The sequence below is a fragment of the Thunnus thynnus genome, chromosome 2 (genome assembly GCF_963924715.1).
Source record: "Thunnus thynnus chromosome 2, fThuThy2.1, whole genome shotgun sequence".
Taxonomy (NCBI): domain Eukaryota; kingdom Metazoa; phylum Chordata; class Actinopteri; order Scombriformes; family Scombridae; genus Thunnus; species Thunnus thynnus.
The window spans coordinates 22470553-22614731 of NC_089518.1; the positions used below are offsets into that span (position 1 = coordinate 22470553).

Genomic DNA, 144179 nt, shown 5'->3' on the forward strand with positions numbered 1-144179 from the left:
AAGGACACAGGAAGTGTCAAAAAGGACAGGAAACGATTACGGATGGCTGTTCCAAATAAGATAGACAGTACTCTAAAAATATACAAGCACGCTATGGCCACTTTCTTTCTTTTTCTTACACCATTTGTCACCCATCCTACTCCAGAGCTCATGTCAGTTTGGGGAATTTGAACTGTTTTTCTGTGAAAGGATCTCATTTACCTTGTTGTGCTCATATTTGTAGGGGATCTTGAGAGTCTCCATGGCCCTGATCATGGCCTGCATGGCTGTGAAGATGTTCTGATAGACCAGTTTGGTGAAACCTCTTTTGTCCTCGTCGGAGTAACCGGTGCCGTGGATAATCCTCATCTGTTTGATGAATGTGCTCTTCCCACTCTCCCCAGTGCCTGAGAAAGTAGACAGGGAGTGGGGACAAATGATCATAGTTTATTTATTTTGTAGGTTTCCACGGTTTCATTTAACCAGATAACACATTTAATCTCCCGCCTCAGCATCCGCACTCCTTAAATGGACATTTAGTCATTTATGACTTTCACTTACATGCACACACATTTTTTAACAAGCAAGCCTCTTTAGCTAAGTGACTGATTGAAAGAGCCATAAAAATATCAATGTTTCTTTCTAACATGTTATCATTCTTGCAGATAAGAGGGGGAGATAGTTTCACAACTGAGACGGTTCAATCTTCGGTCACTGACACAAATACAGAATATGGTCTTTACTATTTTGTGAGTGATGCTTCTCTGGACTTCTCTCTTCTCTGTTGTCAGGGATCAGCATTGTGTTAAGTAGACATGGCAGTGGAAAAATGCTAATAGTAATGTCAACATGAGAAGCATTCACCCTTTCATTTAAAGCACAATCCAGGATTCAAGTGTAAACAAAGGGTTAACCCACTACCCTCAATCCAAACAGATGTAGGGACTCTGCCATTACTCCCAACTCGATTGACAGGCCATGTTATACATGGACTAATACACGACAAGAACTAAATCCAAGTGATATGGTTTCTACTTGCTGTGAAATGTTGGTTTAAATCCATATTGATGTACACAAACCTTGTGGAGTTTTGTTTAATTATCAGTAAAACTGCACTTTATCGTTACCCTGCGGCAACACACCCACAGCAGAAACCATGTTCAACAATGCTATAGTGCTAATGTTGGTCTGAATGAGCTGAAAAACATTATCACCTTATAAGGCTGGTATTGTGTTAGCAAACAGTTGCCTATTTACACATCCAGTAGACAAGGAGCAACATTAGCGTTAATTTGGAGTTGTACCTCTAACCATTTGACAAATTCATTTATAATAATATTAATATTTAAAGTACAAACCTTGAAAGTGTGGATGACTGTATTCAGGAATCTAAAGTATTATGGAAACGTTTAAAAATATTAACATCTATGAGGCTTTTTCTTAAGGGCAATAAGCTGAATCATGGCTTTTGTGAGACAACATCCTGTCTTGGAAGAAACATGAACACACACACACACACATATACAGTACGTACCCAGTCACTCATGCACATAATATTATGTGCTGGCGGCTTTCCTCTCAGCCTGTTTACTTGGTCTGGTGACAGACCAAGAACAACATCTCGCTCCTCTCAGCGGTGACAGGAACTATTTGGGTGTGAAGAGCTGGGAGTGTAGTTTCTCTTTGGTTCATTGAGAATCTTGGCAGTCCAATTGAAAGGTCTAACTTTACCTCACTGCTAACTCTTGAATAACTTTGGCAGGAAGGAGTGTGTGTGTGTGTTTTTCATGTCAGCAGCCAAGAGACATGTGATGCATTCCAGTGTAAAGTCTCTGTTACAAGAGTCTGGATGTGCTACACAACTTTGCACTGTATAATATAAACTCTATCTTAGCCAAATTAGCCTCTCCACTGTGGGCCCATAACAAAGTCTAAGCACTTTACAAAATCAAATTCTAAAGGTTGCCAATTTAGATGTTTGAAATGAGGAGGGAGGGTAGTAATGATATACAGTTAGTGTAAGTAAGACAACACAATTACCCTTGAAGTACTCTTGGGCCGAACAATTTTTGGAGCATGAAACAAAGAGGAAGTGCTAACATATACACTGAGCAATCAGAACATCTGAATTTGAAAGTGTGGTTTGATGATGTAATTTGGAAACACGGAAGTAAGGCTACACTCATTTTATTTACAAATGATGTTACTAATCTGTTCTGACATATATAAATGCATTAAAACTAGACATGATTATGTGTCACCACCTGCTTTCCACACATATACATACACACACACTGCATCCACCTATGATTAACTATTACATTAACCTCAATGACAAGTTGTAGTTTTTTGCAGGACATTAAATAGCGCTGCACACGAGTTAATGCCTTACAGCATCCATCCTAAATATAGGTGTTGTCTATTTTTTTAAAACAGGCAAAGTGGAACAGTGAGTAATCTCTCAAAAACTTACATTAAGTGTGCCAGTGGGTTTTGGATTTGTTCAGGCACTAAAGGATCTGGGTTGCTCTTGGGTGACACAGTTCTGATCAAACAGAGACAACAGGAGAGAACCTGATTGTCTACTGTAGAGGCAGTCACAAAAAGATGACTGTGAGTGATTCAGAAAGTTGAAGTCAAACATAGAAAAACTTTCTTCCCCATCGGAGTCCTGATGGTTCCTCTCGAATACGAGTGATAGACAAAAAGAAAAAGACAGAGAGAGAGAGAGAGAGAGAGAGAGAGAGGGAGAGAAAGAGAGGGAGTGAGTGTGCTGTGAGTATATGCTAGCACATACTCTGGCCATTAGAGACTGCTGAGTCACCTTTCAAACCAATGCAGTGACCCCAGATTAACATGTGTTTGAGGTTGGTGTGAACCAATCTAGTTTGAGGTGAGTATCTCTGATCTAGCTCTGTGCCCGGAGGCCAAGCTCCAGGACTCGAGAGGGTAGTTGGAAGCAGAGGCAGAAGAAAAGAAAAGAAAAAAAAAACCCCACCAAAAATGAACACAGGCTGCCGTGTGTCTGTGTGTGGTGCCTTCATTTATCTGAAACTCTAGACGTTGTTAACTTAACTGTGATCACAACCTAGTCTGTCAGACTGTCAAACTGTAAAAACAAACAATAAGATCAATATCATCAAACTGATAATGGGAATTTGTTAAACTTCCTATATTAAAAACACAGAGCTACCCACTACTGACTTTTTAAACCAAATGGGAAAAAGGTTGCAAAAACACAGATATGGCGCTTTAGCATCATTATAAAAAAAAATGCCTGAACGAAGAAGAGGAAATAAATTTAACGCCGAGAGCTAAGTGGCACGTCAAAGTGAGTTAACACACTTATGTTAATGCTTCAGTGAAAGCTGCTTTGTGTTGCTGTAACTGCAGTCAGCAGTATCTGAGCAGTAGTCGCATCTGTAAAACACACAATATTGCACACTTAAGATTTACCGTTTGTCAACATGCATTATCGGACCTCGGTTTATAGCCCTGCTCCCTGAGTATTGGGGTCTTGGGGCCAACAAGGGTCAGACACAGCTCGGCTCTGATTTAAAAGGGTGAACTATAGAATTATTAGAGGAGCACTTAAGTAGATATTGGTGGAAATCTCAAACCTTCTTATCCATAAATTCTGCTCTTCTCAGTCTCAGTTACTTGAACATGATTATGAGTTTCTATGTGAACCAAATACAGAAAGCACCTCTTTTTTTATGAACTGAAAGTTAACAGCTCAGTTGAAATAATTATATGATATACCAGGTCAGGTATAAATCTGTGACTGGGCAGTCATGTGTATAGCAGAAGTTGAAACTGATATTTGTAAAAAAAAAAAAAAAAAAAAGATCTGCAGAGTCGGTTTTGTTTTTCACTTTCATAAGGAAACTCACTCACTGGTTGTCAGATCTACTCAGTGTTATTGGCAGGCAGCCCTAAGCTAGCACCAGCAAATCTCAAGGCAAAACACAAAGCAGAGACAAGAACTTGATAAAAAACACTGCTGTGCAGTCACGTACCTGACTAGACAGCACTCTGATGTTCTTCAACAGCATTTAAAACGTGAATATCTACATGTTAGAGTGAGTAATTTTTTTATTAATAAAGCTGCAGATGTCTGCTTTAATGTCAGTAATGTGAAAAGATGCACTATATTTCCTGTCGATGTCACGCAAGAGCTGAAGTACGCTGTATAAAATGCTGACGCTGTGTTAAGTAGTAAATTGTCTCACACAAATTGAATCATGTTAGAAAATTATAAAAAAATTACTTCAGTTTTACTCTGATTCTGCTCTTTCTATTGCTGCACTGTTAACTTGGCTGCGTCCATACTAGAATCATACGATATCTTTAGTGCTTCCTCTCACAATTGCAACCATGTGTTTGTTAAAAGCTTGTTAAAAGTTGCGGCGGACGTTGCTCAGTTGTAGCCTCGACAAAGTTCCCACAGCTTTCAAACTGTAAGTCCAAACTGTAAGTAAGATAAAAGCAGCTGACAATGATTGGGTAGATCAACGCTGTTGCAAATGTTTTTGACAGATGATATGCAAAATTTGAGAGTCAAAAGTGCAGGTTAAACACGCGGCGATGACTTTATCCAGCTGTTGGATTGAAGTGTATTTTCTGACTACAAAGGAAATTCCAGGTTCCAAGTTGATCAGATCAGAACTGTTCATACCCCCATCATCCTGCTTGTCTATGATTTCCTACATGTACGTGTATGTGCATGTGTGTAAAAGGGGGCCAGACATCATAAACTAGGTCCAGTGGTCACTTGAGGATTGAAGCTGAGCTGTGCCACTTTTGTAATTAAGCAATTTAAAATCAATTTAGCTGATGGACACAAGCCTGATAATTATGTTCATCACTTTTAACTGTAAACTGACAGCTGAGACATCATTGCTAAACTAATATAAGTCAGAGGCACATATGTCAATATTACAGTGGTGTACGCATGATTTTTCCTTATTTCAACTGTCCCTATAGTCTACATCATGCAGCCACTTTGTGAGGTTAACTTTGAATAGACTGTGAAGTGACAAGCTACTAAAATACAATCCTTAGAGACCCTACACTCTATCTGTAATGAGTGTGTTGTGTGCATATGTTCTACACGCTCAAATGTGGCATCAAGTATTGCATTCAGGGTCCACACAAACATTAAGTAAACATGGACGTCATTAAAAAGGATCGTTGGAATTTGGTTGGTTGATCGTTGGAATTTAAAAAGGTTTCTGACTTTGGAGTTTTAGATGCCAGATCATCCTTTAACACCGACAAGAGCTTTCAAAACATCTCAGCTCACAGCTGCATTATCATGAAAACTAGTATCCTGTGCTGAAGGTTGTCCTGTCTTTCCAGTTGCACTATGAGCTCACCAAAGCAAGTTCCAATAACGTTGGATGTAACAGTAATAATGTTATCTCAAACTAACTTGATAAAGATGAAAAATATTTACAACGACAATCTACAGGAAGTCCTTGATTGAAACCAATGGCTGCCTGGAAGGAGGAAAATTACTCTGAAAACGTATAAAACCACCAGTATTGTGCACTTTCTGAAAAGTGTCCTAATTATCTTAACACAAACCAATTCGGTTTCCCTGTTCCCTTTTTCTCAAGAGCACAGAGCCTCTGTTTCTTTCCAGTTTCCAGTCAGCATGTCACCCTAAGTTGCTGCTTACCCCGCTTCTCCGTTCATCAACATCCCATGACTGCACAGGTTTGGAATCTTGGCTGATGTTCTGGTCCCCTGTCGCTTTACATTTACCCAGAGCTAATGTCATGTTTAAAGAGGAGAAATTATTTACTTTCCAAAAAAAAAAAGACACGAGAGCAATCTAATGATGTGATCTAATGATATTCATCATTTTTACCAACATTTAACATGTAATTTCCCTTGAACTTACAAAATAAATAACCGCTTCTTTACGCTAAAAGATGCCACGTTTTCAGTCACTATTTATTGATCTGAATCTCCTGCACATATCCGAAGTTTTCTTCTCTATTTCAGCAACAAGTCAAGAACCTTGAGGAGCAGCATTGTCCGCTGCTAGTGTTCATTTTTGCTGACTTCTGTCCTAAAGAAAATTTAAAATATGCAGACTTTACCTATTCAATTTTACTGGATTGTCAATGGGAAGGTCTCAGATTCAGGCTAATAGCACAGTTCCAATACAAGTCCAATTTCTCTAAAAGAAAAATCTCTAAGCTTAATCCAGCTGTTGATGATGTCACAATCCTCTGACACCTCTTTAATCTCACAAAAGTGAATTTGTTCGAGAGTGTGTGCCCTTTTTTGCAGATATGTAAAGGCGAAATATGATTGGACTGCTGCTGATGTGCACTTGGACTGTTAGCATCAGAAGATTGGCTTGACAAAGTATATTTTATGTCCTAACCTGGCCATCGTGAAGCATTTGATATGTCCATTTATTATGTCAGTGGTTCCCAAACTTTTTCTGTCATGCGTCATTTTGGAAGACTCAATAAATCTGGCTAACCTGAATCCTAAAAGACTTGCTAGCGTCAGAGCACTGCTATTTTTTTTATTGTTCCTACATGAATCAGATTCATAGAGCCTTTTCAAGACAAACATTTTGAATTGTTATATCAGGAAAAGCACAGGTGTTACTAATAACACCGACAATGGCTCCTTTCCAGCAATTATTGCAACACAATGCAGTAATTCATGTTACTAGACACACCTGTGTTTGACAAGTGAACTCTAACCCTAAAGTTTCTTTCCACATTCCTGGTTTGGGGTCCATGTTATTTCATTAGCTAATCACTTTTAATGTTATTTATGTTGCCGATGATGCCGCTACATTTTGCTGCAGTGCATACATGGATTGCCATTGACAGTTAAAGAGATGGCGTACGTGTATTCTTTCCTTGTGAACAATGAGGTAGAACCTGTTCTAATGGATTATGACATTGATTTAATAAGAGTGAACGTCTTTATGTTCATGTACTGTCAGATCAGTTTCAGCAGGTTCTCACCAAGATGTCCTGCGTCATTGTTCTTTCTCTTTCCGTGTACATCAGTTTTCACTGGAATTTTCCTGACTCATCTATCTTAGTGAAGCCTTTTCTATCTCTGACTCATTAGCTAGTTTTAAACCATGTGTGTGCCAGACCCCCCACCCCTCACACTGCAGCTACTCTTCCACGTAGTTGCTAGTTATGGATTCTTGGTCATCTGCCCGGGTTCAATACACGTTTTCTGTATAATTTCTGTACATCTCCCATATCACCTTAAAATGCCTTAACGGATATCAGATGTACAAGGAGGATGGATTAAATGCTTGAAATATTTTCTAAACTTACTCATTTGTTGTGTTTTGTGTACACTTCGACGTACGCCGTCCCTGCGGACACCAAGCAATTAGCAGCTTTGAAAGATTATAAGTGAAGTTTGAAAGCTTGGATGATTTGTGAAAAACAAGCGATGGGCATTTTGAAGAATTGACAAACTTCTACAAACTTGACTGCAGAGTTTTGTGCCAAAGTCCCACCGGACACAAAGCAATTAGGGAGTGAAAACCCACAATACACTGATAGAATATGCGTTAATGGAGCCCTAGAGAGTGCACACACACTACTTCCTCCTGTTAACTCGACCACTTGTAGTGGGAGTGGTGGCGTCCATTAGAAATATACACAGGAACGAAGGGAGACGTATGAGTTCACTGTGAATTCAGAGCCCTGTGAGTAAGCTGATATATTCTATTTGTTCCTGTCGAACTGAAACAGCATACTCATGTCGGTGCACAAGGGTCGGCAAGGTCCGTTATCCTGGTTTAACGTAGACAATATTCCTATCACATTTCCCATTTATACTCCAGTCAGCCTCTCTGTGTCACCCCTTAAATCATCCCCCCTCAACACTTCCGGACAGCAGACAACCTTCTATACCTCCATCCAAAAACTATACTCATGAATGCTGGACAGACATAGTAGTATGAAAATTTCTCATTATAAGAAAATTCATCAATGCTAATTGAGTTTATTACAAAGAAATCTCACATATGGTTGGTTAACCATTACAGGAACCTTTTAACTCTACAACTTAATGCATCATATATTCCCTATGACTCCATAATCAAAGACAGTAATTGAAGGCATCCTGTCATTAGAGTGCTGCTAAACCACTCTGAAACATAATAGCCTATAATGATAGCAGTTGCTACACAAAAAAAAATAAATATTGAATATGGATCATAATCACAAATTCTTTGGTTTCAGGGCAGCAAATGTTTTTTATCACATGAGAATAGTGATTAATTATTGAATAAATACCATATATATTATTACAAATACAGTTATGTCCTCAGTCTTACACATCGTCACTTTTTGGTTTGGGTCATTGGCTGTTTATGTGCTTACATAATGTTTGAATTGTTGGGTATTAAAAGAGATTAGAGGCCCACAACAACACAATTATTTGTCCCTACTTAACAAGGGAGGTGGCAGTTAGCTCCTTCAAATCCTGTTAAGGGGGATTCATTTCATCAGTGTGCACAAACAGGAGGGCAAAGGGGAAACCTTCCACCTTCAAACTCGTCTTAAAACATCCCTAAGGAGCCAAAAACAGCCTGCATGCGTCCCTCAGAGAGTTGTCTGGATGAAATTATCTTAAGATCCCAGTCTGCTCCACCACATTCTCCTCCGTGCCTTTTCTAAGAAATGAGAGAGGAGGGCACCGGATCAGGAAGAGAGGGGTTTCTGGCACCACTCTCCACAACCGCGGTCATCACATCTAATGGGCTTTTCCTTGAAAATCTAATTAAAAACGGAATGGTGAGTAAATGACTTGTTTTTCTTCAAATTTCTCCAGTATGACTAATACTTCTTGACAGGGTTGACACCCCCTTTTCACAACCCCACACTGTAAAAATGAACAAGTAAAAACATTATTACAAGACATTTGTGGCTTAAAAAGCAAAACTACTTATCTATGTCAACTTATTGTGTCTCTCTACTTACTGAAATGCTGTTGCATTGGGCTTAAATTTGTTGAAGACTGGTTAAAATGAATGAAACCTAAGGCTGGATAAGATGGACAAAATCAAATATTGTGATATTTATGACCAAATAACTAGATATCGATATTGTGAACGTATTTTAGGGATGACTATTGGTGCTTTCACTAATTTTACACAGTGAAATTTTTGATAATATAATATAATGATAATAATCACCAGTAATGTGGATATAATGAGTAAGTGGGCAAATAATAGAACAGCTAGAACAGTCTGGTAAGTTCAGAAAATTACATCACTTTACTGTAATGTATCCTTTAAAACCAGGAAAAGATATTGTCTCCTATTACGATATGGATATAATATTGCCCAACCCTGATGCAAACTATATATAATTGTGGATGTATGAGCATACCAGCTCATATATATACATATATACATATATATATATATACACATACATACACACACACACACACATTACAGGACGGCATGCTTCCAATCTTGCTCCATAGACTGACACCTGTGATATAATCATTGCCAGGGTTAGGTGTTGAGCGGCAATACTGTCTTGATTACTCCCAATAAAAGGTTAGACTTTGGCCCAGCCGATAGAAGACACACACACATACACACACACACACACACACACACACACACACACACACACACACACACTCACAAGCACAACACCTGGATGGGCCCTCTAGGCCTGGCTGCACAGGTTGCTGTCAGAGCAGTCAGTTTAAAAAAAAAAAAAAAAAAAAAAAAAAGAGGTAAGTCTCCCATTGAGTGGTAAGCATTTGTTTCCAGGACACTAACCAGCTGCAGTTATTCAAATCAGGTGGTTTGTTTTTTTTTCACACTGGGAGTCATATACAGGCCTGGCTTGGACAAGCATCTCCGCCCTCTGCTGCTGACCTGCCAATCTGTGCACTCGACTCACTAATACCCCCCCAACTTCACTCAGGTGGGAAGCCCTATTAACAGACCCCTCACTTCATGTACCCCCCCACCCTCTCCCCCCGCCGCCCCCCCCTCCTTCCGTGTTTGTCCCCGCAGAGCTTACCGAGAAGCAACAGTTTCAGCTCCCGGCGTGCGTCCCTCTTATCCCGGCGGAGCTGCCTTTCGATCTCGTCGTTGATCCGCCGGGCTTCTTTCGCCTCCTCGCTGAGGCAACACGCCATTATGGATTCCAGGGTCATTCTCTCTCCTTTTTTATTTTTTTTTAAATATTTTTTATTTTGCCTTTTTAAACACGCACTTTTTTCTGCTTTTTTTTTTTTTTTTTTTTTTTTTTTTTTTTACTGATTCATCCAGATTTCAGAATCGTTGAGTGGAAAGGGGGGAAGACAGCGGCCTGTGAATGCCAAAATAAACGTCCTCATACAGGCCTGCTTGTGTTGAAATAACGCGTGGACGCCCTTTATAATGAGCCTGCACAGCGCACAGATTGTGGTGGAAAGGGGGAGAAAAAAAATTAGATATTTGAGAAATTATTGACACCCCCCCTCCCCCCCCATCCCCCGGTTTCGTTTCGCTTTCTGGGCCTCCCCGACAGCTTCAAAATAGCGTCCAAAGCGGTTTGAGTTAATTGGTGTAATCTGCTTTTCCTTCTCAATATGATCAACAGATCCTTTTAAGACACATCCTCCGTGCTGCTCCTGTGTGATCCCGTCCACCTCTCTCTCTCTCTCTCTCCCTCTCTCTCTTCAAAGTCTTCAATGTTGTTATTTTTCAAACAACAAAATCCCCCCCCACCCCCGTGTTCAGGTTATCGTCCGTGGGTGAGGGCAACGGGGGAAAAACACATGAATAAAGCTGTCCGTTTGTTTTCCAGTGGCTCGACTCCCGGGCGTGGTAAGGCAGAATATGGCGGACTTTCACTCCAATCCGCTAGGCTGGGATACAGTACAGTTATCTCTGTCTGTCTGCTCCAAAAAAACAAAGAAAAGCACACATAACACAGCGTTTCAGCCGGAGCCCCTCGACGCGGCGACGAAAAGCATATCCCGGTTCACGTCCATGGTTCAACAGCGGGAGGATAGAGAAGAGGAATAAAAACCGCCCGTGTTTGTTGCTTTCTCCCCCCTCCCGGCCAATCTTCTCCTTTTCCTCAATTCTCTTCATGTATTTTTATTACAGAGGCCATCCGCTCCTCCGCTGGCAGGGTGACGTCGGCCTCCCATCGACAAGGGGGGAGTGTCACGTCAAACAAAAAAAAAAAAAAACGCCATACAAGTATTTATTTATACCCCCCAACCTGTGGAATAGAAAATGTGTATGAATGGACAAAGCTGAGCTCATATCTCTATGGGCAGGACAGTTCCTCTTAAAGTTTGCTTTTGTGCTGATGCTGTGGGTTAAAGTCACAGTGAGGAGTAACATCAGTAAACATGCTGTATATAGCCTATTTTAATGGGAAACAGCTAAAGTATTTACTTATTTATTTGCTGGTTTATTTAACAGAGACAGTGCGCTTTAATAAACATTATTGTGAATGAGCCGGAGTTAGCCAAGAAGCTATTTTTCATCTGGACAGATGTTACAGAGTCACCCTAAAAACAGAAGACAGAACCATAAGAAGAAGAAAACAGAATATTAATGTCAACACAGATCATTCAGGACACCCTTATACAACATTGTCAGGTACTAGTTAAAACATAAAACACAGAGGCTCATAATATAAGACATGCAAAACAATACAATGAGAGATATTGTTAGTACAAATATGGACGTAATGAGACCACATTGACACTATCTGAAGTATGCAAAGCAGAAGCGCAGACATAAAAATCATGCACAGTACATAAAATACATAAATCAGGCTGACACAATAAAGGCAAAATCACAATAAGACATGTTTACAGGTACATGAGGCGAAGACTGGCGACAGGTGACAGCAGACAGCAAGGGAAGTTCAGCACCGACAGACTGAGGACAATAAGGTGCAATTGAGTTTTAGTGCTGACAGAACTGAGTACTAATTAAGCATTTCTTTACCTATTGCTTTTCTGCAATACAACTTATTTTTGGGGGGCATGGCAGTGACTGCATGATGACCACCTATGGAAGCCATGATAGTAAAAGCTTTACCTTGATGTAATCCAATAGCAATGCAGTAAAATGTCCCTTTATGAATGATTATGTTCTATTTTTGTTGAGATTGGAACGTGCTGTTTCAGAACGATAGCCAGTTTTAGACTGCAGATTAATTCTACTAACCCCCATCTAACTGTTAGATCTAGAGCTGTGATGATTAGTCAATGAATCGATTAGTTGTCAATTCTCTGATTCCAGCTTCTGAAAATGTAAATATCCTCTGGTTTCTTTAGTCCTCTATGATAACAAACTGAATATCTTTGGGTTGTGGATGGTTGGTCAGGACAAAACAAAACATTTAAGGATGTCATCTTGGGCTTTTTGAAACATTGATCGACATGTTTCACATGTTGTTTTGGACTTTTTTATATCGTAAAGACATCTTCAAAATGCAGAACTCTCTCTGACAAACACCAAATATGCAGGAAATTTGTATTAGACTGCAATACTTTTAGCTAGTGTATTTGATAAACTGGCAACGTCATGTAGATTTGAGTCTGTACCTCAACAAAAACAGAATATTGTGCAGTTCATAAATGTATTACTTATTGCAGTCAATGAGAGTACATTAATGTAAGTGTCTTTAATTGTATCCACCCATTGTAACTGTTAAATCATCTGAGCTGAAGGCCTTTAACAAACTGGAGAGATGAAGCAGTTGTTAGTCATATTATTCCAACAATAGGCCCACACACTTACAGACTGATGAAATGATAAGTGGATGGATGGATAGATGGATGTTAGAGGCATATCACATGTCTTCAGTTGTTCCATTATGATCCTCCCCACTGTTCTTGCCTGTGCCAGTGTTTATAGTGTTATCAGTAAATGTAGCCTTGTGTTACCGCCTTTTCCGCAACTAAACATTATCATTACCCACTCATTATGGAAAGAAAACTCAATCATAAGTCAACACAATATTGTGTAAGCTGTTTTGTTTTGGGGTTGGGTTTTAAGTGGGTCGTAGGCCTACAGTGGACTTCTTGAGCCCTACCAGTAATGAGAACAGTAATGAGCTTGGGTCCCAAGCGACATTGAATTTCTCATTTGGATCCCACTCAGACGCATGCCGCTTGTAGAATGAGCGCTGACCTGCTTTATTGGCCAGTTTTGGTTTAAAGGCTTTTGTGTTTAAGGCCTGTCTGAAAGCCTTCCAGATTTGTTCCTTGGTTGGTCACATGCTGTGTTCCACCTGTAATACTGATTCAGTGACACATAATTTCTCTGCACTGCTTTGCTTCTTTTTTTTTTAAGTGTCATGGACAAAGCCATACACCACTACCAAAAATGGAAACATAAGTCCTAGTCACATGAGATATTGGGCATTCTCAGAGCAAAGTTCATGATTTTTTAACAGCATCATAAAAGATCTACAGGATGATATTGGTGCTTTCTGCAGTGTGTGACATAGATTTCTACTGTTCTCGTGACAGCGTTTGGTGAGGCAAATGGAATTTGTCACGTTCAAGTCTGAGACAGGGGTTATAGTGAAGTGAAGACACATATGAGTTGCTTTTGTTTTGCCTTACTGCACATATTATAGTAAGTGAAGTACTGCAAATAAAAGCAAGTCAGGAAGACACATTACACTAGTTAATATAAAATAATTCATTATCATGGGCACCCTAACAGACCCCTATTTTTGTAAGAGGAAGGCACAAAAATAGGGGTTGTATTACTGTCTCCAGTGAGCATAGGAGATAGTACTAGTACTGAAATATGTAACTGCAATAGTCCTACATACTCAAATTTGGAAAGTACTATTCATTGAGATAACATGTTTGGTTTATAATGACCTTACTTTGTCATAAAATGACTGAAAAACAGTAATTTGCAAGTTTTACAGATGTCCTACTTGCTTAAACAATTCTTTGTAAACAAAAAAGTTTCAATTGAGGTCATCTCACATAGGTATTGAGCCATGTTGATTGTAACCTAACTAAGTGGCCCATTTAGACCATTTAAATGGGGACATGACAGTGACTCAGTGCTTAATTGCATTCAGTGCACTTGTTTAAAACTACTACGTGCTAACCCCTGTATGCCAGTTTTATCTTTCCTATCTGTATCTACCAAACTGGCAAAAAATTAGACCTTGAATGAAACACGTGAAAATATAAAAAGAAAAACTGTTAAACAGTTCTAGTAGAATTAATGTTACCTGTCCAGGGACCTGTCTGATTCGTCCCAGATTTGCAGCTTGGGGAGCCATGTCAATCTGTGACTGTAATGAAGGGCAACCAAGCGGTTCTCTAGAGTGACATTCAGCCACAGGTCAGTAGCACTTTCACCTGTCATGTGTTGCTCAGCATAATCTTGTTTAAAGTAGAGATTCCCCTTTGAGCAAATGTGCCATGCTGATAGCTGAAAACCATGTATCACCTCAGTTATTTTTCATCAAGTTGAAAACCATGTAAATGATCTAATGGACTCATAATATGTTTATTTTAGACTTTCATTTCAACCAAAAAAGAGCATATTCCTTGCAACATTTTATCACTTTGAGCTGCATGAGGACTGAGGGATTGTTGATGAAATCTGCTAAAGAAAGGTTTCAGCCATTAAACTAGGAGGAAACAAATGAGGTTAATTTAGACATACAATTACAGAACAGCAGGATTTTATTCCACAATTTACCTGTGTCAGTGAACATTGCTCATGTGCAGATATCTCTGAATGACATAGATGAACTTATTTATCCCTGAGGGTAATGGGAAATAATTTTACAGTGTAGCTCTTCAGGGGCATTCTCTTAATTTGGAGTCCAGGGAAGGCCCCAGTGTCCCAGGTTAATTCTGGCATGAGTGTAGATGTGCCAATGGAGGAATAAACAAGACAGACAATAATTAAATCACTTTTTCATAGATATAAATCCCATCACCATATAAAACCTTCTCCACTTGAGTGATTTCATCATATGTATAAAAAAATTTAAAGATGAATAGTTATACTTATTCACCTTGGACACATCCCTATAAAAACAGTGCATATGTATTGAATGTTCTAGATTCAATTCAATAAAAATATACACAGTAAGATATTTAACAATAAATTGTATTTTTTTCCCTAAAAATAAACAAAACAAAACAATCAAAGAAAAACACAGACTTTTATTTTGGAAGATAAAACACTTTGGACTACTTCCTGCCCCATGTCACGTGACCGCGTCCTTGCCTAGCTACGAGAAAGCGTCGCTCCATGGTCGCTACGGGGAGAGGGATGGGTCGGTTGTAGTTAGAAGACACTTTTGTGCACTTTCCCCACGCAGTTAGCAGAGCTTACTATCATGGCAAATTGCGGGAAACGATTCTCGGTCGTTTCGACAACGGCTTTACCAAGTTTTGACGTTTGTACATTTATGTTTTGGTGCTGTTAGTGCATTGCATCTATCTTGGCATGACCGATAAAGATTAGTTAGCATGCTAGCGAGCTAGCCACACATCCTCAGCATCACATAGCGACCACGCCTGCCAGTGACAGGTAAGATAAGAAACCTCAGTTCATTTCTCTCCAGGACTGTGTACCACCACTCACCCACTATTTTTTTTTGACCATTAGTAACTCTGGTGAAAATCCCTTGCTGTTGTTACATAATGATTGCCAGCACAGTTCATAGCAGGTGTTTTCGAGTGACTAATTCCTTGTGACAGTAATGATGCGGCTCTAATAGGATTTTCGCCCTCTCCTTCCTGTCGCTTGTTGGAGGAGTACGGCAGGAACGAGTGAGCAGCTTTGCTTTGTGTTTGCATGGGAACGTGTGGTTTATTTAGTGGTTTAATCTAACTTTGCACATTAGTCTGTTTTACCTTTATGCATGATAGTTTCGTTTTAACAGACTACTTAAATTGGATGTGAGATTATATGTAGTTGAGCCTTTATTTTGCATAATTTAATTGTCATAGAAAAGAAAGTAATCAGAGCATGATCCTAATATACATTATACAATGACACATTTGCTCCAAAATACACTTTGAAAAAATCAACCAGGCTGCAAGCAAAGCTTTTCAACTTTTTCAGTTAAAGCATTGAGGTTTCAATCTGAATTATGTATCATAACAGCTGGTTAATGGTAATGATATACGTTGGAACATGCATTATGCTGTTGCTTTTTCAAGCTTAATGTGATTATAGAGTTTCACTTACTGAGCTACTGAACTCTTGTAAAGCATTTGGCTTTGTAGGGTTGCAAATAGACTTAAGCCATTCCTCCTCAGCATCAACAGGTACAACAAGGATGGAAAGACATAAAGCCCCTGAGAAACCAGGATTCTGTGTCTCTGTGTATCAGTGTGGTTGCAGGTACCTAGGCAGACATGGGCAAACTACAGAGCAAATTTCGCAAGAGGTCTGAGCTCTACAGGTGAGGCGTGTACTGCTGAAAACACTTTCCATGTCCTTGTTTCATATTACATATGGATTCAAAGCAGGCTTTGAGTGTGTAGCCCATTCACACAAGAAAAATATCAAAAGAAAGTATTATTAAAGATGTCAGTATGCATCCTAAAAGCCCTAGATTTTGGGGTGTGGTTATGATGATTACTGTCTGCAATATAATGCACAAATGAAATGGAAGATGTACTTAAATATATTAATTGTGCACAGGAGGGACACAGCTCCAGGAAAATCTCTAGAAACAAAGAAAGTAAAAAATCTGTGAGAAAATATTTTTCTTTTTCTTTGTGATTATTGAAATTGGCGGGAGATATCGGTACTATGAAGATCATTGTAGCATATATTGTGTAGTATTAGAATATTTAGTATGTCAACATGGCAAGTATCATCAACAAATGGTGCAACAGGTAATTTGTAAGATTGTTTTAATTCCACTTATTGATGTTAAGGAGGTTAGTTTTTCAGTTTCAACCTGTAAAGGAACATAATGTGGGAATAATACAGAGATAAATTTAACATTAAAATCTCTTACTTTCACTAGCGTTGATATTGGAGAAAATAAAATAGAAAATTTTATCAGGTCATTGTTTCTCTGTTGATAACAACATATGTCTGTATATGTTTGATTTGTGTATTGCTTCCTTACTACTGGTGTTTTTTCTGTACAGGGCATCTCAGGGGGAGAAGGCAGATAACACCTTTGACAGTCAGGTGGTACAGTATGAACTTGCACATCAAGGATCCGTCAACACTGTCACCAATCTCAGCCCAGATCTGTGTGTTTCTGGTGGGAATGACAAGGTAAATTCATGTATACACTGTACAGCATTTATTATGGAGTAATTTTTGTCTTGCGTAATGGTTTTCAAATAACTAGAACTCAGTAAAATGTCCTATACAAGGAAAAGACTCATAATACTGTCCAATTTACATTTTTATTTAGGTAATACACAGTGAGATGCAGCATGTAAGGGAATTGTATGTGCATGTGTGTGTGTGTGCCCCTTTAGGCTGTGGTGGTGTATGACTGGAAACAAGGCCGGATGTGTCAGTCCTTCCAGGGTCACAACCGAGAGGTTACCAAGGTAACGTCAATAGTGTTTTTGTGCAAACTGATAAAGGTGTGACGCTTGTTCAAAGCCGTCACACATTTCACATATCATGTATCCTCTCGTCTCCTCTTGATTCTACCTCCATCTTTCTGCCAGGTGGTGTGTTATCCAGGCAGCACATGGATCTTTAGTGCCTCACGGGACAAGACTGTTCTGATGTGGGACCTAAACCAGGGGGACGAACCTATTCAGGAATTTTGTGGGCATGAGTTGGTGGTCAATGGAGTAGCTATCAGTCCTGGTATATACAGTAAACACACACACACAAACACACACTGAGTCTCTTCACCCACTTATTATACCAAAATACAGAATTTTCTGCATTATCTCTTTGCAGGTTGCATGTTATTTATCCCAAAGCATAACTTACTATTAAAAACTAATAGCTTACTATTTATTTATGGTTATACACTAACTCATATTCCCTCCATATTTATTATTGTTGCTTTGGAAATATTTCATTAATAATAATATGAATATTAAACAAAAAGTGGAGCAACAGTGCCATCAACAGCACATCTCCTCCCTCTGCAGAAGACAGTCATCTACACATTTGGTTAAATATCTGTGTTCTTATTGGCTGCCAGTCAGCACAGCATTAAATATGCAAAAGTGGTATAAAAGCATGTACAAAAACTGCTAAAACAAACAAACAAACAAAACCCTTGGGGTAGCTGTTGGATGGCCATTTCAAAGACACTTAAATCACTGTTTGTAAGGATCTTCACTGTTCAAACTCCTGGGTATAGATTTAAATGTGACAGAGACTCCTCAACAAGTAAATATCTTAACTGATCTCTTGTCTTGATCACTCAAGATGCTGCTACAGAAGATGAAGTAAAATATCAATAAGATACCTGTTCTATATGCAGGCTGTAATAAATATCATCCATTATCACCTTTGACCGGACAATATGTTTTTATTTTAGATGTTTTGATTACTTTTTTTTTTTGTTTTCATGTTTTATGTTCATATATTTCAAGTGAAATTTTTAACTATTTCTGGGGCTTTAGAGGCTTTTGCCTGTGATTTAGTAATTTTATGCACATTGAAATACTATATTTCTGTTTATTGATCTGCATTGAGGATGTTGAACTGTTTTTATTGACGTTTGCAGAAGGGAGAAAGCTGTGCACGGGTTCCCGTGACAACTGGATGTGCCTGTGGGACATAGAATCAGCAAAATGTGAACAGAGACACAACATTTCTAGAAACCTGGTGAGAGTAGTAGTGTGTGATTTTTGTGCGTACACAGCCTTGTGCTAAGAATAGTTGCTAGCATGCTGACTTGCCTCAGGTGTGTACCTAAGCATGAAAAATAATCAAATCAATAAGCCATTGAATCTGACTTTTACTTCCTGAGTTCATACCCTGCAGGCTCTAAACTTTTCCACTTTCCTCTCTCGTCTGGCCAGGTGACTCATGTGTGTTGGGTGCCAGGCAGTTCCTCTATAGTCCAGACCTCTGAGGATAAGACCATAAGGTACAGAAAGATTTTGCTACTACAACTATACAAAGCATGTAGAGCTAGAAATGATACATTACAGTAGATGTGTAAATGTGCCATCTGTAACAAAGCAAATTTAGTGGAGTGGTGTGGAAATCCACTTTGTACACAGCTGGCTGTGACATTTGTTTAGTTTATTGTCCTTTCATAAACTAATTCTGTGCTGTTACCTTTGGAGTTTTCATGCTTTCTATCTACTACTTGATTATGACCCAGTAAAAGCGACTGACGGGCTATGTTTAGCATGACATATGCAAATCAGTAGGTCACATGAAAACATGAAATTATGCAACTGTCGACACTTTAGCCAGTGATTTACTGCTGTCATTTAAAGAAGGTCAGTGATACCGGACGCAGTATTAAAACTTGGGATTGTCCCTGTGTGCATTCTCTTTCTCACAGGTGACGTGAGAAGGAGAATGCACATATTCTCCTGAGTGAAACATTCATACTTGCATGTGATATGATTTATGTAATTTTAGTTGATAAACCAGCATGTCAGCATGGTTGTAATTATAAGTGGACAGGTGGGAGGCTGTAGTGATTACACTTCTTTACACTCAGATAAAATCTCCCTGAATACATTATCTCTGACATGACCTCATGCTGCCCACTGTTTGTTAGAGATAAATCATGTTGAACCTGTGAATTCCATCTCTACTTTTGTAATGACACACTGGAGATTTCATACAACTGAATTTTATCAGTACAGTATTTTGCTGAAATCAGACAGTAATAAAGCACTTATGATACAAAACATGAGAAGCACTCCACTACAGCAAGTATTACAGCAAAGATGGATGATGTTCCATTAGGTCTAAACTGCTGATTTTAGTTTAGTTTTTCATATCAACCTGGGCTCTTTTTGTGGTTTTTGCTGCAGTATTTTCATTCATTTTGTTTAGACTTAGATTGGGGATTGTCCCTGTAATGAACCAATGAGACTTCACTCTTGATGATATGTTATCCAGTTTTAAAATTTGAGATGACAGACAATTCTGCAGATTCTAGCTCTGATAAAATACAAGCACTTAATTTAGCCTTACTTAACTTCCACCAATGTCTCTTCTGCTTTGTGTTTTAGATAAAATTGTATTTTCATGTATAAAACTATACATACACAATGAGTGTTTTTCTACAGTAATATGTTTGTGTGAGTACACAGGGTGTGGGACAGCCGTGCATGGCAGGTGACCAATACTTTTCCAGCCAAGCAATACATCCAGACCCACTGTGACGTTTCTCCAAATGGCAACTACTTGGTGTCCAGCAGCAATGGCTTTGGAGGCCAGGGCTGTGAAGCCACGGTGAGACTGGTGGAGGTGTTTGTATAGAGGCGGTTGTTGCCTGTATAGGTGTGGTTGTACAGATGATTGTTGGAGGTTTGTTGCCTACTTAGTGGGATTGACTGAGTGGATATTAGACAACGCTTTACTGGAATAAACAATGTGTTTTGTAACATGAACAGTGGTAAAATTCACATGACAGAAAACAACAATGAGTGTTTGGGCTTTGGAGTGGTTTTGAATATAGTTCGCTGATACAGTCATATGCTTTATGGGTTTGAAATCATGTACTGGTAAAGAAGGAAATCCGGTGCCTACTCAGTTAATACCAATTCTTTGTCTTTCTTGTGGCACCAAATTAAATCAAACAAAACAATTGGCCATTACCCTTGTGCACCCAGTCTCTGAAGGTTTCCCTTGAGGGTTTGAGTCCCCCAGTTAGCAGTCTGTTTGGGCCCTGGTTTGGACTATGGGCTCCTCTTCTGTATAGACCGGTTTTCTGTCTAAACTGTGTCTTCTAAAAGAGGCAAATATGGAGATGTTAATCTGGTGCATGCGCACCTATTTGACTTGCTTCCAGTGGTTTTGTAGTACACAGTCTAGTAAAAAAATAAGATACATGAAAGTTAGAAATTACATATATTGGTGGGTTTTCTTACATTACTGTCAGTTTTTTCTCCAGCTCTATGAAAACCCAATTTTGAATTTTTTTTGGCACAATCTCAAAAGTGTCCACTGTCTCATGATGACACTTTGTAAAAGTCTGACGTTAGCATTTGTTCTCAGTGGAGTTGTGTCTGTGTTACCAGCTCTGGGACCTGCGTCAGCCTGGCTGTAAGGTAGTGGAGTACAGAGGCCATCTCCAGACCACAGCCAGCTGTGTGTTTCTGCCTACGCCTCCTGGTGGCGCAGCTCAGGTAGCAACGTCCTCCCATGACAGCTCTGTCAAAATCTGGGACCAGAACACAGCAGGTAACACACACAGTAAGACAAATACAAAGACACATGGGAACAGACACAGACACATTTTGTGTGTCTAACTCTCCTCCAACCTTTCTTCTCCCATCCCTTGGCTTCTTCTCTGTTCAGTCTGTTTAGGGACATTGTCTCTGGATGGCGCTGGTCCACTGATTGCTCTGGCTCCCACCGACTCCTCCAGTCTGCTCTGTGCCAGTTTCAACAACGGCCTCCACCAAATTCAGATGAGCCAGGGATCAAACCAGGCTCAGGGCTCTGGGGCAGGTTCAGGTGGTGCTGGTGGCTTGGACATTAAAGTTGTGGCGCGCTTCTGACAGCCCAGATGAGCCTGGTGTGTCCTGACCTGACCTGTGAACATCCACTAGCACAGTGAGCAGTATGACTGGATGTGGACGTTTTTTTGTTTATTTGTTTTTTTTTTTACAAATTTACTTATTTCTGCTTTACTAGACTGCCATACAATAAAGAAAGACAGAAGTGATTAGTGAGGATAAAATGATGGGATAATAATGATGTACATTTCACAAAGTATGCACCTTTGTGCAGCAGAGCCACCTGGATGTGCATCATATCTCTATCTCTGGGAGGCTGGTCTGTAGAGCAAATCACCCATTAATTGAAAGGACTATTCACACCTAAACTGATCTTGCTTGGAACGCTGCCTTCGTGGACCTAGCCAGATGACTTGGGGATTACTCTCAACTTTCTACTTCAGCTAGGTGGGACTGACTGGATGCTTCTTGCACTCGTTGCATTGCTTTTATTGTCAGTGCCGACTACAACTTCACGGGATATCTGAATTCTGCAACAGTGGTAGTGAAAAGGAACTGAAAATCACCTACCTGGCGAGGTGTTTACTTATCATGAGTCTCAAGCGAAATAGAGTTTTATACTACTATACTATTTTCTTTTCCTGGATATAATTTAGGAAGTGCAGTCAGACTTGAAGTCTTGTTTGTCAAACACTTGATAATTGTTTTTATCACCAAAACAGAGTAATGAAGAACATGTATGTTGTTAATAATGTAACCGTTCATTAGTTGGTACTGTTGCTTTAACCTGTCAAGTGTTAGACCGAATGAATACCTGACACAGGGCTGTATAAACATGCTTTGTTTTTAGGTAGAGTTCGACCGATAAGGATTTTTAAAGATACAGATTCCAATATTTTTGAACTGAAGCTGCCAATAGCTGATGTTTTGTGCAGTTTTCCAACATATTTGAATTTGAAAATCACTATGCAAGAGGAATCCCAGAGTAATTCCCTGTTTAAATTCTTTTAATATACAAATGGGAATAAAAAATATTGAAAAAGCAAAACAAAGCTGCTCCGCGGCCTGTCAACATGAAACATGCTAGTTACTTCAGATAGTGTTGGATCAGCATTGTTTTTAAAATGATGTGGCTACCGTGCTATTAACACAGATATTGAACTACTTTGTTAGAATTAACAATCCAAACATACTGTAGTTTAAGCAGCAAATGCTAATGTTAATATTAGCAGCCTTAAGTGAGCGAGTTTGGCAGCACATTGCATTCCTACCTGAGTAGATAAGTATCAGGACGTGAGATAACCACTGTTGACACTTAAGTTTAGTACTGATTACTTTGTCAACTTCAACTGCTTTAAAGTTACATGATTGACCTTTTGTCTGTAGGTTTCCTGGTGACCATCTTTACCCCAAAAATGTGTAAGTCAAAGTTTCTCAGGGCTAAAACTGAATCCATTTAGAGAATTCTCTGCAACTAGAGGATAGAGGTTGACAAAAGTTCAGGAGGAGGGTCACTGGTTGAGAGCTAATGCACTCTCAAGTGGTTCCAAATGTACTTAACATGAATATTAATGTGAAGGCACGAGGATGCATTGTTGAACAGATGTTAAACAGTGAGAGAATTTCACAGGTTAGAGTTGAAATTCAATGGGAAAACTCAGTCAGCTGTGATGTGTGGCTTTGCCATACGGTGCTAAGGAGTCCACATTCAATCAGACATTTTGTAAGAATTTACTGTCGTCACTCTAAACATCACCAGTTGATTCAATTTTATCTCTGTTTGTTTGATACGTTATGAATAAGCAATAAATGAGGCATTTTATAATGTCTGAGGAGTAAATCTTTGTTGTAGTTTCATCTTTTTAGATCTTTTACTTGGTCACAGCCTCATATTTAATATGCTACTTACATACTTGTCATTATGAATACTTCCAGTGGTGGAATGTAACTACAGTAATTACATTTACTCAAGTACTGTACCTAAGTACAAACTTGAGGGTACTTGTACTTTACTTGAGTATTTTCATTTCATGCTACTTTTTACTTCTACTCAGCTGCAATTCAGAGAAACATTATACTTTTTACTCCCTTACATTTATCTAATAGCTGTGGTTACTGGTTACAGACTAATATTTTACATACAAAACATGAGTTTATAAAATAAAATCAACTGTATAATAAACTACCAAACAGTATAAAACAGTTAAAATTGGCTCCACCTCAACCAGCAACAGTAAAATGCTAATGACACATTATTGCATCAGTAGTAATAATCCAATACATAATAGTGTAACAGTACAGGGGCCATTTTTCTGCATGGAGTGTTTTCACTTTTGATACCTTAAGTACATTTTTGTAATAATGCTTATGTACTTTTACTCAAGAGACATTTGTGATGTAGGACTTTAACTTGTAATGGAGTATTTTATATATTATTTAAGAAAAGGACACTTCATCTAACACTGAATACTTTCTTCATTTCCTTCATCAAAGAAGAGTAACACAGGTAAATTAAATCATTCTTGATATACCAGCTCAATTTGTGAGATGTACCCCAGTACAAATCAGTAGTATGTACCATTGTGTCTACTGTGAGAAAGAACCAGTAGAAATGTAAAAAAAAAAGAAAATATTACTCTTTTCTAGTAATATAACCGATAATGTCGTGTGTGGTATGTCACTGTCACGGTTAGAGATGTTTACACTTGAAAGCTGCTATGCACATCTTACATCTTCTACATTTTCTATTAGCAGCTACTGGGCAGTTTCACTGGAGCAAACTGGTGTTAATTGTTTTGCTTAAGGGCACCGTGACAATCTGTTTAGAGAATGGACTCCCCCCGTCTGGGGTTTTCCATCTGGTAACCATACTGTTTCTAATCTTTAATTCACTGTAACGATGATGTTCTTGCCTATCACTTTCTGGTTCTTATCTAAGAACCACACACATAAATATTTTGCTGGATTATCATATCTGCATTAAATTATTAATGAAACAGGAAATGGAAGACTTTCAGTCCTACTGCGGTGTTTAATTTATTCAAATCTGGACCTCATTTTCACTTCGACACAAAGAAAAACTAAAATATCATTTACCCACCGACAGGTTTTCATAAAGTCACACACACGCATACAAAGTAGACAACAGCAGGCAGAACAGTTTGGCGTTTGCCATGTTACTGAAGTACAGGATCTTTTTTTTTTTAAAAAAAGGTCTAGAAATGTTGAAATAAAAAAAATTACACCTATTCAAATTTCAACAGATACAAAGAATTGCCTTAAATAAAAAAAACATCATTGGCACAGCATGTCAGAAAAAGCAGGCTACATGGAATAACAGGAATAAGTAGGATACAGTACATGGACAGTTTCAACAGATAATAAATATAATCTGAATGTAGCAGTCATTCCAGTGCTGAGAGGTGTCAACAGAGAGATCCAGTAGCATCTTTCAACATCTATGCAGTGATGCCAAGTGGTAACTGAGTAGGCTTACAGGTATAGCTAGTGGCAACTTGAAGTATACAGTGTCATGATATTTTGAGGGAAGGTTAAAGCCCTCGTCCATTTGGAACGTTTTCAAGCCTTTTTTTTTTTTTTAAATCTCAGAAACTGACATTTTTATGGTGCTAGAAATTATTAAAACTGTGTGAGAGAACTTATGTGCAATTTTAAGAGAAACTATTTCATTCCTGATTCTTTTTTTCTCAAACAGTGAAGTGCTCCTTCAAATTCTGAACCACTACAGTATAACACACGTGTTTGACATTAAATATGTTTGACATGAAATACATTAATGAATGGAACAATCAGCCTGTTAAGATCACACTGAGACCATCTTAGTGGCAAGATTCAATGGAATATCATGTAAAACCTTCCTTAACAAACAACGTACATGATTACTATTCACTTAATACCTTCATAAATCACACATGCTGTTATTAGTAAAACATACACAAGTCATTGGCGACAGATTAAGAGAGCCACACCACAAGACACCAGGATCGAGCTCCTCTTTCACGCCAGCTACTATATCTTATTTTTCAATTGCAGACCTTTGAAAATGTGTCAATGTACATTTTTCTTCCTTCCACCTGGGAGTGCAAGGGTTGCTCTAAACATGACTAACATGTCAGAGAGGATAGACAGCATGGCTGTGATGACAGCTGCGAAACAGCCCTCACAAGAATTATAATTTGGTCTATACAGTAGATTGGTAATCAGTGCAAATGTTAAAAATAAGACTCGTTAAACACAAATCCCTAATATACTTAATTTCTTGCTAATTCGTCAAATGAAACTAACATTCAAATTCCCACAATCACATTTGGAAGGGTTTTCTACCTAAATGGTGAACAATATGTATAGGATGTAACATTATAGGCATAAGAAACATAGCATGCAAGAAAATACCAGTTTACTTTGGCTGTGTGGGCCATGGGGGGATTTACTGCAGGGGACAAACTATATGTGTCAGGGAAAGATGAGAAAACCTTTTCCTTTTGAAGAAATTACTGGTGCACATTAAGACAACCTGGGTTGGAAATACAGCACTGAACTGATTTTACACATCTAGCCATAAGTCCAAGATAGAGATGCAAGGCAAGACAAAGGGTCTAATGAGAATCTCAACTCAGCTGTTGCACTGGACACATGAAAAACCACGCACATAATTATCAGAATATACAGGGAAACAGCCACATACTCAAGAAAAGTGTTAACATTGCACCCTTACTACATTGAGAAACATTAGAAAAGGGGCAAAAAACTGCACCCCACAGCATATCACACATACTGAGTGTCGAGGATATAAATACTGGTTGGTTCTTTGGCCTCAGTGGTGTCATTAACTGTAAGAGTGCTCGCTGATCTTTGTAACATCCTGCAGCATTACTGACTTGTGTCCCTCTTTAGTCAGTCTTTCTCATGAGACACTGAAAGCAAACTTTTTTTTTTTTCAAATTTGCACAGCATTAGGGTCATTTGTATAAAAACATATTTACACAGTCCAGATTCTATTAATTGAATTTACAATTTTAAAATTGAACTGTGCACAGGGGAACATGATAAGATGAAGATGTTTGGCAGGGAAAGAAACAGTAACAAGGCCCAATCTCTGATAGAACATTCTGATAAACCATGATAAATATAAAGAAATAACGGCAGAAAAAATAAAAATAGAAAAAGACCTTTCACATTAACAGACTACAGCTGGTTATAGTGATGCACACTATGTCTAAAGCACTGTTTCAGTCAACAGAATGTTATACTGTATGTATCCATCAGGCTGGTTGCAAGTCTATCATTAAATTACTGGTAAGAGCCAAGAGTCAAATGGGCTGAACAGTACAGCCCCCTACAGGTTCAAAGGCACTAGACCTAATTAATCTGTAGTCAACTTGATCACATTTATACCTCACTAAAAATCCTAATCCTAAAAGTTAGTTAAAAACGTTACTGTCCATTTTAAACTTTAGAACCACTAACCACTATACAAATTCCTACTATGGAAATTCCATACTAACATTGAAATGATGAATGACAAGCATCTGAAATACTGTATTTGGTCTTGAAATAAATCAAACCTAGTAATTCCAACAAGATGCAAGAACACACACGGTGCACTCATGTATCAATAAGTCATGTAAGTTACTGAGACGATTTCAAACCATATCTGAAAACCTGTGAAGTGACTCAAAGAGACCAAGACATGATTTTAATATACTTGAAATCTCATTTCCAATTCTGAATATTTGTTGGTTGAGTCCCTGAGATATTGCTGCCTGTCTGCATTTTCTCACAGTCTGATGGTGACTTTTCACTACAGTGCTTTTCCATTCCTTAAACTTGAAACACTCAAAAACATCGTAGACACATACACATAGATGCAACCACACACATACATACTCACAAGAAAAAGAGGTCCTGATGTCAAACTATTGTCACTATGGTATTGTTGACTTAATGAAACAAACTAGATCTACATGATTTCAACAGTTTGGATGGAAAACTGAATAAATAAATCTTACTATGAACAACGATCTGACGTCTTGAGGATTTTACATATGAGAATAAGAAATACAATGTTTTTAAACTGGTCCCCTGCATCATACACCCTTTCCTACTTCAATAGTTTCAAAAAGGGGAAAAATGCTTGTGGACGAAACTGTTTCAGAATCAACCCCCAGGTTATTCACAGACATACATAAAATATGCTTATTCATTTTGCGCAAGCATTGACAATACTTATCAAAACACCAAAAATTCAAACCCCAACTTGGGAGTTTCTCAAAAGTAGTTGAGGTGTAGACTGAGGCCTGCATTTAGAAAACCATGGACATCTCTCTTATAACCTCCTTACAGATGTAGCAAAAACCTTTCAAACCTTCGAGGCAAACAAAACAAAAAACCAACAAAAAAAAAAACCTTGTCTGGTTGAGTTTTGGAACTTCCAGGTCATCTGTCCACACTTCTGATGATTTCATTTTTAGGTATCTGGTAACTAAAATCAACTCAAGCAGTTAAAATACTGTTTTCAAATCTAGCTTTGTTCCCATCTGACAATAGAGTTGTAAGTACCCAGTAGTTGTGTTGCCGCAGATATGTGCAGGAACAGCATTCTGACATCAACTGCAGCTGGTTCTAGAATATCCCCTCCCTCCCCCTCATCCTCGCCTGCACCTAAGTCTACTGCTCCCCGGTGCGTTCCAGGCCGTCTATGACGCGGCTCAGCCTGATGTTGAGCAGCCTGATCTGAGTGTCCAGGTGGTCGATTTTCTCTTCCAGTGAACCTGCTCCCCCGCCTCCACGACGCCAATACGCTCCCACGGGCCCCGTCATGAAGTACACCGCCATGATGAAGCACAGTGGCAGCACTGCGCGCTCGGGGTCGCCCTCGAACTTCTGTAGAATGTAGAGGCAGGACAGGGCGAAGAGGGTGACGCGTGCTAACCAGAAAAAGCGGCCGAAAACAGCGTGCAGCAGGTAAAAGAAGCCCCCCAGGAACACAGAGAGGAACCAGTAGGCCAAGAGCACGGCGGCGACGAGGAGGAGGGCGCGTGCCGGGGAGTTGGTGAGAGATGTGGGGCTGAAGTAGTGGCTGAGGTTTGAGGCTACAAATGGAATAAAGGGAGAAAGATGTTACTTTAAAATCATACAACAATTTACATTCTTAGCATCAATCTTACATATTTCTTTGATATTCTTATCAAAGAAATGTTGTAAAATTAATAAGAGACTTACAGTCAATGCCCATCACATCCAGCAGATCTGACCAGATCTTCCAGATGGTATCAAGAAATGAGTCCACTCCATGAACAAACCGCTCCGTGGTTTTGGAGAAAAACTACAAACAGAACCAGGAGTGGGGGATTAGTGTGTTAAATCTTTTCACTAACATTTTAACCACATAAAAAGTACATAAAGTACGCAAAAGGATCATTCACAACATTCTAGGACCTTTGTGCTGTTTTCAGTTCCCATCTCTCTCTTTCCTCATTTCCTGTCATCTTCTTTACTGTCTGCTCACAAAGAAAAGGCACAAGATGCCCCCAAAACAATAAATACTGAAAAAAAGATCAATTCTATGCTCACCATAGGTTGGCTCTCTTAGGTTAAATTATTACAATAACCTGTATGTCAAAAAGTTTTGTTAGCATTGCCCACATTTAATATGTGTTCCACTACTACAATATTAAGCAAAACAATACTGTATTAGCTTCTCATTCTAGCTGCTAGCGACGTCGTGTTACTTTTCTTCTGAAGCCTGCAATATGAAATAGCCTAACTGTACTGGAATATGATGGGACAGATTTTGAGAAGCGTGCACATGTGACACGTGTTCGTTTACGAAATGGCACATATTAAATTACTCAGTATCACTGTTCAATATCTCCAACATGCACAGTCAGAAATAAAAGTACAGAGTTGCAGTTTTTCTGACTGGGACTAAATCAAATCATATATAGAATCATTTTGTCAACCAAGATTTTAAATAGTACTTTTTGATTTGCTATGAGTCAGGGTGATAATTGTTAAAGGTCCCCTCCAGACATGTTTTAAGATGTATATAAAATAATCTACTTTGAATAATAATTTGTGTCTAATATGGCTTTTCTACAAAAAAGTGGAAAGTCTTGTTAAAATCCTTAAAATTACATCTACTCCTTCATTAAAAAAATCCAGAATCTATAAATACACAAATATATTTCATTTCAGAAGTTTAACTGCTAGACACAAGATGTGTCCTACTTCACTGTTAAGTCCATTCTCAGTGTTTGTGCACTGGAGGCTTTAAGTTTCCACATCACACTTGTGTAAGTTAAATATTGCACCAGGATTGGCTTCCAAACTGGTTGTGATGTCACAAATCATGCTCATAAGCCCACCCTTTAAAAATGGATCTTCAATGAGCACGGAGAAACTTCCTAATTTCAGCAGATAAATGTGAAAAAAGCCTTCTAATGTCAAACTCTGCACATACATCATTCTGTACAGTGAAGCTCAAACAGCCAACTGCAGGAACAAGGAAGAAAAACACATTTTTGAGCGGAAGGGGACTTTAATATAAACTGTTACAGGAGTATGTGTCTTAGTAGCAGGAAATGCAAAGGTGTAACTAATAACATTAATTATGTCTCCATTCCATTTAGATTTACCAGTAAGCCACAATGTCACATGTTAATTTACCATAGGACTATTGACTATAAAGACTTCATAGGAAGTAACATTTGTGCTAATCCAATCAGCTTTGGCTTTATAGGGGAGTCACCAGAGGGAGAGTCTTCTGTATTGTCTCTCTCCACATAACTTCAATCAGTCATCCTCCATTTGCATGTTATCAGTGACGCAAATGGGCTCTTACTATAAATGGTGAACAGTCCACATAAGTAAATAGTTACTCTGTGCAGCCACTAATCATTTAACATATGCCACTTTGGTTCATTTTGGCGGCTTTACAGCAGGAAATACCACTGGGTTTCAAAATACAGGAAGTGCAGCTAATGCAATGAGAGCAAACAGACTATTGTGTTCCCTTTGCGAGTTCCGTTTTTAAAATAACTCATAATTGAAGCAGACATAAAGAAACAGCTGTTATGACCTGAGCCAGCGGGGCTACATACATCTGTGTGCTGACATTATTTCACTCCGCTGTTGGACACAGTGTAATGAATGGCAATTAGCTATACAACAAATTATTGGATTGAAGTCAAACTGCATGAGAGTGTGCCACATTTTAATGTTTACGGCCATAGTACATCACCTGACACCTTTTGTAGAGGGATCAATGCTAATTTTTCAAAATGGCATCCGTGAAATTTTTGGCCAGGCCCGCGCGCTTGTTCCTTGTTCCCCATTCTCGGACCGCAAACGCCGCCTTGACGGCCAGCTGCTACCGGTCACCTGAAGAAAACGAGCCTTTATCTAAACATTACATTCACCACACTCACCTTGTATAGCCCTCTAATGTTGTCCTCTCCGAAAACACTGCTCAGGGTCTGGTAAATGCCGTTAGCTGCCCGTCGGAAGCTGTTCTGGTTGCTGGTCCTGCTTCTGCCCGCTTCGGCTGTGCACAGCAGAGACGCGGAAAGCACCAAGAAAACCACGAAAAACCTGATTCCCTTCATGACGCCAAATGCCCCGAAAGGTCAAGCAGAAATATGTATCAAAATGATTAAATGAAACGTAGTGTAAAGCAGGTAGCTAGCTGCCTTCTGTGACACCTTCGTGGGGGATGATGACAGAGGCTGGCTGTGATGGTGGCGATGACCCGTGTTGCATTCAGGAACACCTCGTAAACTGCTACTCCTCCGCCCTGAAAGAGCTTGTCGTTCTTTACAACGAAATTAACGACTAATAAAAAGATTATGTGAGAAAAGCAGTCAATTAATGGTTGCTTCTTTACTTTGTCAATCAACCAACAATTTGCTAGTCTGTCCTTCGGCGGCGTTATGAACAGGATGTCAGTAGACTATGTATCCTAATTTGCAGAAGTTATAGCACGTGTGTGTGTCTCCTTTGAGCATGCAAAAATTAAAAAGACTTATTTGTATCAACACTATTTAGAGTCCAAAACAGATTTTTTTTTAAAAAAATCCCATTTGCCTGTTTCAAACAGTTGTATATCCTGGGTGTCATTTGACATTTCCGGTAACCTGCAAAAGCATCTCCTGTCTTCATATGAATATGAAGGTATATAAACTCATCTCAAGCTTGCTGCTGCTCTCTACTGGACAAATAGCATTATCTCCCTGGATTTGTGTCACCCAACACATTATCCGTAACCTGCCTCATATTCAGGTAAGCTCTGTTCTGGTTTTCTGCATATTTAGATACATTTTTCATCATATAACTCCATCATGCTTGGATCAGGACATGTTCCTGCATTATTCAGTCACCATATGGATAGATATAGATAGATAGATGTACTTTACTGATCCCAAATATTTCGAAATTCTTGTGTTACAGAAGCAGGTTATCAAGACATTACATGGGAACAGTAAAGACCAAGTAGAGATGAGGTGTTTTAGAGAGTTATTGCTTTAGGCAGGAAGGATTTCCTGTATCAGTCCTTGTGACTGTATCTAGAACTACACAAACTACTGCTAACCAAATTAATTTGATTTTGCAGTAATTGTAGTTAAATAAACCCCATGTCTCTCATATTAGTGAGTTGTGTAGGCTTAAACTGTGTGTGTTATTCTGTTTTTCATGTAAATACAGGTTTATTTGTCTTTTCAAAAAAGCTATTGTTTGTGTGTTGTCTATAAGGAAATAGAATATTGGTGGCAATTTATGACAAGGCCCAGTCCATGTTATGTTTTCACAAGATAATTAGCTCATTTAATGCAGAAATACCCTTTCCTGCCCTGTTTTTTGTCATGGTTTGATGACATGCAAGGCAAATGTCGCCAGAGAATTAATCAACAAACTGATCAAAAATGCTTTCTTAACTCAGCTTGCACACACTCTTCAGAAAAGACAGCAAAGTTATGGACTATTATAACTTCTTCATGGATTTTTCAGTGGTATTAGTAGTACTTTCACTAATTGGCTAGTGATGTAGTTTTCTAAAGAGCAATATAAAGTTTTTGAATATGGTCCTGACTGAAAGCTGAGAAATGGGGAGAAATTGAATTACAAGTTTTAGGAAAAATAGGCTACCAGATTGATCATATGAATAACAGATAATTTATGATAAATGAGAGTTTAATGTTATCAAAATTATAATTCATTGCACCGGTTCTTAGTTGTCCTCACAGTTATCATGAATCATGTGAATCACATCACAGAATAATGTTATTAATTAAAGGCACTCTGTAACATAATCATTATTGTTGTGTAATTGGATGCTTGGTTTCTGACTAAGTTTCCATTTTGGGAATTAAAACCATTTGTCAAATCAAATCAAATACCAGCATGCAGGACAAACCTCCTGCTTATGATAATTGACAGGATGTTCAAATAAAGATGCATTTCAGTGCTATTCCAGAGAGGCAGTTGTTACTTGGATGGCTTTCCCCTGAGTTCTCATTATCTAAATCTTAACAATATTGTGGGGCAGCCTAATAGTGCAAGAGGAAGCAGGTCAAGGCTGCAAATAATGATAACAAGAGTGGTGACAAGAGTCGCGCAAAAAGGCCAGATGCAGCAACAGTCGTCTTTACTGCGCAAACAATCAAGCTATGCTGCTGAACTTTTTCTCATCACATGAAAATGAGGAAACAGGCGATGAAGCCATCTCTCTAAAAATGCATTAAAGCGACTCCACTAACTTCCCTAAGGTGGGGGTGAGTGTGTGTCTATGTGGAGTATGACTTACTACTAGTTACAGGGACACACACCAGACTTAAGACTGATTGGGGACGGCTTTGGAGGGGACCAAAACTGTGTTCCCAATTGAGGAAAAGCTGATTTTTAGGTCAGTAGTTAAGCTTAAGGTTAGGTTTAGGCAAGTAGTGGTTATGGTTAGGGGTAAGTCTCCAGGAAATGAATGTAAGTCTATGTAATGTCCCCAAAAGCGACTTAGGACAATGTGTGTGTGTATGTGTTTTTGTGTGTTATGCAGATATAGATATAGATGATACAGCTAGCATAGGAGGAGAGTGTGAGCATAAATTCTCTAGAGAATCCTTTTCAGGTCTGGAGGTGAACGTTTTTAAATGTTTCTAAATTCAGCATTGTGTGTCATCGTGAGCCCAAAGCAAATTTCCCTCTGGGACAATGAAGTCTTATCTTAAAATGAGGATTCAGTTGATTTTTCTTTTAAATGAACACTCACTGGCCCACATTACAAGATAAATGGGTGGTTGCATGCCTCTCACATTTATCCACTAGATGGTAGAATTGGGCTGTGGTTGTACTTTAACAACATTCAGCCTTAAAAGTTTGCACATTAAATTAATATGCAATAGCCTCAAACATTTTGCAGTAGGTGCAAATGAATTTCAGGATGATTTCACAATTTCACGCAAAACCAAAAAGAGTGAAAATGGCAAGAATATTTGTTAACTGTAGGTGGTATAGACTATAATAAAAGGGAGATAAGTTTTTGTACCCTCATTTGATCAGTTTATTTCTGCATCTGACTCCAGTCGCTCTGTAACTTCAGAATGTAACGACGCGTTGTATCCATGCAACGACGCACGCAAAGTAACGTAGAGTCCAGACAAGACACAGCACCATAGAAGAGAGCAGTGAAGGAACGTTTTAACCTCGTGGCTCAACACATTTAGCTATACAAATGAGAGCTATTCTTCTATTCGGGGCTAAACCTCGCAGGTGCCTCTGCAAATTAAGCTTCATTCATTTGAATGTTTGTTTTTAGTAGGGTAGCTAAGGGCAAAAAATGTATGGACGCGCTCCAAGAGTCACCCTCTTGACAACAAGTGGAACAAGTGGAACCCCATCTACAGTTGGCCCCGGATCGTACCAAGTCACCCGAGGCAAATTTAAAATATCAGGTAGGATATTAGCCACCATCAAGACTTGACTGAAAAACTGTAGCATGCTGCAGTGTCATTTCAAGATGAAAATGCTACTTTGAGAAAATGAAGCCCACGCTACCTGTTAAGGCTGATTTGCGGTAGGTCGCTCGACACTTTAGGTAAGTGTTGACAGAAATAACGTATTCTCGACAGATCAAATGTCGCGCACCTGGAGAATTTTGTTATGTCGCGGACACCGTCACATTTTGTCGCTCAGTGTGATTGGGTAGTGTTACTTACGTCGCCATGGAGATTGTAGTTTTCACTGAACTTCCTTATTGATATTTTGGTCTGTAACTTTAGATAACCTCTACCGTCCATGTTTAATTAGTCCCGGTCGGTATGATATAATGTAACTAAACAAGCCGACTGGAGGTTAGCGCCTGGTTACCACGGAGACAACTGAAACCTTACGCCGAAGTGTTAACTGAAAAAGTCGCGCGACCCACCATATATCAGCCTTCTTTAGCCCACAATTTTTAGTGATATGACGCAGCATTAAAACTTCAGTGATTATATGCCATTTTATGTTGGTTAGGCTGAGGCCGAAACAAAAGCATTACTGGCAGTGTAACTAAATAAATTATTTTTTTCTCCCTAGATGGCTATGCTCCTTTCTTGTCCTTGACCAACAGACCGGCACTATTCAGTGTGCCCAGTGAAAGGATGCCAGGACCTGGACAGTATGACGACTCACCTGCTAAGGTACGGCATGATAAAGACAGTTATTCACACATCAGGAAGGCAAGAACTGCTGACCTGAGAGTCACTGGGTTGGGTGGCACTTGATCTGAAGTTATTAGTTATTCCCTGTTACACCCATATATCACAAAATATATCAATAGCGGAAATGTATTATGTAATAATGGTCACTGGGAGATTGTTTGGCTAACACCAAGAAAAAAAAAAAAAAAAAAAAAATATATATATATATATATATAATACTGTTTATATATTGATGCTGAATAACATTTCTTTTTTCTAATCTCATTCTTTCTCCCTCTGCTTGTCTTTCTGTTTAACCCTCCTCGTCTCTTCAGCGAAACGTTCAAGGTGGCCGCAGTCTTCAAAACCGTTCCAAGCGTTTTGAGAAGGTTGTGTCAGAGGTTCCGGGCCCCGGGGCCTACAATGTGCTGCCATCCTCAGGAAACACGCTCAGGGCCATGACTGGTGATGCAGGACAGTCTCAGAAGCTCGGCAGGAAAATGGTAGGCATATGGGTGAATGAGGACAAAGCAAATGAGCAGTGAAAAGTGACTGACGATTATTTATAATAGAATTGCTGTTGTATGTTGTCTATATGGAAAACTGCTCTTTAATTCAACCCGATGAGGTTGAACAAAACATCAAGATAGATGTGGTTTTTTAGTTGTTTACTGTGCCTTTCTCTACTCTCCACAAACACATGCTTTTGTCCCATGTGTTATCATCTTCGTAACCCAAATATCCCTCTTTGCTGGTGGAAGTTCAGCCATCTCTCTCCGATCTCTCCAGCCTCCAGTCCTGCCAGCACTACACGACTTTTATTTTCACATAAACAATAAAAAAAAAACCATAACATGTAAAACTCTCCTCAGCACTGTGTACTGCAATGTGCTGTATCTGTGCCATTCGTGAAACAAACAATATGAATAACAGTGCCTCCTCCAAATGTAGCGACTGCCAATGCTTGCAGACAGTACCTTGCCAGTACCTTGGCCCTTATCTTTGTCAGTTCTGCCATCTGCAGACCGCTAAACACCAATCTATGGGGATTACAGGCTGCTATTTTAAAACTTTGTAGGAAACAGTTTATCTAGACTTTGGTCAAAACAGTTACTTCTCTCCTGTTTTTATAAAAAGAATACAATTTGCTGTATTTGCTGTAACATTTGAAAATGTATCATTTTCAGTAATGCATAATTTGAACATGCCAGGAGAAACAAATGAATTCTTGTATCTTCTCAAAGTAAATATGTCATTGTATCACATTTTTCAATGTAAAACCCCTTGTGTATGTGTATCAGTCATGTATAATATGCAACAGACTCAGAAACAAGTTCAAAATAATCAATAGGATGATAAGCACAGGGACGATGAGCTAGTTTTCTGACTTGTACTGTTTTTCTTTATGCCGCTGTTACAGTGTAAGAAAACTTTTATAAGGGTGAATCTTAATATTCTGAGAAGCATAAACAGCCGCAGAGTCAGACCTCATTCTGTCATAGTCTGACTAAAGACCGAAGACAACCGCGTGTCCATTTCACCACAGTTCTTTGAAAGCCCCAGAAACTTTGCTCACCTTTTTGTGCGAGGTGTCCGTAAACAAGTAGATTTTGGCGAGCGCTCCTGACAGTTTTATTGTCGCCATGAATCAAATTCAACAGATACAACAGCCTTGTAGCTTTGTAAATTTACATTTAGTGCAGTGAACCCACCCTTTTGTTTGGTGTGAAAGATAATGTCTCAGGAGAGTTTAAGACAAACCACCTCCAGTATTAAGCAAGCAAATTATTTTATCACTGAACTCACAAAATACATCACATGATATATGAACTTTGGAGAAAAGATGTTGAATCTTCGATAGTGTAGCCCGTCCACTAGCCTCTAGCTTCATCCGCAGTGAAACATATATGAAGTTCAACCTTGCAGTGAACTCACAGACGATATTGAGTTGCTCTCTGTGTTCGCCTGCTATGTTAAATTTATGTCCCGAGTATACACACATAGATAAGCTTTGAGTTAATACTGAGCTCAGGGCTTTTATCTCATCTACACCGATAGCTCACTTAATTCAAAGAATTTGGAAGAATTTAAAAACATTCACCTCTAGACCTGACCAATCTTTAGAAGGATTCCCCATAGAGCTTATGCTCACACTCTCCTCCTTCTATGCTAGCTGTAATTATCTGCATGACACCACACACACACACACACACACACACACACACACAACACCTCCCCTCTTGCTCCTTCTCTCTCTTTCTCTGTCCCTCCCTTGGTCTCACACTATATTGGCCCCAGGCAATGCTCAGCTACTTTGTAAGCCAGGGCATCCTCACCATCACAAACCCTGACTTCTCTCCCCCGTTCTCCCTTTCTTTCCGCTGCTTTATTTCTCTCCGCGCAGTGGCTGGAGGCTAAAAGTCTCCGGCTGGTTCGTCAGTCACATATCCCATCCATTCCTTCCCCGGGCCAGGCCTATGGCTATGAGGAGGACACCCTGGGTGTGCTCCACAAGCAACAGCCTCCACCCAGGGACACAACCCTGGGGCCAGCCTACTACAATCCACTGCTGGTAAGGATGAATGCACACACACACACACACACATACATGCGCATACACTCATGTTGAAGTTTGAATGTACATCCATCAGAGAATGTGAAGTGTTCATTTGTGCACGCATGTGTGCTTTCATTAGTCTGTGCGAGTGTGTGTCTGAGTGTACTTACTCTGCCCGTGAGGCGAGGTCCATTAGTGTTAGGCAGATCTAATGCACCACTGAAACCCCCCTCCCCACCCACCCCACCTTCCCCCCACATTCTGTTGGCCCAAAACCCATTTCCATAGCTAATGAATGCAGCTCCACTTTAAAAAAGCCACAGCGCACCAATGCTCATCCATTTTACATGCCAACAAAGAGAGCCATTAGTAATTATTCTTCAAGCTATATTACAATATTCACTTAAAATAATGCACACGCCTGCTGGTCTGGCTCTCAATTAAGTCATTTTTCATCTGTTAATGACCAGAGGAAGTCAACAGCGTCCTTGAGTGTTGGCCGAGGTTGTGTCAACACACTCGCGCAGGCACAGAGGCGCGCTGTGATTTAGGGCTATCAGCAGTGCATCCATCCACAGCTCTTTTTTTCCCGTCTCAACTTCTGTTGCTCTCCCTTTGAAAGTTCAGCCTCCGTTTCTGTCTGTCTGCTCCCTTCTGTCTCTGTGTCTGACACACTCGTTGCGTTAAACTCAAACACTTCCCTTCGCTCCAACTGAGTTCAAAAGTGCAGAGAGGCGGAATTAAGTGGTTGTCTGAGGACGTAACTTCAAAGTGGCCGTGGCAACCTTTGAATGATAAGACATCAGACGGAAATGAAAGCAGAATAACTTTGTTTTCTGTCTGAATGTTATTGAGAAAAACAAAAACATCTTAATTGGTTTTATCCAGCCACCATACATTTATGTTTCAAGTCTGTATTGACCTAACAATTACTTTGCAGCATAGACTGATACTTACAACTTAGTACACATAATTAGAAACAGAGTGGTGGAGTAGTGATATCATTGGCCAGACATATCACAGATATATTGGTATAGTCATATATGTTGGCTGATATGTGAAAATGACATAATGCAGTACAAAGCACTTTTAATTATTTAGAAACATGACCATGAGATAGTTTGCTAGTTCAGACTCTGTAATATGAGATTTTAGAAAGTGAAAACTGAAAGGCTAACAATACAGCACTCTCTGACTGGCCAATCAAAGAGCTAACTGTTAGTTATGACAGATCATAGAAGTGGAGACAACAGCAGCAACTCCCTCACCAAAGCCTATTCAAGAAACTATGTATTTAATTTTTTATGCATTTATTAGAGAGGTGGTAGCATATAGATGACAGGAAATGAGAGGAGAGAGAGCTATATATAAGTCCATATTTGTGCAGTTCTGCTTTTACTCAGTATGTGTAAATTATATGTAATTATAATGTATAATTATAATATGCATGCCAGAAGCGCTGACTCTGAATTTCAAAGAGAAAGCAGGCACAGATAGGTGACAGATTCGACTTACTTTGTTTAAGTAAGGTGTTAAGCCACCACAAGCTGACAGAACAGCTACAAGTCTCTGGAAACCTACTGACGTGAACACTATTCTTCCAAAAGATATTCCCTCATTTGGTGCTTTGATGATGGTGGAGGAGCATCTTTATTTATTATATTTCCTCACTTATATATTCATGTTTTTCTTCAAATTTGCCACCTGTCTGTATATCTTGTTAGTCACAAAGCTTTTTTTTTAATCAACAGACTTTGTCGCAGAGTCTAAAATGAATAATAATTTCATTTTTATCTGTAAAACACTGTGCAATACTGGCCCTGGAAATCAAGTACTGGTCAGTCTCTACACAGAATTTGTCCTGAGATGGAAATGGATATGTGGTCATGATTGTCCTTCCAACTGGACCTGAATGAGATTCAGACCCATGCTGTGCTGTGTATATGTTTGTGGAAAGCACACCAGCAATTTCAGCCTGCGGGATCCTGCCCACACAGGACCCTACAACCAAAAACTTTTATTTCTGGTTGACTTTTTTAAATTCTCATTTAAATAATAAATAAGCTGTCATTCCCTTCTATCAAAGCTGAATAAATATGTTTATAGCCACTAGCTGTGTTTATGTTTTGCCTTTAAAAGCTCTCCTTGACATAAATAGGCACTTTGTGCCTCTGAACTCAATGCCAGCCGTGATACCATCACAGTACTTGTATGTGTCTGCATGCAATGTAGAACAGTAATGTTTTTCTTTTTAACTTCAAGCATCTGAACATCCTTGTTTCCTATCTCTCTTTCTCAAAACTGGATTGGTGGATCACAGGGGATAGAACCTTAGATCTTGGCCTACAGTCACTGCTGAAGTTGAGATAAGGAGACAGGCCCCACATGGAGTTTGAAACTTTTTGAGACTCTCTGCCAGTTCTCCCAAAACCTGTCTCACAGAGTAGAAACAGACAGCTGGCGCAAGCAAAAAGTTAGAAAAGAGACAGAAGAACTTTAGATACTTTGAATTTTGATTCAATAAGTTTTTTCCTTACATGTCTGTTTCATTTTAGCACAGGTGTTTTCAAATTTGACAGACAAGGAGTGTCAGGAACATGAATTTAAGTAATTTGGGAACCACACTGTTAAGTGGAAGCCCACTGTGAAAATCTACTAACTTTACTAGTCTTATTGATGTAAAACTTGACCTGTGTCTTAAGGATGATTTGTGTAAGAATCCAAAACCCTGTGGTCTTGTTTTATTTATTTTTCTTTCTATTCAGTTCATTTGCAATCATTGGCATCTCCCACATAGTATCTTTAAAATGTGTTTGGCTATAGCTGGCCAGCTCATTTCAAGACGTAGCTTCCCCTAGTTGTTAAGCTGCAGAATGGACCATTCCTATCTGAAAAGCCAGAGGCAAAGGAAATCAGGCAGTAAAAGAGAGAGAGATAAGCAAAGACGGAGGGTCTCCCCTAGATCTCTGACATACTCTGGCATTTGGCTGAACTTCACATTTCATTCAGCCCCAACTTCATGAGCTCTGGCTGGAAGAGAAACCACTTTAGTGTGAATGAGTCAATGCTATTTTCTCCTTCTTTGTTCATCCATTTATCCTCTTGTTATCTTGCTCTCTCCCTCTTCCTTCCTCATCTTCTTTCTCTCATTCTTTCTCCATGGCCAATCCTTTCTTTCACCGACTCCTCACCTCCGCTCTTGGTGTCTGTCTCTTCCCTCTCTTACTCTTTCTCTATCTCTAGTTAGAGAGGAGTTCTGCACAGAAGTATAAAGGTGTCCACTTTGGCAACATGACAGAGAGGAGAGATGTGGTGACTGTGAAGGAGGGACCAGGTCCAGGACAATACTACAATGAGATGTGAGTATCATGTATTTAGAACCACTGGCATAATGAACAAACAACAACATTGCTCATCCTGGCATAACAGTGGCCTGAGAACATGTTAAAGCAATTCACATTTTGGGAAATACACTCATTCGCTCTCTTGCTAAGAGGTAGATGAGACGTTTGCTACCTCGCTCAGCTGGGAAAGTGGTATTGATCTTCTCATGTAACTCTCGTCAAGAAAGCAAATAAGCATTTTTCCCAAACATCTGAACTATTACTCGAAAACTCTCACTTTCAGTTTTAAGATTTTTAAAATTAATATTAATCTTTTTAAAATTAATATTTCTCTGTTTTGTCTCTATTTATAAAAAATATAAATATATATAATATATAAATAAATAAACAATGACGGCTGATGTAGTACAGTATTTTATTACTATTAAAGTAATCAAAAGGCAGTTATGACATCACTGGCGACTGCAGAAATGGAGGGTTTAATTGAGGTGAACTCAGGTGAACTGGGTTTGAAGCGATATTTCATCATCATCAGAACATTTTAAATATTTAAAAAGTGTAGTAAAATAAACTGCCACATGCCAATTTAGTAAGTTCTGATGATCTGTGGTCACATCATGCACTTTGAATTTGTAAAATATAGACAACAAAAGCAAAATGTATATGTAATATATCTGTTTGGGAATGATGTTGGGGAAATCTCTCTAAACAAGTATGTAGCATCATCTTTGATGTTGAGATATTGATGGATATCTATTGATGCATGTGTTTGCAAAACCCTCACAAATTCACATTTTGAAGCAGGAACAAAGAGCCAAACAGTTGGTTTGATTAGATACTCTAGGGCATCAAATCTAAGAAGTTCACTGCTCTTGAGGCCTAAGGCTGGAGATATATACTTTTAAACTTTACTTTATGTTCATATAAACAACCAGCTGTGTTGTGAACGTAATTACTCACATACTTGCCTATGTACTTTGTGTGTTACTGGATGATTCCACTAGAGGGCACACCAGAGCACTAAAGGTATAAAAAGAACTTTTGGATTTGCATGATGTAAAATCCGCCAAAAAACTCTATTTGTCGCTGTGCAGCGGCAATGACACATTTCACAGATGCGGGTAATTGCGGATTTGGTCTATTAATTTGTTGTCAAAACTTTACGCCATTGTTGTTGCTGCTTTGGTGCCTACTGACCCCTGACCCTGTCAAGTCCCCATACTGCCCCTACACTGCCCCCACCATTCATGTGTGTATTGCATCTTGCGGACACGAGGACGTGCACAACCAACGTTCCAAACGGACGCAGAATACGTAAGGTGTACAGATGTACTACGAGTTGGGCGGTGCTTGGTTTTGGCTTGACAGTTAAACAGTACACTAAAATATGTAACAGAATCTTGATTCATATTTGATCAGCACTGCTCTCTTTCATAGTTTCATCTGAGTTTCACGAGCCGCCCGCGTTGCGCTGGACGGACCTCATTTGCATAAAGTTGAGGTTGAGTCATGGTTATGCAAATTCAGATACTCCTGCTCTCTATAGAAAATGAATGGGATCCGTCGATTTGACATCTGTCAACGGATCCAGTGTGTCTGCACCATTACAGAAATGTGTTTTGAACAGAGAAGCGGTTCCACCAAAGGGAAATATTGCTTTAATCCTCCAGCCAGGGCATTACATTTGACATTTCTTACATGGTGATTCTATTGATTGCTATGGTGGATGGGCCTTATTAAGCACCTCTAGATTGGTGGGCACACACCCAGCTCTGCTATTCATAAAGGAATTGACTGAGCAATAGAAGCAAAGGTCTACATGTGAGAAATAATTCACACAAAGGCAGGCAGACATTCACCTTTCCACACAAACATGTCTGTAATACAATCTGATTTTTGATTGAGTTAAAACTGCTGTCTTTAATCCCCTTACAGTTGCTTGCAAACCTGTTATTTCAGTCTCATCTTCTTTTCTCCCCTTCACTCCTCCCTCTCTTGTTCATTCTAACTCTCTTTCGTCCTCTACTCCCATCTGTCTTTGCTTTGTTTATCTCTTTCTATTTACTTTTCCATTTACTCATCTCTCTTCCAATCTCTCAATATATTGTATCTTCCCATTCCTCCTTCTTTCGTCTTCTTTGCTTTGTATGTCTTTAAAAAACACTGCTTTCTTTTTTTTTATTTTTATCTCTTCTGCTTGTTCTGTGTCTCTGTTGTCATTGTCATTGTCTCTGTCCGCCTCAGAGTCCCAGAAACACACTATGTGAATGTGAACCTTCAAAAAGAGCAGAATGGCAGAGCTGAGCTTATCATCCCTCGTTACCATGAACTGGTGCCCAAGCAAGAGGAAAAGAAGGCAAGTATGTGTTTGTGCTTGCGGGTGTTTGTGTCCATGTGGAGCTATGTATGCTAGGTTTGTGTAAATGAGAACTAAAAGAGATAAGATCTCCACAGGGCTGAGATTCAGTATCAAGCTCTACTCAGTAGGGAACATATGGGCTTTGCTTGGTCCCTGCATCAAACTGCACTCCATCTCATCTACGTAATTAAGGAGGTTTGCGTGTGTGTGTGAGATTACCAAACTATGCAGCGGGCCTTTTAAAGTGAGCCTATGTAAATTTTGTTGAACAGCGGCCATTATGGCCACAAGTGAAAATTACATGACAGTGGTAAACAAAACATAGTGTACTGGCAGCATTACAGGAGGAGAAGAGTCATAAAGTCAGCAACTGACTCACTAATGTCCGTTATACAACTATCTATCTAAAGATAGCTAACATCAATTATCCTTAGCCATCATATGCTAGTGGACAACGTAAAGTTGTAGCAGAAAAAACCCTGAGTGTATTGAATTGATTAAGGGTGAATTTTATTGGCTTACTGTTTTTGTAGGAAAAGTTTAATGTTTGTTTTTCCCTCTTTCAAAAGTTGCACAGTCTTGCATTAATAATCAAGGAGGCAGGTCAGCTCAAATTCCTGTTCATGTAATTTATTTGGACAGCCCATCCAAAATATTTTCTTCTCTAAAAACTAAAAAAAATAGCTTAGTAAGTTGTATATTGAAATTTTTCACTTTATTAATCTTGGGGTATTGGATCGTAAGAGTATAGAAATTTACCTTATTAGCAGTTCACACAGGAGACCCTGTATCATATAAAGATCCCTACAGTTGTAAAACAATTGTAAAAACAATAATCTTAGAGTATTTCATTGTGTGAAAGTCATAATAACCACATTATGAATAAATTAGACTTAGTGCACTACTTCTCCCAGTGCAGTTACTGAAGCCTTTAACCTTTAACACTTTTATACACATTTAACATAATTTATAATGTTGTTGTAATCACTTCAAAGTACAAATGAGCTTGCAATGCCTTGACATGTTTCAGGAGTTTTAAATGCTTAAGAAGGGACTACATTTCTTTAGCAGTTAAACAGCTTGTCCACATTCTTCACAGCACTTTGATTTAGATGAATTCTTAACACAATAGGACTTTGAATACTGCAGATTGAGAATGAGTCATAATAGAGCACCGTGACTTACAGTGAGAAGAGAGTCAAACTAAGTGCTTTGGATTTAGTCTGGATTTATTCAAGTGCAGTTGATTAGAAATGAAATAATTCAACCCCCCTCCCTCTCTGATTATGGTTTGTCAGTTTTTCAATTCACCCTTAGAGGGCAGTAGAACATAAGCTTTAACCACAGCCTGCCAACCACACATACGTGCACAAACACACACACACATTGATACATTGGAACCGGTTGAGTGGAGGGGAGTTACTCACCTGCATATGAACTTGAGTGTGCTGGCAGAATAATACTTTGTGATGGGCGCCCTGGTGGCCTGACGGTTAAGGCTCCTACCACATAACCACAACGGCCACGGTTTGACTCCTGGCCGTGGGACCCGTGTTGCATGTCATACCCCCTGCTCTCTCCCTAGCTTGTTGCCTCTACACTGTCTGTCAAATAAAGGCATGAAGCCTGAAAAAAAAGAATAACATTTACCCCCTCCTCACTCTCTCCCTAGTTTCCTGTCTCTACACTGTCTGTCAAATAAAGGCAAACAGCCTGAAAAAAAAAAAAAAACTTACCCCCGTCTCTCTCTCCCCAGCTTCCTGTCTCTACACTGTCTGTCAAATAAAGGCAAAAAGCCTGAAAATAATAATAATAAAAAAAAATAGTACTTTGTGATGCCTTATTTCACTGGTCGGTGGGGTAGAGTGGGTGAGGCAGAGTCTGAAAAACGTGGGACTGAATTTGTGGAGAGTGAGGTGAATGTATCCCAGATGTTTAAGACTTGCACCTATGCCTTTCTCTCCTTTTGTCCTCTCTTTCCTTGAACATCTTGCTCTGCCAACTATCTTTTAGATTTTAGCTTATTTATTTGTTCACTTGGTTGTTTGTTAACTGCTGTTAGGTTCAGATAGAAGTACTACCACATTAAGCATCTCAATACAATGCACAGTTTATTATACATTAGACATTTTGGAGTGATTTATTGAGAGACAGACTCACTAAGAATGTTATCCTTTCAATAATTTATCCTGTGACTTTGAACAACTTTGCCCTCTGTGTGAGTGTTTGTGTGTGTGTGAGTGCACCATGCTGTATTTGGACCCCCTACCATGATGGCTGCGCCTCCATCCGTCATCATTAGTACCTGACACCTCAACTCACATGTATTCCCACATACACAAACACACACACACACACACACACATACAGTGACCAGATGGGTCATTACCCGCAGTGGGGACACTCAGGACAAACACCTTTACTTCCTAGAGATCAGCAGACAGTCTGGCTCAAATGGCTTGGGGCTGCTGGTGTCCCATAGAGTTTGAGAGTCTATGTGTAGGATTTTCCCATTAAATAGACATTCTGACATGGCAAGGGCAACGACTGAGCAAACCACTTTAAGAAGCCATTACTGTGTGTATTTCTGCAATCAAAAGAAAATAACAGTTGGGATTGTACCACTGTAATGCTTGATATTATAGTGTAAATATGAAGTTCACTTGTCAGCTCATCTTAAAAATGTTGTGAATTCCATGCTAACATAATCATGGATGATGTTGTTATGTTTGCACCACTTGTTATTTTTAGGAATGGGGAGGCAACACCACCGCCAAAGGGGAAATAGAGGGGAGAAAAACTTAGCACTACTGCTTAACACTGGATCTTAGATTTTCTACCTTAAAAATCTACAAACGAATGTCAAATAAGTTCAGTTAAATGTGTCATAATTATACTTTATTTGCATTTTGCAATGATGGGGTGAACTCAACCAATCCTGGAGATCTGCTGTGTCCTCATGGCTGATGGAAAGAAAATATCTGACCTATTCAGGAATTTTTTTGATGTGTCCAAGAGTTGTTTTAAAAGGGTACTCCCATGATTTAGTATTACACTTCTGTAAAGTTGAGGGACTAGCGAGATACAGATTTAGAAAAGAATTATCAAAAATAATATTTTGACTTGAAGTCCAAAAATGCTGGATCTTACGCTTCCCACAATCCAACTAGATAGCTCTTTCATTGGACCTTCCCTGCTTGGTTAATTACCCACATCTTTCAAACTCCACAGTCTTAGTTTGTAACACAGGCTTTCTGTTAAAAATAGTTGGGATGCAAGCCCAAGTCAATTTATTTAATTTAAGAAAGCTCCCTCCACAACCGTCGAATATATTAAACAACAGCTTTAACAGACTGAGTCATACTCGCCATGACAAGTAGACTCGGTGGAGTGCCCATTTAGGAATTCCAAAGACTGTCTCTTTCTAGCCACAGAGTGACTCTGTAGCTCAAAATTTTCTGAATGGCAAAGAAAAGGTGCACAGGCTAAAGATGTCGAGAGATATTGGCCTCAGATGTCACAAAAAAGGTGTGTTCTTGCTCTATGTGTCAAGCATGTTTACTCCAGCGAACATTTTACCCTGCAAAAAGCATTCCCAGTAACAGCTTTACTTATATATATATATGTCAGTATGTGAGATATCATATTCTGAGGACAAGAAACTATGTTCATGAATAAAAATTGAGCTGTCGTAAGGCACAGGGAGGACATATTGTGCTGAAATTCACCACTGTTCCCTTTAAGATTATGTAACTGCTAACAATCTCCACAGAAATCCATGTTGTTTAACTGCACACTCTGGCCCAACAAGCCAGTGGGTTTACCACAAATAAAAAAATTTCCTGGCTCTGCACTAGGGAGTTTGGAAATGTATGTTTGTTTCCTCACCTCTCACTCTCAGCATCTCTATTAGTGTGAGGTGTTGTTAGCTGGTATGCTAGTTACTGTAATTACTGCACTGAAATGGTGCAGTAGTCTTGAGTTGACGTGTTTGTTTCCAGACTATGAAAAGAGCAAATGTGCACACGTATAGAGTCTCTCTTCCTGTCTGTCTATCTTTTCTTCAGCACAGATGACTTCAGTGGAGAATAAAGACGTAAAAAGGCTTTCAGAGCTCTTTACCTGCGTGTTTTCAACAGCACCTTAGTCATTTTCTTTTACATTGCAGCACATTTCCCTCATCACTTAGTTCCCTCTAATAGTCTTTTCCTGTGTGCTTTTCATTTACCTCAAGAGCAGGTAAGAAATTCATCATTTGGACTCAAAACAACTCCTCTCCTTTTCCTATAATTGACACAATTGAATGAATACTGATATTACCAGAGCACTTCCCATCCCAGTACAACTATTACCTTGTATTTACCCTTCTCTCTGTCTCTCTGTTTCCCATCAGGGAGTTCCTGGTCCAGGCCAGTATGACATCAGAGGTCAATTTGAAAAGCCTATGAAGTCCAGTCGCAACATGCAGAATGTCACTTGCTCCTTCCTCTCTCAGACTGAGGTACAGTGCAAACAAAAAAGTTAACAGTGGAGCCATTCACCGCTCTGCATGAAGCCTTCCGAGTACATTTTTAGATGAATCAGGTTTGTATTGTACAGAGCAGGTTCTCTCTTGAGCAAATTTAGAGCTGCCTTTGTCCAACACTGGCTACGTTTACATGGACCCTAATATTCCACTAATAATCAGAATAATAGCCCAGTCAGAATAAAAATGCCTTATGTAACCAACTCAATTGGAAGAGACAGGCCCGATCTAACCTGATCAGAAGGAATTTTCAATCAGGTCGAGAGGGGTTGTGTAAACCTTTGATAATCTGTTCAATAGGAAAATATTAGCGCCTAATAACCATGTAAACACTAAATCCGATTGTTTCTCTCTGGTTGGAATAAACATGTTCTTTCTGCACATGTTTGACCCACATGGGGATAACATTAGGTGACGTGACAGTAGAGAGAGAGAGTGTGTGTGAAGTTAGCAGCTGTGAACGTAGCAGTGCAGTGTGTTTACAGTTTAGGTTATTTGTCAGTGAATAAATGCTGCAACTTCTCAAGACCGAAGCCAAGTTCCCATGTCCTGCTTGCCACCTGCTGATTAAAGTGAAGGAGGTGAGCTCAGAAGTTAACAGCAATGGGTTAGCCTAACCTGACCACTTCACTTAAGGTGGACTGACTTATGGTGGACCAGTTATTCTCATTCTAGTGACAATCTCAGCTACTCCTAAATAGGAGAGATGTCTAGCTGCTGAGTCTTGCTAAGCCCCCCCCCCTCCGTTGTGGGGCTGACGGTGGCTGGTAGGAACATTTTGACATATCACCCTGATGTATTCATCACTTTTGCACATGTCACACAGCTGTTCTGATTAAATGTGTCAGCGCATGTAAATACCAGAATGTATTAGATTACATCCCATGTAAACAGTTGACTCGAAATCTTCAATTGAAGAATTATTTCAATTGTGAAAAAAAGTGTGCTTGTAACTGCAGCTACCGTCTGTTTCAATTTTCTCTCTTTTAGTTTTTGCCTTTTTATTGCACTGATTTGATATTTGTGTTCATCCCACAGCCTTTGACTCCAGAACTACAGCAATTGCTTGTATGCTGTTTGTAATAATTTTTTTTTTTGCCACACGAGTTCAAATTGGATGATAATCACTCAAAGTTCATACTATAAAATGTGATAAAAAACAAAGTTTGAGTCAAACATGACATTAGAACTCCTTCTCTGTATGTTATGTGTTGCTAGTAGATGTCATAATACTGTAGCAGTTTTACACATACGATTCGTACCATCAGAAATCCTGTTGTAATTAAATAAAATCATCTATATGCAAATATAACCTACATAAAAAGAAATAAACATTAGCATTTATTATTATTTATGTATTTTTCTATTTGGATATGTGGACAATACTGGCTGAAAAGGGAACCTCATATTGTTAATGTGGCTAGGCTTATTGTTTAAAATGAATTGATTTTAGGCCGCTTGGGAGAAGTGCACCAAGGTGTAAACACCACATTGACATATTATCATTTAATAAAGTTGATATGGTTAACTTAGATAGGCAATTAGTTGCCTATTCAGCAGACATGAAGCAACATTAGCGTTCATTTTGACGCATGCTGGACACTTGACAAATGTAAGGCCAATATTTACCCTTTTTAGCTTTGTTTTTGGTCACCACCAGCTCCTGGGTGAAATACCTGACTCTTTAGCTGCTAATTGCTCCACTATGTTCACCAGCTGCTTGCTAATTTTGACTGTCTGCCATTTGCAGGTGAATTTTAGAGTTTTTCTGCTGTAAATAGCTGCCTGCTGTTGCTGGAAATTAGGCTGATTAGAGCACTGACAGTAAACCAAACAGTAAAAGTATAGCTGCAGTTAGCTATCCATGAGCAACTACAGCTGCTGACTTAAGAGTGTGGTTATGCATCTGGGAAACAAGTGTTAATATAAGTGGTTATGATCAGCTGTGCTTTCGATTACACTAACACAACCTTAATAATTTTCTTTTTCCTTCCCTTTGCCTTCCCATGGAGGCCCTGCTGTAGCTCCAGGTCAGCTGATAGAATACCATTCAGCTTGACAGAGTATAAAACTAATTTAACATTTTTCCCTTGTACATTTACAATAATATTACAGATCAGGCTTGATTCTGCCCGTGGGATGAGATCATCATGCACAAATATCGATTTAACTGGCTAAGATAAACAAATTTAAATCCATAAATTTAGGAGCATTACTCTACATAATGGCCTATACACAGAGAAAACAATCAGACCACATTGAAAAGATTTCTCAGACGTAATCTGGGAGACAAATATATTCAATTTACAATTTCTCAAAGGAGACTGGATTTCAATATGGAATATTTAAGATTAAGTTACAGATCCAAGACACTGAGCCGGGCTTTGCTTCTTTAATTGATGTGCTGGGAGTGGAGGGTTTCTTTAGATGGGGGTGAAGATGAGTTTATTAAGAGGCTCACAGGAGCCAAGATGAAGGAAGTGAAAATGTGTAGTTTGATGTCTCAGGAATAGCTGAACTCCTCTGTGGCACTGCCCCACAGATTCACTCCTGTGAAACTCTCTGACTGATATTTTAATTATCACTGTGACACACACACACAGTCATACATAATGTGAGAGTGTATGCTCACGCACACACAGAGACACAGGAAACTCAGACATACACGTGTGCGAATTTCATCTGCAGACAGATATAGACATGAGACAGACAGGTTTGCAAGTACTGTTAACATGCATGCAAATTAGCCTTTTTTCACACATGCACTAACTTACACACACACACTTACACACACACACACACACACACACACACACACACAATCACAGTTCCCTGAAATTACCTTAATCACGTCAGAAACATAAAACATTTTGCTAGTTTCCTGCCGAGAACGCCTGATGCAAGATTGTGGATTTCATTTGATCTGTGTGTGTGTGTGTGTGTGTGTGCGCATATGCATGTATGCGTGTGTGTCATAGTTTGCTCTGACCTAATTTCTCTGGCCACATGCTGTGTTAGTGCGTCGACCCTGTGATGTCGTCACCGACACCCACCGAGGAACGTCAGTGAGTGTGTGTATGTGTGTGCGTGTGTGTGTGCGCGTGTGTCACAAGTCATCTCCAATGCAGAACTAAGAACGACAGTTTCCTTAGATCTTCGTCTCCCTGTGAGTCCGGTTCCATCTGACACTGTTATCCTGCAGAGGGATGGAGAGGAAACGAGGGAAGGAGGGAGTGAAGGAAGGAGGGAGGGAGGGAATTGAAGATAAGAGGACCAGCTGGAATCTTCCAGTTCTTTCCTCTCCTCCTCCCTTTGACTTCCCAATTTCCCAATATCAAAGCATCAATCCGACATTTTGTAAAAAAAAAAAAATCCCCTTGCCCTCGCTCCTCCACTAATCCTTATTTTCCTTTTTGTTCCCTCCTTTTCATTTCTCCATTAGCTCTGAATTTGAATTATTTTCTTCCTTCCTAAGCTTACAGGCCTCCTCTGTTTCCTTCAGTTAGTGTTCTATTTTTTTTTCTTTGGTTTTCATTTCCTTGCCCCTCTCCTTATTTGTGGCAATTATTTTATTCTATCCTTGCCCATTCCCATCTTTGTTCATCCCTGAGTCCCTTTTATCCCTGAAGGCCATCTTCTGTTTTGGTGCTTTATAGAATTTTACATAAAAACACACAAAGAACAACTGTACTGTACTGTAATTTGGGAGAAAAGCAACATTAAAAGCACTAATATATTTTTTAAATCATGTACTTTGAAAGCACCATACATACATTTTTTAATTGTCATTTATAAATGACAACACTGAATGAGCCTATGTGTATCCTAATGTCCACAAAGCCCATTCAGAATTGAAAGACACTGCATCTTTAAAGTGGCTATAATCAGTATTTTGACATTAACAATAGATCACATGATTACTTAGATGCAAAGTGGGTCGCTAGTAATGACAAACCCACAGAAGGTTATCAAAGACTCTGTATTTCCCCTGAGCTCTGAGGAGCTTTATAGTGCCTTTCAGGTCATTGTTTTGGTTTTCTGGTGACCTAGAGGTTAAACTGTGGGTTTGACTGCACTGTTGGGTAAACATTATTATTATATAGTATATTATATATGAGATTATTCCCATTTGTTTGGTGCCAGAAGGGACATTAGGGCACTTATGCTACACTTACACTGGCCTCGTTTATCCACATTAACAGACATTTTGTCTCTGGTAGGCCCCCATACAGAGACACCTTGCATTGATAACGTGTTGGCTCAGGGCATAATCTTCAAAAGTATTCCTTTTGGCATGTCTTATCATATGTGTCTGGAAATGGAACAACAGGAAGCATAACAAAAAAATCCACCTTCAAAATAGATCCAGCATCTATGTGATGTATCAACAAAGCTCAGTCAGTCAGTTTGAGAGAAAAAAAAAAAGTGCCCATGAATAAGACTTAACTAAAGCCAGTAGGGCAGTACTGGATTGACAGATGGCCACAAACCCCAGCTCTACAACTGGCTTTGATTGAACACCGTTTGTTTTGGCCTTGAAACAGCATGTCTTGCGACTCCCGCTCCTCTTCTTGCTTCTCTTCAAACACTCACTTCAGTTCTAACCCAAACACTTCTCTTCTAAGTCATTTCTTCTCCTCTCTCCATTTCCTCCTCCAGCCACACCTCTTCACTTCGTTCGTTTTCCTTCTCATTTCTCCCTTTTGCCTAAAAGCCCAATAATTCAGCTGTGCATTACTAACATAGTTTTCATTACCCCACAACTAATTTTCTATAGGCTGCGTTTTGTTTAAATGGAAAGTGCAAATCAATGATTGGCATGTATCCAGTAAAGGGGGTATTTTTAAGATCATTCTTATAGTTTTGACAGCATCTGGGGAACTGGCTTAGAGTGTGTGTATGTGTGTATATGGTTGGGGGGGCACATGAAATTGTTAATGTGGGCACGCTAGTATTCGAGGAATCAAGTTCTTTGTATTCCTTCATTGTGTTCGATAACAACCAACTGAATGGTTCAGTTGTGAGAGGCTGAGGAGAAATTTAGAATTACATTAAAACACAGTTCACCTTCAGTAATTTTGACTGAAAAGGCAACTTATCTGCTTTTGGTCCCTTGATTGCCTGTGTTGTCATAATAGGCTATCAGATAAACACATTTATACCCAGGAAGTGAAGCTGCCAAGCAGTCGCAGCGCTGAATAAGCTCTGGCATCAGCAAAACAGTCAAAGAACATTACATACCTGATTGTATGCATCATTATCTTTGAGTTGGAAATGCTGTTTAACTTAACTTATTTTCTCTCTCCTCATCTTTCCACTTTGTTCTGTCTGTATGCATTTTAATCTCTTTCACTGTTTCTCTCATGCATGTCTTTCTTTTTCTTCTTTTTCTGTTTTCTCTCAGTTCAGTTCAGTGTGTTTTAATTGTCTGAGAACAGCTTTTCCAGTTACTGCATGCAATTAGGAGTTATGAAAAAGAATATAACAGAAAATAGACAAAGTTGCACACTAGCAGCACGACTCTATGGATGGCATTGCTGGTCAGCCTGTCTGTTGGGTAGTCCGCCACTTTGGTTCAGATTGATAAACTTTACCAACTGTTGGATTGATTGCCAATAAATTTTATATAGTCATGGTTCCCAGAGGATGAATCCTCATGACTTTAGTGATTCATAACTCAACATCTGCAAGATGGATTGACATAAAATTTAGTACAGACATTCATGCTTCCCAGACGATGTATAGGACTTACTTTGGTGATCCCCTGACCTTTCATCTAGCGCCGGTTCATATTTGTGGATTTGAGTGAAACTAGTGCAGTGCCTGTTCAAAACGCGCCTGTTTGAAATGGGCCAATTGCTTAGTGTCCGGTACTGCTGTTTGCAGCTTTCTTGAGAAATACTTCACAACAACTTCACACTCGACACTGCACTTCCTTGGGTCCTCAGCAATACACCCACCAAGTGTGAAATTGATTGGATGGGACAGACATATATACATACAGACAGATACTCCTTCCATTTTAGTTAGATTAGTTTTAATGAGGTGAAATTGTCCTTATATAAGATTCTGTCTTGTGTTTTCTGTATCAGCTGCTGTGTGTCATTTTGGGCAGGCTCATGTTCTCTTGGCAGTTTCCTGTGTTCCGTCTCTCCGGCTCTGCTCTCGTCTTGTATTGCTGAAGCTTTCTTGAGAACCGCTCATCCAAACAACTTCACACTTGATACTGCACTTCCTTGGGTCCTCAGCACTACATCCGCCAAGTGTGAAGGCGATCAGATGAACGGTTGTCGAGAAAATCAAAGGACAGACAGACAGAGAGACTTCTTTGGCTGCTGTATGTTGCAGCTATGTGTCTGCATAGCTGGCATTTTGGAGATCCGTGTCAAGATCCGCTAAATGTTTTCTTCTAATGATATCTTTGACATTACTCAAACAAACAACTTCGCCCCTGAGTCTGCACTTCCTTGGGTCCCAGCAATACACCCGCCAAGTGTGAAGTAGATCAGATGAACAGTTCTCGAGATAGGACGAATGAAGGACATACAAACAGTACATACATATATGTATATGATATAGTACTATATATATATGTGTGTGTGTGTGTGTGTGTATATAACGCTTAATTTAATATTAATATGGTATTGTAAATGCACACTTCTTACCCCCAAAGCAGCATACACTGTGTCAATCACAGCCGTACAGTTAAAATGTCTGATCAAATGCTTGCATGTTGCAACCATTAAAATCTTTCCAGTCACTATTCATTTCACGTAACCTCAATGTAATATAACTACAGCTGAAGCTGATTTATCGCTGAGTTTGAGTGAAGCTTTGATGAAACATCTGAGCCAGGACTGACAATATCAAGCTGATCCTGAGTTGTCCTGAAATGGCCTTCTTTTACTAAAAATGTAGTCTTTCCTCTGGCACTGCCCCAGTCTTTTTTGTAAGAATCAAAATTGTGGCTCAATTTTGCATCCATTCAACAATTTGGCTATGTGATGTGTAATGAGCAATTCCAGGGGCCTGATAGACTTCTAGTCTTGCTGTTTACTTGTGGGCTGCGGGTAGTAGTCTATATTTGGTCAAGTTCTGACTCTGTTTGGTATTACTGACAGTGAGGAGATGCAGAGCCCTGTCATTTTTTGTTCCTGCGGATAAAGCAAATATTCACAGCTTGATTTGTTTTTGTGTTCCAGATGGGCACTGGGTAGAGAAAATAAATTCACTATTTATCATTTTAAAACTGTGCTGAGTGTTCAGTTTGATCAATAGAAAAGGCTATTAATCATTAAATTGTACAATGATTACTTTTTACAAAGTAGACTTTGATGTTCAGCTTTTTGCGTCATGGTTCCTGATATTTCAGTGTGTGCGAGGGATCTTGAATTAAGATTCATCCATTTTTGTCCAGCTCTCTTTCCTTTCTGCTTATTCTTGTTTCACTCTAACCTTTATCTGTCTCATTTCCTTTCATTTCCATCCATTAGAGGTTTAACCCTGTGAAAGAAGTGTCGCCTCCTGTTGGTGCATATAATGACCCGCGCTGTGCCCTGGAGCTGGTGAAGAAGACCACGGGAGTGAAGAAAAGTCCATTTGGCCTCACTGCAGTGCGCTTTACTCTTAACGACAAAAAATGCCACACACCAGGTCAGTATGTGTGTATTTGTGTGGCCAAATGTGTGTGCCAATCTAAAGTGTGTCCAAGTTGGATGCTCTTCAAAGTGATATTCCTCTTTGATACATATAGTTATGTTGTACGGATGTAATGCAGTTTTCTTTTCCTTTAGGGAGTTTTAGCATCCTTCTGTTTGTGCAAAAGACAGAAAATGTTGCTTTGAACTAATTTCTCATAATGCTTAAAATGGATCTAGCTCTTGTAGTTAATAACCAGTACTCTGTCAGACATCATTGGCACTTGATTGTTATAGTATAATATCCGAGGAGAGTATTTGTAAGCATTTTAGATGTGGCTTTATAGTCCGAATCACATCCTCTTTCATTTCAAACAAGCCGTTTTCTTTGAAAGTTCAGATTTCAACTTGACATGACCATTATACTCAACTTAACAAGTAGTAATTAAAGATGAGTTGTACGTTGCAGCTTGTAATAACATTTTGAAATTAACTGGAAGGGAACTAACTCCTGCTGTGTTAGTGTGTGTATGTCTGTCTTTTTGAGGACTAATTTGAGTTTTATACCTTGGGAGTGAGGACATTTTTGGAAAGTGAGGTACAGACATTGAAAGTGCTGTTTGAGGGTTAAGACTTGATTTTAGGGTTAAGGTTTTATGGTTAGGCATTTAGTTGTGATGGTTAAAGTTAGGGTGAGGGCCTGGGGACTGCATTGGGTGGGTTCTCACATGCATAGAAGTTCAAACGTGTGTGTGTGTGCACACACATGTCAGAAACACAATACACACTGTCCTGCACACACTAATACACACAGATTTTTAACAACGGCCTCTACATAAAACAGAATTTGATATAAAATGCTACATTTAAAAATTAATGATAAATGCAGAAAACAAAAATACAGAACAAATGCAATACAATGGAAGTGTGAAGGTCCAAAATAAGTTTAGAATCATTTATTTTTCATCATACTGATTAAATAAGAGCTTAGAACATTCATTGATAATTCAAAAAATAAATCTTATGTGTGTTTTTTTATGCTGAGTCTCCACGTATAACATGCAGACACATTTCAGGAGCTGCTCTTTGCCACCATACTAACATTTAGACCTCTGTCTTTCCACTCTTTGCTCAGAACATCTTTAAATGTGGTTACACAGGTGTAGCTTGTTTGTGTTGCCATATGATCTGCTAGTGTTCACAAAGTTACAGTTGTGTGCTTCAGTTTTCCCACTGTAGCTGAAAAAACAAACAAAAAATATAAACAAAAGTACATAAATTCAATGAATTAAGACAAATATAGAGAACAAACATGGGACGGGAGTAGTCAGCAGATAGCCACACAGCTAAACCTGCGAAGCCTCAATGAAACAGCTGATGCCAATTTATTAACGCAATTGCATCTTTAGTGCTCTGCCTTAGCAAATGCTATGTTTAATTTCTCATATTTCTATATTCAATATCATATTTCTCATATTCAGTGCATAAAATGTTCTCTTCAGTTATACGGTCACAAGCAATGAATGGTCTTTGAAGCACAACTCAATGTGGTCAGTGTCTCTGATGTGCCAAAAATGATCAGCGTGGAGTCTGGTTGCACTACAGCCCCAAACACTTACAAAAAAAGGTGCTCGTTTGTGTTATCTTGCATATTGTAGCATTTCTGTGTTTACTTGTGTTTTCTGTATTTGCAGCATGCGTATAAATGAATGTATGTAGTATGTGTTGTCAAATTGGTGAAAATGTTCTCTTCATTTGTTTATATCTAAGTGTATTCTTAAGTTACAGTGAGCAGTGGCTCTCTCAGCTTCTGTATTAATAGAAATGGAGAATCATTCTTCTGTGAGTTTGAGCATTCACTCAGCCAGCTGTTATCAAAGCAGGCACTGACAAATTTAGAGTAGTGCAGGTGTAGCACAAGCGTCATTTTCAGTCCAAACCAACACTACATGAATGCTAAACACACTGCCAGTACTAAAGACTCTATGCCAAAGTTACACCTACGCTACATGTCTCTAATACCTGGTTCTTCATTGTAAACCTATGTAAATTCCTTTGCGTCATCACAGAAATTGGAACAGAAATAGCAGGTATTGATTTGAAGGAAGGTAAGCTGTACAGATACTGATTCTTTAGGATGTTGTCACAGGGAAAAGAAGGCATTTTTTAAGACATACACACAATGATCCCGTCTGTACTCTGTCCAGGTCCAGGTTCCTATAATGTGTTCGACTATGGCTTAGCCCGAGAGAGTTTTAAAAAGGCATTTTTCGAGAGAACCAGGAAGGGAGGCTTTGGCTCCACTGCTCAGCGCAACTCCATCTTTCTCAACAAGGAATCGATAGAGACCCCAAGTCCAGGACAGTACGAGGTAGGATGATCCATCAATGTATTCATGCATTCATCTTTCTGTCTTCATTTTCATTGTGTTTTCTTGTCTGTTTTTTCCTTGCTTCTTTCTTTCTTACTTCCTTGCTTCTTAGCTGTGTTATTGCTTGAGCCCTACAGAAAACGCTCATATCCTCATCCCCGTATATGTGTGGGTGTGCTGTGTATGTATGCATGTACATATGTGTGAATGCTGTATGTTTGCATTCAGACAGAAAAGAAGACAGAGGAGCACTACAAAAAGCAGCACACAGCTGTATTCAAATCAGCCACAGAGCGTTTGGCATCATCACTGCTGGCTAAAGTAAGTCTCTTTCTCTCTATGTTGTTTTACAGTTTCCCCAACAGTTGTCTTTGTCTCACTCTTTTCTATCCCCACGCCAAGTGTGTGCCGTAAAGCTGCTGAAACCTACTTAACAGAGGAGTCTAAGATGAAGTAAAAAAGCATTACATGCCAAGTTTTTACTTGCATAAATGGGCCATCGCAGCAGTAGCATCTGACCCACTATGCCAAGGGCCTGTTCTCCAGCAGTTAATTTTCTTTGACTGTTTCTTTTCTTCTTTTCCTCTTCTCCCTAATGCTTATTTTGTAGAAGAAAACAGGTCACAATTCTTGATAATTAGTTTCTTGTTCCTCTCCCTTTTCCTATTCACTGATCTCCCTTATTCCTCTCCTTCTCCAACTTCTCCCAACGGTAATAGAAACGTACAATTTTAAGGTGAACATGACATCAGTGGTTTTTCCAAATAAATTATTTGCAGTATCTGTGATAGAGGAGTAAAACTGAAACATAAGGACCTGATATTTGAGATATGCTTACTTTATGTACATTTTACATTGAATATCTTAATGTTACTTAAGTGACTGGGCCATTAACTTTATAGAGAGCTATAAAGGTATTTCTGTATTCACTCAAATAAAACTGAGAGTATTTCTACAGCTACTGCACACCTTACTCTTAAGGCAATGATACAGACGACTGCCTCACAGAGACTCATTTATCTAAACCTCATATCCAAACAGCTTTCAGTGAATTGTATTGTTTGAAAGTCTACTGACTCCTTCAGGGCAACTCAGCAGCAACCTGAATATCAACATATTTGAATTATCTTTAAATAATTATGGAGGTTTATCTTCAACATTCTTACATTTTCGGTGACATTTAGAGTATGCTGCCATTACATTTTTCTTTGCCCACCATGCCATATTGCAGTTGAATTACATTTTAATCTTTTCTAGGCGTTTGTGTTTATTGAATGCATCCATTTTAATATATTGCTAAAACCTGTGTCTTCAGAATTTACACTAAAACAGCCTACTTACAAACGAATAAGCCACACTGGTGCTACATTTGAAGTGACAGTGTTTGGATGATGAAAACTGTATTTCTTTGACCTATATGACAGAGGATGGTGTTTACCTGTAAATAAACAATGTGCTAATGAACAAACAATGAAGCAGCTGGATTACAGGGTTAGCGATTAAATCTTACTGAAGCTTATATTAAAAAAAAATCTTCTCTGAGAAAATTATGTAAAAATCCTGCTTATGTGTAGGATACGGCATTTTAATATTCAAGATACACAATTTGTTTTTTTGAGTACCCTTCTGGGTAGCAGCTGGTGTTTACTCTGATTAATCCTAAAGGGTAGAAGTGTAATCTGAATCTTGAGGCAAAGGTTTCCAGATCTGATCTTAACACAGTTTATAGACAGTTTAAAGGGTAATTCAACACTTATTGCAGAGGGCAGAAATCTTTAGGTGTCAGCTCCACATCTCTGGGTTTGGTTTATCATTTTTGCAACTTTCATACACATTTCTCACTCAGTTGTATGCTACCGATATAACAAACACAATAATTATCCAAATCATCCACTTAATAATTTGTGTCAAATAAAGTAACAAGTTTGCACTTGAACTTCCCCTTGTGACACACACTGAGTCAGTTTGTGTACATACATTTCAAGCATGTACAATTGTGGCCTCATACAAATCATCATGTCATTGTGTCACAGCAGGTGTTTTCTTTCAACTGTCATTGCTGCAAAATCCTTGCTTTGACAATTATCACTGGGATTTGACGACAATGCAACAATGCAACCCTTTGACTGCTACTGAAGGGCACACTTTTGAAAGAAATGCTGCCTTTTTACTCAAACTAATGTTAACTTAGTAACAAAGAACACTTAAGTACAGCCATCCCTAAGTCTTACCCAGACCTCAGCGTCAGGACAGAGCCCAGCTGGTTTTTATTCCTGCTGTTTAATCAGGGAATGATTCATACTTTGAACACCAAGTGAATGCAATTAACTACCTGGTAGGACATAAAAGCAGCAGGGCTGTAAGGAGCGCAGCATGAGCAATCTGCAGGTGATCCACATCAATAATCAGTGTAATAGTCTTATATATCTACAATTTCCAACGGGACATTTTCTTGCCTTCCTATGCAGTGAGGTCAGAGGTCAGGGTCACATACAAACAGTCTATTTTCTTTAGATAGTTTAGATAGTAGATTTAGAGATAGTCTCTTTATACCCTGTGCCACCATACTATGCCCAGCAAAGTAAAAAATAATATGTATTCAAAGCATTGCATCTCTTTCAGTTTCAGTGAATTTGGTATGGTAGTTTAGAAAAAAAATCATTCACCAAGTTTGCATTCATAGATTTACATTATGGTTAGTGTTAAATTGTTTATGCACTTGAATAATTTGAATCATTCACAATATATTTCATATCACAAATGAACTTTTGCAAGGATGATGATACTCATTAGAGCAGTGAGAGTGATCTATTAAGAATTCTGGTGCTGATGCCTGTGTAATAGTCTCTACCTCATATATCTGTCAGCGCTGTTTGCCATTTTTCATGACAATGGCTTCGTGATAGTTTCCTGTCACACTGCAGTATATCGTGCTGATGGATGATCTGGCTCACTCAGAATCCTGTACACAGTACAAAAACTTGACAGCCATACTGCACAGGCCACATAGTGTCTATGTTTCACATTGTTATGCTCTGATAGCTACAGATCTGGAAATTGGAGGTCTGTAGGTTTATACAGTGTAGACTTTCATTATATGCCGGACACACTGGGTGATTAAATATTTAACAATGTCTTTAACTTGATTCAATCCCCACTAGCGGTACATCCAGTTTGGTTGTGCGTTCCAACAAACATAATTGGCTGTGTTTGTGGGTGGGGAGCTGGCGAGGTTGAAGTGAAAAGAAGCGTCTGGGGGCATCATGTGTCATGGAGGTAGCATATGTCTATCTGCAGCCTTCCTCTGGCAAACAGCAGGGTTGGCAGTGATAGGGACTGCAGTGCAGTGCATAGGGTTTGGACTTTCCACATTTGGAGAGAACAAGGAAAAAAGTTGCAACAAAAAAACAAAACAAAAAACCTCCCAAGAAAATAATTGTTTGACTGCAGTTTAGAGGCACAATATTACCTCCATATTTTCCTCCCTGTCTTGCTGGCGCTTTCTTCTGGGTAGTACCTCTGAGTGCTCTGTGGAGAAGATCTGAGGGCACTTGTAATGGCTCCACACAGAGCCTCCTTTATGACTAGTTAATGAAAAATCGCCCGGGGACATCTTAGCTGTAACAGTTAGCCACATGCCGTGCTGCAGCCTAAGCTGTATCCCTGGTAACGGTACCCCGCAGGGACGGATATTAAAAGTGTCTAATCAGGAAACAATCACGATCATCTGAAGGGAGTAAGACTTGAAAGAAAAAGAAAAAAAAGATGAAGGCAGAAAGTATGTCTTTATTATCTGTTTCATGTTTGGGAGTTTATGTCTTCTGTACTTTGACTGAAAAGCTTCATCTAGCAGGAGAGGTCGACATTTTGTTGGAGAAATTATTCACACTGCATGGCTTTTGAAATCAAAAATATTTCACGTCAGTTGAAATGATAGAAGCTGTCTTGTGTGGTGCATTAAACACAGCAGGGAGTCCTGTAATCTGACTTCCAAAAGATATTTACTTTCTTTCCTCCGCCTTTGCTATTACCTACTTTACCTTTTATTTTCCAGATCTTTTGTTTGCTTTGTTTTGGGGCAAAATCCAAGGTGCACAAAGGCCTCTGTTTATTCAGTGGCAGTTCATGATCAGATTTTCTATTTACACTAGTAATATCAAATGTGCCTCTTCCCAAATCCACTCTATAAGGATTAAATTGCCAAACAGTGGTTAAATGCATATTGAATGCATTGTATTATTTATTTAGGTAGAATTTTCTTATTTTTTGCTATGCCATCATTCAAAGGATGCTTGAAATTCTGAAAGACAGCCTAAATCAAACACAACTCAGCTTGTTCAAATATTTGAAGCCACATCAGATCTGTACTTTAGCTACAGGTCTGGATCTGATAGGAGATGATTATTATGTGTCTGTGGAGAGAAAAGAGTCAGACATGTTGTTGAGAAATGACAGATCTGAAAGGAGAAAGACGATTACAAAGAGTTTGCATTTCTTTCTCTTTAATTCTGTGTTCCTTTCCACTATTTTTTCTTGATTGCCATCTTCCTTTCCTTTCCTCTGTTCTGTCCTCCCTCATCTCTTTCTCTCCCTTTTTCCCCTTCTTACTTCTTTCTTTTCACCTCCTACCCCACTTTGCACATACCCTTCACTCTACTAGCTGCTTTCTCTTCCTCCTCTTTCCTCTTGGTCAACCCTTCCTGATAATGACCTTTCTGTTACAGAGGTCGTGGGATACCTCCAGGCAGTGCTGGGAGAGAAAAAGTGTAGAATTTAATTTAGACCTGTGTTTTACCCAAGGCAGTGGAATTCCTTTCTCTTCTATAGATTAGTGAAGCCCTTGGAGCGACAGGAGAGAGGTTTGACTGGATGTTTTGTCAGTTTTTACTGATACGTTTCTGCCTTTCGTCATTTCTGTCAATTTTATTGTGTTGCCAATGATGTTGAGAATAATAGAGGTTCTGATGGATGTTTATTGTTATACTCAGTGAGAGTGAGGCATTGTCAATGGCAAGGGCATTGGTTGAATAATGAGGTGTTAGCAATAGTTTTAGGGTTCACATCAGTGACTTGTGGGTAGGGATTAAAATTGCTAATTAATCCATTGAAATACTGAAATTAAATAATATGACTATTAATTAATCTTGGTCGTCTTTGATGCATACATTGACTTAAACATTAAGTTAAACATGGGTAAAATAAAAAACAGAACATGAGTGGAGAATATGAATAAGTTTAACTGCCTCAGGCCCATCATATTTCGCTGGTGTTACAGGGATTGTAGGCAAAGAAATCCATCAAAGAAGAAGCAGAGGCACAGGTTTCCCCAATGATAGTTGCTTTAATACACTTTAAAGGTACTTTGAGAGTCTGAGAGGATGCAGTCGCAACCTCTATTGTTTCCAGTGTAAACACATTGGCCGCGCAGGTAGGCTCAGCAGCAAGGAGAGAGAGGGTTGGTGCCTCTCTCATGAATGCGCACAACTGTTTGCTGCTGCTGCCTGTAGATTGTGTGATGGATGGATGGCAACCACAGAAACCACGCAGAGTACAATGATGCTGGAGCTAATTTTTTACTGGTTTGTTAAATTATCCATGAACATATCAATCATCAAAAATGGAGTTGAGCAAAGTCAGCGTCCTACTGCCATTTTTATCCAGTCATGGTCAATAAACAATCTTCATGGTTATAGTTGGCTGAACTTATTATGTGAAATGTGTAACGTGAAAGTGTTTGAAGGATTGAGGGAAGGTGGGTGGCCCCAAATGATCACAACACTACATCACAATACATAATAGCGTTAGAGTAACCAAAGTTGACTTATGTAAGTCACATACTGTACACAAGTTGCCTTCATAGTTTCTTACTGTACATTGGTCACCTAAAATTAGATTGAAACCTGCTTTTAACATGTTCTGATTGTATCTTTTGAAAAGCAAACTTAAAACATTGTATAGATTTTCATAAAAGTTTAATAAGAAATGCAATATCTGTAATAATAATGTAATATCTCATATAACCCTCAATAACATCAGTAAATAAAAAGTAATTTTCTGTTTTATTCTGTCACAGTAGTCAAATATTTGACAATATAAAGTCTTTGATCATGGAGGTCTGTTGGCTCCATGCAAGTAATTTGAAACTGATGTAACCAAGCAATAATGTCTCTGCCAGTCAAACAAATTTTCAGTTTATCTGCACTAATATCTGTCACGCTGACATCAAACAACACTTCCTAATTCTCCAGTGTAACTGGCGTGATGGAATCCGACAGACAATATTAAAACATGGCTTTTATTAGATGTGCCACTGACAGTGATTGGAACCAGGATTCATAAAACACCAACGGTGAGAAAATAATAATGAAAACAAATAGAAAAAGGAGACATTTCATAACTGGAGACATTTCCATCCTTTGCAACTCTCACTGTTTCTTGTAGAAGTAATACACTGACTTCCAATGCCATGGCAACAAACTAAATGATTTTTACTAGTTACTCATTGTCCACTTATATGTTACAGTTTTACAAAACCAGGATTGACTGGTAATAAGGTACATATGCTAGGATTACAGTATTTTGCAGTAAAAATAATTAACAGTGAAGTCTAAATTATCAGGTCAGGTGTTTTTATATGTGAGGTACCTCCATATGTACATACTGTAGAGAGTCCAGTCATTCCTAATGTACACCTCCTAAAAATGTGACTTCCTGTAGGAGCTACTGTATGTATGTTATGTGGAGACTGCAATGTAGGGTCAATAGTCTGCTTGGACCACCTTATTTCTCCTCTCCTACCTGTCTCCCATCATGTAAGTCACATACAAAATAAAAATCATATTCGGTAGCGACAGTTCTGGTTCACCAACACAGACAGACATCATTCATAAGGCCTGGCACAGTCAAGGAAACACTCATTAATGTCTATGACAAGTGGAAAAACACCACATCATTCTCAGACAAATATACCACACACAATGGGCTCGGGAGAGAGAGAGAAAGAGGAGAGAGTGAAAATCAAACTAAAAGGAAGAGAGGAAGCAGTGGGAGGGGAGTAAAGGAAAGACAAAGAGAATGAGAGACAGAGCCTCTGTGTATAATGTGTAATTATCTATCCTATTAGCTCTGGTTGAGATAATTAGTGTGTTTGCTAAACATACGTTTATCAAACTGAAGAGCAGCATCATGCCCCTGCTCTGTAGAGGGCAGAGTGAACGACAAAAATCTAGCGGGTGAAATTATACTGAGAATGAAGGAGGGTGAGATTGACAGAGACATCGAGAAATGACGGAGAAAGAGGGACAGATAGAAAGAAAAAGTGGCTGATGACAAAGAAAGAAAGACAGAATTAGATAAAGTGAGACACCACTTTCTGTGGCTCTAGAGAGAGGGACAGATGACAAATAAATAAATACCATGTGAGTCAGACAAAGAGTGTGTGACAGTTGCATTGATAGTAATGCCATGGGCAACATATTCTTGAAGTATCTGGAATAGGAAAATATGCAGCAGTCCAGGTTTGTCACTTATTGACTTTTTGTCTCTGTGTTTCATTGCATTTTTATGATATATCCATGGACAGCTAATGGCATGTCATGGTGCAGCCTCTATTTATGGGAGACAAGGGAGTCGAGTGATGAAAGAAAGGAACAAAAACAGGAAAATGGAGTTATAGATTTGATATGGATTTTACTGTCAGCTGTCAGGGTAATGATGATGATGTGAGTCCCTGTGAGAATTCAAGCACGGTCATATGCACACAGTAGTGCATATACAGAGAAAGTGACACCCTCAAAATGTGCCCTTACACACATAAATGTACATATTCAAACAGTAATGCCCAGACTGTACATACAGTATACATATATGCATGCATCCAGTCGCATGTACTTAAGCATGCACATACTCGCATATTGTAGTACGACACACACAGCAGACATACACATGCACAATTAAGTGACCGAATGACAAGAAGTGCTTAGTGACACTTCTACCCTGAGGCATCAGACAGTAACACTCCCATCATGCTCTATTCAATATTCTCCTGAACAATTCATAAACGTGATAGATGGAGAGATTTAAAGAAAGGAGGAAGGGAGGTTGGTGGAGTGGTGGAGTAGTGGTGCTGTCATATCCTGTATCTGTATTGACTAGTCTGTCTGACCAGGGCTTTTTACTGCCTTTTGCTGTCTTTTTGTTTGTCCTTCACTCTGGCCACTTTCATTTGCTCAGAGCTATAAACAGAATAAAAAAGGAAATGACATGCAATGACATTGATTTTGTGTTCATGAGTCAGTGAAATGGCCAAGTGTAGCTGTCTATGTCTGTGCCTCGCTATCCGCTGATTTGCTTTTCCTACCTGTTCTATCTACCTATCTGAGTCTGCCTCTCCAATTTAAGCTTACTAGAGTCCCCACAGTTTAAGACTGCAAGCAACACTTCTTCTCATTCACCTGCTGTGTGTTAACACTGAAAATAGCACTGTGTTAAAAAAAAAAAAAGAAAAAAAAAAAGAAGTGGCTGTGTTGGTGTAGGTGTTATTTCAGGTACCGGCGAGACAATGAAAAATGAACCAGGAAGCTGGTTTGGATCAGGAAAATAAGAAATATGCCATTCCCATTCTAAAGTAATCAACCAGAAATGTGCACTTGCACATATTTCATTGTCCAATGCAGTGCTTTGCTGGATGACGTTGCATTGTGTTGAGCGAGGGTCAATCTAACAAAGCGTTTTCTCACTTGTGACAGGTTTTAATAGTATGGTGGCCCCTAAAGTCATAACACATACAAAAGTAAAACCACAAGCATTAAGAAAATACACTCCAAAACCCAAAAATGCTACAATTTGTAAAACACATACAAAAGTGAGAACACAAACATTAAGAAAAATGCGCTTCAAATCCAAAAGCGTTATAAATACTAAAACAGTAAATGTTTTGCTAACAGAACCTTCATAGTGCAAAATCCAACTAATAAAATAAAAGTTTCTCTCTCTCAGAATATGAAGTTTCTATAAGACGTCATGTTGTTGAGCCTCCGTTCTTTCCAGATGAGGTGAATTTCATGTTGAATAAGCCCACTTTGTCTTAGCCACTGCGAGGGCAAAGAACTCATCACTGCCCCTAGTGGCCAAGAGCACTTCCAGTTTCTCTTTTTATATGTGTTCTTGTGTGTGTGTTTTGCCATTTGGTGTTATTTTGTGTTTTGGAGCACATTTCCCTCAATGTTTGTGCTTCAATGTTTGTTTTTCAATATTTGTTGCATTTCTCTTAATGGTTGTGTTTTTCACTTTTGTATGTGTATTGCGCTTAGGGGCCAGCATACAATAATGCCCTTGTGCTGTAAACCTCCCTGAACTCCCTGATTGAACACTCTGTGTTCAATCTGTCAACCTGTGTCCAGTTGTTAGACTTTGTAAAAGAAAAGTCCTGATCATCATGGGCCTTGCAACAAGGTGCTTTTTGTGATACAGTACAATAATGGAAAGAATGGCATACATAAAACATAGAAGGCTAGTGTCAGAGGTTATTGTTTCTGCCAGAGAGTGAGCCACCTGCTGTGACATCACTAGTTGAGGTGTAACCAGATGGAAAGCTGCTGGAAAGCTTAAATAAAATCCATATAGCAGTATGTGTTTACCGTGTTTAGGTCATAGGAGTGTCTGAAATAAAAGCCTCAGGACCAATGCTTTAGCTTGATCTATTCCTGTATTTCCCCTTTTTACTTATAGACATATTATTAACAGACTATTTTTAGGGGATTGTCTGCTCTGTTAAGCAGAGCTCCAGACTAACTTTTTTCACCACTGCCATGGAACTGTCCTGAAAAACAATTTTAACTGTCCCAAAGTGAATGTAAACCATCTCAAATTCAAAATGTTAAAAATACTTTGTAAAGCAAAACAGAGTTTGCCTGGGGCCTCCAAATCACTAAATTTGCCCCTGTTGATGTATGAAAGTTTTCTTTAACGATTTACTTCAAAGATTAGACATGCTATTTTCAGCAAGTGTAAATATTTCCATGGTGAAATGTGCCTTTGCAATACAGTTTCATATTTATGTCCTATGTATGCTGCCTGCTGTCGTCCTGTTTCTGCTCCTGATAACCCATGCGGTCTGTAGAGATTGTAGCATGCTGAGTGCACCAATTTGTCCAGCAGTCTCTCTTGTATACTTATAGAAATAATTGTTATTAGTGTCTGTATATTTCTTAGTATTCCCCGTTGTTAGTTTGTGTAGTTAATTCGTGCCTGACAAAAATGAAGCTGTCCGCTGCAGAGCAGCAGAGGACCAGCTCTGTAGCTCTGCAGCTTTGCTTTCTGCTATGTTCATATGTTAGAGAATGTAATTAATATTTTCCTCATTAATGTTTTATTATTTCACCATACGAGACCCATCCGCTATTAATCAGAATGCAAATTTTTATGACCCAACCTACCCGATCCACAGATCAACCGTCGGTGCCTGCGGATATAACTGCAATCTACGCATCATTACTGTCCATGTACAAGCTATTTTTAAAGTGTTTAAGGTGTAGATTATAACAAGAAAGACCACAATAATATATTGAAACTGTCTAAATGTATGCTTTAGCTAATATACTTACACACAACCAGGGTAGTGCTGTGTTTTGTTTAACCAGCGCAACATATACGCAAGGTCCTGCCAGCAAGCCATTTGTGACTGAGGGGATAGATGGACCGGTACCACGGGAACATTTCACAGGTCTCACACTGAGTAGGCAGCCAGTGATAGTAACTATAGTAACAGCATGAGAAGACGCGCTCCATTGTAGTCAGCGCTCGATTCAGTTTGTCATTTGATAAGCAATAGTTTAAAATAGATAAATAAAAAATTATATATAAAATCTCTTTCGTCCCGGAGGCATCCCGGGGAAGATCTCTTTTCATCCCACATCAACACATTTCCTACCATCCCCAGGACGACGCAATGCCGTTGGTCTGGAGCCCTGCTGTTAAGCGCCTCTGTCTGGGCTTTTACTCTCTTTTTCTACTCAACTTTTCAGCTAAATTAATGTTAAATTGCTGTCCATCAAAAGATGTGTGAGACTGTGACTGGTGGAAACAAGTCTCTAATTCAAACAGTTTACTGGATCTAATTGAAGTCTGATGCTCAGATCATATAATGGCTGATGTAGTAAGGGGTGGTGGGTGGCGGTGTGTGGGTGAGACAAAAAGACAGATTATCGACACAGAAATTAAAGCACAAGAGTTAAGTCTTTTCTGTGATTTCTGCTAGTGACCACTAGAGGCTGCAGTGTTCACAACCCCCTCACATTACATTGCCTATTATGTGTCCTGATGGTGGCGCTACAGTAAAAGTCATGGAAATGGAAATCTGACTGCTAGTTTTTGCGATACAACCAAAGCGTTGTTTGCGAGACTGTCTTCACCAGAAATGTTTTTGTTCATATTAGGCTGTCTTTGAAACTCACCTTAGCATGTGGTAAATGTGATAATGACACCGATTCTGATTGCTCTTCACTGGCTCCCCATCAAATTCAGAATCCAATTGAAAGTTCTTGTGATCACCTATGGAGCTCTGCATGGTCAGAAATCTGCCTCACTTACTTAATGAGAAAGACATACAGTCAAGACTGTCAACAACAATTATAGAATGCAGTGTTGTGAGATGTTAGCAAATGTAGCTCAGGTGAACAAGTTGTCACCTAATGTGTGGTTAGTAAGTTTTAATCTTTTAAAATCTTTTACTCTTATTAATTTGTCACTTGCTAAATGAACTGACTCTCACTTCTGACCTCACCTGTCCTCTAATTAAGTTGTTGTAAGCTTAATTTCCTGCCTTGAGTGGGATAGATACAAATTAGGTGATTCATATCTAATGAAAATAATGTTGACATCTTTTAATAGCACCAGTCCATAGTTTCAAATCTATCTTGATTTACAAAGACATCGTGGGGAAGGAGAGGGGTGTTAAGATAAGTTGAAAGGGAGACCATGTTTACAGTAAAAGGAGAGCATCAGAGACAAGAATAAATGTGCAAAATGAGGATGCATGCATGAGCAACAGAGAAAAGAGAGAACAGAAAAAAAGTAGTCTTAAAATGTGTGTTGGGGCACAGATGGAGAACTTGTCTGTGTAGCACTTTCAGATTTCACGATGTGTGGATGCTCTCTAACTCATTGCTTGGAGGAAAAGATCACATACGCTCAGTGAAATTCTTTTTCTCTCTTTCCTTCTCTTCCTGTCTTGCTGTGAAGTCCTGGTTATTGTTACCTCCCTGCTGTCTTGCTGTTATAAAACAAGTCAACTGCAAAACAGCTCTTGCTTAAAAACACCCCATGACTCAGAATGAAAAACATTTTACAAGTGAGGGTGGATAAACACCACATGATTTCTCGCACATTCACACAACTCCAGTGCAAGCCATTGTACCTACTGTATGCTTCATTAGTATGCTGTATACAGTGTTGTTATTTGGGTGTCACCAATCACACCTATTGAAGCCCGTTTCCATACTTACATAAACTTTTCAAGCCAAAATATGAACAAATGCTCTGTTATTAAAATACTTTTAGTTTTGGAAGTGGAATGAGATTTTACATTATAAACTGAAAAAAAGTCCTCAAACCTAAACAACAAATAGGTTGTTCATTACTGCCTTTAAAAACAACCCAAATGAATGTTTTCTGACCCTATTGGTGGGGATGATATTGTTTGCCATTGCCTTCCAAAATTAACCATATGACCATTAGTTAGCATCAAATGACTCAGTTAAAGTGGACCATGTCCTTAATCATAAGAGGTTTCTATCAGAAAACATAACAATATTTCAAGATTTCAAGCACTTATCTAAACAACAGATGCAATCATACTTTGATATGGATAATCTCTCATAAGCATCACAAAGATAAAATCTACATTTGGTTCACTGTTTACTGTAAGCTATAAAGTGCCTTATAGCGCCCAGTCAGACACAGAGGTTCAAGTATTCTTTCATATTTGTATATATTCCCCCTCTATGTCTCAAATCTGGTGTCACACTGAGGAAAATAGAGAAGTGGAAACAGCCTGAAATTAAGAAATACAGTCAGGCAGTGACTTTTCTACATGAAGTAAAATAACATCATTTTGATAATTGAAGCCATTCAGGTGCATCTCTTCTGTCTAGTGTCAGAATCAGCCACATGCTCCGTCTGTCAAATTTCATTTTTATCGACCTGCCTTTGAAAATCTTCAGTACCATGTGAGAGACTGGATTCCATTTGTATTTATTTATTTGAGAATAATGGAATCATCAGCAGATACCTGTGGACCTGTGACACTGCCCAGAATAGAGATCAGTATTTAAACAAATTAAAAACTTATTTTCCACTTTTAGATTGAATTAGAGAAAGTGAGATGTGACCCAGCATGGTCCTTTAATTTGATGCTGTCCATGTCTATTATAAAGGTTGAGTTTTACTTCTGCTGCCAGTTTTCTCAACTTCATTTATTTTCTTCCTTTTCCCTTGGCAATCTTTCTCCATTTTCTCTCTGCAACCCATTCCTCCTCTATATTTATTTTTCTCTATCGTCTCTGCTTCTCCTGCTTCATATCAATATTTATTTCTCTCTGTCCATTAATCAGTCTCTCTTTCTCTCTCTTCACCCACTCCTCATGTGGATGAAATAGACACATGTGGTAAGCAGCTGTGTCCAGTGTGTGCATGCGCACGCCTCATGTATATAGTATGGGCACCAGCTGTGGCCAGCAGATGTGTGTATAATGCTTTTGTGTGCATGAACCCATATGCAGGTGTGGGTACATTCCCATTTTATGCAGCAGCTGTGTGTTTTGTGTGTGTTTGGTTATGGACAGCTGTTTAGTAGCAGGTGATGATTTTAGTAGCCAAGCAGACAGTCAGTCAGGCAGGCGGCCAGGGGGACAACAGGGAAAACTGAGCCCAGAGAGATGTAAGAAGGCCTGGGCCGGGCATTTGCTCAACCAGGCCGTGTGGACCTCTGTTGGATGGATGGTGGTTCAGGAGGGCCCCAGCTGTGGGTGTCAGTGTTTATTCAGGACTCTCAACCTGCCAGACTCGACAGACAGTTTACCGATCATTACATAAATTAATCACAGGGAGACTAAGCTTAAAAAAGTGGTTAAGATCTAAGCTAAAATCCCTCCACATTGATGTTCCTTAAATATAGACTGTACACCGTTCCTGTGTACATGTAAATACTACGTGAGATGTTGTAAGATGAGATGAGCCTGTCAGATTAGACAAACTGAGCACTTGTGAGACAGAGAAAATAAAAAAGGGGAAACTGCAAAGATACAATTGTTTGGACAAACATAAAGAACAGTTAATACATGAAGAGGGACACACTTTTCAACTGTTGAAAGATTAGTGCAGAGAAAGAGTAAGGAGCACAAATAGCAGAGCAGTAGATAGAAACAGAGAAAAGACAAAGAAAGGGGGAAATGAGCAAGAAAGACAAAAAGATAAGATGAAAATAAGAACACAAGGCAGGGATAAAAATAAATAATGGAGAGAGTAAGATGTAAAAGTCTACAAAACAGCAGAAAACTGTAGCTGTCAGCAAATTGTTAGACTAACTGCTGCCTATAAAGTGTGAATAGGAAGCGAATGGGACCCATATGGTTTCTCTCTGTCATTCCATCTATATTGAAGACCTGTCTAAAACCTCATTAAGGCCTTATGACACCAGCCATACCTCCACTACTAAAATCAGACAGATGGTTATCAGGCTCTATGATGAGACACCAGCTGTGCTTATGCCACAGAATGACATACGTAGATAGTCTATTCTGGGAGGAAAACAAGCATATAAATGCTGTATTCACTTCTCATTTAAATACTAGCAATCTATTTTGTTACGTAAGGTAAAACAACACACATGCGCAAAATTAAGCAGAGAAAAAAAGATGCTTAAATTAAAAGACTGTGCTACGCAGCAGACATTTTCAGTGCAATGCTTGTTACAGCTTTGCTAACCATTGTCTGGTTGAGTGTAAGGACAGTATCTGATAGAAAGAAGACAATAAAGACGTCTGAGAACTTTGGCAAAGTAATCAGACTGATATTGGCACTGATAAACCATACCTTTAGTCCCCACAAATACATTATGACCATTGTGCTGCTCCAGGAAAGCAAATCTATATCTGATCACAATCTTTTGAACTTCTTCAAGTCTTCTCCCTTTTTTCCTTAAAATTGTAAAATTGTCTTGTGTCAGTTTGTAAGATGATTTGTGTACAGAAGAAGAATTTAGGCTTAAAATTTGTTATGCTGCTTATGCATTCTAGCATCCAGCTTTGTTGGTGTTCCTTTGACAAGAGGTTCATATGAAAGATGACATATGAATGACTTAGAATCGGGTTGAGGGAAGATGATTTGCCATAAAAAGACATTATCTATAGGACATCAGAAACAAGCTGACAAAACGTGAAGTTATGAACTCAAAAGGGGACATTACTGACAGATATCCCAGTATGTGTAGGTCTAGCTGCTTGGTGCATCAAGTCGTATTAAGGAAGTCTGTTCATTGTGAAGCCATTGTGTAAGAGTTTTGACTGCTACGCACTTTATAATAAGCCATCTGTTTCAGCTGTATACAGGAATAGATGAACCTCATATGACACTGTGGATTTAAGGGGTATCAGTATTATTTATTAGACTCTAAACAGGGATATCCAACCTATTCATGCAGATTGTGCCAGCAAGACTGAGGACAAAGTACAGTCAGATTATAGATGTACAGCTTTTATAATAGACACTTTTACAAGAATATTTAATTAAAACAAAGTTACACTTTTAATTTCAAGTCTACAGAATTGACTTTTAACCATACAACATTAATTACAAATTAGTTTTCTAATAAGAGTCATAATTGAGCCTCAGATTGGTTGAAACCTTTAAAAATTTGCTTTACTGATTCAGATTGCGCCTGTCATTTCTTAAAACACCGCAAACCAGCCTACCTTAGTATTATCCTGAGCAGATAAAAATAACAAATGAATCAGAGCCAACCCTGACACACCACAATATAGTTAATGGATAGTTAATGGATTTTATGGATTTGCGAATATGTCATAGGTGTTTGTTTGCGTACATTACACACCATGGATGTGTCTCACACACACATACTCATACATATACACACAGATGTGTACATGCATTAACACACATACACGATTAGAATATATATTATTTCAGTAACCCTTCCTTTTACAGCCCCGTAATTAGTAAGTATTTACCTGGTAAATATATGATAAATTATAGTATATTATTGGATAATTAAATAGGTAAATAAAGAGGAACTACAGCTGAAATACTAAAAAAACCTCCGTTCTTACCCATCAACTCAATTAAGTACCATGTTGTTGTGACCAGTTTAGATTGGTAAAACTCAGATATAACTGCGTACTTTCTAGGAAAATAGGCAACCGATTTTTAGAAACACTTCCGCTATTACCCATCAATTCAAGTTACAATTGTAGTTATCCAGGGTTTATGTTGGTAACAGCCCAAAATTAATTATATTCTATCTAGAAATTACATATTCTATCTAATGTAATGAAGGAAGTGTTTCTAAAAATTGGTTGCCTACTTTCTTAGAAAGCACACAGTTATATCTGAGTCATTACCAACCTAAACCAGTCACAACTACACAGTACTTAGTTGAGTTGATGGGTGATAGTAGCGGTTTTTCTTAGTATTTCAGCTGTAGTTTTTCTGTATTTACCTACTTATTACCAGTAGTAATTATCTAATAATATACTATAATTTACCAGATATTTATCAGGTAAATACTAGGGGACTGTAAAAGGAAGGGTTACCATTACCTCTACTACAAAGTTCTGAAATATGGCAATATAGGCTGGGTCCGAAAATAGAAATCTTATCTGCTAGGAAGAATGAAAGGTTTTAAGAATAATGAGAGGATGAAGAATGGGATCTGGTGGTAACACACACACACACACATGCACATACACACATGAGTTATGCCTGGCCATCTGGCCATTAGTCAAAGCTGTCATTATACATACTAAGCCAAATCAATAGTATGACCACTGTAAGGTGTACTTGAGCGGTCATTAGTGTGAGGGAACATGGTGTGAGAAGAAAGGTTTTAAGAAGATAACAAGCTACATCTCACTTTGTATTCACATTTTGTTTAGTTTGAATTCTTGTGAAGCTGCTTTACATTTTGTATCTTGTATCTTATACCTATAAAGTATGCAGCTGTGTAATATGTTATTGATCCTTGTAGAAATGTTCTTTTACTGGATTGTACAGAGGGTTGAGAGCAGAGGCTCAAATACTGTAAATACATTTGTAGGAGAGTGACAGATATGGCTCATTAAACAAAAGGTATAAAAAAATGAATTTTTATATTAAAACAGGGGAATATTGGATTTTCAACCCTACAAAATGTAATAAAATTGGCAAGCTTTGATTTGACCTGTTGATTACAGTGGCCAACTTTTGTCAGAACTAAATATTGCAAATTTTCTAAGACAGCTCTTTACAGCACATGATGATTACTTGTCACTTATCAAAACAACAAGCACATAAATTGTCTGAAAAATTTTAAATTGAAAATGTTTAAACTTTAAATTGTCTTATTCATCAGTAATGCCAGAGACTGGTTTCCAGCAGCCAGTAATTACTCAATAAATATGAAGCACAAAATATTTTTTAAACAAGTACCAAGGTAATGGTCCTGATTTGTGCATTTCAAACACTTTTCATGAATAAAGTCTTGAAGGTTAAATTTGACTCTGGACAATGAACTTCAGTATAGTGACAACCTATGGAAATGTGCAACTGCACAAGACAAGCATTAATATTTTTATCAATTTTAGAAAAGTCCTTCAAAAAACCAACTGGATGAGCACTACTATTCATCTTGTTATATAATTAAGAGACACACACTGTGATTTGTCCATAAGCCAGGGGAATCTTAGGCTTTTCATTTTTTGTTTGTCAGTTTTAAAGTTTGTTTTGTGTTTGCGTTGATGAAATGTTGTGCATTAGGATGTTTTATTTCTATTTAGACATGTGACTTGGACTTTGAGTTGGACACAGTTTATGCACAGTGTGCTTTGGGACAGTATCTAATGTAATATGTACATACGGTATGTCTTCACTGGCACTCGTTGTACACTTTTACTTAATTTAGTAGCTATGTGTTACTTTATTTAGTATTTACCATGACTTCATGCTCAAATGATTTTCTCCCACAATATGTTTGTCTCAGTGAACCACACGTTAACACATGTTTATGTTCATGTGTGACATTCTGCATGCATCATATTAATAATATTTTTATTTTTTTGTGTTAATTTGTCTCGTTTCGCTTTCATTAAAAAAATGCTGTCAGGTCTGACAATCTGGTGCTTGCATCACATCAATATTCAGTTTCAGTCAGTCTGTGTCACTGCCTGCCTGCCTGCCCAGTTTGTATCTGGCATCTACAGTATATGTGAACTCTGGGATATTTTTCTTGACAGTCAAGGGCAATGTGACAGAATCATTAGGAAAGGGTGTGTTTGTGTGTATCTCTGTGTGTATATTTCAGAAGATAAGTATTGAGCTGTCTAAATGTCATGAGTGTGTAATTAAAGTCAACCTGAGTGCTGTCAATAGGTGATGACTGCTACTGGGAACAGTGGTATGCTCTATATTCAGGTATAATTACAGACCATATGGCTCCCCGATAGGTATGTGTGTGTGCACAATATGTTCTAGGGGTTGGAGGACGATTGCTGTGCATTGTTAGATAGATCTGTGACAGATGTGTGCCTATAGGTGCATGTGTGTGTGCATGTGTGTGTGTGTATGTCTAATGCACCCCAAAGCAAACCATGGGAAACAGTAGCAAATGACACAAATTTTCCTCACCATCATTCAATTCATCTTACTTTTCAGCAATGCCACAGTTTCTTTCAACATCACGCAGAATCAGTTTGTGTAGGTGTGTGTGTGCCTGTAAATTGACTATCTTTGTGTATGTGTGTTTATGTGTGTGTGTGTGTGAGATTGGATTGTCGTGCACATGTTGTGCTCGCCTCCTTTTCCTCCCACTGTGTCTATAATGAAAAGCTAAATGGCCTGGGTTAGCGATGATTAAAGATGGACGGCTACTAGGAGGAGAAGGAGAAAACAGCGGTTGGGAAATGACAGTTTGAGGTAAATGACAGCTCTGCTATGTTTAGGATAAATGGATCGCGCAGCTATATTCAGCCTTCGCCATCAATTATTCAAAGAGCCACCGACAAGACAAATCCCCAGTAACTCAGATTCCTCTGCAGCGGAGGTAGTGCAAGTTTCTCACCAGGTGATATAATTCACCCATTTCTCTTTTCAGATCTAAATTTCTGTAACTGTTGTCAGTGGGATCTGTTACATTCACATCAGCAATGGTTCCTCCATGAACTAGCAATGAATTATTAGCAATACATTAATGACTGTAATGGCCTTGATATACAGACGATTTATCTGAAATTACATGTGATATTTTCGAAATGTTGCACATGTTTCTTTCATTCCTCTCTCTAGAGAAGCGGCATAATGACCAATGAAAGCTAACCTCTCATTTTTGCCAGGGAGGAGATCAGTGGGTGTGTGTGTATGTGTGTGTGTTTGTCTGCATTTGCATGTAGATGATGTGATATGTATGTCCTTGCTTCTGAACGCCGATATTCATTTATGAATGTGTGTATGTTGGTGATATTAGAACAAGTCTGACAGTGTGTTCTGATAACAGATGGGTGATTGGATCATTTGTTATTTATAATACCTTGAATTTCCATTGTACTGTGGATCTGTCAGTCGTGTAATGTAATGAGGGGACCCCTGAAATGCCACATTTTGTGTATGATTATGTTTTACATAGTCAGACATTTCCCTGAGTGTTAGAGACAGTGCCAGGTGCCACCTCTTGTTTCCTTCACCATCATTCAATTCAAGATATGTAGAAATTTTAAAAATGTTTTTAGCCATTCCCTCGGCAAGGTTCTGTATGTCGATCCACCACTTTGGTCCACACTGATATATCTCAACAACTATTAAATGGATTGCCATCAAATTTTGCACAAACATTCATGGTTATCAGAGGATGAATCCCACTGACTTTGGTAATCCTCTGACTTTTCCTCTAGTGCCTCCAGCATGTCAAAGTTTTCACTTATCCAGTAAAATATGTCAACACATAGTGAACACATTGTCAAAAATTTTGTACAGATATTCGTGGTTCCAGACATGGCTCCTGATTATTGATGTTTACATTTGTGTTTTTAAATGAAATGTCTCAATAACTATTGGATGGATTTCCAGGAATACCATACATTCATGTTCCCCTCAGGATGAATTGTAATAACTTTGTTGACCCTGAGTCTTCATATAGGACCATCATCAGGTCAAAATTTTTATTTGTGCAATACTTTGATTTACGACGAAATACCCGCAAAATTGACATTCCCATCAGCCTCAGCTGTAGTTTGTGCTTAGTACTAATCAGCAAATGTTAGCATGCTATCACCAGTGTTGTAGTACTCGAGTCCAGGACTTGGACTCGAGTCGCCTTGAGTCCTGATTTTCAGGACTCGAGACTCGACTTGGACTTGCACACTGATGACTTGGACTTGGACTTTGACCTGAGCATTGACTGCATTTGGACTTGGAAGTTGAAGACGAGGACTCAAACTTGTTAATTGATGAAGAAGTAATATATATATACGATTTTTTGCCGGTCACATTTTCTCATAGCCACACTACGGTTCACGTCATGCACACATGAGAGTTTGGGGTTTTTGAAACACATTTGTATAAAATTTAACACTCACAATCTCTATCACATGTCGCTCATCAAGGCGACACGTCTACCTGTATTGTAAATTAAAATGTGGAGCTCCAGGCGACACTTTGGCCAGCCCTGTTCTGAAAAACTGTACAGAATAATTGATCATAACTGATAAGTTTGATGTTCATATAAGCACAGAGGTCTCTGTACTTATTTTGCAACAGTGTGGTGCTGGTTGCACACAGTTTAACCAGCAGATCTGGTGGGCGTAATGGTGCCTTGACAACGCGAAACATCATTCCAATTAGAGTCTGCGGATGGAGCAGGTTCCTGCTGCCTTCAGATGGCTTTACAGACAGTCACCAGGGTGAAGAAAAGGCTGTCAGTATAGGATGCTAGCTGTTGTGGATGACAGATGCTGGTAAGAATCACTCTCATCTTTATTCAGTCTCACGGGTATTTATGCCATTACCAGAAAAAAAAACTGTCTGGAAAGTTAAAGACAAGCAAAACACAAAAAAACAGCCATCGGGAGCAATTTGGGGTTCAGTATCTTGCCCAAGGACTAGAGGAGCCAGGGATCGAACCGCTTATCTTCCGATTAGTGGATGACCTGCTCTACCTCCTGAGCCACAGCCACCCCAAATAAAGTGATAAATAATTACGGAACATAAGTGTGCTGAGCTTTCAATCTGCTCTGAGCTGGCAAGCAGCGGATGGTGCCAGATGTATTCATTCTTGGCACCAAGATTGCAGTGTGCTGCTGGATTGGCATCACCACACCCTCTACTGCGCCTCTCCTCCCAGTGTGGTGCACAGCAAGTCACCAAGATACCAACTTGGTGCAGTCGAGGAAATAACCTCAGTGAACAGCAGGAAAATAGTAGTTTGCCGGTGCGCCACTGTGCTTTACGCCCTGCCCCGGCACGAAAATAGAGCCCCTAGTCTTGTTATGTACATGTAAACTAAGAAGCTTTTTCCTCTACTTTCCCTGTAGGATTCCCCTCCAGCCACGAGTTATGATGTGATTAAGGCATTTGAGAAAACTAATGGCAACTCCTTCTCTGAACCCCGAAGTGAGGGAGCCAAGAGACGACACACCTGCTTTCTCTCAGCTGCACCACGGAATGATTTCTTCTTACAATGTGACCCCAGTGTACCAGGTATCAGACACACACAAAAACATACGACCACATCTATCTAATCTGTCTGTCTGTCTGTCTGTCTGTCTGTCTGTCTGTCTATCTATCTATCTATCTATCTATCTATCTATCTATCAGCGAAACTGTGCAGCTCTACCCTTTCCCCATCATATTGTCCAATTAGCTCCATCTCTGTGGGCTTCTAACCTAATATTTACCTCAATTACACTCCCATTGAAAAATGTTGTTTCAAAATTGATAGATTCATGACTTACTTGGATAATTTATGAATAGCCCCATTTCACCTAGGGACTCAACCCATGAGGCACCCCAAACCGTTTAACCAAAATCCAATTTGCATATAAATAGATTTGGACTGTTTGCAGTAGTGTTTCTTCTTTCATACTCATATACATACACACACTGAAACAGATATGCAGAGCACAAGCATACACACATGTGGACGCTGGAACACACACACTGAAATATGCCTAATAGTGCACACACACACACACACACACACACACACACACACACACACACACACACACACACACACATCATTTTACCCATTATTGAATTTGCATTCATGAATTGGCCTACAGTGTATGGAACATTAGGGAACATTATATTCCTCATCATGCTGCGTCCCCTGCAATCATATTCCTGATGGTAAAGGCATTTAATGATAACACATAGTATACACAAAGTCCCTGCAGAATGACAGTGTTACTCATAATGCTCTGTGACATTAACAGTGGATAAAGGTGTTTATTATGCATGTGTGTTGTGTTTTTTAGGTAGGCTATGTGTTTATGTGTAACTTTGAAAGTCACCTCATATTTGTGTAGGCATAAGCTGACTGCAGCCATTGGGTCAGACAAAGCACCTGCTGCTGTCTTACAACAGTGTAAGACCAGTAATGTAATTTGTTTCTTATTGTTCTTATCATAATTCTGATTATGATCCATAACCCTGGGGTCCATTAAACAATTTCAAAATCGATTCAAAAAGTTGTTTCCATAATTCCTGAAAAGTTGGTGGTTGAGGTTTTAAATAAAATGGTTTATGGAAACATGTTGTGTAATGGATAAACCCCCAAGGCTTAGCGTCTTCATTTTTTCAATTTTCATTTTTCAGAATTAAATGTGAATGGAACTTTTTAGCTTTTTAGAAGGAATTTGTTTTTACCCCTTGCAACACTGTGAGTGAGAGTGTGTGCGTGTTTTGTGTTTTTGTAAGTGTCTATTCATAACATAGACTCTTTTTTTTTTATACAAAACACCTCATGCCTGGGTGCAGGACAGCATGGTGGTTCAGTATTCCGGTAGCCTGAGCTTTGATCATAGTCCAAACAGTTACAGCTACATTACAATGCAACACATGAAAAAAGCCAGCAAGCTCTGGTGAAATTGATCAGACTCATACTGCACACCCATAATGCTGTGACATTTTTCATCCACTGTGTATGAAAAGGTGCAAACCAAGAAAAAAAACATGATTAAAACCTTATAATAACCTTGACCAAAACACTTTGTCTTAATCTCAATGCAATGGTTAAATTTGAATGAACAACACTTCAATATTATCTGCCACTGCAATTATTCTGTAGACCTCTTATCATTGTCAAGCACAATAATGTGCAGAAAGTTAGAGATTTCAGCTTTAACCAAAATTATTTAACCTATCCTTTACCCCTAAAGATGTAACACTTAAAAACTTGAACAAATAAAACATTTGTATTAGACAAAAAATACACATTTGCAGTTGATGGTTTTCTTAAAATATGTATGAACTGGATCTGCTGTTTCTGAAAATATTGTACATCCCAACACATGTTGTATGTTCTGTCATGTTATAACCAATACTGTTGCTGAAGGGTACTGTATGCTGCCATAAAAAACATAATTAATTGAAAATTTTGAGCAGTTTGAAGCTTGTTTGTTTGCATGCCTTTGTGGTTGTACGCCAGTCTTGCCTGCCTCTGTTAAAGCAGCTAAGTATGAAATGATGTATTTGAAGCTTAGATGTGGATTACGTGTGTATGTGTTCATCAGGCCCTGACCGGTACAACCCCAATGTGAAATCCTTCCCTCAAATGGCTCTAATCTCCTCAAGAGAAGATCGATTCAAAGTCTCTGTGAACACCAATCCTGGGCCTGGCTCTTATCAGGTAAACATGCTGTTAAAGTTACATTTTACTCTTGTAGAACATTATTACATCCCACTACACTCTGCACGACTCCCAGAGCAGCCAACATTCAGTATTAGCGTATCGTACAAGTGCATTGATATGTGTGGATATTACATTCTTTGATTTTAATGTCTCTTTACTTCTAAGAGTAAAAGCGTACCGGGATGTACACAGACTCTGTTGTGTGTGTTTTTGTGTGTCTGGTTTGTGCACAAGAGGCACAAATGTATGTCTGGCATTACATTATGTTGTGATCCTCTGTGAGAGATTAGATTGTTAAGAGTTCTCTCTGTGACCTTGAGTTGTGCGGAAGAAATTGATTGCTTCGCAAAAAAATCCAAACTCCAATAAGTTTCTGCGGTTTCGACCAATCTCTGTTTCTCCACCGATGCAACACGAGGCTGAATGATGCAGTTTCCTGCTCAAGGCGGCTTTTAACTTTGTGGGAGAATTTGCTCTTAATTGACCTGCCCGGTTAAATTAAACCGGGAAAAGTGAGTGTATTTTTATTAAGTGTAATGTTGTTAAATGCAGCCACCTTAGACTACTGACAGAGACAAATGCACTTTAAGGTTGAAGTATAATACAGTTGTAATGAAACCTAATCTCTTTCTCTCTCTCAGCTCTATTTCAGTGTGTTTTAATAGGAATTACAGCTCTGGGTTACAGCTGCTGGTGAATGTCTTTGTGAGATGACTGAATGAAGAACTCATATCTCTTTTTAGGCAGAGGGATAAAGCTTGAGCAAAATTTAATCAGACAAGTAAACAAGCTGACTGGGAAACATACAGACAATTAAGAAATATCACCAATACTCAAGTCCGAAATGCTAAATCTAATTACTATAAAGAATTTCTGAGTGATAATTTTTAAAGTCAAAGCGAGGCAGCTGGACTCACAAAATCGTGAGATCATACAAGAATCCATCTTGTCAGGATTTAAGTTATGCGCATGTGTCCAAACCACCAGTGGTTCGGACCAGTCAGCGTCCTATGAGAATTCTCACATGTTCTCGTTATCTCTCGAATCCAGCTGCCTCCAAGGTAAGACAGTGATAGATGGTGATAGACAGATGATTTATCCAATCTAGTATTTTTTAAAAGTACCTGCCCTTTTCCCAACAGTTGCCAAGGACAACCTCTCAGATGGCTCTGTGTAACAAACCATCTGGTGCGTCGGGTTAAAACAATTTTGGAGCAAAATAAAAAACCTATTTCATACATCAGATAAATGTTCTGCTGGTAAATGAAGGGTTGCTGATACAATACTGAATGATTCCTCATTGCATTCAATCAGCATTTTTCCCCTGCCTGTTCTAATTTAATTCTTAACAGTGTACATGACTTCTAATTCCATTTCAGCTTGTCAAAGTTCTTTTTATTTTTATACAATAACTCCTAATGATGTCTGCAATGCCATTCATGATTTGAAAGAGAGCAGTGCTCCCAGACTTGATGGGATTGAAATTAAGTTTATTAAATTAGCATCTCATATTCTCATCTACCCATTGGCTGATCTGTTTAATTTTTCACTATGTACATGTGAAATACCAGCTATTTGGAAATCTGCATGTATTACTTCTCTCCAAAAGGATGATGACACATTTGATCCCAATAATTACAGACCTATTTCAATTATCTGTTCCATTTACCACTTACAAGTACTTTTAAAAAACATATTTATAATCTATTATCACAGTACCTTAATAGCAATAATAATATCCTTTCTCAATATCAATTTGGTTTCAGATCTAACTTTTCCACAACTACTTCTCTCTTAAAATTCACCATCAATGTTTTCTCTGCATCTGATCGTGGTCATCTCACAGGAGCAATATTTATTGATCTCACCAAAGCTTGAGATCTGATGGATCACTATCTTCTTTTTGACAAGCTTCATGCTATCAGTCTTTCCCAACATGCCTTGCTATGGTTTAAGTTGTCTCTTCACAACAGAAAGCAATGAGTTGTTTTGAGAGGGTTTAAATCAGATTTGCTTACTCAGCAGAGAGGTGTGCCTCAAGGTTCTACTTTAGGACCACTTCTTTTCTTTATTTTTATTAATGATCTACTCTTTTTTCTGATTGTTGTGCACATGCAGATGATACTATTATATATACATCAAAAGCCTTTATATCACAAATTCAAGAGGCCCTGCAATCTGATTTTTAATATACTACAAACTTGGTTGTCAGCTAACAAATTACTGCTCAATAAAACAAAAACCTATTAAATGCTTCTTGGTGTGAGACAGAACCTCAACTCCAAATCCAACTCTTTGATTTTGACTTGTAACTTGTAAATGGTAGATTTCTTCAGAATATAGAAAAAAATAATATCTAGGTGTGTGGATCGACTCTGAACTTACCTTTCTTTATAGACCACTATGTATCTAAGGAAGTTGGTAAAAAAACTTTTCTGTTTCGGGCTCCTTCTGATTCGAATAAGTTGCCTGTAAATATCCGTAGAGGATTGTGTCTGTCTGACGAGAGACGCTTTCATGTGGAGCGAAACCAATCAAGACTTGATGTGAGGGTGACGTACTGCGAGTTCAGGGTTTTCAACATGGCGGCCGCGTCACAAACTTTCTCATATTATGGCTAAACAGTACACTAAAATGTATATATTAAAATATCTGAGGCGAGAAATAGGCAATGGAGTAACATAATCTTCATTCATATTTGATCAGGACTGCCTAGTTTGACAGTTTGATCTGAGTTATGTGAGTTTCGACCTCTTCCTCTGTTGAGTTTTATGGTGGTTGGCATCCATAAGTGTTGCATTACCATTATCTACTGGACTGTCCCTTGCCCCATCTATTCCGGCATTGCTATGGCATGTATGAAAAGGTGCAAGACAGAAATGTTCCTGAATGTAGCTGCATGTGTGAATAGTGAAAATCACTAGTGGTGCCTGAAAGGTTATCCCAGTAATTTACTGGGAACTATGCGTGAAAGAGGCTTTAGTTTGGTTGTTTGTTGTTTGATTGGTGTTTGTCATTGTTGTGTTATATATTATTGTGTCTTGTACTGTTCTGTTTCCCATTTGTTTTGTGAGTGTTTGTTTGGGACCCCTTGAAAACGAGATGATACATCTCAAGGGGTTTATCCTGATATAATACATTTCTGACAAGGCTAATGTCACTTCCAGTCCCTTCTGACTTTGAGTGGTGAAAATCAAAGATAAAACCACAGAGTTTGATTTAAACCTCACTATGCAGTTTATCGTCATGTTCATGTCTACGGGTGTAATGTTATCACAGAGCTCATCCTTCTCTTTTTCTCAGTCTGCTTGTCTCTGTGTGGATTTATCTCCTCAACTTCTCCCTGTCTTCTTCTCCACAGTTCATGACCTCTGTGTCTCTCATTGCTGTCTTTGCCTCTCTCCTCCTCTGTCTCTTTCTACCATATTTCTTTTGGTTATGTAGTAAAAAATTGTAAGTCTTCTGATCCGCATGCTGCCTGTTGTTCTCATTAGAATTATGTTAACATGTCCAGCTGTTAGGACTGGATTCAAGATTGTTGACCACATGTAATGGGATAGATAATAATAAAAAACTGAGGAGGATGGTAAAATAGCATGGTGTGCGATGACTGAGAATAATTTCATTATCCAGTTCATCAGTTTTCAGTACAACACCACAGCTCACCTGAACTTCACCTCAGCGTGATGAAGTAAAGTCTCCTCCAGCTCTCTTTGCAGAGTTTGCAGTCCTTGTTGCCCTCATGTTTGAAGAGTTTTTACTGAGTTTCTTAGTCTTTTCAGTGCAAATTGAATTGGAAACCATTTTTGATGGATGTCTATTTCTTTTTCAGAAGAGGAATTTGTGGATATTAGGGCTTGCCTAGAGACAAAACACTAATTATAGTTCAATATGTGATCATTTCTGACTGTCAAGTCCAGAAAAAAACTTTTTGTCTGTGGAGAGAGTTGTTACATGTTTTGTCTAGTTTTTGTTGGTTTGAACAATCTTAAGTTCAGTCTAGAAGCTTAAGATTGAGACAGAATGCACCTTACACATTTTTGTAACATCTATATTCCTATTTAGATGTACTGTTTTCTTCATCACCATATGCTATATTCTCCTCTCTTAATCTTTCCTTCCTGTCCCTCTCTGCTTCTGTCTCCGTTGCTCTGCTCCATTACTCTCTGTTATGACGAGAAACTGTAGCTGTGGGAATTTTTCCACTGACAGTAACTAGTCACACTGTTGAAGTACCTTGTATGATCCTCTCCCCTTTTCTCTCCTCTCCTCTCCTCTCCCTGGGTATGTGAAAGCAAAAAAACTATTAATTCAACCACGGCATTAAATCAAAACTGAAGTAAAAATCCACCATTTTAGCTTGTCAAGTGTTTGTCTGCAGCCACTTTAGTCAACCAGAGAGTAGAGTTAATGCTAGGAGATAATTGGCTCAAACTATAAATGTTTTGCTCTAAGAGGTTAGTTATATGATTAGATCTTCAATACCGGCCTGTTTTTTTTTGGAATAAAATTAATCAGAATGGTACCTAGAACTGAAATGCAGGCCAATAAATAAACAATAAATAAACTTCATAATGGAGAAACTAATCTTGGGGCAGTGTGGTGGTGCAGGGGTTAGCGCTGTCACCTCACAGCGAGAAAACTGTTACACTAGGTCCTGGGTTTGAATCCACCAGTGTTTCTTTGTGGGTTTCCACTGGGTGGTCCAGTTTCCATATAAACCAGTAGACTAAAGATATAAAACAAAGACATGCAGGGTCAGGTCTGTGACAGACTGGCGACCTCCTCAGTGATCACAATGTGAGCTTGAAGAAGCACCAGCCTCCGAACAGGATAAGTGGGTAAAGATAATGGATAGATAGAGAAACAAACAACAAATCCTGAAACTTTGATAAATTGGCAGCATATGAAATAGGGCAAAAAAACTGTAAGTGAAAGTGTGAATATATTCAGATATATGATAATAAAACAAACATGTCTTTAAAAGTCTTTCAAAGTGCTATTAAAGAGATACTTAGCATTGCATTTTGATAAATTTTGGGGGCTTGTGTGAATTTTAAAAATAATTTCTAAAGTGGAAGCACCAGTTATCATTACTGCCCAAAAACCTTGGATCCCACACTTCCCATAATGCAGCTTGATGCTGTCTTTCATTAGACTGATAAATTCAGACATCCTTTAAACTCCACACCTCCAGTTTGTTACACAGGATTTCTGTTTTATATTAATTTCAAGTCTCAAGCTCAAACAGAGATAAACAGAATAACCTTGATGACATCATCAGCGTTATTTTTCTCAGACTTGAGAAAGCTTCTCCAGAGCCACTGAAGACATCATACGACTGTTTTCACAGGCTGAGTAGTACTCCTCATGATGACTAAACTGAACTTCTGTAAATTGAGCGGCTTGCCCTTTTAAAGAAAAAAAATCATATACATTTCAGACACATAATACACATTTTAATGTTAAAATGGTGCAGTGTGTAGAATTTAGTGGCATCTAGTGGAATGGACTTGGCAGAAATGGAATATAATATTCATAAGTATGTTTTAGTTAGTGTATAATCACCTGAAAATAAGAATCGTTGTCTTTTTGTTACCTTAGAATGAGCCTTTCATATCTACATAGGGAGTGGATCCTCTTCCACAGAGCCCGCCATGTTGCATCGCCATGTTACCACAATAGCCCAGAACGAACAAACCAAACACTGGCTCTAGAGAGGGCCTTTCGCGTTTTTCGTGAGTTTCACGGCCACTGTAGGTTCCCCTATACGCTTGGAAGGGGAAGGGAAGACTATTAACAAATAAATGTGTTGTGATTCATACCTGGTAGAGAGTCTTGCATTGTGAGTGAGACATCGCCTTACTCAACTAAGCTTTTGGAGCTTTGGTTCTTTCTTCTTTTTTTTCTTTTTTTTCTTTTTTTTTTGGTGGAATGCATGTCTAAGCTCTCGAGCTGTGTGACTGCGAATCTATATGACACCATAGGCCATACAGAGTTAAAGATGATGTGAAGTGGTGCAGAGAGGGACAGAAATAAGAGTTTGGAAGACGAGCAGGCAGAGAGTGCGGGATGATAGCAGTGAGAGAGAGGCAGGAAGGGTTAGGAAAGAGAGAAGGAGAAGAGACAGAGTGATGAAAAGGTGGAAAAAAAGTGAAGAGGAAAGGAAGCAGAGAGACAGACAGCAGCAAATCGAGCAGCTGAAGAGGGTAGTTAAAGTACCTATTTCAGCATTAGCATCAGCGTGTGTGTGCGTGTGCATCCACCCATACGTGTGTATGTAATGACACAAAGCTATCTACTTGAGCGGCATTAGGCCACAGTGAGGGCTCATTTGGTGCTTCCATTAAATGCACCATGTGAGGTATCTACTTCTGGAAAGTAGGCCTGATTACCTTCTCACTCACGACACTGTTCTTATTGGTTGAGCTTAATTTAACAGAGAGGGGAGTGTGTGGATAGAACACGGGAATATAAAAAGTCACAGGGAGCAGACGTCAAGCAGAAACAAGTATTAATTAAATGCTGCGAGCTTTGCTGAGATATAAACTGGCCGAGTGCAAAGTACATCCAGAGCCAAACATAAAATAGAAGCTCAAGTTTATTTGGTATTCATTATGAGTCAGAACAGAAGGTGTCCTTAAGCTGACATTTCATCAAACCTTCCTCGGGGTGTGCTGTTTGTGTCTCTACATGCGCTTCCTCCACATGAGAGTTTTTATACTTCTACTTTGAATGCTTCCAAGTGGGAAGCACAGCAGCCTGATACTTTTTCATCACGCTCTCCTCTATTTTTCTGACAAGAACAGCAAGGTTACTCCCTCAGTACAAACTTTTGCATGTGTTTGTTTGCTCCTGTCTTTTTTTCTGTGGGTGTTGGAAACTGTAGCTTAACTACAAGTTTGGGTATGTGTGTACTTTCCTGTCTTGGAATAGATTATAGTGGGTATAGGAAAAATGAATGAATGAGTGTGTTTTTTATCAGTTGAAGCTACATTGTGAAGCTAACTGCTGATTAACTCAAGTATACCTTTAAAGGGGACACATTATATACATTTCCAGGTATATATTTTTAATCTGGGGGCTCTACCAGAATATCTTTGCATGATTTACTCCTTATTTAACTCATACTGACCCATTACGCAGTCCCTCAGTTCAGTCTCTGAGACCATTTTAGCCCCCCCGCCCCTCCCGAGGAGCCTGCTCTACACTCATCAGAAGACATTCAGTGGCTTCAGAGGCTTCATCAACAAACCATGAAACAAACTATAGTAGTAGGATTTCACTACTTTTTCTCGTTCTTTACTCAAAATGTCAACTTCTAAGATACATCCGTACATGTTCGAGCCAGAATCTGATCCGAAATATGACAGTGGACAGCGCAAACAGCACATAGAAGAACCTCAGCAGCAAAAGCTACAGAGCGGATGGCCGTTTATGAGCTGACATCAGCTCGTCTGCAAGGTAGAAAAACTGTCACAAAGAAAGGATTCAAAGAAGGTTGAAGCCCTGGCTTTTGTCTTGCAGGGAGCATTTCGACATATGTTAACCTTAAGTTTTGGAACTCTGACCATGTTTAGCACAGATATCAGACATACAGTATACAAATAACAACGCAACCACAAAAAGTATAATATGTCCCCTTTAAACAGAGGTCATCGATTAGATAATGTCTGTATGCATCATGTTTGCCTTTGTGTGTGGTTCCAAATTGGTATGTGATATGCTAATTTCTACATGCACCTATACAGAAAAGGCATCCCTAATTTTGCTGGCATGTGCATATGCATAGTACATTGGGTGAAGCTTGTGTTACTTTTATGTAGCATGTACTGTACATGTATGTGTGTTGTGGGAAAGACTTCCCTGCAATGCACTTTCTTCTGCTCCTGTGTGCACACTTGTACACCTCTGTGTACAGACAGAGTAACATAATCACCAACTCCCTGCATAGATCCCCTTTTCCTTCTCCCTCTTTGACCTAGTGAAACATCCCATAATCTCCCTCATCATTGCCATGCTGATGGTGTCGTCACTTCCAAGGGCTCTTCCCCTATCTCCTCGACCTCCTGGGCAACCCTGAGGGTGACCTGGAGTTGAACCCGCAACCCTTTTCCCATTAGGATCAATACTAAGATCTGAGCGGCCCCGCCAATGTGCCTAAATCCTACTGTGGCATCTCCGGCATACTGATGTGTGTATGTGCACCGGGAGGTTAGGGGAGGCGGTGCGGGGAGAAAGACAGACACGGGGGGAGAGAGAGAGAGGAGAGAGAGAGATTTGACAACATAGAGGAAGTAGATTCCTTAGGCAGTACCTGGGTGGGAGGGATGGTGGATCAAGTGTGTGTGCATACAGCGTATATATGCATGTATGTCTGCATCTTCATCTTGGCTTGTGTGTGTGTGTGTGTGTGTGTGTGTGTGTGTGAGAAAGAGATTTTCTTTTTTTGGCAAGGTAATTTTAAAGTCAGACTTTGAAGTTTATGGATTTCTTTTGTTTTTTTATGTGCTGTCTGCTTTTTTCATGTACCCTTGGTAAGACTGTGGACAGACAGACTAATACTTCATGTGTATGTGTGCTGTAATGCTAGTTCCATGTTTGTGGGTTCAATGAGAAAAACAACAATCATTATAGTTTTGTCTGCTACATGTATGTGTTTTTAGGATCTAAGTTATGTTTAAAGCTGAAGTTGTAGATGCTAAAATATTAGAAATTAATAGCAATTTTACTTTTAAGAAATAGTCCAGTGACCTCCTCTGACACTACAAACGCCCTGCAGTACCAAGACTTGAACAAAGGCTACTGTAGACAAAGAAAAAAAAAATCACTTCATAAGCTGCCCTGAATCTTACCTTACTTCACACTAAACTTTGAGAGATATGAAGTAACAGATATCAGGATAAGTCAAATACACCAGAGTGCACAGCTCCTCAGTCTTAAGCAAGTTCTGTGTTTAGGTGGTGTGTGTTCATATCTTGACAGACACTGTGAAGCTGTTTCACATGAGGTGGCAAGTTGATACTCCGTCAAGGGACGCGGTTTATGAGACAGTTTAGTGGACTGCAGTAAAAACGCGGGCAGTTGGTGGAAAATGTGAAGAATTGTCCTGTTTTCAAGCCAGAAGACAACAACAACCATCATACTAGTTTTCAGCCACTGCCTTCCACCCAGTCATTCGTTCATTCATTCATTTTTTTTTTTCTTGCACAACATTCTGTACAACGGGACTGTTCTGTGTTTCAGCTTTATGCAATTGTAAAACAACTTCAAGGCTGGTTTAACATTAACCTGCTGAAGGAGGGAAAGTTTCTCTGTCTGAGTTTTATGATGACAGACATGATCTGGATGTGTGAATCTCCAGTGCATAAATTTACACTGAGAATGAACTTTTTGGTGATGTAGGAGACATCTTGTTGAGTAGTGTAGATGTAATTTTAGCATTTTTAAACAGGTAATTGTGTAACTTTTTGTGTAAAAACCATGTCAAACACATATGATTATTCCAAGTATTTTTATGTCTTAAAATAGTGGTTCTCAAAGTGGGGTCCAGGGACCCCCAGGGGTCCTCGAGGGGGTTCCGGGGTCCCCAGCAAAAAAAAAAAAATTTTCACTACAATTCCATCCATAAGTAACACAATGACAGAATGTGTGACTATTTTGATCGTGGGTTTCATACACTTTCTGTAATAAAACATCTAAAAGCAAAAATCCTCTCAGATTGGGGACCCTGGGACAAAATCTTGTCCGTGGTCTAATTTGTGTCAGTTTAGCGGTCCTTGATGTGAAAAAGTTTGAGAACCACTGTCTTAAAACATTCCCTTTTCCTTTGTGTGTGTGACACAAAGCTATAACTCTTACTTTGCCTCATTGTTTCCTTTCTTTTTGTTCCTTCCTATTTCTAATTGTGTCTGCAGTTGAGTCCAGGCATCATGAACACGGTGCTGAAGGGCACCTTCAACGTGACGCTCAACAACCCTCTGCGTACCTCCTGTTCCTCCCACGTGGCCCCTGGCCCGATAACGGAACACAAAACCATTAATGCTGTCTCACCCAACACCTTCATCACCAGTAGCACTTCCTAGAGCTCTCTGTGGGTCAGAGGTGAGGGGTGAGGGGTGAGAGGGTAGTAACAGGTCAATCCTTTCAATTCATATTCTGGAGAAAGCTGATTTTTCATGAATATTTATGGTTAAATCCATTTCTGTTGAATGTATAATAGATCATGAGTGAGATTATTTTCAATTATTGAATTGTAACATAACAAAGCTTATTCATTAAATGAACAGGAAAGTGGTTTTAGTGAGATCTTGCATGGATATTGCAATAGTATTGTGCAATTCAAAACAAAGCTTGAAGAGGTTTTCTGAACAAACTGTTTTAGATGAATTGTGATAGTGACAGTAATCACTTGAATATTTCATAGCTTGTTTAAGCTTCTCTCTGTTGGCATTGTTATTTTGAAAACTTGCTTAAGCAGTCTGTCCAATTCCTGTTTGTTCTGCTGCTTGTATGTGTGTGTTTTATGGGTGTGTGTGTGTGCGTGTCTAAGCCCAAAATTTGCCAACAAATAATGCACAGTAGATCCCCAGAGCTGTTGTTTTGGTAATACTCCTCATTTTTGTGTGTGTTAGAAATTGTTAGAAATTGCCCTCACAGTTAATTTCACAGATAATTTACTAATTAGAGCAGCTAATAACTTGTGACTTTTTAAACCTAAAATTTACTGGAGCAATATACTGACTGATGAACTTATTTTCTTTGCTTTTTTAATAATTGCAGGTGGGTGTTTGGAGGAAGATGACTGCTCTTTCTTCAGTGTCGCATGGAGAGATACGTACAGTGCATCTACAGCTGTTGGTTTCCTCATCCTTTCCTCTCAGTAATGACAAGCTTGACACACTGATTCAGCTGTTTTTGTGGATCTGTTCTCTCTGCATAAGCCACTTTGGTAATCAATAACAATTAAAGAGCTATTAATATGAATATTGTCTAAAGTGTTTCCAAAGCAGCTCTTAAAAAAAGAGAAACACGTGGCTCTTTATTTTCTTAAAGCAGCAATCAAAAAATCAATTCGTCCTCATATATAAAGTATAGTTTAAAATTTCAAAAATATTTTATTTTTACTCATGTTGCAAGACAGATCGCCATGCTGCTCACATCTGCTAGTGACAGGAAACCTGGGAAAGTCTGCATCTTTTCTTCCTGAGGTGGGGATTGTCAGAAATCATGTTTTATTTAATGACAGTGAACCAGCACAAGAGACAATTATAAAAAATGCCATTAGAATTCCTAAAGATTCGTAGCCATACATTATTGCTTAGCATGCATAAATCATGAAGCCATTCATTATGTATATTTGTGCTGACTACCAGAGAAACAGGTGTGAAAGTCATATAAAAGACTCATGACTTATGTTCCAATTTGGTTGTACACTGATATGCTTTGCTCATTAATCAAATTAGCCTCATCTTTTGTTTAATGCACACACACACACATGCTGCACCAATGCACCAACATGCATTGTTTTGGTCTCATTCTTGGTGCGATTGCTTGTCTTGTTGCTTGTGCCGTGTTTTGCTGTTTTTGGTTTGGTTTTAACTGAGCATGCAGAGGAGAGATCTGTCCAAATTTCACTGCCCGGGCTTATGTGGCTACAACATTAAATATTGAGTGTACAAATACTCTGATGCTTTCAAACACCTGTAAGAGGAGAGAGGCTGGATAGAGAGAGAGAGAGAGAGAAGAAAATACGTGTGGAGCAATGATAAAGGGAAATACGCCCTAAATTTAAGAAATCTAAATTAGCGTCCTCACCTAGAGCGACTACGGTTAAACACAAGCCCAATAAGTTTCTCAGGTGATGCGGTAATTCAAAGACCACTGAAATCTCAAGGTCTGCCACTGGCTACTAGGGATACATTTTTTAAATCAAGGACTTTTGATATACATTTTAAAGTCAAGCGTAGAGAATATAAAAAAAAAGTAAAAAAGAGAGGGAGGAATAACTTTCTATATGAAAGTAAATGTGAAAACAGCTGAAAGGTGAAAAGTGAAACAAGTTTCTGACCTTGTACGTCTGGTATCAGAGAGGTAGAGATGGTTGGCTGTGATGAGGCGATGCAGGCGGTTCAAAGTGTCAGATAAACTACTTTTACTGGCCGTTACTACTGGAGAGTGTAGATTTATGCTCCTCTTCTCTGCTGATCACTCACTATAAATCAGATATTCATGGCTCTGTGTGTCCACAGGAAACAAAGAGGGACAGGAAGAGAGCCACAAGAAGTGTTTAAGCATCAGAAGATGCACAGATGACACTATGCATATAGATCTAGTTTTTAAGATGCAGTTTAGTCATATCTGATCTGGACAACCTTTCCAGTGAATGACTGCGCCCCCCTCCCTCTTATCCACTTCCTGTGTAGAATCCATCTTGTTGTGCTGTGTTCAAAATGTCTCATTCAGAGTAACAGGTTCGACTGAGTACCATGTCTCTGATTGTTCCTGTGGGCCTTTTAGCCTAATGAGGTGTTTACCCCCTATCATTATTCAGCTGGGAGCGGAGCAGAGGGAGATGGAGGAGAGAGGGAAGGGGAGGGAGAGGATGGGCAGAGCAAAATGGAGACAGAAGAAAGCAAAGGAAAAGAGGTGAAGAAAAAGAGGATGTAGAAAAAAAATTTGAGATTGTGTACGGGCAGGGAAAAGATCAGAGAGCTGAAAGAAAACTAGAGGCTGAGGAGGAAAGAAAGCGATCGAGGAAGGGGAAAGAGCCTGGTGTTATTTATGCCTCCCTTGGCACTCGTCTTTACCTTTTTTTCCCTGCGAGCTGTTTTACATCGGCGATCTAATTAAATCAAATAAATCACAGTGCGTGCGCACACACATACACACACACACAGCCACAAAAGCCCCTCCTGATTCTGAGATTGTGAACATCTCCTCCCCTTACCCCGCCACCCCCCGACTGAATAAATCTCGATTATGGTGCATTACACGGCACATCATTCATGTTGTTTATAGGTCTAAAATATGCAAACAGACCAGGGGCATAAAAGTGATCGATGCTCAAATGGGCCTTTTTCTCTGTTCTGTTCTCATCTCTCACATAGTACCAAGCACCGTCACTTGCAGATGTCTTGTGTGGGATGAAGACATATTGTATTGTGTCCTTGCGCTGGTCCCCTCATGATGGCTGTTTTCATTGTCTTTGTGCCCAGGCATCCAAAAAGCATTTTTATTACCTCATTTACTAAAGCGCTCTATTCAGCCATTATTTAATCTAATTAGCTTTACCAAACCTTGAAGCTGTCCCCGAGAGATCTCTTGCTAATTGTAAAGTAGAGGTTGATCAGTATTTTTATTGGTAACAGTAGTGTAATGCATGAAACACATGCATGCGAGGGGCAGCTGCTTAAGCTGCAGACTGTTTCCAGGAAATAACTGCTTCTGGAGGATAATTGTTCGGGCATATGTTGTCCAAATATGTTGTTAGCAAATGTATAATTTTTTGGCCAAACCAAGCATGAAATTAATATTCGTATTCCATGGTAATCATAGCTTTCTCAAGGCTTAAACGTTCCAACTGTTCAAAAAGACAAAACTACGAAAATTATAATATATGTTTATGTTGCATAGAGTTTGTTTTAATCCTTTTTTATTTCCAGAAAAGATATTTCAGCGGATTGTTCATAAAAGTTGACATTTATTTCGAGTCCTCCAATGTGTTTTTTTTTTAGTGTTTTCCCATGACAGCACTTAAATACAGTAATGAGTGAGTTTAAAGATGTAACTGTAGTGTTTTGCTGTGGCAGTTTAAAGTCAGTAGTTCACCTTGTTTGAGGGTATTTCTGACTGTTAGCTATACTGTATAGTCCTATAGTTCACCTTTAAAATCATTAAAAATATTTTTTTTTTGAATAAACATGGTTTCTCATGTCTTTATTTTGTGATAGAAATAAAATCTTGCATACAATTTTGTTCTTGTTCTGGTTTTCTCTTCTTGTAAGTAACTTGCAGTCCAGCTTCAAATATTCAAAATCAAAAATATTGTGACGCATACTATGAATTTTAAAATATTTGAAAATACAATTTGACATTTTGTCCATGTTATCCAGCCTTATCGCCACTGATTTTAACATGGCTTTAATGATGTTTACATGCTGGAAGCTTTAATATGCAAAAACCACACACCTGATTGTGAGATGGATCAAGATAGACGCCTATAGACGCCTCGTATTTACCACATTCTTTTTTTTCCATTATGATTGAGTCCAAGTCATCGTATACTAAAGTATTTCTCTGTCAAAAGTCAAAGTCATTGGTGCAACTCACCAGAGATCAAACTACTTTTATCAATCCTCTGTAACTCAATCCGTCAATACATGCAAATGTAAAGCTCTGTATTTAGCTACAATCATCTTGAGGTTGACAGATATTCGCTGGCAAATACAGCTTGGTGGAAAGCCAGATTAGCCGATGTCTTTAATTAAAGGAGATGTACAGTAGTGCAGAAGAATCGATATGGAGGTTAACAAGTGCTGACAAGGGCAGACGAGACAGCGAGGCTTCATTTAGATACAGTGAGAAGAACGAGGCAGGGTTACAATTAGTGCCAGTCAGTGCTCAACTCTTCCCTGCATCTATCCACTTTTATTCTTGGAGCTGCTGTGGATAATTCTTTTCTTAATGTAGTGCACAAGAGCGTGATGAGAAGCTCATGTTGTCAGGTAGCTGTTTGAGAGTTGTGCAGTAATGAGATTTACTCATGCATCTTGAAGGGAAAGGTATTAAAATGCATGCAGGTTTTTTATATAGATTTGATGATGTATAATGCTTTATTTCCTATGATTACAAGCACCCTGATACTGGTTTCATTCAGGACTTCAGCTGCTTCATTTTGTCCCATAAGACAAAATGTTATCTTTTCTCGCAGTGTTGCTACAGGTACACAAATCTTAAGATTAATTAAAAAGTTAAAAATGCAAGTATTTCACACACTGCCAATCACTAGCTGGCTAAAAATCTTGACTAAAAAAAATGTATATATTTTTTACACTTGGCTGCATTACTTCTACTTTCCTCTACTTCACTCACACACACACACACACACACACACACACACACACACACACACACACACACACACATTGTCTCTGGATCATTTCATCAACATCTTTTTCTCCCCCGTCCCGCCCCCCCCCCCCCCCCCCCACACACTCACACACTTTCCACCATACTGTAGCTGCAAGTTACTGATAAATTATTTAACTCTTGTCTGAGACAAAATGTCTCCCTCATTTGAAAGTTTTAAACTCTAGTGCAGTGATTTTTTTTCCTGACCTCATACTTGGAGGTAATGATTTTAAAGGAGGGGAGCAGTATTTTTCCACTTTTTGGCTCCTTAACTCCTCATATCTTCACTATCTATCAATACTTTACATAAGGGACACATTCAGCGTCGTAACTTTGATAAGCAAACATGGCCGGAAAGAGAGCCAGAAGACAGAAGATTTTATAGTAAAGGCTGCAATAAAAGACTATTTTTTGCAGGTGATGGACTCAGAAGTGCCCTTTCTGTCCATTCATGTTTTGTAGTCTTCAATCTGAGACAATTTAAGTAGATTAGACAATCACACCTGGATGTTTAATGCACAGCTTTTTTTTTTTTACAGCTTCAAGGTGTGAGCTATTTCTTGAATGCAATTTATCAGCAGACGTTTTTAGTTTATTTGACAGTAGAATAATAATCCACTGGGGTCATTATCTTAATTATTATCAAAAATGTATCACATTGCGTGGATGCATTGTCTCATTTGCAGCTTTTATACTTCATACAGTCCACATCCTTATGTGTATGGAGCATCAGTAAATATTTTATAGAGAGTAAGTGATATAATGAATATTTATGCTCTGAGATATTTAACATCTGAGCTATTTCACTTCACATCTCAAGATTAACATTTTCTATTTAAATATATAAACAATCAGCTGTCTTACATTTGATGCTTAGTCAAAGAAAGCTCTTACAATTTTCAACACACACACACATACGCATACACACACACACGCACACACATTTTGGTCAGGACTCCTTCACTGACCAAAATAGCTATCACTGTTATTTTAATAAAAACACAGCAACAAGTGCAGCGGACATAATATAGATATATGGACCACTTTATCTTCAAGTAAGGTGAGTCAGATACACCCTCTGTCTTCTGTCTCTGACAGCTGTTTGTGTGTATTTAACTCTTTGCTGTGCTTTTGTTGATCTTATGGAGGTTTGTCTGGACACTGGAGTTGTTGTATTATATCTGCTGTCAACACAGACATTTGAAATATCTCCACTGTTGTATCTATTAGCAGTTCAGTCACCTGTTGATAGTGTGATTGGTGAACCTGTGCAGAAGGCCTGTTACACTAATTGCTTGTGAGAGTTGCATCAGTCTTGTTTTGTTTTCAAGCTGTGCTGCATAATCGGCTGTGAATCTTTAAGGCTGCATGCTAAGCATTTAGACAAGAGTCTGTAGGTCATGTATTTGTTACATGCATTGATGCTCTTTCATGTGAACACATCGTTTTAGATCTGAGAATGTTTTTAGTGTTCAGTCATTTCAGACAGTTTTCAGCACTGATTTGTACCTGTGTCAGACTGTAAGCTTTGTAGTCCTAAGAAAAAAATATGCATGAGTCATGTATTCATAATCTGTATTGTTTTTAAATATGAACTATATCTGTTATGTGGTTTCTTGTGTTACACGTCAACTAAACAGCACTACAAATCTAGATTTGTTGACTTTGTCGGTAAAATGACACATTAATCTGCTTCATATTGTGTTAAGAGGTCCTGTGGGACTTGCTAAAACTACTAAAATTACTACTTTCATTGTGAAAACTTAAAATGAGGAAATTAAGGCAACATTTCCCAAGCATTTTTTGTTAGTTTAGTGAACTTCTTGGTACAGTATTGAGTATGACAAACTCAATAAAATACAGTAACTGTAACAGTGAACTGAGTAGAGCCTCGGTGAAAATGCAAAGACAATGAGTTCAACCAACTTGATTAAAGTCAACGTATGAATTACATCAGATTTGATATAAACTGAGTAACGTTCAAAAGAATTGCAATAAAACTTGAGTTGCATCAACTGTAATAGTCATTTTTAAGAAAACATTTCTACCTACTCTTCTTTTTTGGGTGTGTCAAAATGACAGTTCAAATTTGAATAATTAGTTTGCATTATCACAGTTTACATTTTAACAAATTATCATCATGTTAACATTCAAGTATTTATTTTATGTTTAATAACCAAATACTGTAACACAGCAGATAAAATGAAACATTGTTTAAACTTACACACGTAGTTTAAGCAGTTCTGAAAGTAGACTTTGGTTTAAATAGGCTAAAACTGCAATTTTGTGTTCATATTTTACTGTACTAACGTCATTTAAAACCTGTGTACTGTGTGTGTGCATCTTTTTGTGGTTATTCAGTTAATCGCTGCCTGTGAGTTTCTTGCGTTGTGCATATATGAAAGAGAAGATGAGAAAGAACAGCTGGCTCCACTTGTGCATGTCTGCATTCGCTACAAGAACGTGTTCATGTGTTCGCATCCACACACGCCAGGCTTTTTCCATGTGTGTGGGAGTGTCGGAGCGTGTGTGTGTGTGTGTGTGTTATTGTGACATATTGAATCTATCCCTAAGCTCTGTTCGCTCCAGTGCAGCGGGGGCCTCGGGGCCACTCATCTATCTTCCTGGTCTTTGCTGGTGGGCACAGCTACGGTGATCCTGATTGGCAGTCATTACTGAGCCCCGGCGGGAGGACACGCCTCATTGGTTCAGAGCAGATTTGAGAGCGGGTTGAAATGAAGGATAAAGAAGCGCGAGTGAGCATGTGTGGATTTTATTGATGAGACGGAGGTGTACTCCGGCAACTGTGTCACTTTTCCAAGATTCATAGACATACAAAAAAAGGGATGTTTGAAGAAATGATGCGTGCACATATATGTCCTTACACACAGCAGCGCAGGATGCATTCAGATGTTAATTAAACTGTGTGTGTGTAGTGTCGTGTGTCTTTAAGTTGTTTGCATTCCTGTATGTGTCTGCGCGTGTGGACTGGATATCAGCCCACATGCACGTGTGTGTGTCTGTGTGTGTGTGTGGTCTGGGTGTGCCTCTCTTCATGGCTTTTTAAGCAGCAAGGCACTTTAAATGGAAATGTACTTGACATTTAGGAGGAGATGTAATCAGTGCCCATTAGAAAGCAGCTGATTTCCTCTTCAGAGCTCCCTCACCGCCTTCTCTCTTCCACTGCCTCCCCCTGCGTCTCTCTCTTTTTTTTTCCATCTCACCACAGTATATCATTTCTTTTTCACACTTTTGATTTATTTCTATTTCTTCCACATTCTGCTGCCTGGGCCTCTCTCTCTCTCTTTCAATCTAATTTACCTGTGCACTCTCTTCCTCTTCCTCTCCCTCCCTTCCTCCTCTGTCTTTCTCCATCAGGGCATTGTAGTTCAAGAATAGATGTCTGATTTCATTTCCACATTTTGCTGCGTTCATCTCGGTGTCATTATCAAGGCTCATTCTCAAGCAGATAGCAGCAGCAGCAGCAGTGTTGTATCATGGCAAATCATGCAAAGTAGTGAATCACTGGAGAGATGTTCTGTTTTGTGGGTGTGAGGTTGAGATGGCAACATAACAACACACAAACAAATCTACATGATTGTAAAAACTGCTGCTCTCTCTCATCATTATGAGTCAGGACATTATTGTAAAAATGTACTCTATTAAAGTTAGTGATGACTAGATTAGCAGCCATTGTTATGATATACTTTAATATTCATATAAATGCATCATTTTGTAGAGCATATGATACAAATATCAGTTTATTTAACCTTTTATTTGTGCTTTGTCAGGCCAAGTCTTGCAGTTCTGTTAAACACTTCTGTCATTATTCATCAGTTCAATTGACTGTACAGTTGTAGTTAGTTTTCAGGGAACAATGCTACACTTTCTATGGGATAGTATGTTTGCTCTGCTCTGAATCAGTGGATGAGTTGGTAAATTTGGTGTGTTTTCCCCTTGGTTTGGTCTCTTTTCACACAGAAAAAAATCCAAGTGTACCAAAATGCATCACTAAAAGCCACGTGAGATAAGATAAGCTATACTTTATTGTCCTACAAGGGAAATTTGTCTTGGGCTCCGAGCCGCTGCATCACACAACGCACTTGCCGATAGTGTCACAATGCACTTGTACACACAGAACATAGATCATACATACATACATTCAAGATTAAACTTTAAGTTTAAACTTAATATGTTTAAACGTGCTTAAATTCACATGTTGAGTGAGACAGTATATAATAAAAGGGAGTAGAGAAGAAAGGGAAATAAACATAATCATTTAAAAAAGCCAAGTATCGTCAAACCAGATAATAGATAATCAAATCATTGTATCCTATTCTGTAAATGAAATCATACAGTACCACTACTGTAAATAATTGCAATAAATAGACCATAGTTTCAATTAAAAAAGCCAAATAAAATCAAGATAGTAAGATAGTAAGCAGTCAAATCACAATCACTTAGTTTCAAAATAAACTCCACTACTCGTAGCTATTTAATATCTTGATGGAGGATGGAATAAATGAGTTCTTGTACCGGTTCAGTCTGTTTTTTGGGATTCTGAACCGTTGGCCTGAAGGCAACACTTCAAATTCAGAGTTCAGGATGTGTGTTGGATCATTCAGAATTTTCCGTGCCTCTCTGAGCACAGATTTTTCAGATGAAGACTCAGTGCCAATAGGTTACCATACCATACTTGTTTGCTGCAATGAAGTACGCTTTTTTAAACCATTTGGTAAAATAACTCTGTTGTAGCCTGGAGCAGAGATTTTCATTTCATTTTCATTTCATTTTCATGCCACGTGAGTGCGCTGTCAATGTGATCACCAAGATAAGAAAACCTTCACTCTCATTGGTAAGTTGTGTCTTGAGTAAGAATGTAAACACAGGAAAGTCCTGAAGAAGGTCCACTGTCCAAATATGAAGAATACAGCTAGATCTGTCAATCAATCAATTCAATCAATTTTTATTTATATGGCGCCAAATCACAACAAAAGTCATCTCAGGGCACTTTTCACATAGAGCAGGTCAAGACCGTACTCTTTAATTTACAGAGACCCAACAATGAGCAAGCACTACAGCGGTAAGGAAAAACTCCCTTTAATGGGTAGAAACCTCAAACAGAACCCGGCTCTTGGTGGGCGGCCATCTGCTTTGACTGGTTGGGTTGACAATGATTAGTTGATGAATCAATTAGTTGCTAACTACTATATTAATCACTATTTTGATAATTGATTAATCACCATTTTTTTGAGGAAAAAAAAGTCAAAATGTTCAGATTCCAGCTTCTCAAATGTGAATGTTTTCTGGTGTCTTTAGTCTTCTATGACAGTAAACACAATATCTTTGGGTTTTGGACTGCTGTGTAAATTTTCTGACATTTTATGGATCAAACAACTAAAAGATTAATCAAGAAAATAATTGATAGATTAATCAATAATGAAAATAATTGTAAGTTGCAGCCCTAAATGCAGCACACTTCATTGTTAGTCCAGGTTGGCCCTTGATTCATTCTCCGGCTAGCTGCTAGCAGCTGTTGATTTCACTCATTTGCATCCGTGCAACCTGCTTTTGGCTACTCACTTGCAGAGTTGTCCACCTTGTAGTCGGATCACCTTCCCACCACAAATGTACTGCTCCAGAATTTGTCTGTGTCCAAGACCACTTCTTCAAAGGGTCTCTGTAAGGTTGTTTTGGTCCGCACCTGAGTAAGATTGCTGCATTCAGATCTACCCAAACAAATCGTATCAAGGGAGACAACGAACTTAAGTCCAAACGGAGTAAACAAATCAGGTTTGAAAACGCCCTACTTGTAAGTGCACAGTTGCCTAAGAACAAGCTATTTACAAGGTAAATATGAAGTAAGAATGCATAGTGCCTAATAACCTGGTTAGTACATAGTAATAGTACATTATAAGTAATTTTAACAACACCTGAGTAAAACTGTAAAACTAAGTATATGTGCACGACATTCGTTAGTAGGGCTGCAATTTTCATTATGGAGGATACTGAATTAACAATCACATAAAGCAACAAATCCTTCCTTTTCTTTTTAAATTGGCATTGAATTTTTTTCTTGCAAAATGATTTATACGAATAATCTATTATCTGAATTGTTGACTTGCCAATTAATCTGTTTGTTAGCTTTTCTAGCAGCTCAGTCAGAGCACATTTTTAGAAAGACCTTCATGACCCTTCTTCAAGGTCAAGAGAGTCATCAATTAATTGGTAAGTTTTTTTCTTATTCATCCACCAATCAGTTAGAAAATAGTGAAAAATGCCCGTCATAATCACAAGAACCCAAGGAGACATTTTTAAATTGCTTGTTTTCTCCGACTAACAGCCCACAACCCAAAAGTATTAATTTATGAAAATGTAACACAAAAAAGCAGCAAATCCTCCCTTTTAAGAGGCTGCTACCAGGAATTCAAAATTAGTTACAGTTTATTTTCTCTGATCGACTAATCAATTCAGCAGTGGTCTTTTTTTTCAGTTTGTTTTTTTTTTTTCCCGCTCCCCCTCCTCTCTTTGTCTCTTCCTGTCTTTCTTCATCAGCAGACTGGAGTTAAAGAATAGAGGTCTGATTTCATTTGCACAGTCGTCATTATCAGAGCGTCTTCTCAAACAAATTGTCGGAGGGTTGTGTTGCGACAAAGAATAACAAAAACAATATCCTGATTAGCATTGATTAGCGTTTGCTTTGAATATCCTGGAAATCTTTTTCCCTGATTCTCCACGGAAACAAGACAACTGTGTCTTCAGTCATGCTGCGCACTCCTCACAACGCAAACATGTCCTTTGTTTTAAGAAGGGTTGGGAAAAGTCAAATGTCTCGTTTCTGAACATGACTGTGTGCACATGTGTTTTGAAGTTTATGCGTATGTGGATTCACTTTTAACAAGACTTTCATCTGCCCTTCAACTAAAAAGCTCTTTTTTTTTTTTTTTTTTTAGACTCTTTCATGCTTAGTTAGTTGTCAGATGAATCTCTTCAGAAAGTTCATTTTAGTTCACACTTTGAGTCGAAACAACAAAACAACAGTGGTGTTACTCGCTGAGGGATGCTCAGAGGAGTATTTGAATAATAGAAATGATGAAAACAAGTGGGAGAAGGAATCATGATAAACAGTAGAAAGGTGAGTGTGTCAGGGTCGTGTGGATAAATTGTTTGATTTCAGATCTTAGGGTAAGAGAGTTTTATGGAAAGGAATACAGAATATGAGTGGGAGTGAGAGGAAGTTGTGAGGGCAGGTACATGAGGGTAAAGGACAATAAAAAAAACATCAAATATCTGCAAAGTCGGGTCAGCCGAAGCTGTAGCTGGAGAGGAGGAAAAGCAGCACTTTTAGCCTCTGTAATAATGAGAATGAAACAGTGGATAAATGTATTTTTTGTAGTTGTGAACTGCGAAAACAAAAGGAAAAGATTCTGCAGAGAAAACATCTATTTATTTGCCACATGTGGGCATGCAAAATGTTGATCCGATTTCCAATTTTATGTCCTTCTCATTGTGTCCAAAAGTGACTTTACTGTCATTTTCTGAAGCTGAGGCAGATTTTCAGATAATGATATTTCTGTGGAAACACAAAGCAACATGTACTCGAAAAGAAATATGAAGTTAATCCATTCCTGGAGATTGATGGACAGAGATGGCATGAAAGGACTCCGAGAAACCAACAGATTGAAGGTCAAGTGGATTTCATTATTTGACATCCAAGCTATGTGGGAGATGTGATTTTCTCTTCTCCCTCTCTGATTGTTTAATTTTGCTGTCAGTAATTACAATAATTTTCCAGCTGTATATACACGTGTTTGCGCAGTCATGTGTGAGGTTGATTTCAGGATTAACAGTAAATAAACACTGCCTTCATGGCCATTAATTATGAAGCCAGAAGTATTGACACGAGCTGCTACATAATTTACATCAATGTCACAACAATGCACTTTGTAAACCTTGATTTTTGGCAGATGGCATTTCTGTTTGAAATGTTTTTCATTTCACTCACTCTGTATCCAAAATTGATGTGCCGCCACCCAGTGATTTTTGGCTGCTCTTGTGACAGAGATGAGATGAATGCTTTCATCTTAACAAAAAAATAATAAATCAATAAAAGTTAATAAAATAATGAAAGCATAAAAATAGTAACAACTTGGACAAACATGCAGATTTTGCAATACATTGTAATTTGTATGTTAATTTGTATTTAATTTAGTGATCTGGAAGAAGTTTTCTTATTTTTTGTCAGAATTATACTCATATTTGTTTGGCTGCTTAGTGAACCATAAGACAGACTTCAAAGCTATAGTCTAATCTTTGCTCTCTATACATGTTTATTTTTCTTGTTAGTCTGTCAATGGCAACAGCATGCGTTCTGTATTACAAAGATTCACACTAGATTAGGCTTAGCTTCATGAATGCTTCATGAATGCAGTATGAGCATGCTGTGTCATCTCTCACCGTTGGGGAAAAAAACCTAATTAAATACATCATTTCTCAGTCATCCTGTGTACAAGCTCTATTAATAATCATGTCTCCACATGTATATTGAATGCAAGTAGAGCATGTTAAGCCTCATCAGGATTTTTTAGTAAGAGTGTACAGTATAAGTGTTTGAAACAGGAAACAGTTACTGTAAGTAATTTAAAAAATGTCCTTTTTCTTTCATCTCAAATTATTACAGTTCCAATATTTCTAGAGAGAAGAATTCCACCTATGACTCACCACTGCTGACTGTTTGATCAAAAGGCATAGCAGCAATATAATTAACCCTCGGAGACCCGCGGGGGCGTCTGCACTCTCAGTCGACATTACTGTCTTTCAGAGGCTGTAGCTGCCTCAGTTTTAAAGCTAGAAGATACCGGTATCATATGAAACTAGACGACCTAAGGCATCCATTGGTACCAACCATGTCATGCTAACTTGTTGGGAAGGGGGCTAAATAATGCTCCAGAGTTGGGCTAAATTTTGGTGAGGGAAAAACTGGCATGGCTATTTTCAAAGGAGTCCCCTGACCTCTCACCTCAAGATATCTGAATGAAAATGGGTTCTATAGGTACCCACGAGTCTCCCCTTTACTGACATGCCCACTTTATGCTAATCCCATGCAGTTTTTTGCATGCAGTATAAATGTGTTATTTTTGCCTATTCTAAAAATGGTGTATTTGAATATTAATGCATACTGGGGTCCTTGGAATTGCATAAATTTGATATGACTGGAAAGCTGAGACTCTTGTGGATTTAGTCAACCTAATTGTATTCATGTGTGATGATGTTGGTCCCCATAGGAGCAGTTTCATTGTAGTGAGACCATTTTTTGTAACTTGACCTCACTGTATAAAATGACCTATTGTGACCTTCAGGATAATCACAGCCTCATGAAACTTTACAAGCACAGACTAGAGACTAGGGATGTATGGCTCCTAGGTGTATTGACAGTAAAGGGTTTCTTGAGCAATTTCCAGAACAGAAGTGCTTTCCTTTCAATCACTGATGATGCCAAATCACAGCATGATTTTTTCTATGATGTTCCTCAATGTCTTGGTGTCTTATTGTGGTATTTTGGAGGGATTTTTGACCATTTTTTATCAATTCTCGAGTGGTCAAAAATGGTTAAATTTTGCACCCAATCTGTGTCAACAAAATCAATCAACAAAAAATTGCTGCAGCAAATTATGAGACATAACTGAGCATGTGAATGGCCATCATATACTTCCATCATAATGTTCTAAGCCCTTATACACTCTAAACTTTCAAAATTTGAATAGGTGCCCAACCAAAACCCAATGTTCAGATTTATGACTAGAAAAACTTGACACACAGTGCTGAGCCGCATCTCAGATTCCCAGCTTTCAGATGATGTATACCACTTCTATGTGGCATATACTGTTGACCTGCTATCTCCCTCTAAAGATCTCCTGTCTCCCCCAAAACAGACAAAAATGGGTCTATGGTGCGTCTCCAAGGTTTAATAGCATAGCATTTTCAACACATACAGAATGCACAGCAACCCCAGCAGAAATAAAAGATGCAACTTAATTAAACTGAACTTCACTCTCAATGCAGCTGGAAATGACAGAAGTTAATAATGTCTTAAAGCAAAAGTACAAAAAGTTTGCTTCTGGTTTGAATGTTTCTGTTAATTTTGTAATCAGTTGATCCAGCACACAGAATCAAGGAAAATGAGGCATCAAAAATTGAAAAAGAGTTAAAAGATAAACAACAGATGTCAATTAAAATTTTGGCATGACTTGCAATAGTACAGTACGTGTCTGCTGAGGCAAATACAGCCCCAGTGGTCTTTTTTGAATAATGCCAAACATGTTTTAGTTAAAAGATAACTTTGTTTTGGACTTAATGTTTGTGAAAATATCAACTTATATTACAACTGTAGTCATCATTTGGCTGGTCACAACATTTATTCAGCTAACAAGACAAGGTATTGACTGAGTATTGACAGCTCATTTATCATCCCTAAAACAAAGAATCAGGGACAGGTGCAGCAGTGTATGTGTGTGTGTGTGTGTGTATGTACGTGTGTGTGTGTGTGTGTGTGTGTGTGTGTGTGTGTGTGAACGTGCACGCGCTCCTCTGTTACTTTCTGCGACAACAAATGGTGTGTCCAAATTCAATATGGGCAGTGTGTACAAAATGTACACACACTGTGGATCTGTTTTTATGCTGCAGTGTTTATGTATAATTTCAGTGTGTGTTCACATGCACATGTTTTCCAGTGTCAGCAAATGTATACACACAGATGCTCTCTCACTCATATACACACACATACTAAACTGTCATGTCTCCATTTAACATTATGTTTCTTCACTAATACTTTACGGGACTCTGGCCAATAATTTGTTGCAGACATATTTTCTTACATCACTTATGATGCATATTATGTGCATTTTGGCAAAAATATGGGTGGTTTAAGAAATGTAGATAGATTTTTCAAAGCAAATATACTGTATGCTTAAGTTAGAAACCATTGTAACAATTATGAATCCAAGCTGACTCTGGGAACACATCAGGCCCACTGTGCAAAAGACGGTTGTAATCTTACTGAGGAGTTGCATATGGTCTAAAGTGGAGAAAGATACTCTGTTAAAAGCTTTTATTCAGGGAATAGATTCTTCTGGTATCTTGCCAAGAACTCTGGTAAAAGCATAATCTATTAATAGCATCACTACTGCGTGAGGATGTGAACAGAGAAAGGCCTGTTTGTGATGGTGGTGCAGATATAGGCCTGTTTCTTATGGTTCTGTCAAACCGCACAGCGCTCATTGGAATAACGGCACTGCAGCTCTGGGTCAGCTGAGAGATTGATATTTTGGATGGATGTTGGACTTTGGCTCCTATGCTTGGCTGCTTAACGGAAGCTGAAGGAACAGATTGTCTTCCATATACATGATAAATATTTATTCTAATGTAGCATGATGTGGATGGTACAGAAAACTTCCTCATGCAAGAGTTGAGGTCACATTTAAATTGGTAAATTGAATTAGCCTGTAACCTGGAGTACTGCACATTCTGTAACGTTTTGATGTTATTATCAATTTTTTAAAAGGCTCATGCCCCAAAGACATTCAGAAATCTTTCTACAGTCAGTTTTGCGGCATACTCAAGTGTTCCACATTAATATAACATACATCATTTAATGGATGCTCTGATCCAAAGTGTCTTACAGTCCATGGGTGCATTCAGTTTAAAGCATGAGTGCCCTAAGTGGGACTGAAATACCTTATACCTGGCAGTGTTAGTGCTACTCTACAAGCTGAACTATATACAACCAGTATGAATATAGTACGTATATTTTCATATGGCACCTGACCATCTATCCAATCTGCAGCTGTAACCCTGGACTCATGGTGTTCGTCTTGGTACTGGTTCATGAGCCAACCAACTGGTTCTCTCTGGAATCCAAACTGCTGATACTCGACTGCTCCCATTAGTAATGTTGCCAGGCAACACACACTTTTCCAGCCGCTTGTCAGAATTTTAGGCTGATTTTCATTCTTCCAAGAAGTATAAGTTGGATCACTGGAGACTTAAAGTCACAGATGCTCACACTGCCACAACTTTGCCTCAGACCAGCACAGCATTCGTTCAATAGAGTGGTTACCATACAACAGGACGGCACGGTAAAAGCTGTTGTTTTCCTTGATGAGGTTTGAGGTCTTTATATAGCCAACTCATTTGTATCTTTATCTTCTTTTACCATTACTTCCTTCCAACATTTAAAACTAATCCCCTTATTTAAAAAGAGGCAAAAACTACTTGTGTCAAAGACTAAAGCCCCTTTTCGACCAAAAGTTCTTCCTTGTTTTATTAATGAAGCGGTACACAAGTTGAAGAGATTGCGGTGTCTGTGTTTGACCAACCAGCGACGGCCATCCCTGCAAACCCTGCCCCCAAAGTTTCTGTACTTTGGAAAGTGCTATCCTCCGAGCAGTGACTTTTTCGAGGGTAAAGCCAATCTCCCTGGAACTTCATTTAGACTCTGGTTCCTCTCGTGGAAACACAAGTAGGGGAACTGAGTTCCTCAAAAGATTTTTAGTCCCTGAGGAAAGTTTGTGCGGTGGAAATGCAGTTTAAGTCAGCAGTTTCCTGTATGTGTTTCACAGTACAAGCCTTCCAGTGGATTGCTGGTGGAAAGCTTTTAACATGAACCAGCAGCAGGAAGAGCCTGGTTTACATAACAGCATAATAACATAGCAATTAATTAGAATTTTGATTTTGTACACAGTGAGGCTACTATCTGTAAATGAACACAAGAAGAAGAACTTGTGTCTAACTATATGAAGCAGAGGCATACTGCTTAAAAAATGATACTTTAGTAACCCTTGGACATTTTAAATTTATGATTACCAACCACTTAACTTCTGTTTGTACTTGTTTTAATTGATTTGTTTTATATCTTGTATCTTTTATTATCTATATACTCATTTTAATTAAATTGTTTTTTCTATCTTCTATCCTTTAACTCTACTTATCCTTGTTTTAATTGATTTTTTTAATCCTGTACCTTTATCATTTTATTATACTCAACATCACTGTAAATGAGGGCCAGCCGTCAATTATTTTCAGTTTTAAATAAAGGTAATAATAATAATGACAATGCTACTGTATGCAGTACAGAACCAGTGGAAAAAGAGATTTGTCACATCAGTTCCAGGTTTTTGACAATTTCTGAAAAGTTGATTTTAGCTTGACAGTTGGAAAATACTTTTCCATTTCTAAGATAAAAATTCATTGAGGGGATAAAAGATTTGGTGGCTCTTTCTCTAAAGAGTGCTCAGTAATTATGGCATTATTCAGAGGACAATAGCATTCCTTTAAATACAGGCGGCGTGTGAGTAGCATTCACTGATGGAGAGGTTGTGATTAGAGAGAAGAAGAATGTGATTTTCTTCATTAGTGCGGACAGTTTTGTTGCTTTGCAAAGTTTTTCATTCCTAAAAGCCTGTACATCAGAAGATGGAGAGGAAGATAATGAGATAGGAGAGAGTGGTGGTAGAAAGAGCTTTTACCAGAAGCCCGAGATACAGAATGGAGGAACAATCAAAAATGAGAGCCGAGTGAGAGACTGACAGTAAAAGGAGGAGGGGGAAACCGACCGTCATTTGTCAGGTCATTTGTAAAGATTTCTCAGTACAAAAGACCAAAGACAGAAAAAGACAGATCTGTTCTACTTGTGCTGCTTGTTACTTTATTACAGCTAGCGGAACCGATTAATCAGCATAATGCATTTAACCAATTATGCTAGATTTGATCTGGCTGCAGAGCTAATTCAATAGAGATCCTTGGTGATTTACGAGGGTCAGTTTATTGTTGTGCTGGGTTGGGAGGTCCAACGTCCCTGTGGGAGATGACTAAGGGGCTTTAAGGAGACCTCAGGAAATATCTCTCCACGGAATATAACATTACAAATATGAAAACCTTAAAGATCCAAAACATTGACAGTTTACAATTTACAATTTTCTTATATTGATTTCCTAACCCAGAGACCCATTGATCACATTCAGAGAGCATTAGTAACAAAGACAGGATTGTAGTAAGGAAAAAAAAAAGATGGATAAACAAGTTATGGAGTAATAAAAGAACATTACATCAAACACTGGTCTGAAGAGTTTGTACAGGTTGAAGTGTAGTGGGGATGTAACATAATACTCACACAGGAGCTAAAAACTAGTCTGAGTATTTGGAAAAGCTGTTCTTCTAAAACTTCTAGTATTTCTGAGGGTGTTTTCATTTATGGTTGATTGGATCTCTAAATAGGTTGAATTTAGGTGGAGGTGTATGCTTGGAATAGAGAGCAAATTCATGATATCACATCCAGTTAGCCTCAGTTCCACTAGCTTCTGTAACTCAATGTTATTTCTCATTCAGAATTTCTTTTTGAGCATCTGTCTTTCTGAAAAAAATGAAGCGTGGGGTTTACTTTCTATATTCTGAGACAACTCAGCATCTACTGCAGCACTTGCTTTCAGAAGTTGAAACCTTTGTGATTTTAACAAAGTTAAACAATGATTACTTTGTGAGCACAGAAAAAACAACAACAGGCCCCATAAAACAACTTCAAGCGTGGCAGCACAGGTACTTATGTCATCAGTCAGTCGTAACTTGGTTTTGTCCAGTCCCATAAAACTCACCAACGCTTTCTTCTAAAGTAATTTTCTAGTTGTAATCTCTGCTGTGTACAAACTTCTACAGCATTTGCTCCTCTTTCCCCTGCTGTTAATACAGATATGTCTGAGCTAGCCAGGACCCCTCAACTCGCTCAAGGATGTGCTTCCTCTGTTGAGCCATGACATTTAGCCTACAAACGTCGAGGGTTTATGGGAAATGGTGTTCGTTAAAGGCTGCTAAAAACATAAGTAGGAACAATAATATGAGATAGTTTTTCAAAAAACTACCATCCTTATCTAAACATATGAAGTGAACCACACGACATACTGTTGAGAAAGGTTCTGTTCCAAGGCTTGATGTTTAGTTATCAGCGTAGTTACAAATGTCGGTGGGATTTTAAATGAGGTTGTCTTACTTTTGGAACAGAATCCGGAAATTCAGGTTTTACTTCGGCTCTCTAATGTGAGATCACTAACTATGTATATGAATAAGAATAATCAGTTCTGAGAGGTGCAAAAAAAAACAAAAACATGAGCGTGAGGGAGATAAGAATGGTCTATATATATACACCACATGCTCCTTAGAAGAGTCTAATGAGAGAAAATAAGTGGAAACACCTGTGTGGGTGAACCATGGATGTGTAGGGGTTTGAACAATCATTGTAATTACACACTATTTCTAAGATATGTGTTATTATTTTGGACACATTCTATCTTTGTGAATGTTCTTTATCTAACTTTATTTGCTACATCTATCTCATTCTCTATGAACCCTCCTTCATCTGACACAGGAGAAAAAAAATCTTTATATAGTATATATAGCATTTTTCAAAAGCAGGTTTAAAAGTGCTTTAAAGACATAAGAGTAGATAAAACGAAGAGAAAATAAACACTCATGGGACCACATTGAATAAATATTAATTAATATGATTTACAAGAGAAAATATATGAATAAACAAGATCAAAATAATTCAATTAAAAGCCAATCTATAAAAATAGGTCTTTAGTAGAGATTTAGAAAAGGCTGAGCAAATATGCTCAGATTTTGGCCACTAATTAACAGTTATTCTTAGATCTGATATAACACTTATGAACTTATGGGTTAAAGCTGTCATCGTCATTGATCTCTGATATTAGTGCTGCTCATGTCTCTTGTCCAAGAGCTTAAGAAGCCCTCTTGACTGTCATGACAACCAAGGTCACTCAGAGGACACAGCCAGTGCATTTCACAAGTCTTTTAACCTGGACGGGAGTGAAAAGCTAACTTGTCATCATGTAATTCTACAGCAGTTGAGTACAGTTTGGAAATCATGACACTTAGATTAATTAAAAGTATTGTCATTATTCACGATTTGTAATTTGTTAAACATGACATAGATAACATTTATTTTTATGAATGCAATGTGTGATAATCATGCAGTTTATTTATTCCTATAAGCCTTTAATTGTATTTTGATTGTATGGAAAAAATAGCGCTTGTCTCAGTCCTCCTTCCTCTCCACCTTTTGTTTCTTTCCTCCCTTCCTTTAACATTTTCTCAGTCCACTTACTCTCTCTACCCTTTTGTTAAATTCATCCTTCACTTTTGTCTTTGCTGTAAATTTATTTCCCATATCTCTTCTTTTACACGCAGACCTCACTTGTCTTTCTTTCATCCTCCCTCCACCCTCCACACTCCATTATCTCTGTTTTTGCTCATCTTTTGCCTGGCTAATGTTCCCTCTCCACCCCAATACACACTCACACACTTAAATACTCACACCGACTCACACACATACACACTAACACACACAGACCATTCAGTTCCGCCAGCTTGTCGGAGTGTGACTGATTGATTACTACCCAGAAGGCTTGGCTTTGTTGATGTCAGAAACAGGACAGGTACCCCAGACCACAGGGGGCAGCGGGAAGATTGATGTCTCTACTCTTTCACTCCCCCCTTTCTCTCTCTCTCTCGCTCTCTCTTTCTTCTCCATCTTTATCTTGAGACACTCACACACACACACACACTCATCGACACCCACTGATCACCGTGAGGGCTTTTAAAACATTTTATAGCCAAAACATGTATTTTTCCCCTATAGTGTTCAGCTGTGAATTGTTACTCGTGGACTCATGGATGTTAGCTGGACATCCAATCACAGGCATGCATGTAAATTACATGGCTCTAATTGTGCAATTATTGTCTTGCATGTAAATTACATTTCTCAGTGGCAGCATATGTGTACATTTATGCAAATCCATGTAAAAAATAAAAGCATACAACCACAGAATACACAGGCGAGGACAAGTAAATGTACCCTAATTTGAACATAGTAAGATACAGTAGAATTTCTGATTACATAACTACAGTATTAAAGAGTATGGTCTATGTGAAAAGTGCCCTGAGATAACTTTGTTAGGATTTGGCACTATATAAATAAAAACTGAATTGAATTGAACTGAGAGTATGACTTCTCAGATCAAGAGAGTGCTGACCGATGTTCCTCTTTCCTTTTTTGCTCTACTTTTGAGATCAAAAGGTTGAGTCTCAGTGACACAAGGTGCAACTCTACCTTTACACGGTGGGTGTGTGATTGTGAGGAAACTTGTGAACCTTGGACATCTTTAAACAGTTGGTCATCTATAAGTCCACACTGCTGCGCAAATGAGTAAATGGGGCTTATAGGTAATAAGTGTCCTGCAGGGATGCTGGGCACCAACCACCACTGGAGGTTAGAGGGGATGAGAATAGAGTTCTTCTCCACTTGTCTATGTGCCCTACTAGCTCTACCTCTCCATCACCCACCCCTCCCCACCCTCCCTGGTTCAGCGCTGCAGGAAGCATTAATGATCGGATGTGGGATCTGCCCTTTACTACCCCAACCAGCTGTAGCACAGCATTTGCAATAATAATAGCTGATGTGGGACCACCCATTGTTCACCCCCAGCCAGGTGTTCCTTTGCACCTGGAAATTTAATGATCTAACTAGGGAAGCGACCCCTTGGCTCCTTGACCAGTTGTCTGTTTCAACTCTACCTCTCATACCAAATGATGTACATATTCCATGAGCCTGGTAGACGAGCACATTTGGAAACAGCTGAAACAGGCGGAGTTGGCTTTAGATGAAGGTTGGTAAATGTGATAAATAAAATGTACTGTAGGGATTCCTGACTGGTCCTAAAGGGACTGTGGATCAAGGTGTTTTGTTTCAGACATTTTTAGGTGCTACAACTTGTGCTACAATCAATCCATCACGACTAATTTAACCTACCTTACTACCCAGAAGCTACTACTATTGCTTTTGATTTGACAGTTATAAACCATTACTATAACAGCTATCACTTTTTGATATTGATCAAGGACAAAGCTTCCTCTCCTGGACAGTTTTAGGAGTCCTGTCAATCTGTATGTTTCTTACATCATCATCAACTTTTTCCCACTAGCAACAGCCCTGCTAACAATACTTAATTTTCTAAAAACATTTTCTAAATTATATCTCTGAGGACAGGCATCTTGTCTGTTTGCAACCCTGTCTCCTAGAAATTACGTTTACTAAATTGTTTTTCCAATGATGTGGCAGCAAATGGAATCACTGAGCCACAATCTTTCCCTAACCTTAACCAAATGCTGTCAGTGCCTAAACATAGCCATAAGAAGGTTTAATGATGCTGTAGTTACTATGAGCAGATATTGTACTATAAGATTGGGTATTTTGGCAGAAAACAAATGAAATACATTGTCAGTGAACATTTTACTGATATGTTCAGTGTCGAGATTTTTGTGACTTGTCAAATTAATTAACATTTCTTGAATATTTTATGAGAAAACTTAATCTGGCTGGCATTAAAAAGGTAATATAGGAGACAGGGTTGCTGGCTTTAATATACAGATATATTAATAGATACATTTTTGATGGGACCTTTTAAGGGAAAATGGCCGGCTGGCTCTATATCCACAACTCTCTTTTTTTCCACCCCTTCTATTTTTTTTTTTTACCATCCTCTACATACATTTCTATATAATTACTCAGTCAATCACTCACTCCAGTATAGTTGTGCTGCATTTCAATGCAATGCTGAATCCGTAAAGTGAAGGCTCAGTAAAGCATCCAGACAAGGTTAGCATCATATAGACGTAGTACACAAGTGGAGGTTGTGCTGGGAAATATTTCACAATTTGCTGAACTCTCCAATTTAAGAATAAAGTTGCACTGTGCAAACTGCAGAAGTGCAAGAGGTGAAGGAGATGCTACTTTTAATTCTTAAAAACATTTTAATTATTTTTTTGTAACATTTATAAGTCTCTATCTCTCTCTTCCTCTTCATCTATTTTCCTCTCCCTCTCCCTCTTTTACTCACTGTTTATGCATATTTGGACAAATGTATTTGCACCTCTTACCAATCCCCTGTTGCATATTGAGCTATAGAGAAGAAATAAAACCGTAACTTGAAATTGCCTCCTTCATCATGGCCAGCGGTGCTTCAGGAAGTGTGTCTGTGGGCCGCTCGAACCCCCTGCAGAGCTGAGCTCAGTGTGGAGAAAATCCCCAGACCTGCCTCTGTCAGATACAGTAGATTACACTGCACATGCTTGCTCTCTCTTTCACGCCACACACACACACACACACACACACACACACACAGTTTCACATCTTCCCATGGCTTTGGACTACATGCTGTGCTCTGTTCCATATTACTTGAACAACCTTGAAGATTTCTCGTTATACAGTTTGATAAAATAATGTACATTTTATGCAGCTGATAATAGCTGTCAGTTTTCATCATAAATGGGCACAAACACAGCTTCATAGTCATGTAAATCACTTTATACTGCATTCCCCTGCATGTTATGTACTACTAAAGATTTGCATACTTTCAGATCAGTTTAAAAAAGTAAAAGTTATGTATACCACTGTTGCAATTATACAGCTTCAGGTAGTTTAATAGTCTCATTTTGTGCATAGAATATTTCATCTCAGAATGCGAGATGAATTAGGTGACAAATTACTTTCAGTATATGAAGCAAAAGAGATGTTGTTTTGACACAGGTAGCGATTGACACATAAAAAAATTCTATAAATGAACATTTAAATGAGCTCTGAAGTTATGAACATGATTCTGCAGATCACATCACTTAATCAAGCGTTTTAACAGCTGCAAAGTTACAAAAGTCATTAAGATCTGTCCATGATAATTAGTGTAGTGCATTGGAAGAGTAATTTGCATCTACTGGATATCTTTTTTTTCATAACCATAATGAACAATGATAATAATAGAGATTAGATAAGAACAGCACAATATAGTGTTCTAGCAGATGATTAAGATAATGATCAGAGTCTGGACACAAAATTGGGTCACTTTCAGTCTGGAGAGTTGCTGGATGGTGACCATAGTAACATGTTTTTTTTTAAAAAGCTGCAGTATGTAAGATAGGACCAGAATTTTAATTTAAAACATTCAAAAATTAACTAAAATTATCAATAGAATGCGAGGACTATGCTGTCCCCCATTACTATTTAGATAGTGCACCTTTAAGTTTAATACTAAAATTCAATGTTCGTTTGAAAGAAGCATTCCTGGTTGAAGGTTAAATAACAAGACTTAAACAGAAAAGATGAGTCACACTGCTGTCTGAGATGTTTGATGACAACATTTAAAACCTTCTGGCCAATGTCATGTGGATTAATTACCTAAAATGTCACTGAATATGTGCAGGAAGACTAAGGGGTTGAAGATGGGCTACATCTAATATATTTCAAAAACCCTCCTTACCTATATCAAAGCCTTTTATGCCTTTTCAGTCATATGCACTGAAATCACAAATCATCTTTGTATTGAGGAATTTTGAGGACTTGTTTAAAGTAATTAGAGAATAATAGAGTAATAATGAATGTCATCATCACCTGCGACTGATATCTATCTGTTTTTCATAGTGTGAAGTCATCTTTTCTGGTAAAATGAATCTTTAATCTGATGACTTTATCTGGTCTGACTTTTTCAGACTTCTATATTTTACCTAAACGCGTTCTGTTACTCCCCAGTCGTGTGAAAATGAAACATCAAGCCGCCAACAAACAACACAAGCCACCAGACGGCTACAATAGGAGAAGACAGTTTTGTCTCAAAGGGTTGGCATCAAAATCTGACACTGTATTGTGCTCCATGGACACTTTAAATGCCATTTCAAACCATATTGTGAAAGCGATCTACTACACCCATGAACATATTGTAAGAGAGTTGCCAAATTCCATTCAGCCATATGTGAAACAACAGAGGGATCAGCAGAGGGAGAGGGCTGTCGGTGTCATCCCAAAGGACTGATTGAGATATCTGAGGCATTTTCCATTTACAGTATGGCTTACTGTTTCAAACCCACTTATTTTTAAATATTGTTGTGGTCATTTGGTATGGTGATGATTCATTTCAGAGTAATTTAATTTCTCTGCATCCTATGTCTAATGCGTGTGTGTCAAGTCAATTTTATTTGTATAGCCCAATATCACAAATCACAAATTTGCCTCAGGCGGCTTTATAGTCTGTACAGCAATCATCCTCTGTCCTTAGACCCTGGATTCAACTAAGGACAAACTCCCTAAAAAAACCCTTTTAACAAGGAAAAAAATGGAAGAAACCTCAGGAAGCACACCGGAGGAGGGATCCCTCTCCCAGCTGGTATTACACTTGAAAAGGCTTTTAAAATTCTTCCTTCATCATGTTGGAAGTGACAAGATGCCTCAAACAACCATATGTGAATGACCGGAGGGATAAGAAGCGGAAATAGACTCAAGGTGTCATCCCTAAGGGCTGATGAAGGAGTATGCAAAAATTCTTGCTAGAAAAACAACATATTGCTACATGTTTTAATTGGAGCAAGGTAATGGTCCGTGAAGACTTGTGCGTTAGTCACTAAGACAAGCTGTTCTGATCAAAAATATGTGTGCGTGTGTGTGGGTTCGTAAATATGTCTTCACATAAAAAGTTTGGTTTGCTGCTATTAGGTTGTTCTTATCTCCCAAAGTTTTTCTGTGTTCAGATCTCTCAGGAACATAAATAGAAAACACAGATCACCTGTGTACCCACATAATTGCATTAGTTTCTCTGGTAAAATAACCAAACAATAATTACACTACATGCACAACATATGGCAAATATTAAAGGTAGATATAAAGAGATAATAAGAACTAGTTGTATTTATTTTATAGGTAATCTACAGGCAGAGAATGAGTGAGGTGAATGTATGTGTGGTAAAATTGCTTGCCTTAATTGAAGTGTCTGCATGTAATTTTAGAGAAAAGCAGAAAGCTGGTGTGATGCGAATACAGTGTGTCTATCATCTTTATCAGCTATCACCAGAGTTAATAGGGGAGACAGTTTTCTAAACACACACACACACGCACAAACAAACTAATATACACACAACCATGAGCGGGAAATGAGGCAATTTGATTAGGATGACATAGATCATGCCTTTACAGAGCAGTTCATTTTACACCTCAGTCAATATGTTATTGAATTATTAAATCTCTCAGCTGTAATACTTCTGAATTAAATGCAATTACCATTTTGTTATTGTTACAGGAAACTAGGGCTGCATCTAATGATTATTTTCATTATTGATTAATCTACTGATTTATTTTCTTGAATAATCTATAACAGTGAGAAATGCCCATTGCAATATCTGAGAGCACAAAGGCATGTCATTAAATGTCTTGTTTATTCTGACCAACAGACCAAAACCCCAAAATGTTCAATTTACTTCAATGTAAGACAAAAAAGCAGCAATTTCACACATTTGAGAACCTGGAACATCAAATGTTTGCCATTTTTGCTTGAAAAATGAGAACTGATTACTCTTTTATATTATCTATCATAAAGCTTTAATTTTCATTCAATGAACTAATTGATTACTTGACTAACCAGTGCAGCTCTACAGGAAACACTATAATTATATTAATTGGTGTTCAGTATTTTCATTTTATCCATGCTGCTTTATCCAACATGACTGGCAATGGCACTTTTGCTCTGTTGGTTGCTTGGTCCAGCACCTTGGTCCAAACTAAAATATCACAACTATTGGATGAATTTCCATGAAATGTACCACAGGTCATGGTCATCAGAGGATAAATCCAAATGACTTTTGTGATGAATGGATTTCCATGAAATTTGGTACGCACATTCATATCTACCTCAGGATGAATTGTAATCTCTTTGGTAATCCCCAAACTTTTCCTCTAGTGTCATCATCAAGTTGTTAGCATATTAGCATGTTGATGTTATAATTTAGCTAAAAACATCGCTGTGCTTAAGTACAGCCTCTCCAAGCTGCTATAATGGCAGACTCTTTGTCTTGTTTATTTTATTACAGGATTTTCCTCAGCTAATTTTGTGAGTGCATACATTATTTATCATTTTATAATTTTTATTTATATAATTTTTAAAATGAGCTTTCTGTGTTTATTACAAGGCACTTGATTTGCCAGTGATAAATGATAAAGTAGAAAAATTAGTAGAGAAAAGTAGAGAAATTACTTGGAAGAATTAATCTAAATTGAATGAAAAAGAGTCAAAAGCAATGATCACCAATCACAAAGGAGGAAATTGAACACGTTATAAAGAATTTGAAAACTAATAAGTCATCAGGGATAGATGGGTAACCATGGGAATTTTATAAATGTTTTAAGGAGGTCACGCTCCTTCTGCAAAGAGTATTTAATTATGCTCTCAATGAGAATGATCCTCCTAAAACATGGTCAGAAGCAATAATCTCTATGATTCCCAAGGAAGGGAAAGCCCCTATAAATTGTGTTTTATATAGACCTATAAGTTTGCCTTGCAGTGATGTAAAGACACTGAATACAATAATGGCTAAAAGAATCCAGACATGTATTAATAAAATGATTAAACCAGATCAGACAGTTGTCATACCCGGACGACAGGGAACAAATAACATTAGACGAACCCTGAATATAATCTCAGTGGCATTAAAAAATTAAACGATCTTTAATGCTTCTCAGCTTAGATGCTAAGAAAGCATTTGATAGAGTAGACGGGCTGTATTTGGAACATACACTTGAAAAAATGTGATTTCATCCAGATCTTATTAATTGGGTTAAAGTACTGTATTCCGGACCACTGTTGAAGTTCAAGTCAGTGGGTATATGTCTGAACAATTTAAATTGAAAAGGGGGACCAGCCCATTATCCCCATTATTATTTGTGATTATTTGTGAGCAAATGATAAGGGAGAATCCTAGAATATATGGAATATCAGATGGAGGAGGATCACATAAAATATCACTGCACGCGGATGATGTCATGTATATTAGTGACCCTCTAACCACTATCCAAACACTTTTGAAATGTTTGAGGGATTTTGGGATGGTGTCAAGTTACAAAGTTAATGAATCCAGATTGGAGGCTATGATGTTGGTGGGTAAATGGCCATCACAATTGGATCATTGATCAGCACAAGGATTTAGGCATCTAGGCACCAGGAACACCCCAGAAGCATCACAGTTGTACAAAGCAAATTATGGTAGATTAATTGCTCAAATAAAATCAGATTTGGCACGATGGGAGATTTTCCATCAACCCCATCTATTTGGTGGAATTGAAATTATGTTAATGAAATGAAATTATGATGAATATACTCCTTGGGCTATTTTTTTCTCAGTCATTACCCATCTGGATACCAGTATCAGTCTTTAAAAAAAGTGGATTTCCACATTTATATGGCAGAAGAGGAAACCCAGGTTTAAACTGAAACTGTTAGTTTGCCCAAAAAATCAAGGAGGCCTTCATTTTCCAAATTTGAAATGATATTACTGGGCAGCACAGCTTTGTGAAATAGCTGAGTGGTTAATGTGAGTAGAAATAAATTCATGTCCACTAGCGCCTCTTGAGACGCTGCCTTTTTTGGGGCAAAAAATCTGGAGGAAACTTAAGTTAAAAAAATGAATGGATGACTTGCACCCAGAAAGTCACAGGTGAGAAAAAGAGTGGAAGCACCTTTAACAATATCAAGAGCAATAAAGATCGCAAAGAATGTGGATTTTCTGTCAGGTAAACCAGATGCTGGGTTTAGGGAGTGGGCAGAGAAAGGACTTATTACAATAGACCAAATGTTTGAGGGATACATTTTAAAACCATTTAAACAATTATGAGATAAGTTTGGAAAATGCTGTGAAGATTTTTATAGATATCTACAATTGAGAAATTATTTAATGTCACATAAAGAATGGAACACCCTCAAGCGACCATCCACTCCCTTAGAATTTAAAAAAAATAAGGATTATGGAAGAAAAGAGTGGTCCAAAAATCGTGGAACAAATATACAAATGTTACTCAGGATATATAAGTGGGTGCTGGAGATGAATGTTATGATCAAAGATGAAAAATAGGAAGAAGTGTGTGAATGGGGACATAAAGTAACTAATAGCCAAATATGGAACAGGAAATGAAAATTAAAAATGAGGTATTTTATAACTCCTTTAATTGTTTCATAATATGACAGAAGTAAAACAAATTTGTGCTGGAGGGATTGTAAACAGGTTGGAGATCACACTTTTTGCGATTGTCCAAAATTGAAGTCATACTGAGAAGGGACTCATACAGAAATACTTGCCATTTTGAACATTGATCCATATCCTTTTATTGTTGGCAAACAAACTTTATCTTGGCTCAAACCACTGCCACCCACCTTACATCAATGACAGGTTAATGAAAGTGCACTTAATGGAAAAAATAACAGCAAAACTCCACGTAAACACAGACATGTTTTAAAACCGATGGGCTCCCAAAACTAACACCTGGTTTTTTATGGCATTTTTATTTTATTTATGTATTTAATGTTTTGGAGACTTCTCTCTATGTGGATGCACATGATGTCATGATTTATAATTTTTTTGTTTGTTTGCTGGACTGTGAATAGTTCTTTTTTTAAAAAAACAATTCCTGACAAGCAGTGTATAATTCAAATGTGCATAAATATAAATAAACATGTTAAAAAAAGAGAAAGTTCTGAGGTTTGTGTTTAATCCTCCTGCTGTTTGTGTCGGCTGCTCTCACAGGAGCATTAAAGCTTCCAAGATGTCTTTATTATGGTGTATCCCCACACCACATTTAACCTGCCCAGCATATGCTCTTTCTTCTCCTCTCCTCTCTATTCCTCTCTGCCTTTTCAGCTGCTTTTTTAGTGGATTTTTCCTTCTCATTGTTTCCTATTGTCTTCCCTTTTCTTGCAGCAGTCCTGAACTTGTATTCACAAGTCTTTTCATTGTAACAATAGATCAGAATAGGTGGTGTTATAGGCCCACTTACTTTGATCTATTCAATTCAAGCAAGGCATTTATGCTACTTACACCCCCACTCACTAGTCATCCCTCTTTCTCCATAACCTTGGTGTGAGCCAAGTCTGGCAGGAGTACATATTCTGTTATCCCTTTGTGTGTGTGCGTGCATATGTGTGTGTATGAGTATTCATCTCTCTCTCTCCCCCCTCTCAGCAGTGTATTGTCTTCATATTTTCCATGCATACATGTGAGTGTTCGTTTGTGTGTGTACTGGCCATTGTTTGTTCCCATAAATTCACTTGCCTGTGTGTGAGTGTTATTGGCTGGTTAAAGCCTGAGTGGTTGTGTAGATCAGGTGGTCTTTATGAGGTGCTCAGGGAGCTGTCTTTATCACTGTATGTTGAGGCACATGGTAAACTTGAGGTGTGTTTATTTTTAAAGGTGAATAAAGCTAGTAAACTAGTGCTATTTGTCCTCAGTGGTCAATGTCAACTAACGGGCTCCTTAAATCCAGATCAGCAGTTTAACAGGTGAGATGAAGATTACTAATATAGTGTGGAGTGGGATTTAGTGTGCTCCGAAAAGGGCAAACAAATGACTCCTTTTCAGCTGGATCAGCTTAAGTGATCATAGTTCAGTGCAAATTTGGACTCACTGAGAATTTACCTGCATTCGTGATCATCAAACACTTAGTAGACTAGTAAACTAAACACTAATATGTAGCCTTCATGTGATATTTGGTGCTTCTCTGATAAGCATTTTGACATTTGTTGCATTGCCTTAATATTTTACATCAGTAATGGTTGTTACCTTGTTGTAGTTATTATAGAAGTACATCAAAATTTACACTTGATAAAGGTATAATTTTCTATTTTTTAAAAAATTATTTTATTTTATTATGTAGCTGTTTTGAAGATTTCTTTTAATTGCACTTTGGCCTACATGTATTGAGAGTGACGGACTGAGGGTCCTAAAATGCGCAGAAATAATTAGCTGTCAGTTGAAAGTTTAATTCGTGAGAGAGAAATCAGTCACATATTCATCCACAAATGATCCATTTTACTTTATTGAATTTCCAAGAATTAAGTGGATTAAAACCTTCAATTATGGACAGACATTTTGTCAGTAAACAGAGTCGTCACTGTGAAGAAAACAAAACTGTACTGTAGCTGTTGTTTTGGCAAGTAGCACGGACATACTGATATTAAACTTCTAATATTTATTTAAAATTTAAATTAAACATGTTCTTTTTGCTTTTTAATATATCTTAAATCATGGTACATGTAACAACATGTACAATACAGTGTACATGTAACATAAATAGCATGACTTGATTTGGTCATGTCTTATCTAATGAGTTCAGCTAAACATTCTGGGAGGTGACCAATAATTGTTTGTAATATTAGTCAGTTGTAAATATACTGGACTGAATTAAACTAAAAATAAACTCCTGTGAAAGCTTCCGCAGGCGAAGTTTATCACTCTGACATCACTTTTTGAGTCCGAGAAGAGATACTGAGTGATCACTACAGCAGCAGGACATTTTAAACAATGATTGACAAGGATTCTGTGTTGTGTAGACACATACAGTACTCTTACAAATATTTATGTGCTCACATTATAACTGTACATGCAGTATGCATATTTTAGGAATACACACACACAAACACACACACACAAACACACACAAACACACACAATTTCACACTCAGACCTTTATGTAACCCCTATATGGTGTCCTTGCCCTCAGCTGCCACTGGCTAATGTGTCACGCTCTGAGGTGGTGAAATCTGGTCATAGATGCTGGCACTTGCCCGAGGTCCCACATAAACACACACACACACACACACACACACACACAAACACACACACATACACAGACACATACACAGAAATTTCCTAACTTCTCCCTGAGGGTGTGACAAGAGGACAGTGAATCAAAGGACGCTGAGAAACAGTCACATCTGACACAGATTGACTCAGACAGACATGTTCTTCCACCTCTTTGTTCTATCTCAGTCAACAACACAGAGAATAACCTTTAAACATGTCAGTAGACACTAATGCAGTAGTATGTATACTAAGTTAATTGTTGTGTAAAATTATTTTTACCTACAGGCACCAACTTTGTACCTCTGTATCCAGAATCCATCTGTATTACCTCAAACCTAAATGACTTATTTTGTTCTGTTGTCAAAAAAGGTGATGTCAAAATGTGGTGTTAAATTACTGTACACCACCTCATTCCCATCCAGTGGACTTCAGCTGTATAGCAGAGAATGATGCTGCTTACTTGTGGGTGTGTGTGTTGATAGAAATTGTCCCATTTTGTGCTGGAAACCAATTATTTGCTTCCAAGCCCCCCTTTGAATAATTGTACAGAGTTGGTGGGGTTGGTTGGTTAAGGTCACGGCTGGATAACTTCAATTCATCATCACTCCATTTAACTTTGACTCTATATCCACAACATTATCATTACAAATAATAACTGAAGGTAAACGAGCATATAACTCTCTATAGCTGTCCTTTGAAGTCCTTGGGAATCCACACACATACACTTGATTGGAGCAAAACCACATTTTATATGCACACACATATGCATGCACACACACACACACACACACACACACACACACACACACACACACACACACACACACACACACACAAAATAGCAAACCAATTTTCAAGCTACAAATATATTTTTCCATCTGTTTATTGTGGAACAAACAGTCGACGGGTAAAGAAAAATGCTCCAGGGAGTTCAGTTTGCCATTCATGTGTCCTATCTGTGTGAATTAGAAGCTGAAAGTGCCGGTGTAGATATTGCATCCCCACCCCATACCTCACCCCGCACCCCCTTTATCCAAATGTGTAGAAAGTGGCAAGGTGGTGCAGACATCAGCAGTTTAGTGAATCTCTGCATGCACTGAAAAATAGGAGGACCTGAGGGAAAAGGTCAAAGCAATATAAATTTGACATGTAGATAGGAAGGGCTTTTTCACCTTCTGGGGGAGTGGGCGTTCTTTTCTACAGTTTTGCACATTACACAAGGCTGTGTGCTGTGTGCAAAATGCTCTCTCTCCCTCTCAAGTGCAAAGCTATATTTTTGTGTTTTATGTTGTGTGCATGTACACAAACCTTTGCTGCTTTTTCAATGACATTTCACTTAACAAGTTCAAAATCTTAGCATAATATATATTAGCTACAAAGTTACAATGGAAATATACTTGGTAAACTTGCAGTTTTAGTTTGACTTGACTACAGTTTTCAGAGAAACAGACGTAACAGATCTATTGTAAGTTATAGAATACTATAGTTTATTTCCTAAATACAAAACAAACCAATCATGATAATCATTCCACATTTCAGACTTCACACTAGGGCTGGGCAATATGGAAAAAGAGATAAAATCTTGGATTTTGATTTTTTTTCAAGCTTGTAGATGATTCATGGTTTTGATTGATTTTTGCAAAATGCAGTATTAGAACATCATATTTTCAAGACAGTTGTGTGAGAATAATAAAAGGACCGGCACCACCTGCAGAGCTGTCATCATTATGCATAAAATACAGGTTACCCCACACAACTTCACTTCAACTAAGTAGAGCACATCCAATGTAATAGTCAGTTTCAGCACAGACAGAGCAGAAACGATCGCTCACTAATTGATCTGTTGTTTGTGTTTCTTGACAAGATATCTTCAGGCTGCTGCTAGCTAGTGTTTGCTACCCAGCAGGTAGTGACAAACTGAAGAAAGTAGAATCAGGAAACTGTTCAGTATTGTTCTCGTGAACAAAGATCATGCCTCGTCAACAAACAGAAGCCGAGAGCGTGGATCACTGTGCAGAGTCATTTTGAATCTGTCCCTCCCTCTGCCATTAAATTAACTATGAGATAGCCACCTGAAATCACAAAAGTCTTGTAAACTGCTGCAGGTGCACATATAGTGAAGATATTGATGTCACAATTTACAGGACTGTTGTGACTCAGAAATGTAGCAGCTACCATCTGTGTTACTTTTTGACTAAAGATAAACTTTTTGTGCATATTTAATAACTGGATTTTCACCATTTAAACATTTTACACATTGTGCAAAAACAAAAATTTGAATTAGTTGAATTAATTTGATATATTGCCCAGTCCTAATTCATACTGTATCTTCTTGCTAGTATGACTTTGAATTAACAACTCTACAAAGCCCTTGTGATACATAGTGCCCACACATTAATCAGTAATTAGCAATTTGTTTGCATGAATTAGTAATTTGTACCCTCTAATTACTTTGATTGGTTCTAAACAAGGAGTGCTGAAACATCCGATGTAGCATCCAAAGCATATGATAAAGAGTGTTAAGGGGAAAGGAACAAATGTACTGAATTAGATAATTATATTATTTTAGAGGATCAATTAATAATATGAGGGCACCGTTAAGCTAAAATGCAGCTACTGCTAACACTTTGAGGACAAGTTACTTAGGCCTGTATGTGGGCATGTGGGCAAGTAAATTAATGCATTTACATGCACTTAAGTAACCAGCTTACTCAGTTATGCAGGTAATTGGAGAACGTGTTTACATGCACTGTAGTAACCTTGTTACTGTAAATCCATATATGCATGCAGCAGGCCAGTAATCAGCTTGTTTTCTTTCCCTTTATGCTTCTTTTTTCCTGGTGTGTGTAATCCCCTACCCTGATAGTGGTAGGTTTTTAGTTTGCATCACAGCAAAGCCGACTTTGGTTACTGCAAGTGCATGTAAACACACTGATTTATTAATACTCACAAGTCTCCAAACTATTCTAGGTGTCAAAGGTGTAATGAATATATGATTGTAAGAGTTTTACTAAAAGTCCTTTTTAGTGCTTCGATTTGTTTTTGTTTGTTTATAAATAATGTTGGTACAAAGCGCCACATTTGCGCACAAGCCAAAAATCTACTTTAGCAGTTGATGATTTAAGTGGATGGTTCAATGCGTGATTATGATTCTTTTTAATTGAAAATCTCCAAAATATCTCACAAACTAAGAAAACACATGCACACACAGACATAGCGTGCACACACACACACACACACAGTTGTGTTTCCATCACTTCAGAGGACATTGACCCTAACCCTAACCTTAACCATAACCCTAAACTTACTAATGACTGTGTAAACAGATTTACGTCCCCACAACGTGAGGAATACCTGGACCACACATACAAACATGAGGCAGAGATACACCCCTGATTTGTATGTGCTAATACAGACCCGCATGCTGCTGGTGGCAAAATATCTATTCACACATTCCCATAGTCGGGGAGATGTTAATAGGAAGGGACAGCCTCCCCCAGGCGCCAATCAATCAGCATGTCCTTATGCTCTAAGACAGCCTTCATGTGGGACAGGCTGGGTGTTTGCGTGCTTGTGTGTGTCACTCTCTGAAGTCCAGTTTTATGATTGATGTTTGTGTGTGTATGCGAACACGGTCTTTGTGTGCGAATAGCCACGTCAGTAATTGTATTGATCAAGCCCTAACAAACTAGACGGAACATGATAAAAGGCAAAACCACGCTTAACGCAGGATGGAATTTCCCTTCGCCAGTCTGTCTTTAACCTTCTAACTCTCTCTTCCTCTCTTCGTCATCTCCATGACGCATAGAAAATGCATGTAGTGATTTCTGAGAGGTCGTTTCTTAGATGATGTGTATAAAATGACCTTAACAGAGAGAGGAAAAAAGAGAGAGTGACTGGGGGAGAATGAGCAGATGGCTGAGAGTGTGAAGTATGGGTGTTTGCATGTTGTAACTGGTGTGTGTGTGTGTGTGTGTGTGTGTGTGTGTAGACAGCGCAAGATAGAGAACATGTTTTGCCTCCTGTGTGTTTCTCAGGGCATTTGAGGAGAAAATTACATTTCACACTGTAATAGTGTGCGGAATTATGTTTCAGAATTCAGCAATTTTTCCCAAGATTACATGCAAATATTTCGCATTATCAAAATATGTTTTTGGGGAAAGTAACTCTAACCAGCCTTGATGATGCATTTGTTTTTTTGTTTTTTTTTATATCAACATCAGTATTGTATACACAGTGTTTCCCCTAGAATTTTTTTCAGGCTCGGTGGTATGCACCGAAAAAACCCTAAAGAGACGAGGTACGTGGGATGGCATATTCATGCAGTCAGATCGCAAGGAGAAGATGACTTAATAAGCTACATTTATTGCAGAAAAATAAGCTTGAGCTTCCCCCCCCTATCTGTCCCTCTCACTTCTCTCACTTCTGTCATTCTCCCTTCTTCCCCACATGTATTTTTGCTTGGCTCCAGAGTTTTCAAGAAAAACTTTAATATATTTGGTTATATTTGTCCCCTGTGTTAGAGCTTTTCTTTGGGTGGCGCCATTAGCTAACCTGCATGCCCGTGCTCTTACTCTGCAGTAATTTAAAGGTACTCTGACAGCAGTGGCACTCACATCGCGTCAAGAGTTTCCCAGGCAAGGACACAGAGGTAGACTCACATTTCAGAACAACGCTGCACCGAGGCTCCCAAACGCAAATGATTATTGATTTCCGAATGAATGGATATTTAGCGTTATTTTTGGCATTAAAGCAAAGATTTTTTCGCCTGGTGGGGTCTCTTGTTGGCTTGGTGGCCCACCAGGTCTGCACAACTATAGGGGAAACACTGATATATCTACAAAATGTTCTGTTCATGTTTTATGTTAAAATAATTTTCTAAATTTTTAAATATTCTGGACAATATTCATTTGGATTGCAACTGTAGCAAGGTTAATTTATGGTTAGTTTAAAGCTGTACTAATCAATATTTCTATACTAACAATGAAAACATGTTGTTCGTAGTAATGAACCCACAGTTCATTGTTGTTGTCAATGGAAAAGCTCTGATAAACTCACTGTACGCTACCTGGCCAGCACCAAACAGCAGACAGACAAAGTTAGCGAGTAATTGGTAAAGATAATTCTGCATTGAGCAGCTAAAGAGCGAGATATTTCCCTCAGGAGTTGTGGGAGAGCAACATAAATCTAAAATGAGAGTGAACATTTGACTTAGATTTCTCACGTGGCCAGAAACATGACTCCAAATAAATGCTAATGGTGCTTTGTATCTGCTAGATGTGTAAATAAGGAGCTGTTAAATGTTTGCTATATCAGCCTTTTGAGGAGCTAATATACCAATGTCGTGTTTACAGCTTGTTCTGTGCCCAAGTGGCAAAACATCAATGAATGCAGGTTGAAGGTAGCTAAAACCTTTGGGTAAAATTCAGGAAAGACTGTGGTTATGTTGAAGTATTGAAAAAGTAAATTCAAAATTTAAAGATCCCCTCCAGATATGTTTAAGATGATTAACATGATTAACTCTAAAATTGTGCGTATGCTCATAGATACACACCCTAAACTCTAAATTTTCAGTGAACATGGAGAAACTTTCCTCCTTCAGCAGATGAATGTGAAAACAGTCTTCAGGTATCGAACTTTGCACCTAAATCGTTTGACACAGTGAACCTCAAACACCCAACTGAAGGAACAAGAGAAAAAACACTTTTTTGAGTGGAGGCAGCCTTTAAGTGCGACTAAAACTGTTGTCTCAGATGTGAAAGTCAGATGTTTTATACGCTTACATAAACACTTGTACATTTCCTTGTTCTGTATCACACTACTCTTTTAGCAGAAACATTGCTAGTAAATGTAAATCACAATAAGTGTTGTGTCTATTACCTATGAAACTGGAATGGGAATTATAGTAACCAATAACACAATGAGAGGGATGCAGGAAAGTGCGATGTGTGTTTGGCAGGAAGGACAAAAGGAAAAATGGAACAAAATACAGCTAAGGAAAGTGAACAAGGAGGAAGCACTTAAGAGTTTAGGTAGGAAGGAGGGAAGAAAGAAAACTGTAGAAGTAGCCACATTTTGGATGGACAGTAATCTCAGATCTGTCCATGTGGGCGCAGACCCCTATTCCTCTATTTCCCCTCTCCTTCATCTCTCTGTGTCCTACACCTCTGAATGACTAACTTCACTTTTATCCATATCCCCTGGCTTTCATCTCTCCACCCCTCCATCTTTTACTTCTCTTATCTGTTTTCCCTCTGTCCTTTCCATCCACCCTTCCTTTCTCCTCTACAGCAGACCTGTGTACAGCTCTAACCTTCCTTCCCTCTAACCACTGCTTTCATCTCTTTTGGTCACCTTGCATCCCGCTGCCTGTCACCTCAACTTGTAACCCGCTCACCATGCCTCCATCCGTCCCTTTACTGCAGCCAGCTTCCGCTCTCTCTCCGTCCTCTCTTCCGATCCTTCTCTCCTTCACCACCAGACTCCATGCTGCTCTATCCCTCTAGCTTTTTTTAGTTCACTCCCTCCATATACCGTAGCTTTCCCACAACCTTTAATTTCTGTTAAATCCCTCCCATTCCTCACCTATCCCTCCATTTCTGCCTCCTTCCCTCTGTGCAACAGATCTTTCTCTGCAGGTCTTTGTACACCTGAGAGCACACAACCATCTGCTCAGTGCATCTCGTCCTTTGACTTACATCTCTCACTATCTCTTTTCTCTTCTCTCCTCTCCTATCCTCTCCTATCCTCTCCTCTCCTTTTCTCTTCTCTTCTCTCCTGTGTTTTCTCTGAATACATTTACATTAATACCTCAGTATCACCTCATCTTACATTAGTAACTACATGGCTGGAGATTCATGGCTGGTCTTTTTTAATCACAGTCTTTCTAGCACTGAATCAGGGCTCAACATTAACTTTTTGAGACACTTGTCCTTTGGAAAAGTAAATTTCACCTTTCACTTGTCCAGGCAGAAAAAAACATTTGTCCATGTAAAAATGACAATAATGTACTTTTTTCATTTTGTTTGTGATTGCAGAATTCAGACGACAAACAGTTGAAAGCATCCAAACAGTGTCAACATATAAATGATTCAATTTCTGAATTTTATCAAAGTCATTACTTCCCTGTTAATGGTCTTTTCATTCGATCCTGAATTGTGAAGCACTTTGTAAAGTCTGTTTCAACATGAGCTCTATAGATTAATCATCGATCATCCTTCTGATGTTGAATAATGATGATTGACAGTGTTTCCCCAATGATTTTTGCAGGGGGGGAGGCGGTAGGCCCCTGAAAGTATTAGTTTTGTATTGGACAAACCAGGACGTCTGATCACCGTATGTGTCACAGATACAGATACATGGTATGTGAAACAAGTGCACATAAATGAGGTAAATAAATATTAACAATATTTATTTACAACACATAAATAAACATAGGCCTTATGGATGGTAGATGGACCAATCAGTTAATCACCTAAAAACAAAACAGTTCTCACACCGTCTATATGGTCCTTAATGTAGATCAGTGTTTGTAATATAACAAAATAACAAAACTGACTTATGGAGAATTAATTTGCTCAAACTTAAAGCCAAATTAAGACAACAGTTAAACTTGTAGATGATACAGTCAGATGAATGATGAATCAGCATTTTGTGTTTCCTAATAACTGAAATCAGTTACTAAGGTCAACAACAACAAGTTAAAGAAAACATCATGTTGTTAGAGTAGTTGTGTAGTGTTAGTATCTGTGTTAAAAGATCTGTAAGTCCTTTTATAGCAGGTTTGAATCTTGTGCTTTGACTTTTGTTTGTTAAGATGTCCTCTAGTTTACATTTGGATAACAGATTGGGCTTTTAAAAATATTTACCAGAGCAGTAATTCATCTAGTTAAAAGTATAAGTCAGACCTTAGCAGTTTTTTCTGCCTCCTGCTTTGAATTTGTTCATGTCTCTCCCATCACCTGACGCCTGGGCTGCCTCTATGTTTCTTTTTCCTCCTTAAACTTATTTTCTTTAAATATTGAATCAGTTGCACCTTCTCCCTTCTTGAATCAATTCTTTACTTTCTCCTTGTTTTTCTTTCAACACCATTAACATTACAACTTGTGATTCTTCCTGACTTCCATCTCCTCTCTCCTGATTCCTTCACTCATTATGGAAATGTAAAAATCCTTCCTTTTAAAAGTCTTACAGAGCATGATGCAGAGCTTTAACTTGTATGATGTTAATTACAATAATTGTGGACAAATGACACACAGTGGGAATACATCAACAGTCAAGCTATCCGAACTATTAAGCTACATTAACATTACTGTCATGTGCAGCAGCAGCAGCACCAGATAAACTTGACGGTTAAAACAACACTAATGTCAATTTTAAAAACTTAAGCCTCACTGAAGAGCTTTTGTAGATACTTTGTTGTCTTTTGTCTGACATTATCATTTAATGCCACACATGTTAGTGACATGATCCTTTTGAACTCTGATTCATTTGTCTGTCTCATGAAAGCGGCTCCAGTCTGCCTGCTAACTTCAGCACAGAGGGTTTAGTTTGTTTTAAACCCCCGTGTAGCAGGAGCTGTTGGTTTTTTGTTGGTCTCTGTTATGTCTCATACAAGGCTACAGTGTTCAAATGGAAAACAAAACGCACGTTCCTAGAAGCTACAACAGAAACTGCGGTAGGGAGCCAGTCTGAGCTAACAGCTATAAAGTGATGGAAAGTTTGCATAAACACTATTTCTGAATTTGAGAGGTGGCTAAACGGCATCTATGTGTGTTCAGCCTCAACTACAGCCCCGATTACAACACACTATATACAGTCTATGCAACACACATATGAACACATGTGAGCTTATCACGATTTTGCTATCTTGCTAGTATAAGTAACATATGTTTTTATTTGTTTCTTTCAAGAGGGGCGGGGAGTCAAGCAGTGGTAAGGGAAACACTACACATAATGTGAAGACATGTTTCTTGTCTGGTGGGGCAAGTAAATTTCTCTTCCCTCTCTTGCCCTACAAGAAAAATCCACTTGTCCAGGACAAGCGGATAAGCCTTAATGTTGAGCCCTGATTGAATTCTACTGCACTACATCTTAAATTAAAGATGAAAGCCAAGGTACTAATGCCTCTTGGGAAGGTCAGATTTTTTTTGTTCCTTGTTAGATTTTGATAACCAAAGTGGTTAAGAGCATATAAAGGCTGTGATTATGAGTTATAGGTTGACATTACAACTACATACCTAACTGTATCTGTACCTCTCTCTCTCTGTTGTCTAAAACGAGATTCACCTCAGTTCAGTTCATCCTAATTACCTTGAGGGAAATGATTGTTTGTGTGTGTTCTTTACCTCATGTAAACCTTGCGCAACACACTGGAAAATATAGATAAAGTATAAAAAGTGCTTGCGAAGTGCTGTATAACTGGCAGAGCAATATGTTTTTAGCCTTTTGAAATGTCTTCTGCTCTTTGTCTCTTTTGTTTTCCAGATTCTTTTTCTCATTATTTCTTTTTTCTGGCTTGCTTTTTTTCTTCTCTGCTCTCTTTCTTCCTACACAATATGTGAAGGTCGTTTGTATTATGAGTCACTACTGTTCTTCTGTTGAGGTGCAGTTGTTTTCCTGTGAAAGAGATTAGAGGCTACGAAAGAACATTCACGTCAGGTTCACTTGCTGTGTCTTGGCACTCACTCCTCTGTGAGTATGTGTGATTGTATGTGTGTGTGTATGTGTGATTGCCTATGGGAAGGTGTGTACTGTGTTAACAGACGGCTGCCGTGTGGGAGACCAGTACGTATGGTTGCAATGGGATGTTGTCACTTCAAATGATGTAAAGGAGCTGAAAAGTAGGTTGTCACCTGTGTGTGTTTGTGTGTTAGAGAGCTAAATGGGAATTTGGCACCTGTGTGCTTACTGCGGGGACAGAAACACCAACGCATGTCATGTTGTACAAGGACTATAGGAGCAGGAGAGGTACTCTTCCTGTGTGTGTGTGTGTGTATGTGTGTGTGTGTGTGTGTGTGTGTGTGGGCATGCTCTTGTGTATCTATCTTTGCAAGGGTGAAATTGAGCTTTGAACCTGGAGATTGAGGACATTTATGGAAAGTCAGGACATTTTAGCTGTTCCTCACTTCTTTAAAGGGCTGTTTAAGACTTAGTTTTAGGGTGAAGGTTAGAATTAGGTGAAGACTTTGTAATGCAGGCTCCTAAGGAGTATAGGAGTGCAAGCATCTAGCAGCAGGCACACAAGCACAGGAGTGACACAATACACCCTTCTGTTGACTACAGAAGGTGGTGATATAAATGTGAAGTAACAGAGCAGAATTACAAAATCATTAATCTGCCTTGCAATATGGTCTTATGAAACAGTTAAGCCTTTAATGTATTCATTTTTACTTAAGCCTGCATATCAGTTTGCCTGTTGGTAAATGTTTGATGTCCCTTGATTTCATGCAATTTTACATATTGAGATTTAAAAGTTTAAAAGTCATCATCCATCAATAAAGGATTGATAGTTAATGTAAAAAAATGCTGATTTTAAAATGTTAAATGAAATGATGCACTGATCAATGCAACACTGGCACTTACACCACCAACAACATGTTTGTTAGACTTTAAGGATACATACATTTCAGTGAGGACACTCACGTCTAGAGCTGCAAAATGAATTGCCAACTATTTGATTCACGTGATTCACTGATTCATTGTTTTGAGCTATTTTTTAAGAATAAATGCCCAAATTCTTTTGTTCCAGCTTCTTAAGCTGTGTTTTGACTGCAGGAACTTTCCCCAGGGAATAACTGTAATGTAAATACATTTTCTTTAGTCCTCTATGTTAGTCAAGTCAGTATCTTTGGGTTGTAGACTGTTGGTAGGGACAAAACAGAAGATTTTAGGTCGTACTTTGGGTTGTGGGAAACCGTGATGGACATTTTTCAGTATTTTCCGACATTTTATAGACCAAACGACTAATTGATTAATCGATAATGAAAATAATTGTTAGTTGCAGCCCTACTCACATCAAGGTTTAACCATTATTAAACAATATGTGTTTTAGTCAGACAAAATCTATGTAAGCGAAAATGTGTGTAAAATGAAAATATTTTTATGTCTCCGTGCCAGCGATAGCCGTGGCCGAAGGCATTATATTTTCGTGTTGTCCGTCCATCCAACCGTCCGTCAGTCTCCTTGACATCAGAGGGTTGCAGGAAAGATGAGCCACCAAGAACATCATCGAAGCCGTAGAAAAAGCGTCAAGGTGGCAGTGGACCAAGAGGGGTTATCTATGGTGTAGTGCGCTACTTGGATACAAGCTGGGGACTGATCATCACCGGCTGGGTTGCCCAAGTGAGGGTGTCTGATCTAAGACTGGAAACACCCTATGACCCTAGGTTCATCACTGATGATGTGTCCAAGTCCCACCATCTGGTGTTTCAAGAACTTAATGAGAGGAGTGTCTGGAGCAAAGTAACAGTGTTGATGTACAAAAATAGGAGAATGTATAGAAAAAAGTAGGAAAGAAAGAGGAGAGAGTGAGCAAGATGAAAATCAAAAAGAGGTGGAGAGATAGAGGATTCAACAGTAAAAAGAAAGGAGTGATGTGCTGTCTGAGGAAGAAAGGAAAAAAATAAAAATAATAATTTTACCTTGCCAGTTCCACGTCAGAATGCAGAGGTCTTTTGATTTTAGTAATGTATATAAACATACTGAGAAGAATCAAACAGACTTAACATCAATTGACCTTTAAGTTGAGCCGCCATATTGGCGGGCCATATTAAGATTCTCTTAGAAACTGTTTTTTCCCTTCTTAATTATTCTCTCTACATGAATATTCCTTTTATAAGCCTTCTAATTTGATTTCAGAAGCAAAATACACATTTTTATTAAACAACACACAAAAACGCAGCTCAAAAAGAATTGATTTACCCAGTCCTTCACCCTCTGGACTTAACCACTTTGCTTTCTTCACAGTTTTAATCAGATGATTAGAAAAGGGAAAAGAGGATCTTCCTCTTCATGTGGTGTTCACTGAAATGTTCGTCTTTTAACTTGCAGGGGCAAAGATGCTGTGCCCATTTTGAGAGGCTGTGGAGTGAATGTCAATTTTAGATGAATGTGGAGCTCTGAGTGAGAGTACACACACTCATGCACATTGATTTACAAACACACAGAATAGGGGATTAACGTCATACTTTTTGGCACAGGGCTGCTTTTTTCACTGATATTTTATTCATTTTATACACAAGAAGACCTGAAAAATGTCACATAGCTTCACTCTCCATCTTCTTTCATGAAAATCAGAAGTGAACTTTGTGGCAGCCTCTTATTGAATTTTTTTTTCTTTTTTGGAAGTTGGCAGCCTGGTGATTTCAGAGATATATTGTATATTTTCAGCTCAAGCAGAACGTTGATACGATTCTGCAAAAACACATTCAGTGCCAAAGTTTTTCAACATGCCCATGGCATATGGGATATGGCAATATTCTTACGGCAAGTACAGTATGATTAAGATATAGTTAAGGTTAGGGAAATAATAACCTGGTTAATATTGGGGAAAGATAAAGATCATGGTTAAATATCTTTAAAGGTTTGTCTCAGGCATGATCCAAACCCAAATCTCTGGCATCAAATGTAAAGGTGCTGCTCTTACGTCAACATGCTACATACCCGGCATACTGCTTTCTGCATTTGGACTGAATGTTAGTGTTGGACATAAGTCGTTTGTTGTAGAATCGTCCAAAGGGAGACTGGGCTGGTATTTCCCCTTTTGTCAATCCTCCAAGATGTCACAGGGCAGACACCTACAAAAAGGTACCATGATCTTTACTAAAAAGGCCTCAGGTGTTGGCAGAGATGTAAGATAATCAGGACTACTTTGGCTTGCTTGTGCATCGTGATATTTTCAAAGATTTGTGTGGGCAGGCAGGTTTGACATTAAAGAGCCTGCAGTCGGCCACCTCTCTGTTCCTCTGTATGTTGCTCTCTGTTCCCTTCTCTCTTTTACTCAGTCTCCCTTTTGTCCTCTCCTCAAATTTTCTACTGGTCAAGTTAATGGGTCTTTAACCTTGTGTCAATGAGCTAGGGGCTTTGGTGTGATCGCCCACACCAGGACTATTCCCTTCCCAATTAGGCAGAAATGCAGGCCAGAAGACAGCCATTGTGTGTGTGTGTGTGTGTGTGTGTGTGTGTGTGTGTGTGTGTGTGTGTGTGTGTGTGTGTGTGATCTTCAAAACATAGCCTGAGGTGCCCACAATGAGATGCCATTATTGTCGTTAATGACAAAGATAATGGGATACAGACGTAAGCATACACACGCGTGCACACACACACACACTCCAAATTCAGCTTGCCCCTTCACCCTCCCAACCACAGATATAAACATAATAATGACTGTTATAATACACACAGACTCCCACTGGGGGCTTGTGGAGATAATACAATCAGCAGATTATTAGCATCACCAGACTTGAAGCGATTAATTTTATCAAGAGATTGCCCAATTTGATAGCGTGTAACTGCATTGTGTGGGGTTCATGTCTGAGAGATTGTATTAAGCCTGATATAAGTCTGATATATTATTAAAAGCCTTTATCATTTTGTCTGCAACTAAGGATGACAATGAACTCACATGAACTATAAACCGGTCTGTAGTATGTCTTATAGATTCTTTTGACCAAATACCCACAGGAGCTAAACTCAAAACTCAAAAGTTCCATTTGTGCCTTCCTGTTTGCGTTTCCACCAGATGTGAAGAACCATGAAGATTATCCAAATTAGACCAGTATAGGATTAAATGGAGATTACTTTGTTTGAGACGCAATATTTGTGCACAACAAGACAACACCAAGTCACACAAGTCATTGTGTTGTTTGTTCCAAATTTAGTCTAGGACCAGCCGTGATGTTTGATTGGATTTTTGAAAGGAGATGTTTGTTAAATTTCAGGAACCCTAACTCTACCTCAACCCAGTAACAACAATGAACGCTGTAAAGTTTTAGCAAAAGGTTGATATATGGTCGATCAGAACTGGTTCTTACGATGTGTTGTTCAACCATGTTGGATATCAAATGTGTATATAGTTGTTCAAAATGGCCACACTCAAAGGTGAAGTGGAAAGCCGACCGTCATAGAGAGGGGAGGAGGACAGGGGAGTCATGATGTCATTTAAATACGGTGAAAACGGTGCATATTTTCAGACATTCCCTCCTGGAAAGCAGTCATGGTGTTGCACTTGGTTGTTCACCTAAAAAGTTGTAGAAGCATTTGTTTAATTTGCTGAGCCATTTGTTCCTGGCTCCGTTCTCACCTTCGCACAGCTGGCCAATCACTGCATGAAGTGGGTGTGAATGACGGCTCGTCTGTGTCGGGAATGTTAGGAGTGATTGGGGGCGGGGTTTATAGTTCCTCTTTCTTCCTTTCCCTTTTCTAAACACTGGACTGGTTTTCATTGAGAAGATAACAAGGGGGCGTGGTTAAACTGTGTGTTGATGAAGGACGTGAAAGGACGTCACAGTGAGGTGCGCGCGCAGCCACTGGAGTAACTTAATGACGTGATGAGGCTCAGCTGGAAAAGCACGACAGTTGAATGAGTGATACGAGTTGAGTTAAAAACCAGAGACGTCCTTTTAGAAGTGTTTTTTTGAGACATCACACCTTCACACCTTTCCTGCGCCCGGACCTTTGTGTAAAATCAGCTCTGTTCTTCGGGTACCCATTCCCGAACCACCAAAAACTGAACTGAAACGCCAGACAGAGCTCGCGGCTCACGAGAGCAACGCCCAATGCTGGCAAGGCCGAGTTGGAGGGACTTAATAACTGCTAGCCGGCTTGGGAACTCGTAAGGCAACCCACCTCCCGGCTGTCTCTCAAATATTGGAAACCAGTCCTTCTACCTCTATGTCCTTCCACGTTTTCTCCTTTTCTACACCCTCCAGGTTAGGACTAGTATCGGTTCTCAGCACTGAATCCCCTAGACTTGACTAGTCCGTAACAGGAAGTTACAGAAATGGTCCTGCACAGACCCCCTGAATCCGCCGTTGGAAAGGTGTGGAGGGAAGGTTTAAGAAACTATTTGGCCATCCAACAGGCACGTCTGAAGGAGTATACTGTCCCCTCAACCTTACCTCAACCCAGTAAAAAAAAATTCCCATTCCAGATCCTAAAATTGAAAAACTGCATGCAACCAGTGCTGACACACAGTCTCAATGAAGGCTGTTAATATTTAGCAGCGTCAGAGCTTAAGTTAGATCAGTCAGCAACTTTCAGCACTTCTCCACCCTGATCAGAAAGTACCTGCACTACCTCAGGAGCAAAAACCTTTTGAGGGGCAGGGGACTATTGGCCAGGAACCAAAGCTTAAACTAGGTATCTGCAAAATTTAGGTAATGTTCTCGAGATCATAAAGAGGTTCCTGGAAAAGTTCCTGTGATGAACACTGAGTGGAATCATCTATACTGCTTCCACCATGTGTGCTATAAGCCCCTTGAAGTGTAGGAGTGACTCTTACAGGGTCATCAAGACCCTGTATGTATGTATGTATATATATATATATATATATATATATATATATATATATATATATATATATATATATATATATATATATATATATATATATATACACATATATACATATATATATATATATATATATATGTATACACACACACACACACACAGACTTGTGCATGTACACATTAAGAAGTCTTTTGCTGGGCCAATTATTGTAAATACAAATTTTACACTTAATTGAGTTGCCTGGTTAAATCAAGCATAAAAATTCCTACAGGCACTTCTCCCACAAGTGAAAAAGAGAGATAGTGTGTGCCTTTGTGTGTGTGTGTACTCACATTTATTTGTTTATTGTGCAGTGAGTAAAACTGAGTGTTTGTGTGAGTTATAGGGTTGGCATCTTGCAACGTGAGTACCCCTCAACGCTCCCCACCACCAAATCCAACTTAAAGCTTTTCCCCCCTGCAGAGAGTGTGTTGGGAGGGGAAGGAGGGTGAGGGGTTGTGTGCATGTGTGTGTTGGGGAGTGAGTGGAGGCGGGTTAGAGGGAGAAAAGAGAAGTGAGGGGGTGGTGGGGGAGATAAGAGGGCATTATCTGCCCTGCTCATTCTCTCTTTCACCAGCGGGGGGTGTGGCGCCTTATCCTTGCTTCCTGCTCTGTGGGTCGCCTTCACAGTCTGAGAGAAACTGATGGATGTCACGCACGCACGCACACACATACACATTCATTTTCACTGTCACTTTCCCTCACATCCACACACATTATCACTTTCACCCAATTACATGTCTGCATTGGCACAGAAACACACACAAACAGGGACTGTCACTCTCATGCAAACACTCAGCAACTCAACTGTCTTTCTCTGTCTCGCATGTACACACTCACACTTTCAAACACACACACTCACACTTCCTTCCAAACACACACACACACACACACGCACACACACACACACACACACATACACACACACACACACACACACACACACACACAAACACACACACACACAAAGTGGCTCTTGGGGGCCATTGCACGCCTAGACAGACAGCTTATTATCACACTGTAAAAGAACGAATTTCAAAGAGAAAACAAAACAAGATGCAGTGGAAAAAAGAGCAGGGGAGATGGAGGGAGTAAAGAGAGTAAAAGAAAACAGTATGAGCATAAAAAGTAACACTGAAGGCAAAAAGTAAGTAGAGGAGAGAAAAGGGACACAAGGACTGCGGAACACTAGAAAGGGAGTATCCAAGGATGCAAGGACCAAGGATGGAAGGGAAGTGAAGAGCAAGCGGGTTTTTTGCATCCCTCTGCACCAGTCCTGGCCTTTAATTTCTCTCACAGCAGGGTTGAAGTTATCAGCCTTCCTCTGAGAAAGAGCTTTTTTAATTGAACACAGTGCTGTTATCGGTCACATGTTCTTTAAAAGCAACAGACTGATGGTCTTTGCAAGCAGGAGGCTTTTTACATGATAAGAGAAGAATGGAGCCATAATGAACAACAAGACAAATTGGGGCAATCAGTGTAACATTTACAGGGGAGGTGTGTAAGAGACAATGTATTCATGTGAAAATGTCATCAATTTATTGGAAGACACAAGGCTTTTGTTTTGTTACTAGTGAGCATCAAAGTTTAATTAGTTATTGGAATGCTCTGTTCTGTTTTTGTAAAAAATGTGTAAGCAGCATAATGTATCTCACTTTTTATAATGGCTTAGTAAAATCCCACAGATTTTATATTCCAAGGCTTTTAAAGTCACCCATAGTCCAAACATGTTAATAATCATTTTCATATTTGACAATCACAAATTAAATAGACAAGTTTTTACTAAGGCTACCTCATATCAAGAGTTGAGTAAATGAAGATGTCACCTCTTTTCAAGCGGTAAGTGGAACAAAACAACATTGACACAAAACAGCGTTTTACTATTCAGTAATTACATTCAATCATAGAGGCCACTGCTGTTTTAATTATCTGAGAAAAAGTCATCATAAATGTGATATGAGTTAACACCCCCACACACTCTCCTACCCAACTTTCAGAGTCTCTTGATTTGTCCTTGAGGTGACATCGTCTGTACTTGTGTATGTGAGTGTGTGTGCCAGCCTTCCTTATTAAACCGTGTCCCTGTCACTCGGCACCGCAGATCAGCACTCTAATTACACCAACCAACAAGCTTTTCATCTTTAGTAAATAGGATGGGTGGATAGGGGATGCAGAGGATTGTCACCTATTTACAGGGACTACTGATGATAATGCTAGAGCTGCAACTAAAGATTATTTTCAGTATCAATTAACCTGCTGATTATTTTCTTGATTAGTCAATTAAGCATTTAGTCTATGAAATGTTGAAAAATAGTGACATAATTTTGCAAACCTTCATATTTAAGAAGCTGGAACGAGATCTGCAACTAACGAGTATTTTCATTACGGATGGATCTGCTGATTCATTTCTCAATTAATCGATTGTTTTCTCCATAAAATAGTGGAAAATGCGTTATAATTTCTTAGAGCCCATGATGTCATCTTCAAATATCTTGTTTTGTCCGAACAAGAGTCCAAAATCCAAAGATATTCAGTGTACTAGCTGCAACCAGCAAATGTTTGGCATTTTTTTCTTAAAAAATGACTAAAACGATTATTCAACCATCAAAACAGTTGCTGATTAATTTTCTGTCATCGACTACTAATCAGTTAATCGACTAATCATTGCAGCCCTAGATGGGACCATCTGCATTTTGATAGAAAAATGATGAAACGGTTAATCGATTATAAAAATAGGTGGCGATTTATTTTCTAACAATCGACTAATTGATTAATCAACTAATGGTTGCAGCTCAAAATAATATTGTGCATGTCTGTTGATGCATTTGTTTGTTAAGATATATATTCTTGCCCAGAGGGGCATATGAGCCTTTTAATTTCATCGGAGGTGATATGTTTGACATCTTAACTGACTCATTTATGTTCCACAAAGTGAATGGAGCCATATATATAATGCACAAAGCTCAGGGGATCAAGAAACTCAACCATTTATCCAAACTCTGAATCACACATTTTATGATATATGTTTGCTCTCAATGCCACATAAAATATTTCATTTGTTATTTTTACTGACTAAGCATACAGAAGATACATTGTCCTTTGTTTTACTCTTACCAATTCAATGTAAATAAATAAAAAAAGGAGAGGAAAAGGGGGAGTACTGCCCTCCCTTTGCAAAACATATAATGTTTATTTTATATCCATTTTTTGTGCATTGCAGTGCTCTTCATATACAGTAACTTACTTCCTAGTGTATAAAACAATCAGAAGAGTTTGTGAAGAGAAAAACATAAACTTGAAATCAATCGACAGCTGAATATCCAAATGTTTCCAGCTGCACTTGGAATGAGATATGATTTCCACCCTGCCAGCTCGTAAAAGGAGAGCAGATAATGAGCCAGTAGTAGAGACACTGGGCATCTGGAGCCAGCATATGGATATCTCTGTTAATGGTGAGCAGACAGACCATAATTCTGCAGCCTTTCGACAGTGACTTAGCAACAGCTGGAACCCAATAAACGCCAATTGTTTTGAACTGCAACTGTTACTTAATGAAGTAAG

At 38.7% G+C, this 144179-nt stretch overlaps 4 protein-coding genes across 9 annotated transcripts in view; 2 read left to right on the top strand and 2 right to left on the bottom strand.

Moving 5' to 3' along the window:
- The window catches only part of LOC137197835 (guanine nucleotide-binding protein G(q) subunit alpha), a 23310-nt gene extending 12170 nt beyond the window's left edge, over nucleotides 1-11140 (bottom strand). Inside the window, exons 1-2 of the mRNA XM_067611298.1 lie at nucleotides 10032-11140; nucleotides 202-386 (exon numbers count right to left, since the gene is read on the bottom strand). Of these exons, the coding sequence (XP_067467399.1) occupies nucleotides 202-386; nucleotides 10032-10167 (321 nt within the window). The 5' untranslated portion in view covers nucleotides 10168-11140. The remainder of the gene's footprint in view (nucleotides 1-201; nucleotides 387-10031) is intronic.
- Nucleotides 11141-15227: 4087 nt separating this feature from the next.
- wdr31 (WD repeat domain 31) lies at nucleotides 15228-24814 on the top strand. The gene is made up of 10 exons (XM_067611357.1): nucleotides 15228-15544; nucleotides 16353-16424; nucleotides 17125-17257; nucleotides 17467-17541; nucleotides 17665-17809; nucleotides 18687-18787; nucleotides 18985-19052; nucleotides 20242-20383; nucleotides 21172-21334; nucleotides 21452-24814. Exons 2-10 carry the CDS (start codon nucleotides 16378-16380, stop codon nucleotides 21652-21654), a joined length of 1077 nt encoding a protein of 358 aa, XP_067467458.1. The 5' UTR covers nucleotides 15228-15544; nucleotides 16353-16377; the 3' UTR covers nucleotides 21655-24814.
- On the bottom strand, nucleotides 24630-31394 carry bri3bp (bri3 binding protein). The gene is made up of 3 exons (XM_067611368.1): nucleotides 31062-31394; nucleotides 28855-28957; nucleotides 24630-28724 (listed from the first exon to the last, which is right to left on the bottom strand). Exons 1-3 carry the CDS (start codon nucleotides 31236-31238, stop codon nucleotides 28300-28302), a joined length of 705 nt encoding a protein of 234 aa, XP_067467469.1. The 5' UTR covers nucleotides 31239-31394; the 3' UTR covers nucleotides 24630-28299.
- A 2886-nt stretch (nucleotides 31395-34280) lies between these two features.
- Nucleotides 34281-96121, top strand: stpg2 (sperm-tail PG-rich repeat containing 2). Of its 6 annotated transcripts, none has more exons than XR_010931520.1 (14): nucleotides 34284-34574; nucleotides 35200-35303; nucleotides 35639-35806; nucleotides 37708-37875; nucleotides 41104-41219; nucleotides 43449-43564; nucleotides 47961-48064; nucleotides 55582-55741; nucleotides 57933-58096; nucleotides 58325-58417; nucleotides 79888-80053; nucleotides 82090-82205; nucleotides 92126-92344; nucleotides 92991-93065. XR_010931520.1 is itself a non-coding variant. In XM_067611317.1 (14 exons), exons 1-13 carry the CDS (start codon nucleotides 34460-34462, stop codon nucleotides 92291-92293), a joined length of 1758 nt encoding a protein of 585 aa, XP_067467418.1. In that variant the 5' UTR covers nucleotides 34285-34459; the 3' UTR covers nucleotides 92294-92312; nucleotides 92991-93194. The 6 variants fall into 6 exon arrangements, 5 of the variants coding, with proteins under 5 accessions (XP_067467411.1, XP_067467418.1, XP_067467431.1 ...); XM_067611317.1 differs by having other exon boundaries at nucleotides 34285-34574; nucleotides 92126-92312; nucleotides 92991-93194; XM_067611310.1 differs by lacking the exon at nucleotides 92126-92344 and having other exon boundaries at nucleotides 34281-34574; nucleotides 92991-96121.
- The last annotated feature ends 48058 nt before the right edge of the window (nucleotides 96122-144179 follow it).

Coding starts and splice junctions, on each gene's coding strand:
- wdr31 (XM_067611357.1), top strand. CDS start 16,378: ATGGGCAAACTACAGAGCAAATTTCGCAAGAGGTCTGAGCTCTACAG. Junction 17,542..17,664: donor ACAACCGAGAGGTTACCAAG/GTAACGTCAATA, acceptor TCTTTCTGCCAG/GTGGTGTGTTATCCAGGCAG. Junction 21,335..21,451: donor CTGGGACCAGAACACAGCAG/GTAACACACACA, acceptor TTCTCTGTTCAG/TCTGTTTAGGGACATTGTCT.
- bri3bp (XM_067611368.1), bottom strand. CDS start 31,238: ATGAAGGGAATCAGGTTTTTCGTGGTTTTCTTGGTGCTTTCCGCGTCT. Junction 28,958..31,061: donor ACATTAGAGGGCTATACAAG/GTGAGTGTGGTG, acceptor TTCTGTTTGTAG/TTTTTCTCCAAAACCACGGA. Junction 28,725..28,854: donor GGATGTGATGGGCATTGACT/GTAAGTCTCTTA, acceptor TTCCATTTGTAG/CCTCAAACCTCAGCCACTAC.
- stpg2 (XM_067611310.1), top strand. CDS start 34,460: ATGTATGGACGCGCTCCAAGAGTCACCCTCTTGACAACAAGTGGAACA. Junction 58,418..79,887: donor CATCATCACTGCTGGCTAAA/GTAAGTCTCTTT, acceptor CTTTCCCTGTAG/GATTCCCCTCCAGCCACGAG. Junction 82,206..92,990: donor CTGGGCCTGGCTCTTATCAG/GTAAACATGCTG, acceptor TAATAATTGCAG/GTGGGTGTTTGGAGGAAGAT.